This window comes from Nomascus leucogenys, chromosome 14 (genome assembly GCF_006542625.1).
Source record: "Nomascus leucogenys isolate Asia chromosome 14, Asia_NLE_v1, whole genome shotgun sequence".
Taxonomy (NCBI): Eukaryota; Metazoa; Chordata; class Mammalia; order Primates; family Hylobatidae; genus Nomascus; species Nomascus leucogenys.
Window position 1 is genome coordinate 54,772,903 of NC_044394.1, and position 132,831 is coordinate 54,905,733.

The window sequence follows — 132,831 nt, forward strand, 5'->3', positions numbered from 1 at the left end:
TGGTGTCTCCAAGTCCTTTACCAAAGGGCTGGCCTAGACAGGCTCACAGACCAAAGATGCTGAGATCACAGTTTATTGAATCAATTTAAAGGATACAGCAAGAAGCAAGGGGAAAGGAGCAGTAGGTTAATAATGTACTTAGGAAAGGGTGCAATTAGTATACGATTGAATTAACTGAAGCCTATTCTATGAAATGTTTATATGTCCTCTCTTCTATTTTTCTGTATTAATTCTTCCTGCTAACATTGTGGTTATAAGGACCAGAATTGCAGATAAACAAAGAAGACTTGGCAGATGGAGGGTGCCTAGAGCCAATTTATATTTTCTCTGCAAGAAAGACTCAGGGACTGGTCCTCCTGGCTATAATTGTAACTCACCACTGTTACCTGTTGAGCACCCATGGATTTTATCTGTCTTGAGCAGAGGATACATGGAGCCAAAATGGGTGTTCATGAATATTTGGTGCCCTGGGTGTTTCAAGAATATTTGATGCTTACCCAGTCCTTCCATATCTTCTTGTTTATGCACTCAGTACACACATACTCTACTTACATTATATATCTAACATATATATGTATCTCTTCATTAATTCTTCCTTTCTTTCATTTTCTAGTCCCTGAATTGAATATTCTTAAATAAAGTAGCAAATACACACGACAGGTGTCTTGAAATTTTTAACATGCATACTTCATTTTACAATTTCCAAAATCAATAATAACTGTAGCCTCCTCTCAAAAAATGGAATTTAGAAACAGAGTATGTTCAACCTGACTTCCTCTTCTTTCATATTATAGCATCTTAATTTTCTTGGTTATAATACATTATTTATATATCAATACTTAGTTTCTCCAAATTTTATTCAGCTTCCTAGTTCAATATTTCTTCTTACATCTTGCTTCTTCCTTTTGGATTCAATTTCCTTCTTATTGAAGTACATCTGTCAGTAGTTGTTTCAGCCTATGTCCATGAATGGTAAACTCTAGTGGTCTTTATCCGACAACTTTTCTCATCCTCATTTTGACAGTTCAGTTGAGAACAGAATTTCCAATAGCCCTTTAAAAATTTTATTTTAATCATTCTTTTTTACTAGTGGCACTTCTATTGTCAATTTTATTTTTGTTTCCTCATAGGTAGGCTATTGTTGTTGTTTGAGACAGGGTCTTACTCTGTCACTCAAGCTGGAGTGCAGTGGCATGATCATGGCTCACTGTAGCCTTGAACTTCCTGGACTCAAGTGATCCTCCCGTTCAGCCTCCCAAGTAACTGGGATGACAGACATGAGCCACCAAGCCCTGCTAATTTTTTAAATTATTAATTTTGGAGACACCTTGTTGCCCAGGCTGGTCTTGAACTCCTGGGCTCAAGTAATACTCCTGCCTCAGCCTTCCAAATTGTTGGATTATAGGCATGAGGTACTATGCCCAGCCTATAGGTATGTTTTCTTTCTTGCTTTGCTCTTAGGAATTGTTTTTCTTGTTTTGGTGCTCTTTAATTTTAACTAGAACTGTTCTGATATTGATTTCTTTTAAAACATGTATCCTGTTAAGGACTTACTGCATTCTGGTTTGTATCTATCTTTGTATCTCACTTTATATCTATCTTTGTATCTCACACATTCTCTGCTATCTTCTCTTTGAATCAGGCCTCCCCTCCATTTTATTTCTTTTCTTTCTTTTTAGAACTTCTATTAAATATGTGTTAGGTCTTGTTATTATGCTCTTAAGGATGTAACTTCACTTTTATACTCTCCATTTTTTAAGGTCTGTATAATTTCCTCAGATTTATTTTCCAATTTAATAATTATCTCTTTCACTGTATCTAGTCCATCTATTTAACCCATCTGATGAACTTTTTATTTTTAATAGAAATAAGCTCTATGACAGTAGGAAATTTGTGTATCTTATTCACTATTTTATCTTTAGTACCCAGAACAGTGCTAGAACTCTGCAGATGTTCAATAAGTATCAAAATTATTAATAGATCAATAAATTCCTTTTTTCAAATATTTTTAATTTTTCTTATACTTTTCTTTCATTGATTTTTATTTTCCTTTATGTTTTTAATAATTTTATGGATTTTTCTTTGATAGTCACTTCCAGGTTTTTTTTTTGTTTTTTTTTTTTGGTAGAGACAGGGTCTCACTATGTTGCCCAGGCTGGTCTCATATCTAGGCCTCAAGCAATCCTCCTGCCTTGGACCCCCAAAGTGTTGGGATTACAGGTGTATGTCACTGCACCTAGTGGTCAGATTGCTTTATTAACTCAAGTTGTTTGGGCACAGATTTTTCTATTTGTTGTGTCTTCTCATCTGCCTTTTGGTAGATTGTTTCTTTTTGTAGCATGCAAATTTTATTGAGAGCTCACCTTTACTGAAGGCCATTTATTCTGTGGGATTTTTTTGTTTCCTGAGTTGTGCATATGTCCTCATCAAGGATTTTTATATTTGCTTCTATAGGGCCTGGCTGTTTCTCTGTTTTTAAGCTTAGGATTCTCTTTTCAAATGATAAGGTAAAATTGGATTTCCATTGGCAGAGCCTTTCAATATTCACAGGAACAATTACTCTCACCCCTACTCACCCTAGACTTCTAAGGCTTCAAAAAGTGAAAACCTCTTTAGGGTTCTAGTTTATGCAGGAATGTTAGTTCCAGATCCTCATAAGTGGCTTTAGGACCACATCTTTTAGTCCCAAATGGGGTTAAAACCTCAGTTCCTGGACCTTATAATTGTGACTTTGAATTTCTTCTTCAATTCTGGTATCTGAAGCCTTTGCTGTCTTTGTTTTAAACTCAGCTTTATATTTTAAAATACTTATACTCTATTCATTATTTCTATATATTTGGAGAAGGCAGGAGTCTCATGCCATGGGAAAAAAAGGGAAAATGGGAAAAAGATGATTTGATTCCATAGGTTTTGCTAATGAATTTCATCCAACTCACACATGAGACTATCATTAAGAAGCACCATATCATTTTGTTATTCTTAGAGTTTTTTGCAATAGTCTTATGGATATTACCATTAAACCCAATTCAATAAATAATAACGTGCAAAATATTTCAGGATATATAGATTACTAAGATAGTCTCTGCACTCAGGAGGCAAACATTCTATAGTACAGAGATTAAGTAAATTTCATAAATAATCACAACGCAGGAAGCCTAATTGCTATGGAGATGCATATAGCTCTTTAGAATAATACATGTATTATCAAACAAATTACTAAAATTGTTAGAAGAATGAAAAAGGAATCAAAACAAGGCATTTTCAAGTAATAGTAACAGGAAAAACTTCATGACAGTGGTACTAATTGAAATGTGCCTTGAAGAATGACTGGGATTTCTGAATATAAAAACTATGAGGGAGGGGTCAGAAGGGAGGTAGTGGCTTTTCCAAGTAGAAAGAAAAGCATTAGCTTAGACAAGGAGCTAGGAGGGTGGAGAGCTTCCAATAAGGAACAAGTAATCCAATTTTCCAGGTTAGGATGTTAGAAAAGCAGTATCACTGGAAAGTAAAAATAAAGAAATGTAAAAAAACAATGGGGTATGGGGGTTGGTACAAAATGGGCAGAAATTAAAGCTAATTTAACTTAAAATGTTTTACTGTCATATTTATCTAAAGAGAAAAGATAATGTTGGGTTAATTTTTAAGGATCAATTTAAAAACCGGGATCACTTACATTTTAGGTTGGGCAAGTTTCCTCTTCTCAATGATCTGATCCTCTGATTGGTTAGTTTTACAGTTTCCAGGAAGGTAAACGGAATCAGCGTTTTGGTCTCTCAGGCATACAAGTACCATCTAGTGGCAAAGGAAGGCAACCACAAGAATGAAATTATACAGGAAACATCTGCTTGTTTATTTTGAATTTTATTTATATTATAATTAGCTAATAACAGAAGACCATGTTCTACTTGAATAGGGAAATAAAGTACCCTTTAATCAGACATTGCTTGGTTATTGGATTAAAAGAATGTGAGATCAGATAAAAATGGGTTATAAAGAGCTTACTAAATATGAAATGTTTGAAAATTTTACAAGAACTTCGTATCAAATTATATTTTGGGAATAAAACTTAAAGAAGGATCTACTTGAGTTTAAAGAGAGAGAGAGAAAAAGAAAGTCAATGTATATGAGGAAGAGGCAGAAATACTGAAGGTAACTATTTCTTTCTTTTTTTTTTTTGAGATGGAGTTTCACTCTTGTTGCCCAGGCTGGTGTGTAATGGCGCCATCTCGGCTCACCGCAACCTCCACCTCCCAGTTTCAAGCAATTCTCCAGCCTCAGCCTCTTGAGTAGCTGGGAGTACAGGCATGTGCCACCACACCCAGCTAATTTTGTATTTTTGGTAGAGACGGGGTTTCTCCATGTTGGTCCAGCTGGTCTTGACCTCCCGACCTCAGGTGATCCACCTGCCTTGGCCTCCCAAAGTGCTGGGATTACAGGTGTGAGCCACCGCACCCAGTGAAGGTAACTATTCTTTTGGAATTGTCTCTGCTTACACTTTGCCTAACTCCTACTTAGCCTTCAAATCTTTAGATATGTCTTCCTCTAGACAATGTTCCTTGACACCCCAGATCTGTATTAGATGAATCACTAATATCCTTCTATGGACCACTATTCCCATGATGCTACTGACCACACTTCTTTGTCACTCCCCATTTTATAGCCCTCATTACAATCGATAATCCTAAACTGCTGGTGCCATGTCTTTTTCACCCATTGTTCTATCCCAAAGGCTTAGGATAGTACCTGACATATAACAGGTAATTCACAAATATTTACAGAATGAATGGACAGATTAATGAAGAAAGAGAATAACTGTGATGGAAATGTTCAAGGTACAAATATCGAAAGCTAGTATCAGTAAAGTTTAAATAAGAAAACAAAAAGTTTCCAGAAAATTATTAGTTGAAAAAACTGTTTTTCTTCATTGTACATTGATTCCCTACAGGACATCCATTTATTTATAGTTTCTGGTACTTTATAGTTTTCAGAGTACTTCTCTACCTCGGTGAAGAAAAAATAATAGTTCACAGCTCACGTATCATTGCAGAGATCAAATAAAAGGCTACACATAGAGCATATAGAAGAGTATGCAGCACATATTATATGCTCAACAGTTGGATTTTATTATTTCCTATACCTCATCTCATAAATTCTTTGAAGCAGCACAGAGTCAAAGAAGGAAGCTATTTTAGATTTCTGTTTTACAAATTAGGAAACTAGTGATTATGGAAACTAACCATGAGTAATATATGATCATGGAGTCACATCAGTTACTAAGTTTCTAAATCCACAACATCTAAGTAATAGTTATTGTCCCTTCTATGGCATCATGTTGCTTCCTTAGAGAGACAAGAGAGAAGAAATGACATGTGGATGCTAAATAAGCACAGCATTGCAATGCAGAGAAGGAAAATACACTATAAAAAGTGTACTAGCTTTTCTGTTGCTTCCCTAACAAATTGCCACAGCCTTCAGTGATTTAAAATAACACAAATATATTATTACAGTTCTGTAGGTTAGAAGTCCAACACAGGCGGGGCACAGTGGCTCATGCCTATAATCCCAGTACTTTGGGAGGCTGATGCAGGAGAATGGCTTGAGCCCAGGCATTCAAGACTAGCCTGGGCAACACAGTAAGACCTCCATCTCTACAGAAAATTAAAAAATTAGCTGGATGGGTGGCATGTGCCTATAATCCCAGCTACTCAGGATGCTGAGGCGAGAGAATCGCTTAAGCCCAGAAAATTGGGGCTGCGGTGAGCTATGATTTCCTCACTGCACTCCAGCCTAGGTGACAGAGTGAGACCCTGTCTCAAAAACAAACAAACAAACAAACAAACAAACAGAAGTCCAACACACAGATCTCTCTGCGATAAAGTCAAGGTGCTCCCAGGGCTCTCTGTTCCTTCCTGGAGGTTCTAGGGGATAATCTGTTTCCTGGCCTTTTCCAGCTTCTACAGGCCATCCACATCCCTTCCTCCATCTTCACTGCCAGCAGTGGTGGATTGAGCTCTCCCATCACATAATTCTAGTCTCCGCTTCTGCCTCTCTCTTCTACTTTTAAGAACCTTTGTGATTATATTGCATCCACTGAGATAATCAAGGAAAATCTCCCTATTTTAAGATCAGCTAATTAGCAACCTTAATTCCATCTCCAATCTTAAATCCATTTCTCCACATAAACGAACATATTCACAGGTTCCAGGTATTAGGACGAGTGGGGGTGGGGGTCATTATTCTGCCTATTCCAGGGGAATAGTGGCAAGGGGATGAAAGGGAGGAGGAAGGTAGGGCAGTATTTTCAAATGGAAGTGTTAGAGGTGTAACTTCAGGCTATCCTCACATTGATTTTGGCAGACACTAAAACCTCTGGATGTTTTTCGCATAGCTAAGCTAGAACCCACCCCCCTTTGTACTTGTGCTATTGTATTTTTCAACTTGAATGTAGAAATTTTCATATATTTTTGTTAAATTTTGTCTTTTAGGTTTTAGCTCACAGTTCAAATTGTTAAAATAATTTTGTTTTCTGGTTCTGTCTTCAGTCATATTTTCTATGCTATGTAGTTTTTGTTTCACCTCTTGATTTGACCAAAATGATTTCTTCGCCTATGTAATTTATGAAAAATATGAACAAAAATCAGGGTACAGTTATCCAACTAATTTTGAATTTACCTAATAATAATTAAATCAGGCCCCTATTTTAGGCACATCCACAAAGATATGAAAGACTGGATTAAATGCTTTGCTGAAATTAATTTATATCATGGCTATAACATTCCATCTTCTCTCAAAGATCAAATAAAGAAGTGTGGTGTGACTTGTCTTATTTTAGTCAGTCTGGTTCCGAGTGACCAACAAATTCTAATACATTTAACTATGGACTCTGGAGTTTTACTTTTCTGTTCTACGGTTTTCAATGTCTACCTTTTTACCATGTTTTAAGCAAGTGATCTATCATCTTTTTCATTTTTTACAGTTTCTCAGAACTCACCGGCAATAGATCTTAGGTTATTTGTAAACAGCTGTGGGATGTAATTTGTCCCTGGAAACATGAAACTTCTTTGAAACAGATAGGTGTTTTCTTACTACCTCCTCACCTGTCTCAAGTTTCAGTTCTCTTTGTATGTTGTTTCACCTTTACCAACGTAAAGTCCATTTTCTTTACTGAAAAGGGAAAGAAAAGAAAAATTGAGTCAAGTTTCTCTTTAATGTTTACATTATTCTCTTAAGTAAATTACAAACTGTGTTTATAAAATTTATGAAGGTTTATTTCTCTCTGCTCTCTATTATAATTCTTCACTCTAATTAAACCAATCTTCCCATTTTTCCCTCTTGAAGTTATCAGGTAACTCTAGTTCTCAATGATTTCTCTATAGCATTTTATAATTTGCACCACATAATTTAACAGTGGAAGAAATATTATCTTCCTTGTTTGATGCTTTTATAGTATTTTTTAAATAACTCTCAGAACAATTGTTGATTTCTTTACCTTTTTTCGTTTGGTTCACCTAGAAAGTTGGGAGATTTTACCAAACAAGAATACTGGACACTTAATAAATACTTGTCGGTTGGTTAAGTTTTAAACATCAAATTTGGCTATACATTCTTCAAATATCAGTCTCTTTGACTAATTTTTCTGGTTGGAGAAACAAAAAGGGTAAAATACTTAAAATTATTTTTGTTGTAATAAAACAATAGTAATAATAATAATAGTAGTAGTAATAACAAAAATCAAACTAAAACTACCTTTAGAAGTCATTCTCTTCTCCAATCCCTCCCCTGTAACCCTCCAACAATTATCAATTAATCATATTACTGAGCTATTTAATAACAACTTCAGCCACATTTGATATGCTAGTTTGGAATTCTCTTTAATGGTAAAGCTGCTTGATTCCCTACCTACTTTGTCAGCCAAGGCTGCATTTCTTTATTTGTTTTAACTCATTCTAGACAAACGTACCAATTTGAAATACCGAATACTGAATCTAAACTCTGAATATATAAACCACATCATTTCTCTTGAAACCTTTTTTTACCCTTGTAGAAATGCTAAATGTTTAAAAACAAATAACAGTGTTTAATAATCATAGATTTTAAAAAAGTCACGTAATTTTCAATGTATTATAATCATGCAAATTAATGTACTAAGTTGATAGTAAAAAAGGTGCTGTAACAATTTAATAATTTTGGCAAAAATAACATAGAGACTCCATTAAATAAGGCTTTGATGTCTAGCAAATTAAAAAGTAACACAAATAGAATTCATTGTTCACCAGCAGGAGGAGGGTAGGTTGTAGGTTCGTATCTAGGGTAGCAAGCCTTATTCTCTTACTCTACATTAAATACTGTCAAAATTCCGGTTCACCGTTAATTTTGTACAGCTAGGCAACTTGTTAAATCTCAATCTACAACTCCCATGATTTATGTATTCCCATCTGATTTATTTGTCTAAGAAACATATTAATGAGATGTGGGGATTAGGGTTGCCACCATAACAACCCATCAGTATGGCTTGTTTCACTTTCCTAGACATGGAAGCTCAGAAAGGAACATCTTCCCTGAAGCTGCTTACTTAGTACTGGGACCTGGTAACTACGGACATTTAGATTGAGATTATATGGCTACATTGTTTACTAGGTACAAATAGTTTGATAAATAACCTGTTCAAACAGACAGTAAAATATGTCAGGGTCCATACATCAATTTGTAGCAATAGGTCTTATTTAGTATTCCCTCTGTTAAATTATTCTTACAACTGCATTACATCTGTGTTAGTCTGTTCTCACGCAGCTATAAGTACATACCCAAGACTAGGGAATTTATAAAGAAAAGAGGTTTAATTGACTCACAGTTTCGCATGGTGAGGGAAGCCTCAGGAAACTTACAATCATGGTAGAAGGCACCTCTTCACAGAGCAGCAGGAGAGAGAATGAGTGCCGAGTGAAGAGGGAAGCCCCTTATAAAACCATCAGCTCTTGTGAGAACTCATCCTCTATCATGAGAACAGCATGGGGAAAGCTGTCCCCAGGATTCAATTGTCTCCTCCTGGTCACCTTTGACTTGTGGGAAGTATAACAATTCAAGGTGAGATTTGGTTGGGGACACAGAGCCAAACAATATCACCATCATAATTTTGTCATTCATCCTCTAAGGGGAATTTGATATCTTCCCTTTTATGAGTAGGTAGCCCTTGTTGAGTGGGTTGTGACATTTTGTGGAGGAAATGAAAATATTTGCATATTCTTGCTTATTATATGTGTTTTCTCATTGGTAGCATTAATAATATTTACGGTATACTATGATGCATAGGACTCGGAAATTTAAATTGGTATAAGAAGAAGCTTTCAGCTGGGTGCTGTGGCTCAGGCCCATAATCCCAGTACTTTTGGAGGCCAAGGACAGAGAATCACTCGAGCCCAGGAGCTTGATACCAGCCTAGGCATCATGGAAAAACCCTGTCTCTACAACAAAATACAAAAACTAGTCTGTGTGGTGGCATGCACCTGTAATCCCAGCTACTTAGGAGGCTGAGGTGGAAGGATCGCTTGGGCCTGTGAGGTAGAGGTTGCAGTGAGCTGTGATCACGGCACTGCACTCCAGCCTGGGTGACAGAGCAAAACTTTGTCACAAAAATAAAGAAAGAAAGAAAAGAAAAGAAAAAGACAAGTCAAGAAAAAACTCTTAACCTAAGACTATTATAATTTAATTGAAGAGATGGTACATAAATAAAACGATGTGAACAAGATGGTAGTATGTATGCAATTGGGAGGAGAGTGAGATCATTTTGTCTGGGGTGATGAGATTTTTAGAGAATTGGGTTTTGGTCATGTCATTTTGAAACAAGAGTAAAAAGCATGAGCAGACAGAATGAATGACAGAGAACATTACAAGGATAAGAAATGTAAGAAACAAATGCCTAGCATAGTAGTAGAAATGAGTAGACTTCTGAAGTTAAGGCGGGTTAAGGCTACTAGTGAGAAGTGTTGGGGTGAAAGTATGGTTCAGTAACATGTTAACCAAGTTTATCTTTGATGTATATTTCTTTACTTGGCCCCAAATCCTAGGCCATTGAAAATTTGTAACTAAAATGGTCTAGATGTTTCAAAAAGAGACAGAATATATCATGGATAATTTTCATTACATGCCTTCTTTAGTTTCCTGGTGTAGTTTCTTGAATATACTTATCTCCCTTTCCCCCACCCCCACTGCTAGATCTTTTAATCCAGGAGTCCCCAATCCCCAGGCCAGGGACTGCTACCAGGATCTGTGGCCTGTGAGGAACCAAGCGGCACAGCAGGAGGTGAGCGGAGGGCAAGTGAGTGCAGCTTTATCTGTATTTACAGCTGCCCCCGATGGCTGGCATTAGGGCCTGAACTCCGTTTCCTGTCAGATCAGCAGTGGCATTAGATTGTGATAGGAGCGAGAACCCTATTGTGAACTGCACATGTGAGGGATTTAGGTTGCGTGCTCCTTATGAGAATCTAATGCCTGATGATCTGTCACTGTCTCCCATCACCCCCAGATGAGACTGTCTAGTTGCAAGAAAACAAGCTCATGGTTCCCACTGATTCTACATTATGGTGAGTTGTATAATTATTTCATTACATATTATAATGTAGTAACAGTAGAAATAAAGTGCACAGTAAATATATTGTGCTTGAATCATCCCCAAACCATCCTCCCTCCCCCAGAAAAAACTGTCTTCCATGAAACTGGTCCCTGGTGCCCAAAAGGCTGGGGACCGCTGTTTTAATCATCAAGGATTCTGAGGAACCTCTTTGAATTTTCTATTTAATTCATATCCCATAAGTAAAACTTGATTCCTTGTTTTTTCCCCCCACCCCCAAGAATTTGGAAAGCAGAGTGTATGTTGGGGAGATCTGGTTTAAATTCGAGAAACAGAGAAAACAAAGACAAGTAAAAAAAAAAATACGTGATGTACACAGGATTGACAGAAGAAAAAAAAAAGTCTGTGCAAGGGAATGTGACTACACAGAAATCTGGAGAGGAAAATATGTAATGTTAGTGTTAATAACTTTTGACCCCATTTAGGTCACTTTGGGTAATGAAGCTCAAAACACTAGATTATATTTTTAGCAAAGTAAGTGCAGTATCCAGTCTCTCACAGATGTCATGTGTCTCAGGCCATTTGGAAAATTCAGCATCTGCCGCATTCCCAGACTTTGATGAGGACACTCCGCGAACTACAAGCATCCTGAATGGGAGGACGTCCCAGGTCGGGGTGTGAGGGCGAATGAGGAGGCTGGAGAGAGGAGGCAAGAGTTACGGAAACGGGGCCACAGCACTCCAGATGCTGCGGCGGGAGGAAGAGGGCTGCGGAGGACTCAAAACGCGTTCAGAGCGGCCCATCCAAATGCCAGGAGACAGATGGCAAGGATGACGTGACTGGGCGTGAGGAGACGTGACTGGGCGAGGAGATGAGTAAGAGGGCGGTGGGCCAAGGTCACCCGCTAAGAGGCGGCAGGTTTACCACTGAGACCCGAGGTCGTGGTTTTTGCCCGTGCCTCTAGAAAGAGCGTGGCGAGATCCCCTCAGATCCCAGGCGTGGAAGGCCCTGCGGAAGAGCCACGAGGCCCGACTCTCGTGGCTCAGAGGCCCTAGGCAGTCGAGCGCCACCGCTCGCCCCACCCTCAGCCGCGCTCCTCTTCCGGGCGCGCTGCTTGCCTGCGTGCGCCCGGACGCGCGGGGCCGAGCGTCTGAAGCGCGCCCGTACGCTGAGCGGCGTTTTCTAGGAGCCCCGCCCTCAGGTGCGCTCTGCAGGAGGCGGGGCTCTACTTCGGCACCGCCAGCTTCTCTAGTTGGCCGGCGCGCTGCCGGTTCTGCCTGCGCCAGGAGCGCGCGAGTGCGCGCGGCTGCGCCCTCGCACAGATCCCAGCCGGGTCACCCGCACTGAGTCAACGGACTGAGCGCGTCCAGGCCTGACAGCTCTGCGGCTGGGGCCCTGAGGTGAGCAGGGCGTCGCGGGCGGCGGCGGCGCTTGAGGCAAGCCTGGGACAGCCGTCCCTGGGGGAGTTGAGGGGACGAGGAGGGGCTGGCTAGCGAGGGACGGCGGGGAGGGAAGGGGTGTTCGGCGTCTCAGGTGTGGGGTGAAGCGGGCTCGGAAGCGGGCAGAGGCGGCGAGCTGAGGGAAACAGACCTTCCTCAGCTCCCGGGAAGCACGGATTGCCAGCCTCGGGGATGCGGTGGGGGCGCCCAGGATGCGGACGTGAGGGGGTCGGGGCCCTGGGGCGGGGGCTCCGCGAGGCTCCCCCGGGACCGGGTCCGGCCGTGGGACTTCGGGACACTGCCTTTGCCTGGACGCTGTCGCTCCAACCTCAGCAACCTCAGGGAAAGAAGGAAAACAAATATTGATGTAAATTTCCGTCTGAACAGCTGGGTAATGAGCGCTTGCTCTTCCCTGCGAGGTTACGCGCGGATCATTACCTTGTGTGTTAAAAGGAGTATCAGTGAGAAGAAAATGCGCAGATCTCATGACACAGTTTGGGAGGGAAATTCCTTGATCCTAAAACAGGAATAGGAGCTCCAGGCATGGAAATACTTAATTGGATCGGAAAGCTAGGCAGGCTGGAGCTATTAAGCTGAAGGAGGGTTTCCCCTGGGCTCCTCAGGCTTCGATTTACGTTTTAGATAAATAAGTCTGAAAATAATGAAGATAATAACCACGTTTACTTTCTACGAGGGCGTTCCGAAGGAATCTAAGGGCAGAGAAGTATTTGCTGGACTACAGCTTTGAGCCAGGCTCGGTGTTAGCTCTTTTAATTCTGACAGCAACCCTGTAGGATTGGAGGGGGTTATTCCAGTTGGGCAGATGTGGAGAATGGGCCGCAAAGAGGTTAAGAAACTTATTAAGGTCTCAACTAGTAAAAGGATGGAGTTGAGATTCCAACCCGGGCTGCCAGACCCTAATTCTGGTGCTTTATCCATTATATTTTGTGTTTGCCCGGAAAGCAATATTGTATGTGTTTTAGGGAAGACTCCGTAGTAGGGAACATTATTAGGGCAGTTAGGGCTTTGTGGGTATTTGTGTTAAAATCAAACTAAAGAGGCGTTAATCTTTGCATATGTGCTGTTTGAGTATATTTCCTTTCAAACAGATTTAGTGTAGGGGAATCTTACATTCACTATAACAGCAAATTTATTAGTACATTCTATGTGTATTGCATGTCTTATTTTTAAAGAGACAGCGTCTTGGGCTGGAGTGCAGTGGTGCGATCAAAGTTCACTGCAGTCTTGAACGTCTGGACTCAAGGGACCCTGCTGAATAGCTGGGGCTACAGGCGTGTGTCACTGCGCCCAGCTAATTTTTTGTTTGTTTTTCAGAGACGAAGTCTTGCTATATTGCCCAGGCTGGTTTGTTGCATGCCTTTTACATTCCAGATACTATACTATGTGCCAAGAGTACCGATATGAATACAATTTATAATCTCTGTCCTTGAGTTTAGTTGAGAGGGTGATTGCATAAAAGAATTTTATGATATTGTACTAAGTCATAACTTTTCTAGTATGTAAATTAGTTGGATTAAAAATAGTTTTAAGGGCAAGCTTTTAAGAACCTATTATGTATAAGAAAATTTATTGGATGATTTGTCCTCTGTGTACCATTGCGTTGTTATTTTCTCCTTCAGCAAGAAACACTGTCATAAAATTTAGGTTAAATTATATTGACAACTAGCATTTTTTTTTTTTTCTATCACCCAGGATGAAGTGCAGTGGCAGGATCTTGGCTCACTGCAGCCTTGACCTCCCAGGCTCAAGTGATCCTCCCACCTCAGCCTCCCAAGTAGCTGGGACCACAGTTGTGTGCCCCTACACCTAGCTATTTTTTTTTTTTTTTTTTTAGTAGAGACAGTCTCTCTATATGTTGCCCAGGTTGATCTTGAACTCTTGGGCTCAAGCCGTCCTCCCACTGGGATTGCCACATGAGCCACTGCACCTGACTGCATTTTGTTTTATTATTGCACCACCTTTCAGTAAATTTTAAAGCAATAGAGAAGATGAGGGCATTTATAATTTATCCCTTTTTAAGTTAAAAGGCATATTTTATAGTCCTTTTATTTTATCGATTGATAAGCAAATGATGTAGCTAGGCAGGAGTTTATTTCATGTGCCAGATATGTTCCTAATTTCTCATTCCAAAAAAATCTTAGTTTAAAAATATAGCTAATACCAGATTGCATTTAAGTTCTTGTGGTTCAGAGTTGTAATGAAATCAGTCTTCAGTTTAGGCTGAAATGGCGCATTGTTGAAATGTATAACATTACTTTGTGGTGGATTTTGGAAATCTCTTTTAATTGCTTCGGTTTTCTCAGTAAAGTAGGATTCAAGGTCATAATCTGAGGGTGATCCTACAGATGGAAGCTTTGGAGATTTGGGGATTGGGAGAGTGATGGACTAGTGAAATATGTGATTGCTAGGAAATTAAACATGACTCGTAGGTGTGAAAAGTACAGTAGAGGAAAGATATGAGTGCACAAATTAGGGTGTCTAATTTTGGATACCAGAAACTTCATAATCCATTCCCAATGCCTGCCTTTACCGTGTTATCTAGAACATACATCAGCACCTGTTGCTCCAGTTAACTTTGCCTTATGCCTCTGCCATATGGCAGGTATCCCTGTTCTTCACAAAAGTCAGGCCCTTTTGTTTGGGAGTCTAGCTTTACCATTCTTTTCTTTCTGCCTGGAAATTCCATTCCACTCCTTTCCAAGCTCTTTCTCTCTTATCACATTATATTAAATTTTCTCTCTCTGCAGAGTTAGTGCCAGTGTCTAACTTTATTTATTTTTTGCCTCGTAATGTTGGATGCATAAATCCTTCAGCAAATGTTAAGTGAATATGCCACTTTTCTCACTTCCCCTCTTCTTCCTTTTTACAGGAGTTGACCAACTCTTTTTGTAAAGTGCCAGATAGTAAATATTTCAGGTTTGCAGACAGTATGGTCTCTGTCTCAATAACTTTACTGTTGTAGCACAAAAGCAGTCATAGATAATACATAAATGAATGAGCATGGCTGTGTTCCAATAACACTGTATTTATAGACACTGAAATTTGAATTTCATATAATTTTTGCATGTCACAAGATATTATTCTTTTTTTTTTTCAACCATTTAAGAATGCAGAAGCAGGGTTCCTCATGGGCTGTGCCAAACAGACTGAGGGTTGGATTTAGCCCCCACCTCTTTCATCATAGTTTGCACATCCTTGATCTTTAAGGACTCTCAGGAAGCCTTGATAAAGGAATCTGTGGTAAGATGATACTGGTTATAATATTTCCATTGGTGGTAGAGAAGCAAAGATAAATAAGACAGTGTTGTTTTTTTCATCAAGGATCTCATGGTCAAGTTCAAGATGAAAATATATAAATAAATAATGGTGACAGGGTATAGTTACTGCAGTTACAGTTATATTTACTGGGTATAGAGGTAAAACAAAGGAGTGATAATCAGCTCCATGTCAATGTTAATAATGACATTTAGGCAATATGATTAAAAATTGAGTTTATTTGAGCATAAAATTTGAGGATGGTCACACAGGAGGACACAGACTCCTAAAGGAAGGGGTAAATGCTCCAAAGTGGAGAGGTTTGAGGGTCCTTTACATAGGCAAGGCCTGGGGATGCTTAACAGGGTTACACCATTTTTCGTACAAGGTTAGTGCATAGTTAGAGCAATTCAATTAGTTATAGGCAGTGTTTCTTTTTTGGGGAAGGGTATATTTAACATTTCACATTAAGGATGTAATGATCAAAGGGTCTTTTATCACAGTCAAGGGGTCTTTTATCCCTGGCATCATCTGGTCTGATCTAGGAACAAGAAAATAAGGAAGGAATTTCATGTATAAAAAAAGGTCAGTAATTAAGAGGTCAAGCGTCATGACCCAGTCTCCAAAGTCAACCTTCCTCAGTGCCAAACAACGTTTAGAAGCCCCAAGTAGACAGACTATCTATCCATTTTCTGTTACATCTGCTTAGGTGGATGAGAAGTAACCTCTAACAGTCATTTGTTGGAGGTAGGGAATGTGTTTTCAGCCAGCCTTTCTGGAAATCTTTTAAGGATGCTAAGAAGGTGACTGGCCACGTTTGTTATCAGGATGGCTCTAAACATCAGGATGACTCAACTTATTTATTTTATAGGGTATAATCTTAATTTGTTTCTCACAGAAATAAACATGGATATGTTTTTTAATTAGGTCTTTCTATATGAAAATAATTTAAAAAATTTAAAGTTATTTTACCTGCTACATAATAAATGGATTGTTTATTCCACAGATATTTAGTACCTCCTCTGCTGTGTAGTGAGTTGTTTTACTAGCTAAAAATATTTGAAGGAGATAATGGTATCATTAGATAAGTGATGGATTTTTGGGTGGGGCGCGGGGAAGAGAGAGGCTCTTCTAAGGAAAGCACTGCTTTTAACAAAGGCAGTAGGTATAATAGTAGAACTACCTTAGATTTTAAAAAATACTTTATAGCTTTCAAATTTCTTAATTAATTAAACTCATGCATCCTAAATAATTTTTCTCTAACAATTATTTCTAAAGGTTATGTACATTTTTATTACTTTCAGTGATGTGAAATATGTTTCGTAGGACTTGGAATGTAGTAACCAGTACTTTTTCTTTTTTTTTTTTTTGAGATGGACAGAGTCTCGCTCTGTTGCCAGGCTGGAGTGCAGTGGCACGATGTCGACTCACTGCAACTTTCGCCTCCCAGGTTTAAGTGATTCTCCTGCCTCAGCCTCCTGAGTAGCTGGGATTACAGGTGCCCGCCACCACACCTAGCTAATTTTTGTATTTTTAGTAGAGACAGGGTTTCACCCTGTTGGCCAGGATGGTCTCTATCTCCTGACCTCATGATCTTCCCGTCTCAGCCTCCCAAAGTGCTGGGATTACAGGCATGACCCACCGTGCCTGGCCGTAGTAACCAGTACTTTAAAGATAAATTAAGAAGTTAATTTTTGATATTGAAATTTGGATTATGCAACTCCTGGTCTTTAAGTCAATTAATACATTAGAAGAGGAAGATGGGCTTTAGTAGTCTTTCAATTTTCTTGCAATTTATTGGATTTAGTATAAATTATTTTATCTAGAAAATTATTTATCTAGGAAAGTTAAATTTGATTAAATCTTTAGACATGTTAGGTGTTTAAAACTCATGTAATTATTATTTAAAGCCCTGCAACAAACTTAGTACATTTCTCAGGTATGCTGTAGAACTATGGAAAATAACTTTTTTTTTTTGAATTTTGAACCCATATTTCTCTTTGTGCCATTGTTCTTTAACAGTTAAGAATTGGCTTTGTTAAAAAGTTTTTTAAAGTATTTCATTGGTAAGATTTTGAGTTGGAACCATATAAATTCTGCTTTGGTCTTGTATTAACTCAGCCGCTAGTGAGTGAACTCCTAGATATTGTCTGTAGGATTGTTCCCATTTAGAGGCAATTAAACTTAAACAGTTAAACTTGAGGCAGGCCATGCATCTTTTTGCTGCGTTTTTCTCTTATTCTTCCAAAAACCATCACGTAAAGCTATAAAATTTTGGAATTTTAGTATAGAAAGAGGAAATGTATAGCTCCATGCTAAATACGGGGTTTCTTGTACCCCAAGAAAAGGCACCTGAGAAGTCAAACCCTTCATAGATGTCCCCTTTTTGGTCACGCCTCATTTATAACTTTGCAGCCCTGTTTTCAGATATACGCTTCTGTTAGGAACACCACTTTCATGTCACCTCTGCTGTGTGGATCTCCACCTTTCTTTCTGGAAACCTCATTCTTTCATCCACAAGAGTTGCTCCCATCTCAAGATATTAACCCTTTATTTTTGGGTGTTCGTCAATATAGAAAACTATTGCCTTCCCACATTCTTTCTTCATCCCAGTTTCCCCCCGCTAACTCCCTGTTAGGCTAGTCAGTATTGTTCTTTGGGATTCCAGACCCTGCAAAACAGTGGAGGATGGGGTGAAGAGAGGGGCCTTTGTGATTACCATATCAGTGAGAGTTGTAGTCACCCCTTTTTTTATTCTATCTTGTTTCTCTATCTTCTCCCCAAAGGACAGGTATTAATTCTCAGAGACAGTGTGGTCTTGACACCTAAAAAGGAAGCCAAATATTTTCCCCAGCACCTCATCATTTGCAAAGAATTTATAGGGTAGAGTTAGCTTTACATTATTATGCAGACCAGTCCTTGCTTATTTATTCCCCATGTCCCTTTTCAAATTGGGCCTGCTTAGACAGTGTGGACTGGCGGGTTGGAGGATGCAGCAGGCAAAGAGGAGGGTGAATAGGTATGTTGTTGGGTCAGTTTACAAAGACCTGACTATAGTTTTGAAGTTTCTGTTTTAGATCAACATTAAAGTTTAAAGGTTTATGAAGAATTAATGTTAAGAATGTTTCCTTCTTTTCAATCAAACAGCTAAACCATATATTTCATACTATGAAGAAAACCAGCAATCACATGGGCTAAAGAGGTTTTTTTTTGTTTCAATAACTTGAATTGAAGCTCAAGATTATTGAAAGTTAATATTTTCATATGATTAAAGCTTTTGAGTATAAGAAAAATCAGATTGTTGAGGTTATTCATAATACTGAGTCATTGGTGTAATTTGATGACAGAGTTTATACTTTCATCATTTTTTTCTCTTTGTCCTTTTGCAATTCATTCTGTAGAGTTTCTTTGACTCATGCTTCAATTTAGCTCACTGATTTGTCTTTAAATGAAGTTCACCCCGTCTTTTAGTGCTTTTTTATTTCTATCAGTTTGTTATTTCATTTCTAAGTTCTGTAATTGCTTTTTTCTTAATTGTCTTGCTCTTGTTCCAAGAATATGATATTCTCTATTACTCTTTTAAGGATATTAGTTATACTTTTATACACAGTAGTGATCAACGTGTATAATTAGTTGCCATGTACAAGTCACCATTTTCAGCTTTTCGTGTATTAATTCTTTTAGTCATTTTAACAACCCAAAGAGGTAGGTACTGCTATTGCTGTATTTTACAGATAATAAAACTTAGGCACAAAAACATTAAATAACTTGCCCAAGGTCTCAAAGTTAGTATGTAGCAGAGGCAGGATTCATGTTTAGTTGGTTTGGCTTCAGAGGTCACACTCTTAACCTATGCTACTTTGGGCATTATTAGTTCTTGTGTTTGTTAATTTTGGTGCCTTTGTAATATTGGTTAAGATGCTTTTTGCAAGAAATAGAATCTGATACTGGTTAGCTTAAGTGAAAATGAAAATATATTGGGAAGATAATAGGGCATTTCACATACTCCAAGGAAGAAAAATCAAGTTTTGAGCACAGTAGATGTGGTACATTAGAAGAAAGCTTAGAGTAAGAATGTATAAGCTTTCTTTCTTAAATGTTGCCATTCATGTAATTCAGTTTCCTTGACTTCCATCCAGTCTATGGGTCTCTTAGTTAATTCTGCCAAGAGAAATTTTAACTGACACAGCTCAAGAGTAGTGGTGGTGGTGGTGATGGTTTGTGTGTGTTGGGAGGGTGTTTGGGGAGTTGGTTTAGTTTTGCTTTAAAAAGTTGTGATGAGAGGTGGAGTGGGTGGGCAGGTTCTTTAGACAAGGCCCTTAGAGACTCAACCTTGAGTTCAGGAAGCAGTTCTCAAAAAAGCAAAAAATTTTGTGGATCCATCTACTCTATGAGTCTGTTATATAAAAATGAAGAGTTAAGCATCCAACATTCAAATTGGATTAATAATTTAGTAGCATTTACAAAACCAATGTGTTTTGGCAAGTAACTTGAGAATGTTCATGCTGCATTAGGTTAGTGTTTCTGTTTGTATTGTAGCAAATAATGCTTGAACGAGTACAGCTTCCTTCCTTCCTTCCTTCCTTCCTTCCTTCCTTCCTTCCTTCCTATCAACTCTTTACTAAATGTGATATAACATAGTTGAGACTGTTAGAAGAATTTATTTATTGACTATTACAGAAGTTTATTTAACGAAGAGTCTAATATGAAAATGTACATGACCTAATTTTTACATCATAGTAAAACAGGCCCTTTTGAGAGGGGGATGTGGGTTTTTCTGCTGAACAGCCATTATTTATACTTGTTCCAAGGCTTCTAACATGATGATGCTATTACATTGCATTACCACCATTCCAATATTGTTCTGTTGCCCACTAGTTGCCATCTCCACACATTAATCTATCACAAGATTCATAAAGGGATCAAATCCCCACAATATTCCTTGGACATGTCTGCCACCATTTAATTTTCAATGATAACTTCTTGTCCATAAATTTTTTCAACTCGGGAGGGTAAGCTTTGCTCATGGTGTCTACTCCACAGGTTCACAGATGCCTTGGAATGGAATGCTGGAAGAATTTATTTTAATGTATCTTCTATTCTTGACTGCTTTTGTTTTTCTGTTTTTAATTTACTTATTTAATATTTTTACAGTATGTCTAATTGTTTAATTACTTTTTTTACTATGTAATACATAGAAAAAAAGCATGAATAAAATAAAAGTTGTCTTTAATTCCATTGCCAATTTAAACAGTTCTTTCTAGTCTTCCTTCTGTGCATATAAAGAAGATGCTCATTTAAGCCAAACTTTAATTATATATATTTACTGGAAAAGACAAACTGCCTCTCAAAAATTATGGGCCAGGTGTGGTGGCTCACGCCTGTAATCCCAGCACTTTGGGAGGCAAAGGCAGGTGGATCACCTGAGGTCAGGAGTTTGAGACCAGTCTGACCAACATGGTGAAACCCCATCTCTACTAAAAATACAAAAATTAGCTGTGCATGGTAGTGGGTGCCTGTAATCCCAGTTACTTGGGAGGCTGAGGTAGGAGAATTGCTTGAACCCAGGAGGCGGAGGTTGCACTGAGCCGAGACTGTGCCATTGCACTCCAGCCTGGACAAAAGAGTGAGACTCCATCTCAAAAAAGAAAAAATTGTGAGTTTTCTTTATCTAGGTGTAGATGGTACGCCAGCTTGGAACAGATGGTCCTTGTTTTGAAGGAGAGTTACAGCAGTGGCCCCACTAGATAGGTTTATTTAAAACAAGGCACAGCAATTTCTCTGGAAGGTTTAACAGGATTTTTTTTTGTTGTTTTTATTTCCCCCAAGCTGTCTTCTCAATACTTCTTAGTATGCAGAGATCCTAGGTTACTGGGTTGAGTGTATTTGAATAGGGGCAGTGGACATTGCAGTTGAGACTCTGACCACTTCTGTTTTGAGTTCAGCTGGAATGAAACCTGTTTGAAGAATTGAGATAGCTCCAATAGAGGTCCACAGGCAGAAAGGATTTCAAGGATCTTCAAAGGGTAAATGTACCCTGAAAGAGGGATACTGGACCTGTGATAGGTACAATGATTTAGATCATTCAGTTTTATTTTTTAAAGTAATTTATTAAGATAAAATTTATTTCCAAAGTAAAACTCCTTACCTTGTAAGCAGTTTCTCCTCATTCTTTACTCTCCCTGGCCTCTGACAATCACCAGTTGGCATTCTGTCCCTACATTTATCTTTTCTGGAAGTTTCATATAAAGGGAATCATATAATATTTGACCGTTTTAGTCTGACTTTCATGTGACATAACATTTTGTACGTTCATTTTAATTGTAGCATATAGCAGTACTTCATTCCTTTTTTTTTTTTCTTTCGAGATGGAGTCTTGCTCTGATGCCCAGGCTGGAATGCAGTGGTGCGGTCTCAGCTCACTGCAACCTCTGCCTCCCAGATTTGAGCAATTCTGCCTCAGCTTCCTGAGTAGCTGGAGTTATAGGAATGCACCACCATGCCCAGTTAATTTTTGTATTTTTTTTTAGTAGAGATGGGGTTTTGCCATGTTGGCCAAGCTGGTCTCAAACTCCTGACCTCAAGTGATCCACCCGCCTTGGCTTCCCAAAGTGCTGGGAATACAGGCATGAGCCACTGCACCTGGCCACTTCATTCCTTTTTATGGCTGAATAATAGTTGTATGTATATGTCGTAATTTGTTCATTTATCTGTTGATACGTATTTGGCCTGTTTCTGCCTTTCTGCTATTCTGAATAGCGCTACTGTGAACATGTGTGAACATGTGTGTTAACATGTACTCAGTTGAGTCCTTATGTTCATTTCTTTTACGTGTATACCTAGGAGTGGAATTGTGAGGTCATATGGTAAAACTTTTTCTCAGCATCTGAATCATTTGCTTTCCCACCGGCAATGTATTCCAGTTTCTCCATAGTTTCTTATGAGAAGTCTGCTCTCATTCAAATTATTGTTCTCTGTAGGTAATACATCATTGTTCTCTGACTGCTTTCAAGGTTTTTTATTGTCTTAATTTGCAACAGTCTAATTATAATGTGTATGGGCATGGATTTTTTTTATGTTTTCTGGGCTTCACCAACCTTCTTGAAACTTGTGTGTTTATATCCCTTGCTAAATTGGAAGTTTTCAGCCATTAAGTCTTTAATTTTTTTTTTTTTTAGCATTAATGCTCTTTCTCCTCTCCTTTTATATATCTGATCATATGAAAGTTAGACTTTTTGTTATTGTCCCATAGTTTTCTTTTTTCTTCTTTTTTTTTCTTTGAGACAAGGTCTCGCTTTGTCACCCAGGCTGGAGTGCAGTGGAACAATCTTGGCTCACTGCAACCTCCTCCTACTGGGTTCAGACGATTCTCTTGCCTCCCCAGTAGCTGGGATTACAGGCGCCCACCACCACACCTGGCTAATTTTTGTATTTTTAGTAGAGATGGGGTTTTACCATGTTGGCCAGGCTGGTCTTGAACTCCTGACCTCAGGTGATCTGCCCGTCCTGGCCTCCCAAAGTGTTGGGATTATGGGCATAAGTCAGCGTGCCCAGCCTGTCTCATGGTTTTCTGAAGCACTGTTATTTTTTAAAAAAATATTTTTTCTCTCTGTTGTTCAGATTGGATAATGCCTATTGATAATCTTCAAGTTTACTGACTCTTTTTCGGTTGTGTTCATTCTGCTTTTGAGCCACTCCATGAGTTTTATTTATTTATTATTGTGTTTTTCTGTTCTAAAGTTTCCATTTGTATTTATTTCTTACTGTGTTTTTGTGTTCTAAAATTTTCATTTGGTTCTGCTTTAGGTCTTGTTTCTTTGCTAAGATTTTCTATTTTTCATTGCTTTCAAGAGTACTTTCGATTGTTTGCTGATGCCCTTAAATAGCTGCTTTAAAAGTTTTATCAGATAATTTCAAAGTCTGCATTATTTCAGCATTGGTATCTTTGACTTTATTTTCTTAGTAGAGTTGCTATTTTTTTTTTTTTTTTTTTGAGATGGAGTATTGCTCTGTCGCCCAGGCTGGCGCCACCAGAAGTGGCGCAATCTCGGCTCACTGCAACCTCTGCCTCCCGAGTTCATGCAATTCTCCTGCCTCAGCCTTCTGCGTAGCTAGGATTACAGGTGCATGCCACCATGCCCAGCTAATTTTTATATTTTTAGTAGAGATGGGATTTCACCATGTTGGTCAGGCTGGTCTCACACTCCTGACTTCGTGATCTGCACGCCTTGGCCTCCCAAAGTGCTGGGATTACAGGCGTGAGCCACCGCGCCCGAACAGCTATTTGCTACATGCTTCATTTTCCATGTAATTTTGGATTGTATGAGACTTTGAGTTTTGTGTTAATACCTATGGAAAATGTTGATATTTTCTCTTAACAGACTGTCAACCAGGTTAGGTTCAGGTCATAAGTTTCTACCCACATTCTTTGAACTGTAGTTGTCATTTTAGTTTATTTTTCAAAAGCTTTTGCAGTACTTTTTTGGTCTGTCTTGTGTGTGCCTTGCAGTGAACAGTCTGGATTTGAACAGTGGTCTCTCTGTTCAGTTTCTCAAGTCTTTGTCACAATAATAGGATTGGATTTATGTATGTCCAGCTTGAGAGTTATTACAGGAATTAAAAACAACTTTTTAGAGTGCTTTCCTGAGCTCTCTTTCTATTTGTTCCCCCTTCTACTTTTTGCTTCCCTGTGGCTGCTCTTTCCATCCTCCAGCCAGATAGCTAGTGTTTATTTTCTCCATTGTGTTACATACTTGTGTGACTGCAACCACCATATCCAGGGCCCAATGGTAGGAGGTAGAGAAGAAAAGCAAAAGGGATTGGCCTCATCCTCTTACAACCATAGCTCCATTGAATAGAGAGAAAGGTTTTCCTGCCTCAGAGTGTTGGCTGCAGTAGGCTTTCCTTACTGTAGTCTGGCCCTGTTACCATGGGATTGCTTGCGTGTGGGGATACAGGAGAATTCAGAAAAGAAAAAAAGATTTGCTATTTGTACATTCTCCCTGAGCATTAAGACTTCCCTTGCTCATTCCTCAATTCAAAGCTAAGCCTTCTTCTGGAGCTGCCTCTGTGGGCGTTTCGGGAGATATCAAAGGAGAAAAAGTACCATTGTTGATACGGTGGTATTTCAAATTCTGTTCTCCCCTATTTCACATGCCTTGTTTACTTTTCAGAGTCCATGGATTGCTGCTCCATGCATTCTGTCCAGTTTCCTAGGAGAGACAGCTTGGAGTATGCTTGATCCATCTTACCTGGGACTGAAACATCTGCTTGTTTTGCCATTAAAAATTACATGCAGTTTACTGTGTGGCTCCAGGTTTGTTTGTTTGTTTTTCCTCCTTAATAGGTTTATTCAGAAAACATGCCCACTGCAATTAGAGAGGTGGGAGTTTGGAGACAGACCAGAACACTTCTACTAAAGAATTACTTAATTAAATGCAGAACCAAAAAGAGTAGTGTTCAGGTAAGTTAACTCTTTCTTATGCTTTTTTGCAGTTTATTTTGCTTGATATGTTCTATCTTGAAGTGATTATTTATTTTGCTAAATATACTTTTATTATTTTATTTTTCTTTGCTTGTAAAGTAAAAGCTTGCCATGTTAGCCACAGAAAAATAACTGAATTACCTGATGCTTTCTGAATGTTAAAAATTTTAATAATAATTTCTATATTTAGTTAATTTCTAGCATCTGTGCTTCATTTTGAGCTTTTGGGCATGTGTTTCCTAAGTTTCATGAACTAACATTCCAAAATAACTTTGATTCCAGAGTTTTATTCCCCACAACTTCATATTTTATGGACTCTAGATTGAGTTGCCCATGAGTATTAATATTATGACACAGATTTGTACCCACAGCATACATTACTTTTGATAAAGGTAAAAGAAAGGAAGAACTTTGGCTAACCAGCCTAGTAATAATTTCAAAGGATGAAAATATATTATTCATCTTCTCCTGAAACCGGTAAAACAATTAAACAGCAAGATGATATAATAGCTCATTTCTACTAAAACTGACCATAGAATTTAATTAAGTATGGTTTTGATAGTATACATTTAGGTATAATTAAAGTATGATTTCTAATTCAGAATTGAATAAAGGCATTTTTATGGTGAATCCATATAGGGATGTTTGGTAAATTGCTTTAGATAAAATTATATGAGTAAATTTATTATGTTTTATGTCAATAATCTAAGATGTTTAAATGTTATCTTTTATGTCACCTTAATTTATTATGTGACTTGAATTTTAAAATATTTCAGTAAAACTAAATGCAAAGGAAAAAGTAATTTAATATGCATGTTGGGTTTGATGAGGTGTTCAGCACAATAATTCTTTTGGGATAGAATTGCTTTTACTTTTTATTCATAAGAAAGGACAACCAAATTTCTTGTTTTTTCTTAGTATTATTTGCAAAGAAATCTTGATGACTTTTGCTGCCATTGTTATATTTTGTAATCACATTGTTTCTTTTATTGTAGGAAATTCTTTTTCCACTATTTTTTTTATTTTGGTTAATATTAATTAGCATGATGCATCCAAATAAGAAATATGAAGAAGTGCCTAATATAGAACTTAATCCTATGGACAAATTTACTCTTTCTAATCTAATTCTTGGATATACTCCAGTGACTAATATTACAAGCAGCATCATGCAGAAAGTGTCTACTGATCATCTACCTGATGGTATTGTGAGCTTATATATATTCTACTTATAATATTAAGCCTGTTCAATATCTATCAGCTTGCTTTATTGAATAAATAGCAGTCTTAACACTTAGAGATGTGTTCCTCCACCAAAGTATAGTTGTATAAAAATACTAAAATTATTTAATTCTGTTGCCTTATTTTTCTTGTGAAACATTAATTTATATTCTTGGTGGTAGGAAGCATATTTTGTGTACTTTTATATTTAATTCTTAGACCATTTATAAAATAGTTTAAATATACTTGTATAAGATACAAGCTTTGATGGGTTATTTCATTTTCATTCTGACTTTCATATAATTATGAAGCTAGCAATGTTTAGCTGAATGTGGTAGCATGTGCCTGTAGTCCCAGCTACTCAAGAAGTTGAGGTGAGGGGATCCCGTGAGCCCAGAAGTTTGGGGCTGCAGTGAACTATGATCATGCCACTTCAATCCAGCACTCCTTACTCTGGGCAACAGAATGGGACCCCCATCTCTAAAAATAAAAAATTTTAAAAAGAAGCTAGAAGTATGTGATAAAGACTATAAAGCAGTCACCTTTTCAGCTTACCATGCTTGTTTATGCAAGTATATGGTGTAGACTGAAGAAGTACCTAACTTTGGAGACTACAACTATTACTATGGCTAAGTCCCTAACTCTGTTTTATCTATTCAGATATATATTTTTTGTAGAGACGGGATCTTGCTATGTTGCCCAGGTTAGTCTCAACTCCCAGGCTCAAACGATCTTCCTCCCTTGGCCTCCACCTAAAGTGCCACCTAAGTCTTTTTTTCTCAATGTGCACTTCTCACAAAGAAATGAACTAGAAAACAGTGTAAGCAGTGAAGTGCCAGTGAACTTAAAGTGGCTGTGTGTGAGAGAACCTAAAGCAAAAACTGGAGAAAGTGACAGAAATTCTTATACTATTAATGATTAAACAATGAAGTGCTAAATTGTAGAAAATAACAGATTAGCATGTTATTTTTTGCCATATGGGATAGTTGTAATTAGCTTATATATCATCACATTATTGGATTGTACATCATTGAATGGAAAGTGTTAATTATACAGTCAGAAGCCAAGTAACTTTTATTCCATTGGTTTCTTTCTCTGGTTATTTCTATTTAATATTTTGATTAAATACACTTCTTATTGTTATATGTTAGTGTATCGTATTAGGCACAAGTAGTATAGATTACCATGAGAATTTAGTGTATAAGCTCAAAAAGCTGATTAATAATGTTGAAATGAAATTCATTGGTAATTCTGAGTAGAAGGAAAGAATATAAACCAAAGAAATACGAGGCCGGGCATGGTGACTCACGCCTGTAATCCCAGCACTTTGGGAGGCCGAGGTGAGCGGATCACTTGAGGTCAGGGGTTCGAGACCAGACTGGCCAACATGGTGAAACCCCGTCTCTACCAAAAATACAAAAAAATTAGCCAGGCGTGGTGGTGGGTGCCTGTAGTCCCAGCTACTTGGGAGGTTGAGGCAGGAGAATTGCTTGAACCCGGGAGGCAGAAGTTGCAGTGAGCTGAGATTGTGCCACTGCAATCAAGCCTGGCGACAGAGCAACACTCTGTCTCAAAAACAAAAAACAAAAACTAAGTCAGTGTATATTAACTTAGATCCCAAAATAGTGTATACATATACACACATTTTTTAGACTTCTGTCTTTTTAACAACGGAACTGTATGAAAATGGGTTATGCATACATACATAACATGACTGGTAGGATGTTGAACTAACACCCTCTTTACTCATGTAAATCCTGGAACTCCCTGTCCCTCTTAAAAGGCCTGGAAAATCTATTAATTAACATTTAAGTAATACTTTATAATCTACAAAGCATTTTTTTTTGTCATTTTCTTCTTTTTTTTTGAGATGGGATCTCACTGTCAAGCTGGTTTGCAGTGCTGTGATCTCAGCTCACTGCAGCCTCTGCCTCCTGGGCTCAAGTGATACTCCCGCTTCAGCCTCCTGAGTAGCTGGGACTACAGGTGCACACCACCACACCTGGCTAATTTTTGTAGAGACAGGGTTTCGCCATGCTACCTAGGCTGGTCTCGTACTCCTGGACTCAAGCAATCTACCTGCCTGCACCTTCCAGAGTGCTGGCATTATAGGTGTGAGGCACCACATCTAGCCTACAAAGCATTTTGATGTTTGTTACTTGATTTGTTTTTTCGCAACAACCCAGTGTCATCAGCTAGGCATTGTAGATGAGGACACTAAAGTCTGAAGAGTTTAAATCGCCTGTCTGTGCTCACACAGTTAATACATGAAGAAGCTAAGTACTAATTCTATATTCTTTCCATTTCACCACGTTTGAAGCTTCTGTAGTGAAAATTAGTTGCTTGTAAGCAAAACTACAAGAAAACATTTAAAAATTAGTCTTATCTGATGAGAAAGAGTGATTACAGTATTTTTTCCACTTATCTCCTAAGAAAGGAACAAGCAATATTGGATTTGAATGACAATTTTTATTTAAGGAGGAGTTGTGTCATAGTTACTAAAATGCCTATTTAGTTTCTGAGAAGGATTGTGGAATTTTCTTTATAAGAAATATTTAAAAATAAAAAATTCATATACTTACTAAAAAGTCATTTTTGTGCAGGTGCAGTGGCTCATGCCTGTAATCCCAACTAGTCCGGAGGCTGAGGTGGGAGGATCACTTGAGGCCAGGAGATCAAGACCAGCTTGGGCAACATAGTGACACCTCATTTCTACAAAAATTAAAAACAAAAAATTAGCCAGGCATGGTGATGAGTGCATATCGACCAAGCTCTACTCCAGAAGCTGAGGTGGGAGGATCTCTTAACCCCTGAAGTTCAAGTGCAAGATCCCAGGCACTGCAGGCTGGGTAACAGAACAAGGCCCTGTCTCTAAAAAAATATAAAATAAAATAACGAAGTTACTTTTTAGTTTTACTTCGAGATAGATGAATGAACTGCATTATTAATAATTTTTATAATTTCATTGCCGCCTGAAATTAGTATAATTCATTGAGGTTTTGAGAAACAGCAATTCTTGATGAAATATGAGTTCTGCATATTGTTTTATACTGTATTTCATGTATTTATGACGTAAGTATAACACTGACACATTTCTGTAATCAAATGACAGCTGAGTAGTGTCTGCAACATTGTACCATTTTATTATTTATTATTATTTTGTTGGAAGAATTGTCTTCTTTTTGTTTGTTTGTTTTTTTGAGACATGGTCTCACTGTGTTGCGTAAGCTGGAGTGCAGTTGCTCAATTATGGCTCACTGCAGCCTCGACCTCCTAGCTCAAATGATCCTCCCGCCTCCACATCCCAAGTAGCTAGAAGTACAGGCACACATCACTACACCTGGCTAATTTTTTTATGTTTTGGAGACAGAACCTCACGATGTTGCCCAAGTCGGACTTGAACTTCTGAGCTCAAGCAATCCTCCCATCTTGGTCTTCCAATGTTGGGATTACAGGTGTGAGCCACTGTGCCTGGCCTGTCTTCATTTTTTAAGAAGTAAATATAGCAAAAGTGCTTATAAAATATTCCATTTATCAAAATAATTGTAAACTTGATCTACTGTATTGTGGTATTTTAATTTGTGAGCTAACTATATTGTTATGATATCTTACAGTAATAATTACTGAAGAATATACAAATGAAAAAGAAATGTTAACATCCAGTCTTTCTAAGCCGAGCAACTTTGTAGGTGTGGTTTTCAAAGACTCCATGTCCTATGAACTTCGTTTTTTTCCTGATATGATTCCAGTATCTTCTATTTATATGGATTCAAGAGGTAAATAGCCCTACAATAATCATTGAAGATCAATTGAATGCATATCTTTGCTGCTTGCAGTTTATAGTCAAAATTTGATACAGTTCAATATTGGCATTTTCAACTATTCTTACTTGTTCCAATAGGAAAACTGAGAAGTATAGCATAAAAATATTTATTTATAAATATCTATCTACTTCTACACATAAAATATTTTTATATAGTATCCATTTCGATTTAATACATTTATATATATTAAATACAGTAGCATAAAGCAAAATTGCATTTTGGGTTATATGACTTTCTAAATATCTTTTTTTCATGTAATTGTTTTTACTTATGGTATGTACAAATCTTTAAAATCTTAAGGTCTTCTACTAGTGAACTTTATTAGTTTTACATTTGAAACATGGGAAACAACCTTTGGTTGTTTAAACCTATGAAGAAATATTATCAACCACAAACATTTATTGAGCAATGTTAAAGTCACTATGCTAAATACTGAATTTGTGGTTTTATTTCAAAAAGCCCTTCTGAAAATTCTTTTTTCCTGTTTGCTTGACTTTGACTTTTCATTGTTCTGGAAGTGCTTTGGAGCTAAGTCATGTAGAATGATTTACTTTAAAACAAAAAAGTAACTTGTTTTAAATAACTACAATTAATTTCTTTCTTTACATTTTTATTCATTTACTATTTAGTATTCTAACACATATAACTTTTATTTCAAAATTTCAGGTAAATGATCAGAAATCTTATAGGTATTGTTTACCTTTGAAAGTCAGCTTATTTCTTTGGTCCTATAGAGATTGATTGATTATATTATTTTGGTATCTCTCCATATAATATCTTTAAAACAATGCACTTGCATGTTGTACAGAATCTTAGATCTCATATTCTTCCCCCCTATAGCTGGCTGTTCAAAATCATGTGAGGCTGCTCAGTACTGGTCCTCAGGTTTCACAGTTTTACAAGCATCCATAGATGCTGCCATTATACAGGTAAATATGATAAAGGAAGAAATACAAAAACTACGCCATTTTAAAATAAATATTTCCTAATTCTTTACAATAGTATTTGGTTTGACTACTGTCAAATGTACAAAATATGTAGCTTACTACAACTCCTTTAAGAAAAAAGATAAAAAAGAAGTCATATTTTCTGATTTGGTACTTTTTGTTGTGTTTCATATTTTAGCAGAAAAACTGGCCATGAAATTTATTTTTAAAAATCTTACTTTTGTGTCTGGGCTAGATAGCAGTAGATGAAGTTACCTTAGAATTCAAACTATTCAAATTAACCATATTTCATTCTTCCATGTTCTGTATGGATCTGTGGCTTTTTTTTCCATTTGCTCTTTCTAATTGAATTTACTATGCTACAAAATTTACTATGCTACAAAATATTGTAATTTCAAAATGTATATCAACCATCTTCTCTACTAAACTATATGTTTAAAGTATGTATGAATAATGATAGAACTGGGATCAAAATCTGAACAGGAGTCTTGTCTCTGTTGTTACATTGCTATGTAGTAGAATGACTATAATAATAATACTTTACTTGACAGCATTGTCATAAGAACCAAATGAGATGATTTATGTAGAATTGTCTTGTAAACTTTTGCAGTATACTATAAACATATTAGGGACATGTAATATTGCACAAATTCAATAATACAGAAATTTAAGGTAAAGATAGTGAAATACGGATCTATTACATTGATGATGTTGTATCACCTATTTGTGTTTTGGCCAAAGTTTTTAGCCATCCACAGCCCAGACCACACTGGATGAATAGGCAGGACAGATTTCAATTTAGGCATTAATTGGAATGTTAGAAGTGTTATGTAGCATAAGTAGTTTTATTATTTGGTCTATATGTGCTCTATATGTGCTGCATATATAGACTTTAAAGCAATAGAAGGGCTTGGTATTTAGAAGAACATTTTTTAAACAATCATAGGAATGATGGCACTAATAATCACTCCTAAATTCCTAAATTTTGAAGATGTATATTTTTACTAAGATACATATAATTGTCTGCTTAAGATGATAATTGTGCAATTTTATTTTATTTGACAAATTATTTAATCAAAATTTATACACTTACCGACTTTAAACTTTATGGTATACTTTTAGAATAAATTGAAAGCAATATTCTACTCAGAATTATGATATTGGGGTCACTCACTTTATTTCAGGTATGTAGCTTTTTGAGGATTGTATTTGTACTAGGTTATTGACCAAATTTAGGGATATGGCTGTCCCGTTTTACTAGGGGCTACTATCATAACTAAATTAATTTAATGTATTTACATTTTCTAATTATAGTTGAAGACCAATGTTTCTCTTTGGAAGGAGCTGGAGTCAACTAAAGCTGTTATTATGGGAGAAACTGCTGTTGTAGAAATAGATACCTTTCCCCGAGGAGTAATTTTAATATACCTAGTTATAGCATTTTCACCTTTTGGATACTTTTTGGCAATTCATGTCGTAGCAGAAAAAGAAAAAAAAATAAAAGAATTTTTAAAGATAATGGGACTTCATGATACTGCCTTTTGGTATGTTATTCAAAATTTATTACTTAACATAATTAAAAGTTGTATTAAATATACAGATTTTCAAAATTGTAATTTTGATATTTACCTAACTTGATGAAGTGCTTATTCTGTTTTCTTACAATGATTGCCTTAGTCTTGGAATTTGAGATTAGTCAACAAGTTTCAGAAACTAATTGGCTTCATTTAACATAAGGGATGAAGAATGTCAAAAGCTTATGTTGACAATATGTGTTTAAATTTTATTTCACATTTTATTTGAATCATGGGCACACTTGTGTATATTTCAGAGTATTTCAGTATACTCCATGTGTATTTCTGTGTATTTCAGAGTTCAGGAAATGTCAAATCTTGGAACATTAGAAATTAATTGCCTGTTACAGTTCTTCCATAATATGGCATATATATAATATTAAAAATTTAGTTACAGTGATTAAAGTCTGTATATGTGGTATATGGACTTTTTTTCCCTCGAAAGTTTTAGTTATTTGGGTGAATTAAGATGAATATGCGGTGGCTCATGCTTGTAATCCCAGCACTTTGGGAGGTCTAGGCGGGCGGATCACGAGGTCAGGAGATCGAGACCACGGTGAAACCCCGTCTCCACTAAAAAAAAAAATACAAAAAAAATTAGCCGGACGTGGTGGTGGGCACCTGTAGTCCCAGCTACTCGGAGAGGCTGAGGCAGGAGAATGGCATGAACCCGGGAGGCGGAGCTTGCAGTGAGCCAAGATTGCGCCACTGCACTCCAGCCTGGGTGACAGAGCGAGACTCCATCTCAAAAAAAAAAAAAAAAGATGAATATGGAAATAATTTTAGAGAAAGAAATGAGAAAAACATGTTTTCACTAGTGACCTTTAATGTATCAGCATTTTTATAGTGATAATTTTACAAAGGCATGCATTTTTATAAATAATTCTAAGGGTAGTTTCCTTACTCTTTTCACTATGTAATGAAGTTTGTTCTGGGGGGGGAAGTCTAATACTGTGCATGTGAGCTGTTATTATAGTCTGTTTTACAAAATTTTATTCCAATTATCCCAATGTAACAATTAATCATAACACTTTACATAATGGAATTATTGTATATAACATATTTCCTTTGCTTGTTTTTCTTTCATTTGTTATTTTAGAAATTATTGGTTTTGGATTTTTTTTTGAGACAGGGTCTTGCCCTGTCACCTAGGCTGGAGTACAGTGGCATGATCATGGGTCACTGTGGCCTCAAACTCCCAGGCTCAAGAGATTGTCCCACCTCAGTCTCTCAAGTAGTTGGGACTACAGGTGCATGCTGTCATGCCCAACTAATTTTTAATTTTTTTGTAGGGACGGGAGTCTTGCTATGTTGTGCAGGCTGGTCTCAAAGTCTTGGCCTCAAGTGATCCTCTCATCTTGGCCTCCCAAAGTGCTGGGATTACAGGCATGAGCCACTGTGCCTGGCCAAAAGATTGGTTTTTAAAATTTATTGGGTTATTAAAGTATTTTATGGAGAACCGGTAGATGGAAGAATTTAGGCAAATCGTTCTCTCAGGGTCTCAGTTTTGCCTCAGTAAAATGATGGATTCAATTTTGATAATTTCGCTACCTTTTTAGCCTTAACTCAGTGATTTTATGACATCATTAAATCCTGAGCTAACTTGAAAAAATATGTAAAATAAAACTTAATACTGCAGCAATTCCATTGAGCTCTGATTCATAAAGAAGTCTTGAGTAAAAATAGTGAATTCATTACTGATCTTGTTGATTTCACATTGTATAATTGTAGTAATTATGTCATTGATTAGTGAGGTAAGGTAGCCTTTATTGTTTATAGTTACAGAAGCCGTCAGAGGTTTAATTGTAGCACATGCTGTAAAGAAAATTGTTATCTTGACTCATTAAACTCTTACATTTTAAGAAAATCAGAGACATTGTGTGCTATTGAACTTTTGAGAATATTAGATTTAAATTAATTATGAATTACTATTCATTTTGAAAGCTTTTTTAACTCTGGAAGATAGTATTTTTTACCAGATTACACTTTTACCTATCACTTAACCAATACTATATTTTTAATTACTTATAAGACTATTAATATTCAATACATAAGCATACACAGAAATGAACAGTGACTTAATTTTAAGAATAAAATGGCTAAAATCTAAAATTTTGTTTAAAATGATTTTTTAACTGTCTAAGCCTATGCATTTGACCATAAATATATCTGTATTCTCATTTTAGGCTTTCCTGGGTTCTTCTATATACAAGTTTAATTTTTCTTATGTCCCTTCTTATGGCAGTCATTGCAACAGCTTCTTTATTATTTCCTCAAAGTAGCAGCATTGTGATATTTCTGCTTTTTTTCCTTTATGGATTATCATCTGTAAGTATTTTAACTTGTGATAGGAATAAAGAACTGTCAAAATGTTTGATAATACAGCAAAGTATTTTTCTTCAGTTTACTTGTAGTCAATTTGCCATGAAAGACAGATTTTACTAAGTTATTGATAGGTGACTTAATAAGTAAATGATGTAGCATCACTGTATCCCTGTATTTTTAGGAATGTTACAAAATAGTTTTAGGTTTAGATTTAGCTTTTGTCATATGATGTATTTCACATACAACTCCTCTGAGTCTATCTGTTGTCTTTATATAATGATGTATATAATTAAGACTGTCGAGTATTGGACTATTTTTGTTTGTCTTCATGAAATCCTTACTCTTCAAGTTAATTTATGCTCCAGGATGATGATTTTTAAAGATACGTCTTTGCAAATGTAACTCTTTAGCAGTCTGAATGAGGGGTTTTAATGACCAGCCTTTGTTTTAAGTGGTTCCATCTTCCATTCTGATTGGTTTATGTGCCCACCCTGTATCAGTTGTTAAATATTTTGGCTATCATTTCTGCTCTTTAAAATAATAAATTACAGATAACTGACATACTTCCATATGTAATTGCCTGTTTTTTGTTTTTTTTTTAATGTTTAATTTTACTTTTTTGAGACAGGGTCTCACTCTGTGGCCCAGGCTAGAGTGCAGTGGCACACTCATGGCTCACTGCAACCTTGACCTCCCAGGCTCAAGCAATCCTTCAACTTCAGCCTCCCAAGTAGCTGGGACTACAGTTGTGTGCCACCACACCTGGCTAATTTTTGTATTTTTTTTTTTTATTTGTAGAGTCGAGGTCTTTCTATGTGTCCAGGTTTGGTCTTGAACTCCTGGGCTCAAGTGATCCACTTGCCTTGGCCTCCCAAAGTGCTGGGATTACATGAGTGAGCCACTGCACCAGGCCTTCGGTTTTTTTTTTTTCTTTTTAAACTGGTTTTTTATCTTATAATAAATTAAGTTTAAAAGATGGGTCTTGTACTTAAAATTTTTGTTGATTTATTATTTTCACATATTTTATGCTTCTTACTGCAGAAACACATGGCTATTTATGGTTTCTATAATGTAGAGGTGGTCATGTTTACCTATGATACAGATAAAAATACAGTCTTTAATATTTGTTAGTTTAAGACCAGGTGTGGTGGCTTGCACCCGTAATCCCAGCACTTTGGGAGGCCAAGACACGAAGATTGCTTGAGGCAAGAAGTTTGAGACCAGCCTGGGCAACATGGTGAAACCCTGTCTCTACAAAAAAATACTAAAATGCTGGACGTGGTGCCCCACGCCTGTAATCCCAGCTACACGGGAGGCTGAGGTGGGAGGATCACCTGAACCCAGCAGGTGGAGGTTGCAGTGAGCCAAGATCGCACCACTGCACTTCAGCTAGGGTGACAGAGCAAGACCCTGTCTCAAAAACAAAATCAAAAAACAAACACAAAAATATTTGTTACTTTAAATTTTTAAAAGGTATGTCACTATTTGTATGAAAATAAAATATCTTACCATAGCATTTATAGATTATAGTTGTATTTTAATGAATGTATTTTTCATGAAAATAGCTTGTTCTTTCAGAAGCAAACTTTAATTTTGTTTTCATACCAGTATATATGAACATTGCGCTAACCTTAATATTTGTGTTTTATAGGTATTTTTTGCTTTAATGCTGACACCTCTTTTTAAAAAATCAAAACATGTGGGAATAGTTGAATTTTTTGTTACTGTGGCTTTTGGATTTATTGGCCTTATGATAATCCTCATAGAAAGTTTTCCCAAATCATTAGTGTGGCTTTTCAGTCCTTTCTGTCAATGTACTTTTGTGATTGGTATTGCACAGGTAGGTAATATATTAATCTAGGATTCACTAAATATTTTCTTTCTGTTTTATGTAGCTTCTTATACTACCATGAATACTACCTTTGATTTACCAAAAAAAAATTATTTTAAAATTTTAGCATGAGAAATAAATGATTTCTAGAGTATATTTTATATCTAGTTTTATTTATGTTTGTCCAATTTTAAGTTTTTAGTTAAATGTTCTGTTTATAAATTTTTCACTTTTTACTTCAGTGTATCTCAGTAATTTATTTCACTGCAGAAACTCATTTTGATAGTAATGTGTTTAAATGTCAAGTAATTCTTATTGCCTATGGCCTGTTTATATTGCTATCATTTGTACATTTATCTCAGAAGAATGCATGGGAGAAAATTGTGTGTGGAGCAGAACAAATTTACTGTGAGTGTAGTGGTGGAATAAGTAGGCCTGGTGGATTTTGTTGGCCCAGGCTTCATGGAATTGTCATTCTAAATAACATTCAGACTTAAAATATTATTTTTATTAGTCCTTACAGGAGTAGTCAGGTTCTAAATGGAAGAAGTCTTATAAGAAACGGCTTTGTAGTGGAACATAAATTTGGCTAATGTACAAAGAAAAAATGTAATTACTAAATATAAGAAATTCATGTTGGTTGGATAGAAATTCTGATTTATGAGATATAATTAAATATTAAGTTAATCATTTTACTTTTTTGAGACCTAAGAGTGATTGTTATACATTTTGAGAGTTCATTGAGTCCCCGAGTCCGCGTTCTGTAGGAACGAAGAATTATAGATTCATAGATTTTTGTTGTGAGTGGGATGGCCTTTCGGTGTCATTGAATTTATCTTCTTCATTTTATAAATGAGGGAACTGAAGCCTAGAATAGTATAATTAAAACGTATTCACTTAATGGCAGGGCTAGGACCTAAATGAGGCTTCAACCTCCAGTACATTTCTCTTTCCATGCTATCACAAGTATTTACTATGAATACTTTAATAGTTGCATTAATTAATCAAAATACTTGCTTTCTTTTCACTCTTGGAAAGATGCTAACCATAATTTTATTCCCTAATACTTAATTTGTTTGGCTTCCATATGGATCATAACCCTTTTGTTTGCATTTGTTATTATTAATATTGTAGTTTATTTTTATTTCATTTGTTAGTAATTACATTAGAATTAAATTCCCCTAGAGTGAATATATCCCAGTTAAAGAAGCACAACATTAAAAACATGATTGAAAGGAATTGGTTTGATAAACTTATATCTTTGTAAAATCTTTATTGTTTTCCTTATAAATTTATATTATTAATTTGGTAAAGTGTTTAATCTGTTAAAAGGCCCAGTTGGTTACTGTCACTCTGGATATGCTAAATAACTCTAAGTAGTGTTAGCTTTTTCTTGTTTTTGTCATTTTTATGTAATAAAATTAGTGTTTCTATTTTTCAGGTCATGCATTTAGAAGATTTTAATGAAGGTGCTTTATTTTCAAATTTGACTGCAGGCCCATATCCTCTAATTATTACAATTATCATGCTCACACTTAATAGTATATTCTATGTCCTCTTGGCTGTCTATCTTGATCAAGTCATTCCAGGTATGCAGACGGTTTTTGAATTTTACTTTAAAGATTTTTAGGCTTTTTTGCCCACATAGGGTCAGCTTAATTTTAAGATTTTTTTTCCTAGCCAGGGTACCCTAAGTCATATTCATTGTTAAAGCTTTTAATTTGACTTTAAATAAGTATATTTTGTACCTTAGTCTGTGGCCACTAGTGAACATAAAGAGACTGTGTAAAAAGAGAGCAGTTTGTTTTGAAAGCCTTAAGTCTCTAGTTGATCTTAACTTGGTCCTTCTTTATATCAGTCTTTTTTAATTGAAGTATTTTATTTTGCCCTCTAAGGTCTAAAACTATGAAGTGATCTTGTAACTCCTACCATTTTCTTTATCTCCTGTCCACATCTATAGCCAATATAGCAAACTCCTATAGATTCAATAGTAATATTAAGTATTGAGCATATTTCCTTTTCCCCTTGTATTCCTCATTACCTGTGTCTGTATTCTACACCTGTACTGTCCTGTATGGTAACTACTAGCCATGTGTGGCTTTTAAAATTTAAATTGATTATAATTAAATCAATTAACAATTTATTTTTTTCAGTAGCACAAGCCACATTCCAAGTGCTCAGTAGCCATGTATGGGTGTTAGTTACTAAATTACATGGTGCAATCTAGATGTTCTGTAGAACATTTTGACCATTATAAAAGTTGTATTGTGTAATACTAGTCTAGACTAGGGGTTCCCCACCCCCAGGACACGGATCTTACTAGTTGCCTGTGGGGAACTGGGCTGCACAGCAGGAGGCATGTGAGTGAAGCTTCATCTGTATTCACAGCTGCTCCTCATTGCTCGCATTACCACCTGAGCTCCACCTCCTGTCAGATCAGCGGCAGCATTCGATTCTCATAGGAGTGTGAACCCTATGGTGAACTGCGCATGTGAAGGATCTAGGTTGCATGCTTCTTATGAGAATCTAATGCCTGATGATCTGTCACTGTCTCCCATCACCCCCAGATGGGACCGCCTAGTTGCAGAGAAACAAGCTCAGATCTCCCACTGATTCTACGTTATAGTGAGTTGTATAATTATTTCATTATATATTACAATGTAATAGTAATAGAAATAAAGTCCACAATAAATGTAATGCATTTGAATCATCCTGAAACTATCCTTGCCCCCTGTCTGTGGAAAAATTGTCTACCACAAAACCGGTCCCTGGTGCCAAAAAGGCTGGGGACCACTAGTCTAGACCATTGCAGTGTCTCTCATCTAGTTACATACCTCAAGTCTGTCTGAGCACTTCACTCTTCTTTTTTTGAGGTTTTATTATTTTTTAATAGATTTTTGGGGAAGAGGTGGTGTTTGGTTACGTGAGTAAGTTCTTTAGTGTTAATTTCTGAGATATTCGTGCACCTATCACCCTAGCAATATACACTGTACACAGCGTGTAGTCTTTTATCTCTCACCACCCTCCCACCTTTTCCCTGAGCCCCCATAATCCATTGTATCATTCTTATGTCTTTGCGTCCTCATAGCTTAGCTCCCACTTATGAGTGAGAACATACAATATTTGGTTTTCTACTCCTGAGTTACTTCACTTAGAATAATGGTCTCCATTTCCATCCACGTTGCTGCAAATGGCATTATTTTGTTCCTTTTTATGGATGAGTAGTATTCCATTGTGTGTGTGTGTGTGTGTGTGTGTGTGTGTGTGTATCACATTTTCTTTATCCAGTTGTTGGGATGGGCATTTAGGTTGGTTCCATATTTTTGCAATTGTGAATTATACTGTTATAAACGTGTGAGGAAGTATATTTTTCACATAATGACATCTTTTCCTCTGGGTAGATGCCCAGGAGTGGGATTGCTGGATCAGTTGGTAGCCTTACTTTTAGTTCTTTAAGGAATCTCCACACTGTTTTCCATAGTGGTTTTGCTAGTTTACATTCCCACCAACAGTGGAAAAGTGTTCGCTTTTCACCACATCCATGCCAACATCTCTCATTTTTTGATGTTTCGATAATGGCCATTCTTGTAGGAGTAAGGTGGTATCACATTGTGGTTTTGATCTGAATTTCCCTGATCATTAGTGATGTTGAGCATTTTTTCATGTTTCTTGGCCATTTGTGTATCTTATTAGAGCTATCTATTCATGTTCTTAGCCTACTTTTTGATGGGATTGTTCGTTTTGTTCTTGCTGATTTGAGTTACTCATAGATTCTAGATATTAGTCCTTTGTCAACATATATATTGTGAAGACTTTCTCCCACTCTGTGGGTTGTCTGTTAACTGCTGATTATTTCTTTTGCTATGGAGAAGCTTTTTAGTTTAATTAAGTCCTATCTATCTTTGTTTTTGTTGCATTTGCTTTTGGATCCTTGGTCATGAAGTCTTTGCCTTTTTTCTGATGTTATCTTCTCAAATTTGTATGGTTTCAGGGCTTAGATTTAAGTCTTTGATCTATCTTGAGTTGATTTTTGTAAAGGGTGAGAGATGAGCATCCTGTTTCATTCTTCTACTTGTGGCTTGCCAGTTATCCTAGCACCATTTGTTAAATAGAGTGTCCTTTCCCTGCTTTTATATTTTTGTTTGCTTGCTGTTGGAGCAGTAACGGTTCCCAGAGGGATGCCAAGTACTGATAAAATCAATTGGAATCCTCTGTACTTGGCATCAGATCCCTTTGAAATGTGGTCAATCTAGAAGAAGAGTAGATATTTGAAAAAAAATGAGGAATGTAGGTATTTTGAGGGGGAAAAGGGAGAAAATGGAACATGTTGCGTGGGCAGTTACCACTGTATACCATTTCTTTCTTTCTTTTGAAACAGGGTCTTTGTCATTTTTGAGACAGGGTTTGCTGTGTCTTCCAGGCTGGAGTGCAGTGGCATGATCACGGCTCACTGCAGCCTCAGCCTCCTGGGCTCAAGTGATCCTCTTGCCTCAGCCTCCGAAGTAGTGGGACTACAGGCATGCACCACCACATCTGACTAATTTTTTGTATTTTTTGTAGAGACAAGGTTTTGCCATATTGCCCAGGCTGGTCTCAAACTCTTGGGCTCAAGCAATATGCCAGCCTCTGCCTTCCAAACTGTTGGGATTATAGGTGAGAGCCACCATGCCTGGCCTCATTGTATACCATTTCTAAGTCTCAGATTTCTATCCTGTTGCTTTGTTGCTCTCCCTAATTCTGTAGTCTTTTCCATGAAGCATATCCACTTTTTAGATACTACCTATTTTCAAAGACCATTTAAGATGGAGCCCATTCAAGTCTTCAACACTTTCAGCCTACGTTGTGTTCTTGCCATTTGCTATCTACTTGTACTCATAAAGGTATTAGTTCCCTTAGCATAGAAAATGTGCTTTATTCACCTTTAATCGCACTCAGCAATTCTGAAACTATTTATGGACTAGAACTATTTATCAATAAAACTTTGATTCATACAATATTAATATGATACACCTAAACTTTATTTACTTATTACTTTTTAATGACAAATGAACACTGTATATATTTATTGTGTACAACGTGATGTTTGGAAATATGTATATGTTGCGGAATGGTACCTAAACTTTAGATGCAGGTTGTCGTATGTTTGAAATTCTTCATGATTTAAAAACTAATCATGATAACTCAGTTTTTTAATGTTTATTTTTCAGGGGAATTTGGCTTACGGAGATCATTTTTATATTTTCTGAAGCCTTCATATTGGTCAAAGAGCAAAAGAAATTATGAGGAGTTATCAGAGGGCAATGTTAATGGAAATATTAGTTTTAGTGAAATTATTGAGCCTGTTTCTTCAGAATTTGTAGGAAAAGAAGCCATAAGGTATGGTTCAATCTTTGGCAATTTAGGTATAAGAACTGCTAATGGAACCTGCCGCATTTATAATCCTGTTCTTTAAATATGTATGTAAATATGGTATCTTAGATTTGGTACGTATGCCATGATTTTAAAACATTAATAACAGCTACTTTTCTCTTTTTCTTATTTTCTTTGCAACCATTTGGAATAAAGTTGGTGCTAGGTTTGAAATTTTATGTTTCTTTCTTTCTGTTTTTTTGAGACAGAATCTCGCTCTGTCGCCCAGCCTGGAGGACAGTGGCACAATCTCGGTTCACTGTAACCTCTGCCTCCCAGATTCAAACAATTCTTGTGCCTCAGCCTCTCAAGTAGTTGGGTCTACAGGCATGCACCACCATGCCTGGCTAATTTTTATATTTTTAGTAGCGACAGGGTTTCACCATGTTGGCCAGACTGGTCTCGAATTCACAGCCTTAAGTGATCCACCTGCCTTGGCCACCCAAAATGCTGGGATTATAGGCGTGAGCCACCACACCTGTCCCCTGAAATTTTATGTTTGAATGGAAAATTTTAAAAGTAATAAAACCTGATGTTTATACAATTAATGTTTAAAGCTTTTCCCATTATATAGACTGAAACATGATAAATATTAACTATAATTTTATTCATGCTACATTGTCTTATACAGCATATTAAATTGTCATCTGTTAATTTCATAGACTTTTAGGGTTTTGGGTATAATTAGAACGTTTCATTAATTTTTAAGAACCAAAGAAATGCATTACTATTCTTTGTTAGGTCAGTCAGTACCAAATTTAGAAATAAAATTAGGTGAAAGAAAAGAAATAAAATAAAATGACATTAAAAAGTGAAGCATAATAATTTTTAAAGTTAAGAAAAATGTAAAAATTCCAGAGAAAGTCAAAATACTTAAGATGTAATTCATTGGCCAGTGGCTTGCTTTCTCAAGGGTAAATTTTAACTGATTAACAAGCCATTTCCTTAAAAAAATATGAAAAAATTAGGTAGAATAAGAAAATCACTTCACGTTTATTAATGGTTTGAAATTTGTGCTGACATGAAATGACATCTGGTTTATATCACCCTTCATTGATGTAACAAGTGTTTGATAATCAGAAATGAAAAAATTCATAAATTGCTTAAATCAAATGCTTCACTTAGTTTTAGAAGTTGGGTTGGCATGAAAAATGAATCAATGACACTTACAATAGAAAGGAATACTATGCTTTTCTCTTGTACCTTCTTTAAAATAATTTTATAGTTGATCCCTGAAAAACACAAGTTTAAACTACACCAGTTCACTTACATGTGGGTTTTTTTCAGTAAATATATTGGAAATTTTTTTGGAGATTTGCAACAATTTGAAAAAACTCGCAGATGAACTGTTAGCCTAGAAATACCAAAAACAAATAGGTATGTCATGAATGCATAAAATATTTATAGATACTAGTCTAACATTTACTACCATAAAATATACACAGATTATAGTAAGTTATGCTTTATCAAAGCTTGATGTACACAATACTGACAGACCTACATTATGCCAGTGCCCAGTTGAGAGAAATGTAAACAAATGTGAAGACGCAGTATTAAATCATAGCTGCATAATATTAACTACAGTATTACTGTACTATTGCAATAATTTTGTAGCACCTTCTTTTACTGTTATGGTGAGCTTATGTGTTCCAAGGATATACTTCAAATGCCATGTGACTCAATTATCTCCTTGTGAGCTGTTCATCTCTCCAGTAAATTGCATATCATGATAAAAAGTAATGTCTCAGGGTTCTTGCTTATTTTTTAGCATGTTTAATGCAATACCGTAAGCCTTGAATAGCATCATGGGATCCATGGGAATTGCCACTGGTGATGCTGGAAGTGCTCTCAAGAAGCAGAGAAAGGTCATGACATTATAAGAAAAAGTTGAATTGCTTGATATGTACTATAGATTGAGGTCTGTGGGTGCAGTTGCCTGTCATTTCGGATAGACTATGCATCTTGTTCATCTTATAAATAGATGATGTGAACTGATGGCATTGATAAATACAGTATAATACTGTAAATATATGTATTTTTTCCTTATAATATTCTTAACATTTTCTTTCCTCTAGTGTACTTTATAAAAATACAGTATTTAACATGTAAAACCTACAAAATATATGCTAACCAACTGTTTATGTTATCTGCAAGACTTCCTATCAATAGTAGGCTATTAATAGATTAGTTTTAGGGGAGTAAAAATGTTATATGTGTATTTTCAACTGTGTGTGGGAGTTGGCACTCCTAACCTGTGTTTTCAAGCATCAATTGTATTTTTATTATCAACATTATTTGGTTCATTGTTTTAGTAGGAAAGTACTTTATTATTATTTTATTATTCTTATAAAATATGATAGCATTGATAAAAATATACATGGTAAACACACATACTTATAAATTGCTTTAAATACTTAAAATATAAAACTTTATATTTCAGAATTAGTGGTATTCAGAAGACATACAGAAAGAAGGGTGAAAATGTGGAGGCTTTGAGGAGTAAGTAGTTTTCCTAGTATTCAGGCCATAGTATTTAAAGTACAAATAGAAAAATAATTTGCATAGCTTGTGGGAAATTTAAACTTCTCTACCATGATTTTCTGTCTTGCTTTTATTTTTATTTTTTATTTTTTATTTTTATTTTTGAGATGGAGTCTCGCTCTGTCACCCAGGTTATAGTGCAGTGGTGTTCTCTTGGCTCACTGCTACCTGCGCCTCCTGGGTTCAAGTGATTCTCCTGCGTTAGCCTCCTGAGTAGCTGCAATTACAGGTGCACGCCACCATGCCCAGCTAATTTTTGTATTTTTGTAGAGACAGCGTTTGACCATGTTGGCCAGGCTGGTCTCAAACTCCTGACCTCAGGTGATTCGCCCGCTTCAGCCTCCCAAAGTGCTGGAATTACAGGCATGAGCCCCTGTGCCCAGCCTTTGTCTTGCTTTTTGAGATACTTTCATTTATGTGATTACTATTCAAAATAAAACTAACAACATAAAATTTGTAAAAGTAAAATGTAATATCTATTAAAATGAAAAATACTCAATTATTTGAATAAGGCTATGTCCTTGTTTCATTTTATTATTTTGCATGTATATACAATACATGTTAGTTACTTTTTGAAAAATTCATTTGGCCTATCATAGGGTTTTTCAGCCTCAGCACTACTGACATTTTGGTCCTGATAATTCTTTGTTGTGAAGAACTGTTCTTTATTGTTAGAATGTTTAGCATTGTGTCAATGTGTTAGTCCCCAGAACCAATAGAATACACACACACACACACACAGACACACACACACACCAGTATGATTGTAGGGTGGGGGATTAGGGGAGGTTTGTTTTAAGTAATTAGTTCATGAGATCGTGGGGCCTGGTAAATGTAGAAATCTGTAAGGCAGGTTGGAAACTCAGGCAAGTGTTGAAGTTTCAGTCTTGAGTTCAAAATTTGTGGACAGGCTGACAGGCTGCAAACTCACGTAGGAGTCTGTTACATTCTTGAGGCAGGACTCTTCCAAGGAACCTCAGTTTTTTCTCTGTTTTTATTTTTATTTTTTTCTCATAGTTTTTTTTTTTTATTATACTTTAGGTTTTAGGGTACATGTGCACAATGTGCAGGTTTGTTACATATGTATCCATGTGCCATGTTGATTTCCTGCACCCATTAACTCGTCATTTAGCATTAGGTATATCTCCTAATGCTGTCCCTCCCCCCTCCCCCAACCCCACAACAGTCCCCAGAGTGTGATGTTCCCCTTCCTGTGTCCATGAGTTCTCATTGTTCAATTCCCACCTATGAGTGAGAACATGCAGTGTTTGGTTTTTTGTCCTTGCGATAGTTTACTGAGAATGATGTTTTCCAGTTTCGTCCATGTCCCTACAAAGGACATGAACTCATCATTTTTTATGGCTGCATAGTATTCCATGGTGTATATGTGCCACATTTTCTTAATCCAGTCTATCGTTGTTGGACATTTGGGTTGGTTCCAACTCTTTGCTATTGTGAATAGTGCAGCAATAAACATACGTGTGCATGTGTCTTTATAGCAGCATGATTTATAGTCCTTTGGGTATATACCCAGTAATGGGATGGCTGGGTCAAATGGTATTTCTAGTTCTAGATCCCTGAGGAATCGCCACACTGACTTCCACAATGGTTGAACTAGTTTACAGTCAGTTTTTTCTCTTAAGGCCTTCAACTGATTGGATAAGGTTTACCATTATTATCAAGACTAATCAAGTTTAAGTCAGATGATTATAAAAGTTAATGACATCTACAGCAACATCTACATCAGTATTTGACCAAATAACGGCACCATAGCCTAGCCAGGGGGACCCATAAAATTAACCTTCACAAGCAGCATCCCTGGCTTTGATCACCAAAGAGAGAAGGAGTTCAGCCTCAAGAATGAAACAAATTCTTGCATGAGTTTCCAGCCTGTCAGCCTGTGAATTTTGGACCCAAGACGGCAACTTTAACTCTTGCCTGAGTTTTCAACCTGCCCTACAAATTTTTGGGACTTACTAGACCCCACAATCTTCTGAAGCAATTTCTTAAAATAAACCTTCCCTGATCCCCCAACCTCACACTCATACTTGCTCCACTGTGTGTGTGTGTATTCTATTGGTTCTGGAGACTGACTGACTGACATACTGCTAAACATCCCTGGCACACTGCTAAACATCCCTGACACACTGCTAAACATCCTCTCCCAATTGTAACAACCAAAAATGTCTCCAAGCTTTACCAAATGTCTTCTAGGAGGCAAATTAATTAATTAAGGAGAAAGTAGGTATAGTGGTATATTAATAGGGTTTTAGTTTGCATTTGCCTAATAAGTAATGTTATTAATCACCTTTTTATATGATTATTGGCATTTGGAGGTTTTTCTTTATGAAATGCCTATTCAAGTTCTTTTCACATTTTTGTTTCAAGACCTTTGTTAAATACAGGTATTTAAATATTTGATCTCAGTCTGAGGCTTGCCTTTTAATTCTACTAACAGTGTCTTTTGACAAACACAAGTCTTAATTTGAATGAAGTCCAATTTATGAATCTGTTGTTTTATGGTTACAGTGTGTTTCACATCTTTTTATTCAACATTGGAGAGTATATATAACCTCCAATGTAAGTTATTGGAACAACTAGTTAATTATAATTGTAATTGTAATAACAATTGCAACTAATTGTTTCTAATGCAAAGAAGCAAGAGAATGAAATAAAAGGCATCCAGATTGGAAAGGATGCAGTAAAATTATTTGCAGTTGACACAATAATCTATTTTTAAAATCTTTTAGATTGACAAAAAATAATAGTGGAACTAAACAATGAGTTTTGCAAGATGATGGGATACATGATAAATAATGGAAAAATCAATTGTATTTCTATATGTTACCAACACATCATTGGAAATTAAAATTAAAAATAGCATTTAGCATCAAAAATATGCTTACAGGTAAATAAGGCAAAAATGTAAAAGACATATCCTGAAAAGTACAAAATATTGCTGAGAGAAATTAAAGAAGATTTAAATAAATAGAAATACCACGTTCATGGGGCAGAACACTTAACGTTTGGTTGTTGAGTTCTCTTTCTTATTTTAACTTAGATTACTGGCCTTAGGATCTGAGACTTTTTCCTTCTTGTTTTATATGTTAGCCTTCTTAGTCTAGTTTTTGTTGTTGTTTGTTTGTTTTTGAGACAGGGTCTTGCTCTGTCCCCCAGGCTGGAGGGCAGTGGCACAGTCTTGGCTTATCATAGCCCTGACTTCTTAGGCTCAGGTGATTCTCCCACCTCAGCCTCCTGAGTAGCTGGGACTACAGGTGCCACCATGCCCAGCTAAATTTTGTGTTTTTTGTAGAGACGGGGTTTCGCCATGTCGCCCAGGCTAGTCTCAAACTCCTGGGCCCAAGTGATCCTCCCACCTCAGCCTCCCAAAGTGTTGGGATTACAGGCATGAGCCACTGTGCCTGGCCAGCCTAGTTTTTTGGTAAGCCATTTCTGCTTCATCATTTCAGGTCCCCATCTCCTGTCTTCCTTCATTCCTTTACATATCCATTCAGTGATATTGCTTCGTTAAATCTAACCTTTCAAGCTATTTCTATACTATTGGTTAATTTCTTGTTTTTTTTGCCAGTTTATTTAAATGCCTATAAATATCCTCGGGAACAAATTTTTGTTTGTTTTAATTCCGTTGGTAATTCCCAAAAATTGGGACACAGAAAATTCCCAAATATTTTGTATACTCCTAAATCTTACTGTATGAACAAATAAAGTTTATTTTTATTTACTTTCCTTACTGTTTATATCATTGACTGTAACAAAGAAGCTATTTTACCTGCTATCAAATATGCTGGTAACTTATAAATATGTATTTATAGATACAGTGCCTTGAAGATTGCTCAAATATTATGAATTACCATGCATAGCTGAAAAGACATAAAAATCACATTTGAGTCTTCTTTTTTCCTGAACTAGATTTGTCGTTTGACATATATGAGGGTCAGATTACTGCCTTACTTGGCCACAGTGGAACAGGAAAGAGTACATTGATGAATATTCTCTGTGGACTCTGCCCACCTTCTGATGGTGAGTTTTCTGTCTTAAAGAAAAAAAAACTTCATTATATATATTCTTTAAATGTGTATTGAATAATTTTCGTCGATGGGACCAACTTCCATATCTGTAAAGGTGTTTTCTTTTTTTCTTGGCTATACACATTTGGTTGTTTTTAGTAGAAGATAAAAATGATTCTATCATGTTTAATAAAGTAAAAAGGATCTAATTTTGTACATATTTCTATACATATACACACGTAGATGTGTATGTATGTGTTTTTATTCATCATTTTCAAGGAAGGATAAATGAGTAACTTATTGGAAATTAAATCAGAACTATAGACTATTTGAGGTTGAGAAAATAAACACAGATACCTAAATATACAGCAGTAGTTCAAAAGGAAATAATCATAAGTGTTCATACTATCTTCTAAAATGGAATTTTAAAAGCATACCTCAAAAGTATAATTTTGATATGTGATTGTTCGGTAGGTGAGAATTCATTAGAGTAGCTCCATATTTTGACAGTAACCAAATAAAGTGGCAGTACAATAAATATTTTACTTCCAGAAGCACTGAATTGTATTGAATCTGCATTTCAACTCTTTAAATGTTATTTAACTTTTAAAATTAGTTTGATTTTGTTCTTTGTCCTTAGTTGTATCACTTTTTGATAGTAGTCATAATATCTTACATTTGTATAAGAATTTATTATTTTTCTCATGATTCTTCATAATGCATGATTGTTTTGATTTAATAGTTCTTTAGTGGGATATATTAGTGTTCACTGTATAAAAAAGGAAAGCTGGAATTTAAAGAGATTAAGTAATTTGGCCATGACCACACAGCTAGTTAGGATAAAATGTATAGTTCTTTAATCCCTCCACTATTGCATAGTGTCTAGAAAATTGTTACTGGAATACAAGTGTAAATAATATATCAATAAATATTTATGTTTAGTGTCAAGCTTTTAGTTTCTTGATTTTCCACTATGTTATATGACCTGTAAGTGATGGAAAATGAAATTGAAATATAAGTGGATGCAGATCACCAATAATATGGAAGGTGTGTTGTGCCTTGTAAATTTATATTAATTTTTACCTTATATGTCTGTTATAACCAAATAACTAAGTTATCAGGATACTTCAAAACATATACATTATAAAATAATTAATGTACATTTAAATATATATTCTGCTTTTAGGGTTTGCATCTATATATGGACACAGAGTCTCAGAAATAGATGAAATGTTTGAAGCAAGAAAAATGATTGGCATTTGTCCACAGTTAGATATACACTTTGATGTTTTGACAGTAGAAGAAAATTTATCAATTTTGGCTTCAATCAAAGGGATACCAGCCAACAATATAATACAAGAAGTATGCTATTCATATAGAAATCTTTACTTTTATTTTCTGTAATCAATAACCTTTTGTAATGACTTGTGCAATAAAAATATGCTTGAAAATCTAAATATAACACTTGTTCTGAGCCAGTAAACAGAAAGCTAATTACAAAGAATTAGACAGAATTTGGAGTAAATGTTTTAGCACACATAAAAGTTTGTTTCATCTGGAGGATGCTTGCCTGCCTTATTCCTCCCTTCTCTTGCTCTCATCTCCTCTACCCCCTCCCACTTCCACACATACATTAAGAGCCATCACAGTGATCTCTTATTCCTTCCCTACCACCCAAGAAGGCAAAAAAGTAAAACTTTCCCTCAAGAGTCTTGTTACCTGTGGTTTTCATAATTATATACGAATATATGTCAAAGGCAGTTCCATGCTAAAGGATCATTTTTAAAGTTGGTACTAAAATTATTTAAAAACATGTTACTTAAATGTTTAACACATTAAAACTTAAAATATTTAAAAAGTAATATTGATAATTATGTAAATGGTATGATTTTTAAAATAACATTGTTCATGCTTTACCTTTACAGGTGCAGAAGGTTTTACTAGATTTAGACATGCAGACTATCAAAGATAACCAAGCTAAAAAATTAAGTGGTGGTCAAAAAAGAAAGCTGTCATTAGGAATTGCTGTTCTTGGGAACCCAAAGGTAAATAAATATTACTTTTACAAATGAGCTCATTTTAAATTATGTTGAATTAAAAAGCAGGTTGTAGAAAGATATAATACATTATGTAGAGGTTAAGTATACATAAAATACTGTATGTTATTATGGACATAATCATAGTAATGAGATTTTAAAACTGAAGTCAGAAAGATGTATAACTTTAATTTTAGTAGTTTTCAAGGTACTAAAGGTTTTTGGTTACATGGATGAATTATATAGTGGTGAATTCTGAGATTTTAGTGCACCCATCTCCTGAGTACTGTACGTTGTAGTCAATATGTAGTTTTTTTTATTCCTCACCCCCTTCCACCCTTCCCTTTCTGAGTTATAACATCTTTATAATAACTAGTTACTTTTAGGAAGGAGAATGGAAGAATAGACTTTAATTATGACTACCATGCCTTTTTTCTTTCTTTCTTTCTTTCTTTCTTTCTTCTTCTTCTTTTTTTTTTAATTTGTAGAGAAGAGACCTTGCTATGTTGCCCAGGCTGGTCTTGAACTGGCCTCAAGCGATCCTCCTGCCTTTGCCTTCCAAAGTGTTGGGATTACAGGCATGAGCCACCACACCTAGCCTCCATGTTTTATTTCTTTAAAAAATGATCTGAAGAAAATGTGGCCAAAAATAACATTGCTGAATTGGAATGATAGCTATAATAGTATTACTCTCTTGTTCTCTATAGTTTAAAAAAATATTTGTTATAGTTAATAACAAAAGTTAAGAAATAGAACAAAATCAAAGGAGTAATTCAGTTTGTCACTGTCCTGCTTTGATTTTGTATGTATTTGTTTTATGCTGTTCTCTGTCGTAGAAACAGAGAAACAACTGTTGTCCTACTTTACACAGGGCATCAAAACTGACAGGTGCATGCATGCAGCTAGGATGATCTCCTATTGATTCCACCATCCTGCCACATGCCCCCTTTCTGTTGCAGCTGGGGAATGATTCTGGATCCTGGCTTTATGTTCATTAGTCTTCCTCTCAGCCCCCACCACCATGTTCTTTTTTATATTAAAAATAGTCTTGAAACAAATTGCTTCCCTTGAACTACTATAAAACCATATATTCTTCTCCAAAAAAGCAAGTGTTACATCTACAAATTTAATTGTTAAGGATAATAGCAATATACTTAATGTTTTGTTTTTAGTTTATTTGTCTGACTGTTGTTATACTTTTGTCTTATATATTACAGGCAGTCTTTTAGAATTAAACCAGGGAAAATATTCACATGTCAAATTAATAATTTTAAAAATTTATGTGAACTCAATTATCAATGAAAAATCTGATCTAATATATTTCTGATTGAAAATAATAATTTGAAATGGGGCAGTTTTTTAGTGTCCACATGCCTGTTTAATATTTAGTTTTTCTGAGGATTCCCTGCCCTTCTTCACCTCTTTTCACACAGATACTGCTGCTAGATGAACCGACAGCTGGAATGGACCCCTGTTCTCGACATATTGTATGGAATCTTTTAAAATACAGAAAAGCCAATCGGGTGACAGTGTTCAGTACTCATTTCATGGATGAAGCTGACATTCTTGCAGGTGAGATTTTTGCTTTATTTTCAAAGGCTGAGATCATGGGCCAAAAAGAAGATGGACATAGAGATGCTAATTCCTGAGGTATAAATAGAGAAGCTTTTACCTAGTGGTATGTTTCCTTCACAAAAAAAGTTTTAAAAAATTTTAAAATGATATATTTTTGTGTTGAGAATCTCCAAGACCATCCCAGGTTTACTGATGTCCTAGAAGAACTCATATGACTCAGCACATAGTCATACTCATGACTATGATTTATTACAGCACAAGGATACAAAGCAAAGTTAGCAAAGGTAAAAGGTATATGAGGCAAAGTCTCAAGGAAACCAGGTAGAAGCTTCCAAGAGTCCTCTCCCAGTGGAGTAGACAGATGTGCTTTAATTTCTTCAGCATTGAGTTGTAACAACATGTGTGAAATAATCTACTTGGGAAGTTAGTATATACTCAGTGTTCAAGATTCTTATTGGGTGCTGAACATAGAAACATCGTCTGCCTAGCACATACCAAAGTTCCAGACTCTCAGAAGGAAAGAAGTTGTTCAGCATAAACCACGTTGTTTGTACAGTTTAGGCACTGAGCCACTCTTACCTGTTTTGAGAATAGTAGGAACCCTCCCAAATCCAAGTTCTCAACTAACAGCCAAGGGCCAACCTTGTAAGCAGGCCTTTCTAAGGATAGAAGCCTCTGACCTGCTATGTTAACTCTTTTCTGCACAATTTTATACACATACATACATATAAAGAATCCAAGTTTAAGTCAACACATGACTTTTAATAGCTATGACAAGATATAGAAGTTTGAAATTCTTGAGCAACTTCTGTCTGCTTATAATGTAATCTAATAAAATTGGGCAAGTCATTCATGTCTTCAGTAGTACCTTTGTTTTTAAAAACCCAACAAACTAACATTTGTTCTTCTTCTTCTGTTGATTTTTGGAGTTGTTTCTACATTTGGTTATAAAGGAAATTGTGAAAGTGCTTGTATTGGTAAGCCTTTTAGGAAAAATCAGATATTTGGAATAATATATGGAAAGCAGACTCTAGAGTCAGACTCCTTGAGTGGAGTTCCTGGCTTTGTTACTTAATAGCTGTATGAAACATGTATAAGGAATGTATTTTCTTTTTGCCTTAGTATTCATATCTGAAAAATAGTTGATGATAATATAGTACCATCCTCATAAGATTGTTGTGATGATTAATGATATTATAACACGGATGACTCTCATATGAGAAACCATAAAATATAAATGCCAATTATTAATGCTGTTGATACCTTAGAAATTGAAATGTAAATATTTATCTGCAGATAGGAAAGCTGTGATATCACAAGGAATGCTGAAATGTGTTGGTTCTTCAATGTTCCTCAAAAGTAAATGGGGGATTGGCTACCGCCTGAGGTATCATTCATTTTTATTGACATTATTCTATATTATACTCTTGCTATACTGTTATTATTTTGGAGGCTTGCTGTTATATGCTTTGACCATCATTTATAGTACTAAATTTAATTTAAAGCCTTCATAATTTACTTTTGGCTGTTTATTGTATAATCATTAATTTTGATTTTTGGTATTCTCTAGCATGTACATAGACAACTATTGTGCCACAGAATCTCTTTCTTCACTGGTTAAACAACATATACCTGGAGCTACTTTGTTACAACAGAATGACCAACAACTTGTGTATGGCTTGCCTTTCAAGGACATGGACAAATTTTCAGGTATTACTTACTTTAAGTCTCTTGGTATTTCAACTGGGATCTTATATTGGGAATAGGTTTCATTGATTTCCTTTTTGTTTCCTTCTCCATGTAGTATTGCCATGCTCCCAGGTGGCCAGAGCTAATATTCTGTTTCTGTTTTATTTTGTTTTTGAAAGCCAGAAAAAATACAGCAAAAATTTTTTTTTTTACAAACACCATGCAAGAAACTGTAACTAATATATTAAATACTTAAGAAAATGTTAAAAAATGTAAAAATAATTGTGTTTACTTTGTTGTCAAGAAAAAGAAATTGCTTGTAGGCCTCCTGGGAGTAAGGCATATATGTATACAGTTTGTATACATTCTCAGGTTCTTTTATAGTTTCATGATTTCATAATGAATTATATGATAAATCCTTGAATTCTTTTAATTGAGACATTATTTTTTAACTTTTTAATGAGGAACTCAAACTCAGTCTCCTTCCTCTGTTTAGGAATTGCTTGATAGACAAAAGGATGTTATTGATGTAAGTACATTGTGCAGAATTTTCATAGCATTTGTCTCATAATCAAAAAAATACTTGTTTTTTTTAAAAAAGAAATCACAGATTAAGTGGATTGAAGTACGCTTGCCAACTTAATGCACTCTGCCTATCATTCTATCTACTTATACCCACCTATCTCCTATTCTTTAGTAACATTTATATAGTGCTTATTTTCTACCAGATGCTAGTCTGTGCCTTTTGCAATTGTTAGTTTATTTCATTATCCCAATATTTTAAGAAATACATGAGATAAATACTATTATTGCTTTCATTTTACAAATGAAGAAACTGAGACATAAAAACATTTAAGGAACTTGCCCAAGGTAACACAGGTAGAAAGTGGTGGAGCTGAGTTTTGAACCCAGGCAAATCAGTTCCAGAACTCATGGTTTTCACCACCGTACTTTGTTTGTTGACTCTTATATTTCTTTGAAAAATTGTCACGGTATTTCACTGGATTTCACAGTGTCTTCTGGGATCTCCTGTAGGATGGACCGTAAGACCTCTTAAAGGAATTCATAATGTCAGCACTTTTTCTAATAATACCAAAATGTTTGCCTTATTGACCCTCAGCTTCACATGATTATACAGTGTTTTCCAGAGACTGCATATGTGCTATCACAACAGATTGAATGCAGAAACAAATATGAGAACCCATCTGTCTTCTGTCAAGACAGACATTAAACAGAAATTGCAACAAACTGTCTCTCAGACCACAGTGCAATCAAACTAGAACTCAGGATTAAGAAACTCACTCAAAACCGCTCAACTACATGGAAACTGAACAACCTGCTCCTGAGTGACTACTGGGTAAATAATGAAATGAAGGCAGAAATAAAGATGTTCTTTGAAACCAACGAGAACAAAGACACAACATACCAGAATCTCTGGGACACATTCAAAGCAGTGTGTAGAGGGAAATTTATAGCACTAAATGCCCACAAGAGAAAGCAGGAAAGATCTAAAATTGACACCCTAACATCACAAAAGAACTAGAAGAGCAAGAGCAAACACATTCAAAAGCTAGCAGAGGCAAGAAATAACTAAGATCAGAGCAGAACTGAAGGAAATAGAGACACAAAAAACCCTTCAAAAAATCAATGAATCCAGGAGCTGGTTTTTTGAGAAAATCAACAAAATTGATAGACCGCTAGCAAGACTAATAAAGAAGAAAAGAGAGAAGAATCAAATAGATGCAATAAAAAATGATAAAGGGGATATCACCACCGATCCCACAGAAATACAAACTACCATCAGAGTATACTATAAACACCTCTACGCAAATAAACTAGAAAATCTAGAAGAAGTGGATAAATTCCTCGACTCATACATCCTTCCAAGACTAAACCAGGAAGAAGTTGAATCTCTGAATAGACCAATAACAGGCTCTGAAATTGAGGCAATAATCAATAGCTTACCAACCAAAAAGAGTCCAGGACCAGATGGATTCACAGCCGAATTCTACCAGAGGTACAAAGAGGAGCTGGTACCATTCCTTCTGAAACTATTCCAATCAACAGAAAAAGAGGGAATCCTCCCTAACTCATTTTATGAGGCCAGCATCATCCTGATACCAAAGCCTGGCAGAGACACAACCAAAAAAGAGAATTTTAGACCAATGTCCTTGATGAACATCAATGCAAAAATCCTCAATAAAATACTGGCAAACCGAATCCAGCAGCACATCAAAAAGCTTACCCACCATGATCAAGTGGGCTTCATCCCTGGGATGCAAGACTGGTTCAACATATGCAAATCAATAAATTTAATCCAACATATAAACAGAACCAAAGACAAAAACCACATGATTATCTCAATAGATGCAGAAAAGGCCTTTGACAAAATTCAACAACCCTTCATGCTAAAAACTCTCAATAAATTAGGTATTGATGGGATGTATCTCAAAATAATAAGAGCTATCTATGACAAACCCACAGCCAATATCATACTGAATGGGCAAAAACTGGAAGCATTCCCTTTGAAAACGGGCACAAGGCAGGGATGCCCTCTCTCACCACTCCTATTCAACATAGTGTTGGAAGTTCTGGCCAGGGCTATCAGGCAGGAGAAGGAAATAAAGGGTATTCAATTAGGAAAAGAGGAAGTCAAATTGTCCCTGTTTGCAGATGACATGATTGTATATGTAGAAAACCCCATTGTCTCAGCCCAAAATCTCCTCAAGCTGATAAGCAACTTCAGCAAAGTCTCAGGATACAAAATCAATGTACAAAAATCACAAGCATTCTTATACACCAATTACAGACAGAGAGCCAAATCATGAGTGAACTCCCATTCACAATTGCTTCAAAGTGAATAAAATACCTAGGAATCCAACTTACAAGGGATGTGAAGGACCTCTTCAAGGAGAACTACAAACCACTGCTTAATGAAATAAAAGAAGATACAAACAAATGGAAGAACATTCCATGCTCATGGGTAGGAAGAATCAATATTGTGAAAATGGCCATACTGCCCAAGGTCATTTATAGATTCAGTGCCATCCCCATCAAGCTACCAATGACTTTCTCCACAGAATTGGAAAAAACTACTTTCTTTTTTATTTATTTATTTATTTATTTATTTTTATTATTATACTTTAGGTTTTAGGGTACATGTGCACAATGTGCAGGTTTGTTACATATGTATCCATGTGCCATGTTGTTTTGCTGCACCCATTAACTCGTCATGAAAAAACTACTTTCAAGTTCATATGGAACCAAAAAAGAGCCCGCATTGCCGAGTCAATCCTAAGCCAAAAGAACAAAGCTGGAGGCATCATGCTACCTGACTTCAAACTATACTACAAGGCTACAGTAACCAAAACAGGATGATACTGGTACCAAAACAGAGATATAGACCAATGAAACAGAACAGAGCCCTCAGAAATAATGCTGCATATCTACAACTATCTGATCTTTGACAAACCTGACAAAAAACAAGCAATGGGGAAAGGATTCCCTATTTAATAAATGGTGCTGGGAAAACTGGCTAGCCATATGTAGAAAGTTGAAACTGGATCCCTTCCTTACACCTTATACAAAAATTAATTCAAGATGGATTAAAACCATAAAACCCCTAGAAGAAAACCTAGGCATTACCATTCAGGACATAGGCATGGGCAAGGACTTCATGTCTAAAACACCAAAAGCAATGGCAACAAAAGCCAAAATTGACAAATGGGATCTAATTAAACTAAAGAGCTTCTGCACAGCAAAAGAAACTACCATCAGAGTGAACAGGCAACCTACAGAATGGGAGAAAATTTTTGCAGCCTACTCATCTGACAAAGGGCTAATATCCAGAATCTACAATGAACTCAAACAAATTTACAAGAAAAAAAAACCCCATCAAAAAGTGGGCAAAGGATATGAACAGACACTTCTCAAAAGGAGACATTTGTGCAGCCAAAAAACATGAAAAAATGCTCATCGTCACTGGCCATCAGAGAAATGCAAATCAAAACCACAATGAGATACCATCTCACACCAGTTAGAATGGCCATCATTAAAAAGTCAGGAAACAACAGGTGCTGGAGAGGATGTGGAGAAATAGGAACACTTTTACACTGTTGGTGGGACTGTAAACTAGTTCAACCATTGTGGAAGTCAGTGTGGCGATTCCTCAGGGATCTAGAACTAGAAATACCATTTGACCCAGCTATCCCATTACTGGGTATATACCCAAAGGATTATAAATCATGCTGCTATAAAGACACATGGACACATATGTTTATAGCGGCACTATTCACAATAGCAGAGACTTGGAACCAACCTAAATGTCCAGCGATAGACTGGATTAAGAAAATGTGGCACATATACACCACGGAATATGCAGCCATAAAAAATGATAAGTTCATGTCCTTTGTAGGGACATGGATGAAGCTGGAAACCATCATTCTCAGCAAACTATCACAAGGACAAAAAACCAAACACCGCATGTTCTCACTCATAGGTGTGAATTGAACAATGAGAACACGTGGACACAGGAAGGGGAACATCACACACCAGGGACTGTTGTGGGGTGGGGGGAAGGGGGAGGGATAGCATTAGGAGATATACCTAATGCTAAATGAGGAGTTAATGGGTGCAGCACACCAACATGGCACATGTATACATATGTAACAAACCTGCACGTTGTGCACGTGTACCCTAAAACTTAAAGTATAATAATAATAAAATTTAAAAAAAAAGGAAAAAGGAAAAAAAAAAGACAGACATTAAAGAGATTTGCAGAAATATAAAACAATATTCTCTTCTCATTTTTGTTTTAAAAGATGCAGTTTTAAAAAATAAAATTGTGTTAACCTGTAATAGGTTTATTTTTTATTATTTTTTAAAAGATGAATAAGTATTTAAGTGATTTCTATATATTTTCTAATATACATATTTATTTTATTGTTCAATATAGTAACATTCTCAGTTTTAATTTCAAATACTGTAAAATTTTTGTTAGCTTATAATATGATATAATATGGTAATATGATAATATATTCCCATAAATAAAATTTCTTTGAGGTCCTTAATTTATAAGAATGTTAAGCCTGTTAGGCTGGAGTTCAGTGCCACGATCACAGCTCACTGCAGCCTCAAACTCCTGGGCTCAAGTGATCCTCCCACCTGAGTCTCCTGAGTAGCTAAGACTACAGGCTTGCATTAGTATGTATGCCTAGCTAATTTATTTTTATTTTTTGTAGAGATGGGTCATGATATGTTGCACAGGCTGTTCATGAACTTATTTTTAAAGGATATTGTACAATAATTTATGATAATATGCTTAAGATATACTATTCTTTCATTTTTTTTCTTCTAGGTTTGTTTTCTGCCCTAGACAGTCATTCAAATTTGGGTGTCATTTCTTATGGTGTTTCCATGACGACTTTGGAAGACGTATTTTTAAAGCTAGAAGTTGAAGCAGAAATTGACCAAGCAGGTAAAAACAGAACTAACAAAACATTTCAGGCAATGAATCAGACAGATGGTGAATAAGACAAAAATTATATAAATGTGAATTTTATATTTTTTTGGAAGAAAGGGTAGAAATAAACAAGTAAATAAGTAATGAGATACTTACTGATAGTGATAGGAGTTATGCAGGAAATAATGGGGTGGTCTTAGAAGGCAGCGAACTTAGATTATATCATCAGGAAGGACTTTGTTGAGATGATACTTGACCTGAGGCCTGTATAACAAGAAAAATCAAGTAGGTGAAGATTTTATGGCAGAAATTTTCAGATAAAGAACTGCAACTGCAAAGGTATTAACTGAGGAATGAGTTGGATGTCTTTGAGGGATAAAAAAAGGCTACCATGGCCGGAGCCATGGTGAAGATATTACACAGCAAGGTCAGGAGGATACTCAAAGGGATAGATCATATTTTGCCTTTGAACATCTGGAAAACAATTTCATTTGTTTTCTTATTGTAATGTGAAGCTATCAGAGAGTTTTAAAGCAAATAGGTACCATGATCTGATTTGAATTTTTAAAAAACACGTTCTGGTTGTTGCATGATGAGGGTATTATAAAGGAAGTGTGGAAGTAGGAAGACCAGTTAGGAAACTGTTATAGTTAATACTATCTTGAACTAAGGTGTCAGTGAAAATAGGGAGGCTGGGTGCAGTGGCTTATGCCTATAATCCCAGCACTTTGGGAGGCCAAGGCAGGGAGATCGTTTGAGCCCAGGAATTCCAGACCAGCCTTGGCAACATGGCAAAACCTTGTCACTACAAAAAAAACACAAAAATTAGCCAGGTATGGTAGTGTGTGCCTGTAGTCCCAACTACTGTAGAGGCTGAGGTGGGAGAATCACCTGAGCCCAGGAGGTCAAGGCTGCAGTGAGCCATGATTGCACCACCGCACTCCAGCTTGGGCATCAGAAAGAGACCCTGTTTCCAAAAAAAAAAAAAAAGAATAGGGAAAGAACAGATATTTGGGTTATACTGGTGGTAGTGGTGATGAGTTGCTGATAGATTGAGTGTTAGAGGCTCAGGAGAGGGTGGAATGAAGAATAATTCCTAAGCTTTTGGCTTGGTAACTGGGAATGAGATTGCCATTTCCTGAAAATAGGGGAAGAATAGGTTTGTGGAAAGAAGGAATGCAGGCACAAGTTTTTTCCTTTTTTTTTTTTTTTTGAGACAGAGCCTTGCTCTGTCATCCAGGCTGGAGTGCAGTGGCGCGATCCCGGCTCACTGCAACCTCCACCTCCCAAGTCCAAGTGATTCTCCTGCCTCAGCCTCCCAAGTAGCTGGGATTACAGGCACCGACCACCATTCCCAGCTAATTGTTGTATTTTTTTAGTAGAGACAGGGTTTTGCCAAGTTGACCAGGCTGGTCTTGAACTGACCTCAGGTGATCCACCCGCCTTGGCCTCCCAAAGTGCTAGGATTACAGGTGTAAGCCACTGCGCCCGGCCCAGGCATGAATTTTGAGTATATTGTTTGAGATGCATCTGGAGCTAAATGAAGATGTTAGGGCTGAAGATATAGATTTGGAAGTTACTCACAGGTAGATGGTGCTGTGGAATTCGATGAAATCTCTTAGCTGGCTAGGGAGTATAGATAAGAATTGAGGGGCAAGCCCCCTGGGTGAGCAGTGGAGAAGGAGCCAAAAGGGCTGACCGTGAATGAGCAATTATTACTCTACTTTTTCATGAAAGAGTGGAAATGGAAAAACCTAGAAAAATGGTGTTTAGGAAACAGGAAGTGGTCAGTTATTTGTCAATTGCTGTGAAGAATAAGATGAAGACAAAAAAGGTAGTTTTGGTAACATAGAGGACGGTGAGGGATTTGGTAGAGTGTAAGAGTGGTGATCTTGACAGATCAATTTCATGATGCAGTAAGGAGCAAGGTGGATCTATTTAGTTTACGGTAAGAACATGAGTTGAGGAAACTTTCTTATGATCGAAGGTTAGCAAAATGTTTGTAGTGGCAGGTGAGGTGAGCAAAGGAAACCAGGATGTTAGTTCACAGTTATTAAAAGAGTTGAGATGCTGCAAATACACATTTTGCATGAATGCCGAGTGGGTGATGATTAAAATCATTGTGATACCAAAGTCAAGAATCAAGCTGAATATATTATCATGAAGTAAACTTGCATTATATTACGCTAAAATAAATCTGGAACTTAAAAACATTACTAGAATTTAATTATTCATGGTTTGGTAGTCAAATTTTAAAAGATTTGTGTGGGAACAATAATTTGTCAGCATCGCTAACTGTAAAGTTGCTCCTGTAGTCCTACGTTTATGATACCAGATGCTCACTTTCAAATGCAGTGAGGAGAAGCCATATATTTTTGAGTTCTTAACTTTTCTTTTGTTATTATATCTGGATCAAAGAAGATTTATCTGAAAATTATGTATGTGATTTTGTAGTTTCTCCTTCTTTTGAAATTTTTAAATGAAGTGGGCATTCTGCTTTTAGTTCACCCTCTCAAATTGTGGAAGAATCCACAATAAAACTTTTATATTGAAAGTGTGTGGCCTTAATGGAATTAAATAACTAAAAACAGAAATAAGTCTCCCAAATTTGTTTTAATACCATAAGTACTAGTATACTGAACCACTACATAAAATTAATATTATATAATATTGTTTCTTTTTATATTATTATCTAAATTAAAAAATACATGTATTGGCCCAAAAGTTATAATGTTCTTCCTAAAGTTATCTAACTAGTACATTCTCTTTAATATTTGCATTAACTGTCAATATTTTTCTGCATCGAAAGTTCTGAATGTCTGTTTTTGAGTTTAAAATAAACCTCAATTGTGTAGTATTTTATTCTTGCCATTAAATAAATATATGTTTATGGTTTAATTGGTAGAATTTTAACATAAAGTACATAAATAAATTTTTATTCCAAATACATTTGGAATGTTTAACTTTAAATGAATATTAAATATTAAAATGAAATCTGAATGACATACCTTATTCACACTACTGAATTTGTTATACCTTTTAAGTGTTGTGCTAATGATCTGTATGATCACGCTGTCATTGATCATGTACAACCTCAGTAATCTCAGGAAATTATATTGAAGTAGGCATTTGGCTGTTAAACCTTCCAAAGACTAAAGATGAAGTTGAAGGGCAGAATTTGGCTGAAAACTGAGCCTGAGGCTAAATTTTAATTGAGAAGTAATGTAAAGCCAGGAGAGGACTCTCAAACATGGAGATAAGAGAGAAGTCTCGTGTATGATAAGGACATGATGCTAGGTTGTAGTCAGAGAGGAAAAGTTCACATAAAAGTTGGATATTATACAGATACAGAGATAATAAGATCTTAAATATGGACATGCATGCAGTTTGATTTTGAACTAGTGGAATTATACCATGTGTCTCCTTCACATCTGTCCTCTTTCACTCAAAATTACATTTGTGAAGTTCAACCATGTTGTTATGGGTACAGTAGTTTGTTCATTTTCATTGGTTTACATTATTCTGTTATATTCATATGTCACAAGTATTCATTCATTCATCTGTCAATAGGCATTTGGGTTCTTTCCAGGGTGTGGGTATTCTACTAAGGGCTCTACTAAGAATGTTCTTGTACATGTGTTTTGGTGAAACCTATATTCATATCTCTGTTGGGTTTATACCTGTTGGGGATCTCTTGGGTCACAGGATATATATATGTTCAGCTTTAATAGATACTGCCAGAATATACAAGAGTTCCATTTGTTCCACATAACTGCCAGACCTATGCTTCTTTAAATTTTCCTGCTTCAGAAAGATTGTATCTTTTTTAACGAATATACTGAAATGTTTGTTATGTTTTGGCAAATAGATTATAGTGTATTTACTCAGCAGCCACTGGAGGAAGAAATGGATTCAAAATCTTTTGATGAAATGGAACAGAGCTTACTTATTCTTTCTGAAACCAAGGCTTCTCTAGTGAGCACCATGAGCCTTTGGAAACAACAAATGTATACAATAGCAAAGTTTCATTTCTTTACCTTGAAACGTGAAAGTAAATCAGTGAGATCAGTGTAAGTATAATTATCACCCTTATACCTGATGGATTGCTTTTTAAGGATACACATTGGTTTTACCATCTTAATTTTTAAAATGTTAACATATGTAAATAATTTATATAGTTTTGAAAGATTACCGCTGTAATTTCACAATGTTAGAGAAAAAAATTACAATAATTTCATCAAATACCCTGTCTTACACTTTTTAAACTAGCATTTATTGTCTCATCTATAAAGTGAGGAAATAACAAATATTCCCTAATTGTATAATTTTTGAATTACTGTCATTGTATCTTTTTCTTTCTTTCACCTGGGAGCACAGATTCAAGTTTCCTTCGATATATTAATACACTACCCTTTGTATCTTAAATTTTGTTTTGCGTTTCTATTTTTTCACTATTTTTTGCATCTATTAGTTTTTATAACTACTTTTTGTAAATAGCAGGAAAAATGAGTTTTACCTCTATTTATCCTATGAGGAAACTGAAAAATAAAGAAGGCTACATAGCTAGTAGATCTTGGATCAAAATGACATCTTCTCAAGTTAGCTTTAGCCTTTCTCAGTTAGGTTCTCCTAGGGTACTAGGAACGGAATAATTTGGAAATAACATTAACCACTTTCATAAACCACACACCTATCCTGTTAAGTCCAAAATGGCGGTAGTAATAAGGCTTAATCATTAAGAATAAGAATATTGTTATATGTTTGGAATATGCTAAATTTATATGCTCTTCTTTGACCAAATTCAGTGTCAAACAAATGTCAATCATGAATCTGATTTATTCCTGGGTTGGCATTACTGAAAGAAAAATGTTTATTTAAATCAGCATGTTTCAATGTATTTTATTTTATTTTTTATACTTTGAGTTCTGGGATATATGTGCAGAACTTGCAGGTTTGTTACATAGGTATTCGTGTGCCATGGTGGTTTGCTACACTCATCAACCTATCATCTACATTAGGTATTTATCCTAATGCTATCCCTCCCCTAATCCCCACCCCCCAACAGGCTCTGGTGTGTGATGTTCCCCTCCTTGTGTCCATGTGTTCTTGTTGTTCAGCTCCCACTTATGAGTGAGAACATGTAGTGTTTGGTTTTCTGTTCCTGTGTTAGTTTGCTGAGAATGATGGTTTCCAGCTTCATCCATGTCCCTTCAAAGGACATGAACTCATCCTTTTTTATGGCTGCATAGTATTCCATGGTGTATATGTGCCACATTTTCTAAACACCACTCTCATAAAATACACTCAGAAAAATAATTAAAATACCAGCTGGGTTCGGTGGCTCACGCTTGTAATCCCAGCACTTTGGGAGGCCAAGGCAGGTGGATCACAAGGTCAGGAGATCAAGACCATCCTGGCCAACATGGTGAAACTCTGTCTCTACCAAAAATATTAAAAAATTAGCTGGGTGTGGTGGTGTGCACCTGTAGTCCCAGCTACTCAGGAGGCTGAGGCAGGAGAATTGCTTGAACTCGGGAGGCGGAGGTTGCAGTGAGCCGAGATTGTGCCACTGCACTCCAGCCTGGCGACAGAGTGAGACTCTGTCCCCCCACCCCCCAAAAAATTAAAATACCTTAGTCAGCTTTGACTGCCATGACAAAATACCATTTACTGGGTGACTTAAACAGAATATTATTTTCTCACAATTCTGATGGCTGCAGGTCTGAGATCAGAGTGCCAGCATGGTAAGGGCTGTCTTCCTGGCTTGCAGAAGGCCACCATCTCCCTGTGTGCTCATATGACCTCTTCGTGTACAGTGGCATGCACCCTCTGGTGTCTCTTTTTATAAATGTACTAATCCCATCATGGGGACCCCACCCTCATGATGCCATCTGATGCAGATTACCTTTCCGAAGTCCCATTTCTAAACACCATCATATGGGAGTTAGGGCTTCAACATACAAATTTGGGGAGGCACAAACATTCAATCCATAACAAAATGTGTTCCATGGTCAAATACATTTAGAAAATATTACTCTTATATTCCCTATATTAAAGAGTTATTCATTAGCATAGAAAAACACATGAGATATTCTATGGTAAAGAAATTCCTTCAACTTTGTTTTAACCTCATGTTTCCAAATGTTATTTAATCGTGAATATTTTTTAACCTAAATCACTTCTTAACTTATTATGGAACTGGATCAATGCCATATGCTTTTGAAATCTTAGATATAACAATTTAAGAATTTAAAAAAAAAATTATGGGGTATGTGAAATTTATAAATTGCTAAAGTATGGTGATCTAAGCTCTCCAATCACTTGTTAGGACACTTATTACATGTGATAATAGAGATATTTTATCAAATAAGTAGCTGCCCTCCAGATAAAAGGGCATTGTAGTATACTTTGCTTTGCCTCCTGAGAGCAGCAATGGCAATTAATATGATAAAATTGCGATTAGGATGATTTCAAAGATATCAGCCATTCAGAGTTTAATTGTATTTTTATTTGATTCTCTATATCTAAAATATTTTTGTTGTTATGTGAAAAGTAAATGGGGCCGGGTGTGGTGGCTCACACCTGAAATCCCAGCACTTTGGAAGGCTGCGGCAAGTGGATCACTTGAGGCCAGGAGTTTGAGACCAGTCTGGCCAACATGGCAAAACCCTGTCTCTACTAAAAGTACAAAAATTAGCTGGGTACAGTGGCACATGCCAGTTGTCCCACCTACTCGGAAGGCTGAGGCATGACAATCGTTTGAACCTGGGAGGCAGAGGTTGCAGTGAGCCGAGATCACACCACTGTACTCCAGCCTGGGTGACAGAGCAAGACTCCATCTCAAAAAAAAAAAAAAAAAAAAAAGTAAATGGTTAAGATAGAGACAGGACAAGAATTAATTCCTTCAGGAGTAGAGACAAATATTTGAGACATAATGTCTTGTGCTTTAACAGTTATAACTACGTGTTTACTTACTCTTATGAAAATTTAAGGGCGTCACTGATCTAAAATGTACTTTTATAACTTCTAATTTTGTCATACAGTATTGGCTTTCTTTCCAGTACTGTCATAAGATCATTTTGGGGAATACGATTTCTTATTTTTTTTTTTTTTCAGTTTTTTTTCTTTGTTTTTTTCAGTGATTATCTTTTAACTGTCTAGAGTTTAAATCTATACCAGTGTAGGCTGGGCAGAGTGGCTTACACCTGTAATCCCAGCACTTTGGGAGGCTGAGGCAGGCAAGCTCCTTGTTTGAGCTCAGGAGTTTGAGACCAGTCTTGGCAACATGGCGAAACCCCATCTCTACAAAAAATAACAAAAATTAGTTGTGCACGGTGGCGTGTGCCTGTAGTCCCAGCTATTTGGGAGGCTGAGGAGAGAAGATTGCTTGAGCCCGGGAGGTGGAGGTTACAGTGAGCTGAGATCACGCCATTACACTCCAGCCTGGGTGACAGAACCAGACCCTGTATCAAATAAAAACAAACAAAAAAAAGTCTATATCAATGCGAAGGGAGAGTTTTAATTGATTTTCGTATTAATGTATGTTTGTACCCTGAGCTGTGTTTTTTTTTTTTCTTTTCAGGTTGCTTCTGCTTTTAATTTTTTTCACAGTTCAGATTTTTATGTTTTTGGTGCATCACTCTTTTGAAAATGCTGTGGTTCCCATCAAACTTCTTCCAGACTTATATTTTCTAAAACCTGGAGACAAACCTCATAAATACAAAACAAGTCTGCTGCTTCAAAATTCTACTGGTGAGAGTGTGTGAAGTTCTGTGAATGAGTGTTGGCATGGAGTGTGGGGTTGAGGGGTGGATAAAGGTCTGGATTTCAGAAATATATTTAAGGTAAAGGCATGGTCTGTGTGCATGAAATCTAAATTATAGTTCAATACGTGTCTTACTGGTGCTGAAGAATGTATTACAGTAAATTTTGGTTTACAAATAAATGACAGTTTTGGCCAGGTGTGATGGCTCACACCTGTAATCCCAGCACTTTGGGAGGCCAAGGCGGGTGGATCACCTGAGGTCAGGAGATCGAGACCATCCTGGCTAACACGGTGAAACCCTGTCTGTACTAAAAATATAAAAATTAGCCAGGCATGGTGGCACGCACCTGTAGTCCCAGCTATCGGGAGGCTGAGACAGGAGAATCGCTTGAACCCGGGAGGTGGAGGTTGCAGTGAGCCAAGATTGCATCACTGCATTCCAGTCTGGGCAACAGATGGAGACTCTGCCTCTAAATAAATAAATAAATAAATAAATAAATAAATAGTTTTTAAAAAATACTCTATACTTTGTATAATAGTAGAATTTCCTTTTTTAATAATAACATTATTCTTACCAGCATGTTTTATGCTGGTAAGCCCATGATGAGCAAAATATACTTCCAAAGTTGAAAAACCCTCTTTACAAAAAGTTGTAGCACATAATATTTATACAGATATGTGTCTGCGTAGAAGTGTTTAATTCTTCAAGGACAGTCTGAAGAATTAGTTAAAACTAAGAAAAATAAGACTTAAATATCTCTAATTGAATATATTAGATTTGTAATGGATATTTTTGGCTTTGCTATTGGTATTCTTACCATGTAGTTGTCAAATATGAAAAAAATTTAAACATACAGACTTGAGCAAAGCTCAAAACAAAAAACTGACATAGTGTTGTGATTTTCAAAATATTAAAAGCTAATACAAACTTCATTCATATGTGATCAGTTGTTCCTATAACATCTCCTATTCTCTAACAAACTCTTTGGGGTTTAACCTTTCTAACACTTCACCTACATTCTAGTATCGTTCCTTTTTGATTCACTAACTAATTCAAAAAAGACTTTGCCCAGTATTAAAATAATAAGCATGGCTAGGAATGATTATAAATTACATTAAAATCATCACTGTTAAAATCTGGTGCTTGTTATATTACATAACCTTCATGCTTTCCGGTAAAGATGCATTTATTGATGGATAAACGAGTGAGAACATGGAAAATTACTTGGAACATGGAAAACTAATGGAAAATTACTTGAATGGAAAATGTTAGGTTTTGCAATTTTTTTCTTTCATTAGGAAATTTCATTATGAATTCTCATTTTGGTTTTAAAATACATTTTATATTGCTAATATATAATCCTTACACTGTGATAATCTTGACTTTTTTTATATGTGTCCAGGGAATTGTACATGTATCTCAAATATTTCTTTTTTTTTAAAGGACCTTGGCTTCAAATCAAATCTTTTTGCTTTGAGTTAATTCTCATTGATCTGCAGAAATTCTAGTATTTTCAGTTTGTCTCTTTATTTTTTATTATTCTTAGAGTTGCATGCTTATGCATGCCATATTTTCCTAAGCTTTGTATGTGTTCCAAAATAAAACCACTTTTTTTTTGAACCACTGGCCTCTGTGTGTATATATATTGGGTGGTATCTTACCCACCTTGCAGAGCTTTTTGCATCTCTTGTGCTGTGGCTCCTTCACTTATAATGTGTCTCCCTTCTCAGGGTATATAGCCGTTCTTGCAAGTTAGAGATAAGAGATCAGTTAAGGTACTAGGTTGGGAGTAAAGTAGTGTCACCATTCTCTATGACACTGAGATTTAGTGCTGTGTCTGATCCACCCTGCCATACTATTCGGTTACTAGTAATGTTTTGCTTTGTTTGATTTAAATTTTTCTCAAAGTCACATTTGTCCTTCCCTGAATCCTGATTTTTGTTATGATGGAGGGGAAACCGCATCTGTTCGGCAGACATGTTGGTATAGGATTAAATCCTGACAGGATTTAAAATCTTACTCTTGGCTCCAGGTACTTTAGAGAATGTAGATAGAGACGTGATTATGCGTTTGAATATATTAAGGTAGTTAAGGCAATTGACATGTCTGCCCAGAGTCTACAAAAAACCCTCTAGGGAGTGATGTTACCACACCTATACCTTTCTGAGCTTAGCAGGTTATCTTGTTACCTAAAATTGTCGGATAGACTTTTATTCTTATTATTTAACCAAATTTCATGTACTATAGGTTAGCTTTTCAATGTTAATAATAGTTGTAGCAGCAGCAGCGGTGGCAGCAGCAGCAGCAGCTAAAATATGCACAGTTACTGTGTGTCGGGTTCTAAACTCTGTGTATATATTCAGTCATTTAATTCTCTTGATCACTCTACCTATAAGGCAGATATACTTATTTTACCCACTTTACAAAAGAGGAAACTTAAGGTCCAGAGCATCTAGGTAACTTGCTTGAAGGACGAATAGTTTAATGTTACAACTCAACTTTAAAACCAGGCTGACTGGCTTCAGAGCCAATGTACTTACTTGTGTATTCGCTAATGAAAATAAAATGTTTCTCTAAAAATAGAATTATCTTCCCAATGTTACTAAAAGCCTCGTTTAAACTCATTCTTTATTATTTGCTTGTTTTCTAACACCAGACTCAGATATCAGTGATCTTATTAGCTTTTTCACAAGCCAGAACATAATGGTGACAATGATTAATGACAGTGACTATGTATCTGTGGCTCCCCATAGTGCGGCTTTAAATGTGATGCATTCAGAAAAGGTAAGATGAATGCAGTGAATGAATATCCATTTGGGAGTTATGTAAGATTAAAACATTTCTTCTAAAATTAATTGTTGATTTGACCTTATGAGTTAGAAATTAGATTTTACTTTTAGAAATAACTAGCTGTCTTTATTTATGATATATTTCATTCCCTCACAGATGACCAATATATAGTTATAGAAATTTAGTTTTTTAAAAAAATTATATGGTTGTTTAAAATATTAAAATATCTGTACATTCCAAACCAGATTGTCTTTATCTATCATTGAGTATTATTTCTGTGAGTTGTTGAAGCAGTTTTTCAGTATAAGAATTAGCTTTGTTGGTAAGAAAAGCATGGTACATAGTAATAATATATCTGCTTATATACAGTATGTGATAAATGTCTTTTTTTTTAATTGTAGGACTATGTTTTTGCAGCTGTTTTCAACAGTACTATGGTTTATTCTTTACCTATATTAGTGAATATCATTAGTAACTACTATCTTTATCATTTAAACGTGACTGAAACCATCCAGATCTGGAGTACCCCATTCTTTCAAGTAAGCCAATGTATATACAGATAAATTTCCATATGCATGTCATATATATAATAACCATTAAAAACCGAGCAAAAATAACAAAATATGTAGAAATTTATCTTGTGAGATCTCTTAGACTTCTTAAAACTCAAGTGAGAAATGGTTCACATTAAGGTTTAGGATTCCCCGGTATAAGTATGTTTCAGGGTAAAGGAGATTCTGTTTTGGTATTGATATTTGTATAAGGAATAAATGTGTTCTATATTGATCATAGAATAAAATATAAGATAATTTTTAAATGAATATTTTTTACCTGAAATCCAGATATTGGGGTGTTGAAAAAAACTTGAGAAGTCATCCAGGCAATCATTTTTCCTCTAGATAGAACTGTTGGATTGTACATATCAGAATCAAGATTACAGAAAAGTATTCAACATTTTTTCTCTTACTCCTTTTGCTTTTCATATGCTAAAAAATAAATGGACAAATATCTGTAACAATATTTTCTATTTTCTCTTTTCATACTTTTAAAAACAGCTTCATTGAAATATAATGCCCAATGAACCTGACCATTATTTAAAATATACACCTCAGTGTCTTTTATTATACTCATAGAGTTGTGCAGTCATCACTACAGTCAGTTTTAAATATACCATCACCCCCCTCCAAAAAAAATAACCTTATACTCATTAGTAATCACTCATTTCCTCTCATACCCACTCCCAACCCTAGTCAACCACTAATGTACTTTCTGTATCTATGGATTTCCTTATTTTAGACATTTTATATAAATGGAATCATAGAGTATGTAGTCTTTTTTGTCTGCTTTCTTGTACTTAGCATACTGCTTTGAAGATTCATCCATGTTGTAACACGTATCAGTGCTTCATTTATTTTTACTACCAAATCATATTTCATTGTGTGGAATGTATGGAATGTTTATGGGAAATACCACATTCTATTTATCCATTCATCAGTTGATGGCATTTGGGTTATTTCCACCTTTTGGCTATTATGAGTAATGCTATGAATATTTGAGTACAAGATTTTGTAAGAGCATATGTTTTTATTTCTCTTGGATGTATAGCTAGGAGTGGAATTGCTAGATCATCTAGTAACTCTATGTTTAACACTTGAAGAACTGCCAACTGCTTTCCAAAGTGGTTGCATCGTTTTCCATTTCCAGCAGCAGTGTCTGTGGAGAAGTATTATTATGAAATATTTCAAACCTACAGAAAACGAACCACCTACTATCCAAATATTTCAAATGTTAGTATTACATAGTATTTGTTTTTAAAAAAACTTTAAAGACACAGGTGAAAACTCATGTTACCCCTCTCCAATCTTGTTTCCTTCTCTCCTCCATAGAAGTAACCACAATTCACAATTTCACAATTTATAATTCTCATACATGTTTTTTTGATGTTACTACATATGTCTGTATCCATAACTATTACACAAGATTTTACAACTTACGTTTTTCATCAACACTGACATATAATCATACTATATTTTGAAAGAAATACATGGGAGTTTTTAAAGCTAACTATTCATCTATATAGTCATATTAATATTTCAAATTTGTTTCTTCATTAGATTCTGTATGATTGGATCCAACTGTAGTCTCATTCATTTCCACTTCTGGCACTACTAGTCTACATATTTGTGGGTTCTTTCTGGGCCTCCAGTGTCATATTACCAGAGTTTCAGACAAATTCTGCAATGTCATATGACCTGAACTTTGGAATTGACTTCATTGCTAAATAGGAAAAAGTCTAGGTTTCAACAAGACAGTGATGTACTCTGTCTCTATGTCATCCCATGAAGGGGTGTGCCAGTGCGAGGGTATCTGCTAGGCACTGTCGATTCTATTCCAGTGCAGAGTACCTTCTGTGTCCCATGGGTCCATATTCTTATAGAACAAGGGGAGGAAACTGACCTTGGTGAGGGTGGATGATAATATAGTATCCTTGGACCTGGGTAATCTGTATTTGAAGTGCTAGCTGTTTATTGATTGTCCGGGAAAGTTAGCTGACTGCACCTGGATCCCTGGGGAAGCTAACGACATTGGGGCCTGTGGGAGTTAAGTCCTCTTCTGCTTGGGAGAAGAAATTCTAGTTCCATAGGAAGCTGAGCTTGGATATAGCTTTTCCCAATTAAAAAGACAATAAAGAGCAACAAATATCATTCTTAGATATTTATTATTATTGCATAGGACCACTGTGGTGGACATACTAACTGCTTTTCAAATACATCATTCATTTTTATTAAATTGCAAAGCTTAATTTATATGCCTGATTATTCTGTGTTGTAGACAGGAAAATGAAAGTAAAATGATTTGCTTAGGATCAGATAGTTATTAATAAGTGGTAGGGTTGGTAATATTGTCCACCACCACCTGTTTAATACATCTGCCACTCATTCTTTCATGTAGACTATGCCTGGGTTAGATATTCTAATATGTTCTTTCTGAGGTTTTGATTTTTTTTTTATATAAGATATATCCTAAGATATATCTTAAGATATAAAATGATTCTCAGTTGCATTTGTTACTCTGTGGTTGTCTTTCAGGAAATTACCGACATAGTTTTTAAAATTGAGCTGTATTTTCAAGCAGCTTTGCTTGGAATCATTGTTACTGCAATGCCACCTTACTTTGCCATGGAAAATGCAGAGAATCATAAGGTAATGACTCAGTTAAAAATATAATTTGCTAATAAGAAGTGTCATATAAAAATAACCTATTTGCATGATTGCAAAGCTTAGTATAATTGTTATTTTAGAAATAAGTAAATGAATATAAATACATTTATTATGGTTTCTTATTGTAATAATGGTGATAATTAATATTTATTACTTGAGACTTGCTACATGCTTTAAAAATTATATTCTCTAATTCTCACAACATTGTGAGGTAAGTTTTTTGCTACTGATTTCTTATAGATCAGGAAATCAAAGATGGGATTGTTCATATGACTTGCTCAGGTTGACTCAACTTGTTTAAATTGTGGATTTGGGAAGTGACTGTGATCTTTATGTTCTTAACTGGCACACTAACATGCCTGTCCCTTTTATCCTTTAACAGAGGTATTAAGTAGTCAAGGTGCTAAATTCTTATTAACGGAAAAAAAATAGATGAAAGTGATTGTCATCATTAGGGCCTTGGAGAAATTGCTAAGTATACAGAGGTTCTTTGGCATTCTTTCACTTTCTTTTTACGCATTTCCCTTTTGTTTTCCTTCAGGCATATAGTGATCTTGTACAGTCTTTGGCTGTTCAAAGCCTCCCACTTTTTCACTCTGCTGAGATTATATCTTACTGCTCTAATAAAAATTCTGATCTTCTTCATGGATGATCTTAATTCAGTAAAAACACATTTGTCTAAATTAATTTACAGACTGTGATGAATAATGAACTCATTATTTTAATAAATTCTAAAAAAAATAAATTCTAGGCCAGGCGTGGTGGCCCACGCCTGTAATCCCAGCACTTTGGGAGGCCGAGGTGGGCGGATCACCTGAGGTTGGGAGTTCGAGACTAGCCTGACCAACATGGAGAAACCCCGTCTCTACTAAAAATACAAAAAAAAATTAGCCGGGCGTGGTGGTGCATGCCTGTAATCCCAGCTACTCAGGAGGGTGAGGCAGGAGAATCACTTGAACCCGAGAGGCAGAGGTTGCAGTGAGCCGAGATCATGCCATTGCACTCCAGCCTGGGCAACAAGAGCAAAAACTCCATCTCAAAAATAAATAAATAAATAAAATAAATAACATTCTAATAAAAATTTTGTTATTAATTTGTTTAGTATAAAAGTAACACATATCTCTATTTTTAAAATAATATTCAATTTTTGTTAAATATACTCATTGTAGTAATGTATAAATTACAGAAAAGTATAAGGAATATAGAAATCCATAACCCACTGCACAATAATAAAATTTACTGGACATTTCCATTTTTCTTGTTTCAACTGAAACATTTTTAATTAAACTTTTTATTTTGAGATAGTTGTATATTCATGTTTATTTGTTAGAAATGACAGAGAGATCCTGTGTACTCTTTACATTTTGTCCCAATAATAACATCTAGTAAAATTATAGTACAATGTAACAGGATATTGGCATTGATACAGTCAAGATACAGAACATTTCTGTTACCAAAAAGATTCCCATTTTTTGCCCTTTCCTAGCCTCTCTGACCTGTGGCAACCACTACTCTGTTCTCTATTTCTGTAATTTTGATAGTTCAAAAATGTAAAATGGCATCACAATAAGTTTTCTTTTGGGATTGGCTTTTTTCAAATAGCATTTTTTTTGAAATTCATCCAATTTGTATTTATCAATAATCCATTCCTTTTTATTGCTGAGTAGTATTCCATGGTATGGATACATCACGCTTTCTCTAACCATTTGCCTGTTGAAGAACATTTGGGTTGTTTTCTGTTTTTGGCTATTGTGAATAAAGTTGCTGTGGACATTTGCATACAGGTTTTGTGTAAACATTGTTTTCATTTCTCTGGGATAAATGCCCAAGAGTGCGATTGCTGAATCATACATATTAATTTTATAAGAAATTGCCAAATTATTTTCCAAGATGAGTGTTCCATTTTATATTATCCCTACCAGCAGTGTGTGAATGACAAAAGTTTGAATTATCCAAAATAATTGCATTTGCCTTGGCTTATATTTTTATTCTTGTATTAGAATTTACATGTGTCTCATGTTCTCATAATTCATTGAACAGAAAACTTGCCAATTTTGTTCATTTCTCCTCTTCTTAACTAATCTTTATATTTCATGCTTCCTTTATCTCTGTGGACAGCTCTTTCATATAATACCTTTAGTTATTAGGAGTAGATATTTTTATAGATGACAAAAATCAACTAAATAAAATTGTTAGGTATTTGGATTTGTGAAATATTTTAGAAATTTCAAACTAAATGAGAACATGAGATAGGAAAACTATGATCATTTAAGTTTACCATTAACAAACTTGTGACGTAAATAGCACCTTAGATTTATATACTATACCAGTGTACATAAAAGACTTTGAACATTTCAAAAGCTTTCACTTAAGCTGAAAGCCTTATGTAAATCCAAAGGATACTTGGCAATTTATTAGTGTTTTTATTTATGAGAGGTTCATTTTTAAAACTGAGAATTCTTTTTCTGTGTAAACATATCTTCCCATCTGTTTCCACAGTATTTCAAAAGCAGTAATGTTTTGGCTACTTATTATTTGTATAGCTGTAACCCCAACCGCCATGACACATTTTGCTTTATTTTAATCTCAGTTTCTTGGCAGCACTACTGTAGTCTGATTCTTAAAAATTTTGTTGAAATTGTTACATCTCAGAAATAGCCAAATTGAAGGCTAAATGGAATTTATATTTAGTGTGAGGGGGATTTTATTACCTATAAGCCTGGAATGTGACCTTTTTGGTTTTGCTGATGTAAAATTAAGAGATCTACAATAATTTACTAATTTATTTGTGTGTTTCTAAAGTGTCTAAAATTATAATAAATTGTTTTTCATTTTTTTTAGATCAAAGCTTATACTCAACTTAAACTTTCAGGTCTTTTGCCATCTGCATATTGGATTGGACAAGCTGTTGTTGATATCCCCTTATTTTTTATCATTCTTATTTTGATGCTAGGAAGCTTATTGGCGTTTCATTATGGATTATATTTTTATACTGTAAAGTTCCTTGCTGTGGTAAGTTAACATTAGTTGTACTCATGCTATTTATAGATAGAATGTTATTTAGAATCTGTTATAAACATGACAGTTGACTTATTGAATAATTTTGTTATTAATTTGTTAAAGAAAATAGAGCAAGTGTCTATTGTATTTAATACCTGTAATCATTTTATATGATAATAAGTGACTTTTAAAAACAATAACTTACCACCATTTTAAAATAATTTCTTGAAACTAAAGTGATCTTTCATGTAGACCACCTACTTGGGTGTAATCAGGAACGTTTTAATATATTCCTTCCTTAAAATGCCTTCCTTGGTTTTTCTTATGCCTGAAAATAATTTCACAAAGGATAAGGTCTTTTATTCCATAGTTTAAAATATAGCTTAACATTTCCCTATCTCAATAATGGGCAAGCTGCGAGCCAGATGAAGAACACAACTCCATTTACAATAGCCACAAAAAATTAAAATACCTAGGAATACATCTAACAAAGGAGATGAAATATCTCTATAGGGAGAACTACAAAACATTGCTGAAGGAATTCAGAGATGATACAAGCAAATGGAAAAACATTTCATGCTCATGGATTAGAAGACTCAATATGTTAAAGTGGCCATACCGCCCAAAGCAATCTACAGATTCAACACTATTCCTATCAAACTACCAACATTATTCATCACAGAATTTAAAAAAGCTATTCTAAAATTCATATGGAACCCCAAATGTACCCAGATGGCTAAAGGAATCCTACGTAAGCTGGGTGTGGTGGCTCATGCCTGTAATCCCAGCACTCTGGGAGACCAAGATGGGTGGATCATGAGGTCAAGAGATCAAGACCATCCTGGTCAACATGGTGAAACCCCATCTCTACTAGAAATACAAAAAAATAGCTGGACACGGTGGCATGCGCCTGTAGTCCCAGCTACTCAGGAGGCTGAGGCAGGAGAATCGCTTGAACCTGGGAGGTGGAGGTTGTGTTGAGTCAAGATCGTGCCACTGCACTCCAGCCTGGGCAACAGAAAGAGACTTCATATCAAAAAAAAAAGGAATCCATGTAAAAAGAACAAAGCCAGAGGCATTTCATTACCTGAATTCAAACTATACTATACAGCCTCCAGTGACCAAAACAGCATGCTATTGGTACAAAAACAGACATGTAGACCGATGAAACAGAATAGAGGACCCAGAAATAAAGCCACACATCTATAGCCATCTGATCTTCAACAAAGTTGACAAAAATAAGCATTAGGAAAGGACTCTGTGTTCAATAAATAGTGCTGTGATAGCTGGCTAGCCATATGCAGAAGAATCAGATTGGACCTCCACCTTTCACCATATGTAAAAAGTAACTCAAGATGGATTAAAGATTTAAGGGTAAGACATCAACTATAAGAATTCTACAAGAAAACAGGAAATGCCATTCTGGACATTGGGAAAGAATTTATGAGTAAATAAGTCTTCAAAAGCAATTGCAACAGAAATAAAAATTGACAAGTGGCACCTAATTAAACTAAAGTGCTTCTGCACAGCAGAAGAAACTATCAACAGAGTAAATGGACAACATACAGAATGGGAGAAAATACAAACTATGCATCCAACAAAGGCCTAGTATCCAGAACCTATAAGGCACTTAAACAATTCAGCAATCAAAAAACAAAGAACTCCATTAAAAAGTGGGCAAAAGGTATGAACAGACACTTCTCAAAAGAAGACATGCAAGTGGACAACAAATGTGTGAAAAAATGCTCTACATCACTAATCATCAGAGAAATGTAAATCAAAACCACAGTGAGATACCATCTCACGTCAGTTAGAATGGCTATGATTAAAAAGTCAAAACCAACAGATGCTGGCGAGGCTGCAGAGAAAATGAAATGCTTATATACTCTTGGTGGGAATGTAAACTTCAGCAACCATGGAAAGCAGTTTGGAGAGTTCTCAAAAAACTTAAAACGGAACTACCTTATAACTCAGAAACCCCATTACTGGGTATATATCCAAAAGAAAATAAATCATTCTACCAAAAAGACACATGAGTATGTTCATTGCAGCACTATTCACAATAGCAAAGAATGGAATCAACCTAGGAGCCCGTCGACCAGTGATTGAATAAAGAAAGTGTGGTACATATACACCACGGAATACTGAGCAGCCATAAAAAAAGAATGAAATTATGTCTGTTGCGGCAGCACAGATGCAGTTGGAGGCCGTTATTCTAAGTGAATTAACAAAGGAACAGAAAACCAACTATTGCATTTTCCCACTTACAAGTGGGAGCTAAATTGGGTAAACATGGACATAAAAATGGCAACAATAGACACTGGGCACTATTAGATGGGGGCAGGAGGAAGGGGAGCACGGTTGAAAAACTGTTGGGTACTATGTCCAGTACCTAGGTGACAGAATGAATTATACCCCAAACCTCAGCATCAGGCAGTATACCCATGTAACAAACCTACACATGTATCGCTTGGATCTAAAGTAAAACTGGAAATTACTTAAAATAAAATAAAATATAGCTTAAAATATCAAAGAAGAGACTGATTTGCATTCATGTTCACATGTAAATGACTGACAGTGGGCCCTTTCATTGAATACTTTATTAAGAAAAAGGGAAGGGGAGGAGCCAAGATGGCCGAATAGGAACAGCTCCGGTCTACAGCTCCCAGCCTGAGCGACACAGAAGACGGGTGATTTCTGCATTTCCGTTTGAGGTACCGGGTTCATCTCACTAGGGAGTGCCAAACAGTGGGTGCAGGACAGTTGGTGCAGTGCACTGTGCGTGAGCCGAAGCAGGGCGAGGCATTGCCTCACTCGGGAAGCGCAAGGGGTCAGGGAGTTCCCTTTCCTAGTCAAAGAAAGGGGTAACAGATGGCACCTGGAAAATCGGGTCAGTCCCACGCTAATACTGCGCTTTTCCAACGGGCCTGGAAAACGGCACACCAGGAGATTGTGTCCCGCGCCTGGCTTGGAGGGTCCTATGCCCACAGAGTCTCACTGATTGCTAGCACGGCAGTCTGAGATCAAACTGCAAGGCAGCAGCCAGGCTGGAGGAGGGGCGCCTGCCATTGCCCAGGCTTGCTTAGGTAAACAAAGCAGCCAGGAAGCTCGAACTGGGTGGAGCCCACCACAGCTCAAGGAGGCCTACCTGCCTCTGTAGGCTCCACCTCTGGGGGCAGGGCACAGACAAACAAAAATTCAGCAGGAACCTCTGCAGACTTAAATGTCCCTGTCTGACTGACAGCTTTGAAGAGAGCAGTGGTTCTCCCAGCACGCAGCTGGAGATCTGAGAACGGACAGACTGCCTTCTAAAGTGGGTCCCTGACCCCCGAGCAGCCTAACTGGGAGGCACCCCCCAATAGGGACAGACTGACACCTCACGCTGCCGGGTACTCCTCTGAGACAAAACTTCCAGAGGAACTATCAGACAGCTGAATTTGTGGTCTCACGAAAATCCGCTGTTCTGCAGCCACCACTGCTGACACCTAGCCAAACAGGGTCTGGAGTGGACCTCTAGCAAACTCCAACAGACCTGCAGCTGAGGGTCCTGTCTGGTAGAAGGAAAACTAACAAACAGAAAGGACATCCACACCAAAAACCCATCTGTACATCACCATCATCAAAGACCAAAAGTAGATAAAACCACAAAGATGGGGAAAAAACAGAGCAGAAAAACTGGAAACTAAAAAGCAGAGCACCTCTCCTCCTCCAAAGGAACACAGTTCCTCACCAGCAATGGAACAAAGCTGGACGGAGAATGACTTTGACGAGTTGAGAGAAGAAGGCTTCAGACGATCAAACTACTCCGAGCTACAGGAGGAAATTCAAAGCAATAGCAAAGAAGTTAAAAACTTTGAAAAAAAATTAGACGAATGTATAACTAGAATAACCAATGGAGAGAAGTGCTTAAAGGAGCTGATGGAGCTGAAAGCCAAGTATCGAGAACTACGCGAAGATTGCAGAAGCCTCGGTAGCCGATGCGATCAACTGGAAGAAGGGGTATCGCTGATGGAAGATGAAATGAATGAAATGAAGCGAGAAGGGAAGTTTAGAGAAAAAAGAATAAAAAGAAACAAACAAAGCCTCCAAGAAATTTGGGACTATGTGAAAAGACCAAACCTACGTCTGACTGGTGTACCTGAAAATGATGGGGAGAATGGAACCAAGTTGGAAAACACTCTGCAAGATATTATCCAGGAGAACTTCCCCAATCTAGCAAGGCAGGCCAACATTCAGATTCAGGAAATACAGAGAACGCCACAAAGATATTCCTCGAGAAGAGCAACTCCAAGACACATAATTGTCAGATTCACCAAAGTTGAAATGAAGGAAAAAATGTTAAGGGCAGCCAGAGAGAAAGGTCGGGTTACCCACAAAGGGAAGCCCATCAGACTAACAGCTGATCTCTCAGCAGAAACTCTACAAGCCAGAAGAGAGTGGGGGCCAATATTCAACATTCTTAAAGAAAAGAATTTTCAACCCAGAATTTCATATCCAGCCAAACTAAGCTTCATAAGTGAAGGAGAAATAAAATACTTTACAGACAAGCAAACGCTGAGTGATTTTGTCACCACCAGACCTGCCCTAAAAGAGCTCCTGAAGGAAGCACTAAACATGGAAAGGAACAACCGGTACCAGCCCCTGCAAAAACATGCCAAATTGTAAAGACCATCGAGGCTAGGAAGAAACTGCATCAATTAACGAGCAAAATAACCAACTAACATCATAATGACAGGATCAGATTCACACATAACAATATTAAGTTTAAATGTAAATGGGCTAAATGCTCCAATTAAAAGACACAGACTGGCAAACTGGATAAGGAGTCAAGACCCATCAGTGTGCTGTATTCAGGAAATCCATCTCACGTGCAGAGACACACATAGACTCAAAATAAAGGGATGGAGGAAGATCTATCAAGCAAATGGAAAACAAAAAAAGGCAGGAGTTGCAATCCTAGTCTCTGATAAAATAGACTTTAAACCAACAAAGATCAAAAGAGACAAGGCCATTACATAATGGTAAAGGGATCAATTCAACAAGAAGAGCTAACTATCCTAAATATATATGCACCCAACACAGGAGCACCCAGATTCATAAAGCAAGTCCTGAGTGACCTACAAAGGGACTTAAACTCCCACACAATAATAATGGGAGATTTTAACACCCCACTGTCAACATTAGACAGATCAACGAGACAGAAAGTTAACAAAGATATCCAGGAATTGAACTCAGCTCTGCACAAAGTGGACCCAGTAGACATCTACAGAACTCTCCACCCCAAATCAACAGAATATACATTTTTTTCAGCACCACACCACACCTATTCCAAAATTGACCACATAGTTGGAAGTAAAGCTCTCCTCAGCAAATGTAAAAGAACAGAAATTATAACAAACTCTCTCTCAGACCACAGTGCAATCAAACTAGAACTCAGGATTAAGAAACTCACTCAAAACCGCTCAACTACATGGAAACTGAACAACCTGCTCCTGAATGACTATTGGGTACATAATGAAATGAAGGCAGAAATAAAGATGTTCTTTGAAACCAATGAGAACAAAGACACAACATACCAGAATCTCTGGGACACATTCAAAGCAGTGTATAGAGGGAAATTTATAGCACTAAATGCCCACAAGAGAAAGCAGAAAAGATCCAAAATTGACACCCTAACATCACAATTAAAAGAACTAGAAAAGCAAGAGCAAACACATTCAAAAGCTAGCAGAAGGCTTGAGATAACTAAAATCAGAGCAGAACTGAAGGAAATAGAGACACAAAAAACCCTTCAAAAAATTAATGAATCCAGGAGCTGGTTTTTTGAAAAGATCAACAAAATTGATAGACCGCTAGCAGGACTAATAAGAGAGAAGAATCAAATAGATGCAATAAAAAATGAAAAAGGGGATATCACCACCAATCCCACAGAAATACAATCTACCATCAGAGAATACTACAAACACTTCTATGCAAATAAACTAGAAAATCTAGAAGAAATGGATAAATTCCTCGACAAATACGCCCTCCCAAGACTAAACCAGGAAGAAGTTGAATCTCTGAATAGACCAATAACAGGCTCTGAAATTGTGGCAGTAATCAATAGCTTACCAACCAAAAAGAGTCCAGGACCTGATGGATTCACAGCCGAATTCTACCAGAGGTACAAGGAGGAACTGGTACCATTCCTTCTGAAACTATTCCAATCGATAGAAAAAGAGGGAATCCTCCCTAACATATTTTATGAAGCCAGCATCGTCCTGATACCAAAGCCTGGCAGAGACATAACCAAAAAAGAGAATTTCAGACCAATATCCTTGATGAACATTGATGCAAAAATCCTCAATAAAGTACTGGCATACCAAATCCAGCAGCACATCAAAAAGCTTATCCACCATGATCAAGTGGGCTTCATCCCTGGGATGCAAGGCTGGTTTAACATATGCAAACCAATAAATGTAATCCAGCATATAAACAGAACCAAAGACAAAAACCACATGATTATCTCAATAGATGCAGAAAAGGCCTTTGACAAAATTCAACAACCCTTCATGCTAAAAACTCTCAATAAATTAGGTATTGATGGGACGTATCTCAAAATAATAAGAGAATAAAATACCTAGGAATCCAACTTACAAGGGATGTGAAGGACCTCTTCAAGGAGAACTACAAACCACTGCTCAATGAAATAAAAGAGGATACAAACAAATGGAAGAACATTCCATGCTCATGGGTTGGAAGAATCAATATCGTGAAAATGGCCATACTGCCCAAGGTAATTTATAGATTCAATGCCATCCCCATCAAGCTACCAATGACTTTCTTCACAGAATTGGAAAAAACTACTTTAAAGTTCATATGGAACCAAAAAAGAGCCCACATCGCCAAGTCAATCCTAAGCCAAAAGAACAAAGCTGGAGGCATCACGCTACCTGACTTCAAACTATATTACAAGGCTACAGTAACCAAAACAGCATGGTACTGGTACCACAACAGAGACATAGATCAATGGAACAGAACAGAGCCCTCAGAAATGATGCCGCATATCTACAACTATCTGATCTTTGACAAACCTGACAAAAACAAGAAATGGGGAAAGGATTCCCTATTTAATAAATGGTGCTGGGAAAACTGGCTAGCCATATGTAGAAAGCTGAAACTGGATCCCTTCCTTACACCTTATACAAAAATCAGTTCAAGATGGATTAAAGACTTAAATGTTAGACCTAAAACCATTAAAATCCTACAAGAAAACCTAGGCAATACCATTCAGGACATAGGCGTGGGCAAGGACTTCATATCTAAAACACCAAGAGCAATGGCAACAAAAGCCAAAATTGACAAATGGGATCTAATTAAACTAAAGAGCTTCTGCACAGCAAAAGAAACTACCATCAGAGTGAACAGGCAACCTACAGAATGGGAGAAAATTTTGCAACCTACTCATCTGACAAAGGGCTAATATCCAGAATCTACAATGAACTCAAACAAATTTACAAGAAAAAAACAAAGAACCCCATTAAAAAGTGGGCAAAGGACATGAACAGACACTTCTCAAAAGAAGACATTTATGCAGCCAAAAAACACATGAAAAAATGCTCATCATCACTGGCCATCAGAGAAATGCAAATGAAAACCACAATGAGATACCATCTCACACCAGTTAGAATGGCCATCATTAAAAAGTCAGGAAACAACAGGTGCTGGAGAGGATATGGAGAAATAGGAACACTTTTACACTGTTGGTGGGACTGTAAACTAGTTCAACCATTGTGGAAGTCAGTGTGGCGATTCCTCAGGGATCTAGAACTAGAAATACCATTTGACCCAGCCATCCCATTACTGGGTATATACCCAAAGGACTATAAATCATGCTGCTATAAAGACACATGCACACGTATGTTTATTGCGGCACTATTCACAATAGCAAAGAGTTGGAACCAACCCAAATGTCCAACAACAATAGACTGGATTAAGAAAATGTGGCACATATACACCATGGAATACTATGCAGCCATAAAAAATGATGAGTTCATGTCCTTTGTAGGGACATGGACGAAACTGGAAAACATCATTCTCAGTAAACTATCGCAAGGACAAAAAACCAAACACTGCATGTTCTCACTCATAGGTGGGAATTGAACAATGAGAACTCATGGTCACAGGAAGGGGAACATCACACTCTGGGGACTGTTGTGGGGTGGGGGAGGGGGGAGGGACAGCATTAGGAGATATACCTAATGCTAAATGACGAGTTAATGGGTGCAGCAAAACAACATGGCACATGGATACTTATGTAACAAACCTGCACGTTGTGCACATGTACCCTAAAACCTAAAGTATAATAATAAAAAAAAAAAGATTTTCTGAAATGGTAAAAAAAAAAAAAAAGAAAGGGAAAACAGAGTTACATGAGGTTGATGCTGAAAGTAAATTTACCGATTTTGTCAGAGATCACAATGACCTTATATATTAGTTTCTGCCGTATAAAATAATACTGTTTTTCTGACACTTTAAAAATAAAGTGCTGTATATTAAAATAGTAGCTAATATTTGAGAGAGATAAAGTTGTAGCTAGCTATACTTGCTTTTTATAATAATGAGAGATAGTATTTTACTTGGAATAAAAAACTACAAATAGTGTTCAGCTTAAATAATTTACTTAGGATTGTATTAATAATTATTTCTTCATATTTTAATATGACTAGTATTTCATGTCATGTATATTGCAAGCTATTCATATTTTTATAGAAACATATTTCTGATTTACAGGTTTTTTGCCTTATTGGTTATGTTCCATCAGTTATTCTGTTCACTTATATTGCTTCTTTCACCTTTAAGAAAATTTTAAATACCAAAGAATTTTGGTCATTTATCTATTCTGTGGTAAGTCACATTTTACATTATTTCAACTTTCCATAGCAGTTTAATTAACATGAATTCTTTCCTGATTATACTAAAAATGTTACATGTCTTTTGTAAGTGCAGAATTTAGATAGATAATTGGCAGCTTCTTTTTGTGTGTACATTTGTCTTCTGAATCATCCTTTCCACGTAGGAACAATATGGAAGATATTTAGCAACTAGTGTGTATCAAGGATACTAGCTACAAACAAGTGGTATTCTTGTTGCTTGCTGGCTAAATATCATTTCTTTTTCCATGTTTTATTAGAGGATTGAAAAAATAATTTAATGCTTAGACACCAATTTGTAAGTCAGTTTGTATGAAGTTTCTAAACACTTTGTTACTTCTTTTTATTTATTTTTTTCTTTAGACAGCGTTGGCTTGTATCGCAATCACTGAAATAACTTTCTTTATGGGATACACAATTGCAACTATTCTTCATTATGCCTTTTGTATCATCATTCCAATCTATCCACTTCTAGGTTGCCTGATTTCTTTCATAAAGGTAATTCTGCTAAATATTTTAATATGTTAAAAAACATAAAATAAATATGGTCTAATTTGGGGATGTTAGTTCTTGTACAGAAAATAGTAAAATGCATCAGGCTAATGGCTACTACTTGATTTAGATATTATTAATGCAGCATAAATTATTGTGAGCTCTTGTCAAACTGTAAATTCTCAAAGGAAAAGGGCTATGTTCATTACAGGTTCTCTCATGCTCAAAATGATGTATATAATTAGAAGTGTGACATGGTTTCAGTCAGTATTCATTTTTAGGAGTTTGTCGGTGATTAAATAATGTATTTTACTATAAAGGGATGAGAAAGAATAAAGTGTAAGAGATTTTCTTCAAGAAAAAATAGAGACAAAAACCAGATTCATTTTATTAAGGCTGGATAATTGAAAAAAATTTCCATGTGATTAGAAAAAATATTGTTATGAATTCTTGGTTTGGAATTGCTAATTAATTCTACCTACTACTCCTACTACCCCTGCTTCCCTTTTTAGGTCTCAGTTCAATGTGTTTAATTTATACTGATCCTCAGAAATATTTTGGGACAGGGAAGATTTTAAGTAAAAAATATAACTTACTAATATGAATAGCTAACTTATTTATAGAAAATACATGTTTGCTAAACAAAATACATTTTTTCATTTTAATCCAAATATTTCTACGTATTGCAGCATATATATTTTCAAAACTTTTTGTCTTAGATTTCTTGGAAGAATGTACGAAAAAATGCGGACACCTATAATCCATGGGATAGGCTTTCAGTAGCTGTTATATCGGTAAGAAATAAAGTGTTTTTGTGAGTTAGCATGTTACCTTCAGAATAGTTTGGTCCTATGGTTTTAACTATGTTTAGTTTTTTATCCTGTTGCATGAAAAAGAAGCTGCATAAAAAGTTAAGCATGTTAGTTAACGCTAGCTAATCTGTATTTCAGGGGGGAGTACCTTTCATTTACTGAATATGTCCACTTTAATATACTTAGCCTTTTACATGTTATTAATTCTATTTAATTACAGTTCTGTCTTAGAAGCAAAAACAAAGTTTTTGTGTTTGATTATATTTTATGAAGCTGACAATAAATGAATGATACAGAGGTAGAAAATATGTGAATAATTTGCTAAAAATAATTCTGCTTTGGTTTGTATTAAAATTTATTTTTAATTATCTTTATCATGTAAAATATAAAAAAGTTGTGATTACTTCTTTTGGTAATGGCAAGGAACTTGATGTATGTAGTCTTAGTTCTGTTGGCAAAGGAAAAAACAACAGCAACAACAAATCTTTTAGTTATGAGCTGCTACATGTTCTTCTTTTAGCCTTACCTGCAGTGTATACTGTGGATTTTCCTCTTACAATACTATGAGAAAAAATATGGAGGCAGATCAATAAGAAAAGATCCCTTTTTCAGGTCAGTTGATTTTTTAAAAATTTTAAATGTTTTTAGTATATTTACAGAACTGTGTAACCATCACCATAATTTTGGAACATTTCCAGCACTCCAAAAAGAAACTTTGTACCCATTAACAGTCATTTTCTTATCCCTATTCCCATAGCCCCCAGTCTTGGGTAGCGACTAATCTACTTTCTGTTTCTGTCAGATTTGCCTATTCTGAACACTTTATATAACTGGACAATGGAAATATGCTTTGGAAAACTTGAGTCAAAAGACTGACAATTCTCTTAAATACCTTGTATTTAACTTTTATATCTATTTGCTTTTTACCATAGTTGGTTGGCATGTTATTTTAATGTTGGAAAATCATCAGATTTGCCAGATAACATCTTTGAAAAATTGCTAGGATTTGGGTGGGCACTATATTAGTATCTAGCATATGGTTTTACACTTAGTATAATGTTTGGAGGGCTCATCATGTAGTCGTGTGTAGCAGTACTAAATTACCTTTTTATTTTTGTTGAGTAATATTACACTGTATGTGTGTACTGCACTTTTTATATATCTTAGTGAGTTGCTTTTACTTTTCAGCTATTATGAACAATGTTGCTATGAATATTTGTATACAACTGTTTGTATGGACATATATTTTCATTTCTCTTGGGTGGATACCTAGAAATGGGATTGTTGGGTCATTTGAGGAATTGCCAGACTATTTCTAAAGTGGTAATACCATCTACACTCCCGCTAGGAATGTTTTAGGGTTCTATTTTCTCCACATCCTTGCCAACGCTTGTTGTTGTTTGTCTTTTTTTTACATATTCTTCCAAATATATTAGCTAATTTGTTTTTACTTTTTCTTCTATCCAGCCTTGCTTACATGATTCATCACTTCATTATCATTTCAGCATCCTCAACTTTTGTCTTTTTGACCTGTCCACTAAAAATTATAATTATTGGTGAATCGAATTATATGCTGGAAAAAATAAAAGTTCCATTTGTTAATACTACATATTTATTCCATATAAATTCAGCTGGTTTTTTAAAAAAATTATTTTAGATTTGGAGGTAAATGTGCATGTTTGTTAGCTGGGTATATTGCATACTGGTGGGGATTGGGCTTCTATTGTAACACTACCCAAATAGTGAACGTTGCACCTAATAGGTAGTTTTTCAACCCTCATCCCCATCCCCTTTTGGAGTCCACAGTCCTAATGTTTCCATGTTTATGTTCATGTGTATCCACTGATAAGTGAGAACATGTTGTATTTGATTGTCTGTTTATAAGTGAGAGCTTATAAGTGAGAACATGTAGTATTTGATTGTCTGTTTCCAAATTAGTTCACTTAGGATAATGGCCTCCAGTTCCATCCATGTTGCTGTAAAGAACATAATTTCATTCTTTTTATGGCTGTGGAGTATGCCATGGTGTATATGTACCATATTTTCTTTACTCAGTCAACTGTTGATGGACTGTTAGGTTTGTTCTATGACTTTGCTATTATGAATAGTACCATGATGAACATATGAGTTCAGGTGTCTTTTTTATGTAATGATTTTTTTTTCCTTGGGGTATATATCCAGTAGTAGGATTGCTGGGTTGAATGGTAGTTATATTTTAATACTGTTTGGTAACATATCACATTTGCCTAGTTAGCACCTTCTTATCTCTTTCTTTTCAATAGTTATCTAAAGCTTTCTCTTTATTCCTCGTATTCGTCAAATCACCTTATCTTACTTCTTGCTTCTCAGTAAATAATCTTGTCATTTATCTCAGAAAATAGAAGCATTTAATTATAAGTTATAAATTTCTACAAATTTATTCACATCTTCCATCATTTTTGCCTTTTCCAAGTCCTAGAGGAAGTAGCAGCCCATCCTATTATCCAAATCTTCATTTATTCTGCATACTTGGAATATTGCTCAATTTTCTTTTTCTCTTTTTCTCTTTCCTTTCTGGATCTCAATAGTGTATTTTTTCTCTTATTCTCTTTCCTTTCCAGATCTCAATAGTGTATTTTTTTCTCTTTTTCTCTTTCCTTTCTGGATCTCAATGGTATATTTTTTGTGGGGTTGGGGAGGGTCACCTTTCTTTCATATATGAAAGAACCCATGGATCTCATTTGAACGTGAATCCATCCCTAATTCCTATTCTATATCTCTCTTTCCTTTCATAGCCAAAATTCTTCTATCTCCAGTTACTCACCTTCCATCCACTCCTATAACTTCCCGCAATCTGGGTTTTCCCTTACCTTTCCATTGATACTATTTTCAATAAGATAACTAATGATTTTGTCTTTTCATTGTCTAATAGGTCAACTTATTTAACTAATCTGCAGCCTTTAATATGATTGACATTGTTCTCTTTACACATTTTTCTTTTCTTTTCTTTTCTTTTTTCTTTTTGAGATGGAATCTCACTCTGTCACCCAGGCTGGAGTGCAGTGGCATGATCTCAGCTCACTGCAGCCTCCACCTCCTGGGTTGAAATGATTCTCCTGCGTCAGCCTCCCAAGTAGCTGGGATTACAGGCATATGCCACCACACCTGGTTAATTTTTGTATTTTATTTTTTAGTACAGACAGGGTTTCTCCATGGTGGCAAGGCTGGTCTTGAACTCCTGACCTCAAGTGATCTGCATGCCTCGGCTTCTTAAAGTGCTGAGATTACAGGCAGGAGCCACTGCGCCTGGCCACATTTTTCTTGTTCCTTTGTTTTCCATTATGTCTTCTCCTGTTTGCCTCTGTCCTTCAAAATTGCCTTTGCAAGCACTTCATCCTCTGTCTATCCCTAAAAATGGTGTTACTGTGGGTTCTGATGTCAGCCCTCTACATCTACTCTTTCTGGGCAATTTCATTTATACTCAGGTTGTAAATTTTTTGAGGACAAGGTTCATGTTTTTTTATCTTTCTTTCTGTGTGATAATACCTGGCACCTACTAGTCATAAATAATATTGTTGAATAAATGAATGAATTTAGATAATATCATCCAAATGCTATCAGTCATTGAAAAATAATGCTTGTGGCTGGGTGTGGTGGCTTGAACCTGTAATTTCAGGACTTTGGGAGGCTGAGGCAGGTGGATCACTTGAGGCCAGGAGTTTGAGACCAGCCTGGGCAACATGGTGAAACCCTGTCTCTACTAAAAATACAAAAATGAGCCGGGCGTTGTGGTGCGTGACTGTAATCCCAGCTACTCAGGAGGCTGAGGCAGGAGAATCGCTTGAAACCAGGAGGCAGAGGTTATAGTAAGCTGAGATCGTACCACTGCACTCCAGCGTGGGCAACAGAGTGTGAGACCCTGTCTTAGAGAGAGAGAGAGAGAGAGAGAGAGAGAGAGAGAGAGAAGAGAGAGGAGAGAGAAATATCGCTTATAATTCCACCTTTCAGAGATAATCCTAGATCTTATGTTAGTGTATTTTTTCAGTCTTTACCTAGTATCTGAATTTCTTACTATTTTAATTATTTGAAAACCTGCTGTCTTTTATATTTATTATATATATGTAGAAACCTTTCAACAAAGTCCAAAAATAGGAAGCTTCCAGAACCACCAAACAATGAGGATGAAGATGAAGATGTCAAAGCTGAAAGACTAACGGTCAAAGAGCTGATGAGTTGCCAGTGTTGTGAGGAGGTAATTTATTCTTTATGGCTAAGTCATAGTAAATATGAAATGATCAATTCCCAGTATATAGAAATTAATCTGAAAAATATTTTTCTTTGCATATGAAGCAATCTGAAAAAAATCTTTCTTGGAAAAAAATACTTTGTTTACTTACTTTTGAATAAGCCAGAATTTCAGTCATAAATGGATATTTATTTGTACAGTATCCCCTTACTAGCCAATATGATTTTTGTAATATGGATATGAGTTATGTGCAGCCTGTCATTTCATGATAAGTTTGATAACTTTCTTTTTAAATACAATTTTTCTTATTAGAAACCATCCATTATGGTCAGCAATTTGCATAAAGAATATGATGACAAGAAAGATTTTCTTCTTTCAAGAAAAGTAAAGAAAGTGGCAACTAAATACATCTCTTTCTGTGTGAAAAAAGGCTGGTATTTAATTTTTTCTTACATAACTTTTCTAGAAGAGTAATTTCCACTTTTAGTATGATTTGATTATGATTTTTTTTCCTTCAATTCCTTTAGGAGAGATCTTAGGACTGTTGGGTCCAAATGGTGCTGGCAAAAGCACAATTATTAATATTCTGGTTGGTGATATTGAACCAACTTCAGGCCAGGTATGATATATAAGAGTATAGGATATGTTGAATGTGATTTATATTGTTAATTAACGTAAACTTTTAGTGACATATTTGGATTTGATATTCAATTTTTATGTATATTTTTAGAATTTTTTGTACAGCCTGATCAAATTATGATCTTTTGGGTTATCTGTAAAAATAATGTGCATGGTGAAATTTTCATAGACACATGTAGACACACGCATATACAATATTTCTGCTTTTGTAATGCTTACATGCATGAGTTATTTGTCTACCAACTTAATGGAAGACAATTTTATTAGCTTCAGGAGATACGAGAGCTTGTTTTGACTTGCCATCAGCTAGTCTTTTATTATAAGCATGTCACTGACAACTTTGTGGATACTTCACAAAACTACCCTGATCCCATTTCCTGCTTCTCTCCCCTTGCTTACTTTATGCCAGCCACACTAACTCATTACTTTCCTGGAAAATGCCAGGCATACTCTTTTCTTTGGGTTTTTGCCCAAGATGTTTTCTTTGTTTGGCTATACCTTATACCCTAGAAATACATATACTAAATTCGCTTACCTCTTTGGCTCAAATGTCACCTTCCAGTGAAGCTCCCTGATCATTAGAATTACATCTTGCTTTTTCGTCCAACTCTGTATTACCCTTTCTGACCATGTCTCTGAACTCTGACTTAGCTTTATATGTCCTTCCATCATCAAACATCAAAAAGGAGTAAAACATCTGGCCGGGTGCGGTGGCTCATGCCTGTAAACCCAGCCCTTTGGGAGGCTGAGGCAGGAGGATCGCTTGAGCTCAGGAATTCAAGACTAGCCTGGGCAGCATAGTGAGACCTCTTCTCTGCTAAAATTCAAAAAAGAAAAAAAAAATAGCCAGGCATGGTGGCACATGTTTGTAGTCTCAGTTACTTAGTGGTAATAATAATAATAATAAAGGAGTACAAATCTGACTTGATATTACTCTGGCTGTAGGAAGGGGTTTTAATTAATGTACTTGCCACTTCCTTCACAGTGTAAATTAAGCAAAATAGTAAAAATTGGTTTGTGTTTCTATAGGTATTTTTAGGAGATTATTCTTCAGAGACAAGTGAAGATGATGATTTACTGAAGTGTATGGGTTACTGTCCTCAGATAAACCCTTTGTGGCCAGATACTACATTGCAGGAACATTTTGAAATTTATGGAGCTGTCAAAGGAATGAGTGCAAGTGACATGAAAGAAGTCATAAGTCGGTAAAATAATTGTCTTTAGATTCCTTTTATTACTTAGAGGAAAGGTTTGCATTTCATATTTTTAAAATTTCATAACAAGCATTTCTGTGGACAATGATTTTTATAGAAAATGTTTATTTTTCATATATTTATGATATATGAAAATATATTGATAGTTATAAATTATGATAGTTATAAAAGTCATTTTTCTATTTCTAGTTACAGGATGAATGTACCTATAGATATCATGAAACTTATTTTAATTCAAAGTGAACCATTTTATCAAGATATTAGTTTATTTAAAATGATGTAAATTGGAGACTTTTGCCCTTACCTACTTATAATAAGCTTCAACTGAGTAACTGTTCTAGAGAAAACAACATCAGGGATCACACCCGGTTGGTATTTGTGTTTATATGTATCATGGTATTCTCATTTTGTATTGTTCATTTTGCAGAATAACAAATGCACTTGATTTAAAAGAACATCTTCAGAAAACTGTAAAAAAACTACCTGCAGGAATCAAACGAAAGGTACTTTCATTAAACACCAAATAATGTCTGTATTTTTATTGATAGTTTAGTACCTGATATTGTCTTGAGAGATTCCTTATAGTGAACCTTTGTTAATTTCCCACCCATCTTTTTCTTTCCATGTAGTTGTGTTTTGCTCTAAGTATGCTAGGGAATCCTCAGATTACTTTGCTAGATGAACCATCTACAGGTATGGATCCCAAAGCCAAACAGCACATGTGGTGAGTATGGTACTTGTGACACAGTACATGATACTTTAGAACAGCTTTTTTTATTATAATAGTTTTATGTTAGTTTTATGTACATCTTGATTTTAAATCCTATTCAAATGATACAATAGTAATTAAAAATTAAATAGATTTAGAGATTTCCTTAAGCTTTTAAAACTTTGCTGTGTTTTTCATGAAGTGTTCATAATATTTTACATATTCCGAAACAGAAATAAGCATGAGTCATTATTAAGATAAAGAGTTCTAGTGTTCTGAATAGTTTTTAAGTTTTTTTCTAGTCATTTAGCATACAAATGATCTTTCCCATAATAATGGTGTCTTGAATTTATGTTGAGACTCTTTCTAATACAGTCATGCATTGCCTAATGACAGAGATACATTCTGAGAAGGGCGATTTTGTTGTTATGCAAACAGAGTGTACTTATATAAATCTCTGGGTGGTTATAGTCTACTACACACCTAGACTATATGGTATAGCCTATTACTCCTAGGCTATAAATCTGTAGAGCATGTCACTGCGCTGAATACTGTAGGCAGTTGTAATCCAATTGTATGTATTTGTGTATCTAGACATATCTAAACACAGAAAAGATACATTATAGAAGTATTATAATCTTATGGAATCACTGTTGGAAATGTGTTTCATCATTGACTGAAATGTCATTATGCGGTGCATTTAAAGTACTAATTAGTTGAACAACTCTTTTTTTTTTTGTTTTTTGAGTCAGAGTCTTGTTCTGTTGCCCAAGCTGGAGTGCAGTGGCGCCATCTTGGCTCACTGCAACCTCTGCTTCCCGGGCTGAAGCGATTCTCCTGCCTCAGCCTTCCAAGTAGCTGGGACTACAGGCAACAGCCACCACACCCGGCTAATTTTTTGTATTTTTAGTAGAGGCAGGGTTTCACCATGTTGGCCGGGCTGGTCCCGAACTCCAGATCTCAGGTGATCCACCCTCTTCGGCCTCCCAAACTGCTGGGATTACAGGTGTGAGCCACAGCACCTGGCCTTGAACAACTCTTTAAGCCTCGACTTCCATGTCTGTAAAATAATAAGGTTTGGTTTGGATGCATGTTAAGGTTTTCTTATGATTCAAAGCCTGTTTTGGTTATAACATGAAAAGGCATCAATTTTAAAATTTATTTGTTGTCATACTTTTAGCCCATATTAACATTTGAAATCATAGATTTTTTTTTCCATTTGACAAGCTTTCAAAATGAAGGGAAAATAAATTAGAATATAAAAGTCATGGCCTGGCACAGTGGCTCACACCTGTAATCCCAGCACTTTGGGAGGCCGGGGTGGGCGGATCACGAGGTCAAGGAGACCATCCTGGCTAACACGGTGAAACCCCGTCTCTACTAAAAATACAAAAAAAAAATTAGCCGGGTGTGGTGGCGGGTGCCTGTAGTCCCAGCTACTCAGGAGGCTGAGGTAGGAGAATGGTGTGAACCCGGGAGGTGGAGCTTGCAGTGAGCCAAGATCGGGCCACTGCACTCCAGCCTGGGGGACAGAGCCAGACTCTATCTCAAAAAAAAAAAAAAAAAGAATATAAAAGTCATAGTTGGGCAGGATGTAATAGCCATAGCAATTGATATTTGGTATGTTTTAATTAACTTAATTAACCAACCGGTTGGATTTTTAAAAACCCATTTTTTTAAACAAACAGATGTGTTCCTCTCTTTTTGTTTTATTTATGTTTTATAGGCGAGCAATTCGAACTGCATTTAAAAACAAAAAGCGGGCTGCTATTCTGACCACTCACTATATGGAGGAGGCAGAGGCTGTCTGTGATCGAGTAGCTATCATGGTGTCTGGGCAGTTAAGGTCGATGTCTAAATAGCATGCCATTTAGGGGAAGAGGGTGGGGGCTGGATTTTGAATGTCATCATTTCAAAAACATGGCAATAGTTAGTAATTTAAATGTAAATATTTTAGTTTTTGAGTTAGCTTTTTATAGATTGACTTGGATGTTGAGTTTTTAAAAAATATGGCTGTCTACTTTGAATTTGAATTTACTTAATATTTCAATAACAGAATATTATTTTTAGGCATAGTACTTGTTATTTTAAAAAATTGTTATATATTGAATTAATTATATAACACAAATATGAAATAAATATATGAGTTTCTACTTACATAAATAAATAATCGAGTAAAGAAATAAGTGTGAGAGAAGAGGTGCATCTTCCTTACAGAACAACTCCAAATAATAATATATGTAGATAATACCCACTTCAAGGGAGGAGGCTTAATCTCCTATCCCCCAAGTTTGGACGGGACTTAGCCAGTTTCTTGTAAAAAATAAATGACAGAAGGAGAAAAATAGTAACTTTACAGTTGAGAAAGCTGGCAAATACTACCTTAACTAAACAATGTTGTGCAGGTATCATGTATTCACTGATCTGATATGATGGAAAAAGTACTACAGCTGTGTGATATTCTCTCCAAAACCCATAACCCAAGTCTAGTCATGAGAAAAATATCAGACTAACCCAAATTGAGGGACCTTCTAACACATGCCTGACCAGTACTTCTCAAAACTGTCAAAATCATGAAAGAGTAAGAAACTGTCACCCACAGTTAGAGACTAAGGTGACATGACAGCCAAGAACACTATGGTATCCTGGATAGAACCTGGAATAAACAAAGGACACTAGTAGAAAATTGGTGAAATCTAAATAAAGTATGGAGTTCAGTGACAAGGAATGTGCCAATGTCGGTGTCTGAGTTGTGACGAATTTACCATGGTAATATAAGATGATAAGACTAGGGAAACTGAAACTGGATGAAGAGTGTATGGGGATGCTGTATTTTCTTTGTAATTTTTCTCTAAATGTGAAAGTATATTTTTTAAAAATGTAGTTATATGTGTGAGAGATTATTCTTTGAAGCTGTCATTTTATATCTGAGCTTTCTTTTAAAAAATCACTTCAGATGTATCGGAACAGTACAACATCTAAAGAGTAAATTTGGAAAAGGCTACTTTTTGGAAATTAAATTGAAGGACTGGATAGAAAACCTAGAAGTAGACCGCCTTCAAAGAGAAATTCAGTATGTTTTCCCAAATGCAAGCCGTCAGGAAAGGTAAAATTTTAAAAAATGTGGTTATATTTCTTTATAGAGCAAAGGTTATAAAAAGTTATTATATTAAGGATTAAGTGAAAAATCATCTTTTCATTCATAGACCATATATGTATATCTCTGTGTGTGAATATATATATATTTTCATATATATGAAATATATGTATCTGTAGATAGATAATTTATATATATATATCTCTGTATTATCACCAATACTGGACTAATGAAGTCTGATGGCTGGTGTTTTATATCTGCCTTAGTATTAGATTTTTCAATATTCAGTAGTATTTAAATTTTTTTAACATTCTTAGTAGCAATGAGAGTTGTTTTGCATGAAAATGTTATTATTTTAAACAATTTTCATCCAAGTAAATATCAGAATAAGTTATTGAATTTAATTTTGAATTTTAAACTTATTGAACTTCAGCTTTAGAACACAATGGTAGTAATATTTTTTATTTTTTCCATATTTTATCTTTTTTTTCAGTTTTTCTTCTATTTTGGCTTATAAAGTTCCTAAGGAAGATGTTCAGTCCCTTTCACAATCTTTTTTTAAGCTGGAAGAAGGTAAGTAGTATTTGAAAAGCATTTATGTTGTAGCTCTAAAATTATGAAAGAATTTTATTTAAAAAGTTTAAAACTGGGGACTCGGTTTATTTTAGAAACTATGGCAGATAAGAAGATCACCTTTTATTCATTTAGTCTAAGACACAGGTGAACACTAATGTCATAAGGATTTTGTAGATAAACTCTATTGTAATGTAAACCTTTTGCAATCTTCAGAGAGCACTGACACAGTTTATCACATTGCATCTATGAGAAGGGTCAGCTTAATTATCGAGTCTTTGCAGTTAGTCCAGCAGCAAGAGCTCTGAGTTTCTTGAATCCTTACTTCATACTGGTCCATAGAGGTAGCAACACTATCAAGACTCCAGTGGCAAAGAGAATTCTGAGTGTAGCGAGCAGTGGGCAGTCCCCAAAATTTTAAGGAAGCTTATAGAATCTTGGCATTTTAAAAATAAGTGGTATGTAGGATAAATATATATATGCTGGTGACAGTTGAGGGAGATCACCTCCTGGAAGAATCAGGTATTCGTATGCAGATTATTTTATGGCATTTATAAACCGTGAAACAACCTATATTTATGTAAAAGGTTTATTATTAATAATTTTCAAAATAACTACAGGATTTTTATAATTGTTCTTTATGTGATTACTGAATACAAAAAGATTTCCTGATACTGTATATATTCTTGTCGCAGCTATATATTAATGGGTTTTCTTTTGCCAAGAACACTAATTAATTATTTTTTTTGTCTGTAATATATGTATTCACATAGTCAGGTAAAGTTCTGCTTTCCTGGCGATTTCTTTATGACCAAAGAGAACACCTGAACTACTTATGGAGCATTAAATTAAAGGAATGAATAGAATAACAGAAATTTGGTTTTAGCTTATATTGCAAAGGAATCTGAAATAAATATAGAAAAGTTTATGAGCCGGGCATGATGGTTCACACCTATAATCTCAGCACTTTGGGCGGCTGAGGCGGGAGGATCCCCTAAGCCCATGGTTCGAGACCAGCTTGAGCAACATAGTGAGACCCTGTTTTTACAAAATATTTTTTTAAATTACCCGGGTGTGGTGGCATGTGCCTGCAGTCCCAGCTACTCAGGAGGCTGAGGTGGGAGGATTGTTTGAGCCTGGGAGGTTGAGGCTGCAGTGAGCCATGATTGTATACTTGCTCTGTTGCCCAGGCCACTGTATACCAGCCTGGGCAACAGAGCAAGACCTTGTCTTAAAAACAAAACAAAAGGTTTATGGAGATAGGACCAATATCCAGAATCTAGTTCAAGAAGCCAGAATAGGCTACAGTGGAGTTGGAGAATGGGAGATAAGAGAGCAGGGATCAAAAGAAGACATGAAAAGAATCACCAGGAAAAAGATAATGGAGGAGAACTTAGAAAAAGTGAAATAAGACAAGTAACATTAAACATACAGTACTTAGGGCTATAGAGGAATTATAGGCGTGGGGAAGAGAAAGGAAGTAAGCGGGAAAAATAACATGTTTTGGCAGCTTCAAATTTAAGTGGATTGATTACAGAGATATTTTAAAACATTGTTAGTCACTTTGGTGGGTATTGCCATTTTTTTCAGATATTGAGAAGTAAAATACTATTTTTATATTTTAATAGCTAAACATGCTTTTGCCATTGAAGAATATAGTTTTTCTCAAGCAACACTGGAACAGGTACTATAAAGTTAAATTTTTAAAAATTATTTTATAGAGGAAGGTATCTGATATCGATTGTTTTGGTTTATATCAGAGAGGGAGAGATATCGTAAACCCGTGACAAATTGTTACAGAATAATCTTAAACTTGGTATAATTTTAATCAACCTTAGGTTCTTCACTTACTAATTTTTTAAATTTTATTTTTAAAATTGATATTGACAAATGACACTGTTTATTGGGTACAGTGTGATGTTTTGATACATGTGTGCAATATGGAATGCTTAAATCAAGCTAACTTTCATTTGCTTATTTTGAATATCTGTTTTTTTCATTTTGTAAAGAAAGTGAGTCATGATGGTGGTGTTTCACATTAGTGTATTTGAAATTACATTAAGTAGTTATGAATTATTTTTTAAAAAACAAATCTATTAATCTAAAATAGTATTCATCTTTGCATGTAACTTTTGGAAATAACTTAATCTGTTTGAATAATGTTAATGTTAATAAATCTCTTGATACTTGTTAATATAACTAGATACAGCCTTGTACCATTTCTGATTTAGTTAAAAGTTCTTTGAGATACTTGAGATACAGAATACTGTATTCATTTATTTCTTTTCACCTAGGTTTTTGTAGAACTCACTAAAGAACAAGAGGAGGAAGATAATAGTTGTGGAACTTTAAACAGCACACTTTGGTGGGAACGAACACAAGAAGATAGAGTAGTATTTTGATTTGTATTGTTCAGTCTGCTTACTTGGACTTACTTCTTTTTCACTTAATTTTAACTTTGGTTTAAAAAGTTTTTTATTGGAATGGTAACTGGAGAACCATGAATGCACTTGAAATTTTTCTAAGCTCCTTAATTGAAATGCTGTGGTTGTGTGTTTTGCTTTTCTTTAAATAAAACTTATGTATAATTAAGTGAAGCTGCATGTTTGTATTGAAGTATATTGAACTATATGGTTTGTATGTCATCTTTTTCACCATTCAAAAACAGTGCTTCTGAATTTATGATTTAAAGGAATAGTGATAGAATAGTTTTATTTTGAAGTTATCTTTAAGTTTATGCCATCTTCTTAAATAAGTATGTAATATTCCAATCTAAATAAAAAACTAATTCATAACTAATGCATAGAAAAGATATGTAAAGCAATGTGAAAGTTTCTTGCTTCTCCTTTTTAATTTCTAAAAAAGCCACTTTGAATGGAAGTTGTCATCCGTAAAAGCTGAAGTGTAAGCACTAGGAAATCTCAATACAGAGATTTGAGGAAAGTTATATCCACTAGGTGGCAGTCATTGATCATAATAAGTGAAATGAGCCCTTGTTCTAGTACATGATTTTAGGCATAGGTAATTAGGTATGTGAAATTACATTTCTTTTATTTAAAGTAAAATTCAGAAGGTTTTAGTTGTTATAATTAAAGGAAGACTGTGTTTAGAATCTTATGTAATAGTCTGATTTTTTGACTCTGTGGCTAGAATGACAGTTATCTATGGAGGTGGAAGAATTAAGCCATACCTTTTCCCTCATCACTCTTGGAACATACAAATTTTTTGTCATCTTCCTTGCAAAGGGCACATTTAATTTTGTTCTTGAATAAAATATTTTATTGGGTATTTTTATTGGTAAACTTTACTGAATATCTTTCTCTTTCATAAAATTGTAAGTAGATCAGTGTGTAGATTTATTTAATAACTTACCTCATTGACTTTGGAACATGGTGGGATATGAATAAACTCTTTCAAGGGTTAAATTAAGAATTGTAAGTGCAGTACACCTATTTCTTTTTAATAAGAAGCAGAATTTCATTATTTGATAGAGTTAAAGGCATGGCTTATATTTTCTTAGAAATACTTCCTTGTAGAACCCATGTATTGGCTAAAGGTATAAAATAGTGTAAATAATGCTAGTTGACATTACATTTCAACCAAATGAAAGTATTAACTTCATAAAACAAATATATTGAGAGTGTGATTATTGTATTAGACAACAACAACAGCAATGACAGAAGGATTTGGTACTGAGTTACTTTAAATAAGCAAACCCTTTCAGTGGCATTATTAATTCTTTAATGTAGGCAAAATTTAATGAACTTTTAGCTTTATTGTGTAATAAGACATCTGTGATTTTAGGCTCTAGCAGCAGATTTAAAAGTGTTCTTTCTTGGTACAAAGTACGTGGCTGATATTTTCCCCCATTGCTGGGGCAGTTGCTATACACTTTCCTGAAGTATACATAATGTTCACATAAATACCCAGGGACCTCTCTTTTGGGATGTGCTTTTGTAATATGTGTAACCTTGAATACTTAAGTTTAATAAAAGCAACAAAATTATATCTATAGTTTACTAAGGCAGTCACGAAAAAACATAGTTTTTTTTAGAACCTGACCATCCTGAGAAAGTTATGTCATCTGAAGATAGAGCATGACTAATATAGAAAATTACCTGCTTTTGCATGTAGATTTGGTGACTTTCACTTTACATTTGTGAATGTGTAATTAGTGCAAAGTAAATTTTTTTTCCTGCAAAGTGAAAGTTGAGTAGTCACAATCATGTTATTTATTTTGTTCATTTAGTTACTTTGCTTTTAATGTATATGAATACATGCTCTTGTAAACAATTTTAAAAGACATTCAAATTTTTTTTTAGTTTTTATATACTCAGAATATATTTTGGTTGTTAAATTAAATTATGTTCCCTTTTTCACAGTAACAAAATCTGACTCAGGAGAAATATAACTTAATTCTTAGGAAAACAAGGGTAAGTGAGCTGGAAAGCAAAAGAGACAAAAAGTCAAATATATTTATTTACAGTGTAAAGTTCATGTTTCTGAACATATTAATTTTAAAATGTCTTAAATTACTGATCTCAAAACTTTTTTCTATATCAATACAGATAAATAAATAAATACACATATTAGGCAAAAGCAACATCACCAACCTATATTTCCCATCCATGGTCAAATTTTAAAAGGAGAGTGAAAGCTGAGCTTTACTGAGTGAGTGTTTACTGACTAATAAGGCAAGAAAAAACATGATGAGTGTACTTTACATCTTACTTTTGTGGGCTCTTAATTTTTTTTTTCTAGTTTGTTTTCAGTAAAGACAGTGGGTTTTCTTTAAAATAATTTTTTCTTTTAAATTGGCACAAATTACCTTAGGTCAGTATTTTGGTTTTAATCATTAAAACATTTTTAGAGTAATGTAATTCAACAAATATTTTAAGTGATTATGTTTCCAGAAATGGATTCTTTGGAGAGAAGGATGACTATCAGTTTTGGCCCCGTAAGATCTTGAAGATCTATAAGATAGATACTTATATAACTTACATAAAATATATATAATATATTACTTATATAACTTATATAACTAGCTATTTTATATAACTAGCTGTAATATGACAAATCCTTTGCTACTAGTACTAACAACGTTTTATAGGAGCACAATTAATTTTACTTAGGATAAGTGTTGTTATTATTGTTTTTATTGTTCTGTTGGTCACTCAAAATTTGATTCTAGTTGTGCCCTGAGTTTGTTAAAATACCATACTGTATTTTTGTGTAACATGTAAATAGGCATTAATTTTTGAGAAATAGAAATGTTTATCCTTAATGTATTTTTAATTTGCTAACATTGATTTTTTATTTTCTTTCCTGAAATAGCATATTTCCTAAAATGAAAGAATTCTCAGATGAATAATTTTTGTATCAGCTATTCTTATAAGGTAAAAGTTTAATTATTTTTTATTTATAATGTTTTGTATGTAAGCAATTCTCAATGCTGCTCTTTAAGAAAAATAAATATGATTATATTAATAATAAGCTTTAAGAGTTGAAAATTTAAGACAAGTCATTTTGTATACTGAAGTGAGTTCTTTGTTATTTAGTGCTGATAATTGAATAATGAGTAGCTCATATTAAAAATGATGCAAAAACCTGGCACTAAAATTGTTAGTAATTTTTTTTAAGTATCTGAGGCTAGTTTTCAAGTGCAGAAGGAACATTGACAATTACTTTATGTTTTAATTTACATTCAGATTTTAAACATAAACTAGGTATGTTTATTGATCTTTTTGTCTTGAATGTATTTTTTTGTAAATAGAAAGCAATCACTTTAACTTACACATTATTACATATAACAGGTTCAGTTACTCTCAAATATTTAACACTACTTACATATTTATCACTTTCCTTAGAATTTTTGAACAAATTGATTCATACAAATACTTAGGCAATATTTTAAACTTAATGAACAGATTCTTCCCAAGTGCCTAAACAACTCTTGCAAATCAAATTACCTTTTTAAATTAAAAAATCAAGTTCTCAAGAATTTCAAGCATCATTTGATGTTTCTTTCATTTTTGAGATAGGGTCTCACTTTGCTGCCTAGGCTGGAGTGCAGTGGCACAATCCCAGCTCACTGCAGCCTCAAGCTCTCAGGCTCAGGTGATCCTCCCACCTCAGCCTCCTGAGTAGCTGGGACTACAGGCATGCACCACTGCACTCAGCTAATTTTCGTATTTTTTGTAGAGATGGGCTTTTGCCATGTTGCCCAGTCTGGTCTCAAACTCCTGGGCTCAAGGGATCCTCCCACCTTGGCCTCCCAAAGTGTTGGAATTACAGGTGTGAACCACTGTACCTGGCCTTCAAGCATCGTAAAAATAGGCAAAATACACAAAATTTCCTGGTTATAAGGCTTGCAACCACACTTGCATAAATATAGTAATATGTTGCATAACAACATTTTGGTCAAAAATGGGCCACGTAGTAAGATTATAAAATATAATACTGTATTTTTCTTGTACCTTTTCTATGTACACAAATACTTACTATTGTGTTACAGTTGCCTACAGTAGTAAGTATAGTAGCATGCTGTCCAGGTTTGTAGCCTAGGACCAACAGGCTGTATCATATAGCCTAGATGTGTAATAGGCTATTGCCTTAGCACAGTGACAAAATTGCCTAATGATGCATTTCCCAGAACATATCCCTGTTGTTACATGATGTGTGTACAAGATTCTCAAATAAATACAGTATCAGTACACTAATCAGAAGTAATTTTTTCACCGTGTCTACATATATACCTTTGCAGAGTTACACATTTGCCAATAAAAGGACTATCTCACACTATCAAAATTTATCCCTTTGATAATTTGAGACCAAGAGATGGATGCTAATTAGGTTTCTCAGTTAACGATTGGGACTGATCAAGGGGTATCTATCAACTAAAATAATGATATAAGCATAGAACCTGGATCTGCCTTCTAAGACTAAACTGGCAACTGTTGAGGTGGCCCTTCTTCTATGTTCAAACTTTGATTTTTGAGCTTTAAGTTATGAGTTAACTCAATCTAAGTTTCAGGTTTTTGCAACCCAGTATTTTTCCCCTAAAACAAGATGTTATTTAGGTTTTATTATTACGTTTCATCTAAATCCATGATAATAGGACTTTCCAAGTTCTGTGTTGTGACTATAGTATAACATGCTTAATTAATGAAAACGAATTCCTCAGACCAGGTGCAGTGGCCCACACCTGTAATCCCAGCACTTTGGGAGGCTGAGGGTCAGTAGTTCGAGACCAGTCTGGCCAACATGGTGAAACCCTGCCTCTACTAAAAATATAAAATTAGCTGGGTGTGGTGGCACGTGCCTGTAATCCCAGTTAGTTGGGAGGCTGAGGCAGGAGGATTGCTTGAACCCAGGAGGCAGAGGTTGCAGTGAGCCAAGATCGTGCCACTGCACTCCAGCCTGGGTGGCAGAGCGAGACTCTGTCTCAAGAAAAAGAAAGAAAGAAAGAAAATGGATTCCTCATCTGGGTTGCAATTTTACTTTCCTTTCTGTTTTGTAATTCTTATGTGTCTAATTAACCATAATACTATGGTCATTTTACCGACAGAATAATACCATTATTGTTTTGGTTCACCTTATCGAATTTTTATTTATTAACATATCTTTGTCATATAGTTGTAGGAGAAGATGTTGAGTGCTAGTTGTGATGTATATGTATTGGCTAGTAATTTCTTTGGCCAAATTATACTATTGATATTGTTATGTGATTATTATGTAGTTGATATTTGTTGTCTGTTGACTACATTTAAATTCTTATACATCAGTGTACATGAAATCAAGTTTGTGATAGAATGAGATTAAAATTATACATCAAGCTTTACAAATTGGTAAGAAATCTCAACTTCTAGTGTTATCATATCTGCTAATTTTAAAAGACCTTATCTGTATCTTCTAATTCTTTAGTAAGTAGGCATCCTTTGAATTTACCTTCACCAAATTAAGATACTAGATAGTTTTTATAGCCATCTATGATGGTGCCTAAAGTCTTTAAGTTTCAAAGAAAGACTGCTTTTCATTATTATTCAGTATTCACAAATATTTTATTGTATGTCAGTTAAGAATCAAGCACTTTTCTAAGCACTAGGCATATACATTATTGAAACAATAGACAAAAGTCTCTGCCCTCACTGAGCTTTTATTATAGTAAGACAAATTACCTACTTTAAAAAATACATAGTATGTTAGATGATGGGGAGGGAGATAAGGACTCTTGGTGCTGCAGATGAAAGCACACTGATCTCATGTAGGCAAGACTACACTGAGATGAGTTGGTACTGCAAGTACAAAGGCCCTGAGGCAAGTTTTGAGTGGCTTATTTGAGAAACAGGACCAGTGAAGCTTTAGCTAACTGATCAAGGGGGACACTAGTGGAAGATGGGATCGAAAGGGCCGTTATGGACATTTTATTGACCTTCAGTGAGATCAGAAGTCACTGGAGGGTTTTGAGTAGAGGTGTGGCAACATTAGGCATACTTGAAAGGAACAGTTTAGCTGCTGTGTTGAAAATAAATCAGATATGAGGGGACAGAGCACAAGAGACCTGTTAGGAGGCCACTGCATTTGGTTAGGCAAGAGATGGTGAGTTGAATCAGGAAGGTGATAAGAAGTGGTCTAATTCTGAATATTGTGAAGGTGGAGATTATAGTACATGGGGTATGGGAGAAAGTCAATGACACCAGGGCTTTTTGTTTTTTGTTTTGTCTGAGCCTCTGGAAGAGTAGAATTATCAGCAATTATTATGTCTCTGAACGTATCTTCTACTAGTATCATCAAGTGGATGAAGAAGACTATGGAAGTTTAGGTTTGAGGATTTGAGGGAAAGATCAGTTTTTTACTTGTTAAGTTTGAGATGCTCATTAGACATCCAAGTGGAGATGTCCAGTGAGCAAAGGAAATAAATATTGGGAGCAGTGTTAGTTTTGGAGCCCACTCACAAGCTGAGAGTCAAGGGGTATTGATGGTACAGCAAGGCCCTAGCAGTAGTGAAACATAGGTAATGTTAACTGAAGCACACTGCCAGAAGGCAAGGGGTCTTACCCAGAGTAAGGAAATTCTGAGAACAGATCTGAGACCCAGTGGCACAAATCTTAGCTACTGAAGAACTGAAAAGAAGGAAATTGTAAAGTGAAATTGAGTTTGCGATTGATTTCTTGGGAAAGCACTGCTGGGAAAGAGGAAAACAACTTTGGAAGGGGCCCATCCCTTGGAGGCTTGATGATGTAGAGAAGTCAGGCAGCTGAAGAGTTCTACAGAAACAAGTTAATATCACAGTCAGAAGACAGACCACCAAAATCTCACTACATGGTACTATTTACTAAAGAAATTGCATTTCACTGTACCAACAGAAGAGTGCTTTAGTTTGGAAACTAGGTTAGCCACTCCAAACCCTCCATTTCCTCTATTCCAAGACCATAGAATGGCCCATTGTTCCAAGTTCCTGTGGATGCTGAAATGAACTGCCTGTATTCCCCTTCAGAAATAAATAACTTATTTCTCCGGCTTCTGAGAGTGCTACCATCAAAGAGGTCACACTTTTCAACTCCCTAGGGCAGCCTCAACAAACTAATACAAGCCCCATTCCAGGATCTGCTCCTAACTTCCTTCCTAATGGCCAATAACAAGGATTAAGACATAAAGTAACTTGGCCAAAGTTGTGCTGGTATTTCTGAGGGAAGAAATGTACTGTATCACACAAGAGCTGCAGGAGCTAGCCACATCTACCCATAAGAGCTAGGAGAATATGCATGGGACTGAATTTTAAGGGTACATGATCAAATGATGCAGAACATAAAGTTGGATAAGTTTATTCAGAGTACTCTTCTGGCCTAAAGGATTTTTAATATCCTGGCAAGAATCCCAAGAGATGGTTCTTAGCAAGAACACACTGTTAAGATGGTTCCTGCATGGAAAAAGCAATGGCCCACCCAATGTCATGTATAAATATTGAAAACCGTGGTACATGATGCAAGAAAAGGGTGAAGACACCCAGAAAATCAGGCATCGTGCATGGGTGTACTATATGAGTTTAGAAAACACAGTAGATGACCAAATTCAAACGAACAAGGAATGTACTATTGAAGGGCACACCAACATCACTATACAGCTAGTGGTGGCTGTCCTATGAGCTGATGGTAAGTGATACCATTATAACACTGGGCTCACAGAGAGCAATGGGGATGATAAAATCCTGACTAATAGAGGCCAGGTGGCAGCACTTAACAATTAGACACCTAAGAAACCATGTGGACACAATTACTGTAAAAAGAACTGCAGAGCTCTCAACACAGAACAACTGTCCAAAGCCTGACACTGACAGACTTGACCAAATTTTAGCATGGCCTCTAGCAGCATAAGGCAGTGTCCGTAGTTTGATCGCAGGTCCCTACCCCCATTAAAAAACCGGTCTGAGAAAGCTCAATACTACCAGAAAAATCTACTTTTTGTTGTAGCCAACACATGATAACAGGCCCCTGATCTACTTTCTTAGAGCATTTATTTACTAAAAGGAGCTTACAATTATAAATATGTATCTTTTGCAGCTCACACGTTTCTTTCTCCAATGACCTGGAAACCATTCTTTTTAAAAATAGTTATCAAGAAGGATAAGGCCTCTGTTTTGCAGTCTCTGTGAGAGGATAGAATCCTAACTTTGATAATTGCCAACTAAGAAACACAGCTGACCTAATCACATTCACACTGACCAACCCTTTGTACTTTTCTATTTCTCTGACTCTGCTGAGCCCCTACAACCCCCCTACTCCCACTCGCCTTTTTAAACACCCCAATCACCTCTGTACAGATCAGAAGGCAACTCAGCTCTTTACTGTCAGTAGTTAACAAATAAAATTTGTTTTCACTGCTTTAGCTTTTAGGCCATGTTATCTTTGACAACAGCTAGGCTGTGGGGGATGGGGACAGTGATCCACAGTTATGGAGATATTTAATAGAACATTGCATCTCTAGGGGCCAAATGAATGGATCATCAACAGAGTACTCATTCTTTACAATTAAATCGATGGGTGATCAGGAGGTTGAAGACAACTGCCTCAACAGAAGGTCATGAGCCCTCTCTAGTTTCTGGATCTGAGCCAGTTTTTGTACCCACAACCCATTGAAAGAGAAGTTGGGTCCCTAGGAGGAGGGACCCTGCAAACGATATATGGTATTGGTTTCCTCAGACCTCCTCCAAAGTAATCTATAGGCTTTAACTCAGGTAATTATATACTGGAGAAAGCGGAATGCCCAATCATTTTAAGGTCTGTTTACCACAGCGTCAAAGTTGACACAAGTCCAAAGACTCTAAAGTATCATCATGGCCTCTCTGACAGAGTAAGAGGCATTTGAGGTCTAGATAATAACTAAAATCCTAGCCTAGAGCTAGTTCATAGAGAATCCACTAGTCTGTAGACCTATCTGTCGTGTCTCTAGTCCCTGAATTTGTAATTGGAATAGATATACATGGGAGTTGGCACAACCTCCATTGTTTTCTTGACCTATGGGGTAAGAACTATCATAGTGTGTATACTAGTTATCTAGGGCTGCTGTAACATAGTACCACAAATTGAGTGGCTTAAAACAACAGAAACTTATTCTCTTACAGTTCTAGAGGCCAAAAGTCCAAAATCAAGATGTCAGCAGGGTTGGTTCATTTTTGGATACTCAGAATCAGTTCCATGCCTCTTTTCTAGCTTCTGTAGTTGCTGGAATTTTTTTTTTTTTTTTTTTTTTTGTCAGAGTCTCACTCTTGCCCAAGCTGCAGTGCAATGGCGCGATCTCGGCTCACTGCAACCTCTGCCTCCCGGGTTCAAGCAATTCTCTTGCCTCAGCCTCCCGAGTAGCTGGGATTACAGGTGCCTGCCACCATGCCCAGCTAATTTTTGTATTTTTTAGTAGAGACAGGGTTTCACCATGTTGGCCAGGCTGGTCTCAACCTCCTGACCTCATGATCCACCCACCTTGGGCTCCCAAAGTGCTAGGATTACAGGTGTGAGCCACTGCGCCTGGCCAGTTGCTGGAAATTCTTGATGTTCCTTAGCTTGCAGATGCTTATCTCCAATCTTGTCACATAGCTGTCTTCCCTGTGAATGTCTTGTGTCTTCTTCAAAGGTTACCAGTCATTTTGAATTTAGGGCCCACCCTACTCCAATATTACGTTGTCTTTTTACATCTGCAAAGATCTTTTTTCAAAATACAGTCACATACTGAGGCTTTTAGGAAGGACATGAATTTTGGGGAAACTACAGTGGGAAAACTCGCCTAGCCCCAGTCAAGATAGGAAATAAAAACATTTCATTTTGGGAGAAGGAATGGGAAAGGAATGGAAGAAGTTAGTGCCACCCTTAAAGACCTAAAGATGCAAGTGGGAGGGGGATGGTCTTTATAGTATTTCCGTGTTAATATACTAATCTTGCCCCTGCAAAAATCCAATTCTAGAGGAGGATATTAGTCTAGAACAAATTCAGCCAACTGTTGGCTTCAGTTGAGTAGATTAACCAGATGCGCTATCTTTGCCAGAGCTGATTAAGAAGAGCTTCTGTCACGTGGTATGCAACCGCTGATTTGGCAAATGGCTCATTTTCCATTCCAATCAGAAACATTTTGCATTGATCTGGAATGTACAAAAGTATACATTTTGCTCTGCCCTAAGGTTACATTTAGGGTTTTCCTTCTCTCTGCCAATAAATTCCAAAAGAGACCTGGATCAGCTGGACATTTCATAGAACGTGACACTTGTCCACTCCATTGATGACATCATGGATTAAATGAGTAAGAAGTGGCTAGTACATTGGAAGCCTTGGTTAGACATTGTGCTACAGAAGGAGTATATCAAAATCCAGTGCCATTAATATTTGACCAGAAAATAATAACTTTTGCCATCTCCTCTTTACTATCCAAAATATACTGGATTTCTCCTTAGGAAACCTATTTTGCACTGAAGTGATTTGCTATTGTTTAATACAGGGTGTCTTAACCTTGGTACTACTGACATTTTGGGCTGGATAATTTTTCGTTGTGAGAGGCCGTCCTGTGCATTACAGGGTATTTGTAACATTCCTAGCCTCTTCCCACCAGATGCCAGTAGCACACTCTCCCAAGTGACAACCAAAAATGTCTCCACACTTTGCCAAATATTTCCTGAGGGAGGGTTGGGGTGGGGGTAGGGGGAGGAAGACAAAATTACTCCCATTTGAAAATATTTAATGCATTGATTTGGGTTGAAAATTGATTCATTTATCCAAAGGTGTCAGTGGAAAAGTTAGTTTTAATGATTTTCTGTAGTTTTTCCATACATAAGTAATCTTTCATACCCAGTGCTCAAAGGAGGTGGATTCTTGATTCTGGTTCACTCAGATTGAGGTAGTAGGGAGAAAATTTCAGTTCTAATCTTGTAATAAATAATTCTATCAGAGTTTTATAGACTCTATCTGCAGACTTATTCTCAAGGTCTTTGTGCATATTTGAATGCATGTCTTCTTTCAGTGCTGTTTTGAGTTAATCTTAGGTTATCTTTGAATATTTTGTGAACTGTCTTCTTACATGTGAAGTTATTTATTTGCTATTCTTAAGTCATTTCTCAATGGGGTTCCCAATTTGGGACTACTCACTTTGGGCAGGGGGGATTTACAAGCCCGCATTATAAATATTAGAAGTAGGTGCCCTGGATAAAAATAAACTGTTTATAAAGACAGTGTGGCAGATCCACAAGTTTGAATAGCTTTGCTTACGTTTTGAAGTTCAAAGAAAGAATCTTTTCAAAAAATCCTACTACTATTTGACTTGGCCATATATATATAGGTATTGTAAGATGCAAACCCAGGATCTTATCTTTGTCCTCATGGTTATTCCCATAAAGCTGAGGGTACAAAACCTATACAGCAGACAACTGAGACAAAAGTTGGAAACTGAATTGTATAGAAAGCCACTGGAAGTTTTCTTTTGCCTAGTTAAAGCTCAGAAGAATTTACAATGTACAATTTAAATTCAGAGTTGTAACTGTGCTGGGGGACAATGAATTTTACGCTGAAATGTGACAGTGTCAAGATTATTTAAAAGTATTGCATCTCTAACTTTAAAATTAAGGTTTTTTGTTTTGTTTTGTTTTTTTTTTTAAATCTCAGTAACCAGGAGAGATACAGTTTCTAATCCTGCCAGGTGGAAGCAGCACAATGCAAGGTGTGGGTGGGTGCCTAGTATGTCTAGTAATGGGACAGAAAAAGAGTGAAACTCTGACCACCAGATGGCAGCAGAGGCTTGTGCCAAAGGGATACCTTTCTGGTCCCAGAAAGGGGTGGGGTAAGGCCGCTTGAGTAGTGGCAGTGACAGCAAGGCAGTCTAAGAAGCCAGGACTGAATGAACTAAGAAGCCAGAGCTGAACTCTTCTGAGCCAGGGTCACCCAAGTACTAGTTCATTTGAGAAATGGTGAGGCAGTAATAGAGTTCAAGAGTTTAGAACAAAGAGTAGGAGGGGTGAGCCAGAGGATAGTCCTAGCCATTCAACAAACTTAAAGAAGGCAGAACAGCTAGAGGTTAAAAAGGACAGGAATGGTTCTTAGACAGGACAGGACAAGAACCTGAAGTGAGATTGTAATCACCAGTTATAAATCTCTCCTTTGGTCTCTTTGAGGAGCCACAAAGTAGGAAACATTTCAGGCATTCTCCAAATGGCACAGAATCTAGTTATCTCTAATATTGAAAGTAAATTTTATTGATAACTGGGATAACTTGGAGGGAGATGGGCAGAGATGGTTAAAGGAAACCTCCAGAAATGGTGTTGTTTGAGTATCATCTTTTTAAATAAAGGTATAACCATAGTCTCAATCTAATTTTTTACTTCTCACTTCTTTTGCTTCAAAAGGTAAAACCAGTGATAGTCACATCCTTCAGAAAAATTAATTTTTTTTCCTTAAACAAATCATTACTTAAGAATTTCATTGATAATTCCCACTGGGAGAAATTACCAAGATGAGCAAAAAACAAGTGGCATTTTAATTGGAATATTTAAGAAGTAAAAAAATTCCAACTGTTAGAAGAGACTTGATGTATAAGAACTAAGCATTAAAAATGGTAATTAAGATTAATTGAAGGTTTACTCTGTGAACGCCATTGTTTCATTGCTCTATGCAAATTTTGTAGACTATTGGTTCATTGACCAGCAGCATCAAAATTAACTGGGGAGAGTGATGCCAGCAAGATGACATAATAGAAGGTAACCCACTCATTACCCGCCACCCCCCATAACAACAATAATTCTGCACCACCACAGACCAAAGTCTCTGTGCAGGAGCCTCAAGATTCAGGTATAAGATTGTGAAACCCCAGTGGATCCCAAGACCTAGAGGTTGTTTTGAGAGTGCAGACAAACACCCTAGTGGCTGATCTGCTGATTTTGCTTCTGGGTTCAAGCCTGGAAATGGTTCCATTCCCCAAGGAGCTTGGCTAAAAACCCATTTGGTCTTGAGCCTACAACCAAAACCATCTGCCAAGGAGTCCAGAAAGAATCATGTACACTAGTGCCTCAACAGACAGCCTGCTCTGACTGCTGACAATGAATCTGGAAGTTGCCCTATGACTTGACTTCAGCCCTTCTCTGCTGAAGTCCCAGCTAAGAACTGCTCACACAAGGACCTAGAGTGAGACTCACCCACGTATTGCATCCTGGGAGTCTGAACTTCCATGTTGTGCTCTCCAGCCTCTGTCCCATAATAGATCCTGAGGGAAGCCAGCCTCAGTTCTGACCCCTCTGCAGTCAGGGAACTAGCCCATCTGTGCAGAGACCTGCTGGGAGATGCACACTCATCTGAGCCAATAAGATAGGCTTGCCAGCTGCCATTCTGCAGGAGATCCAAGGGTCCCCAGTCTCAGCCCTGGCCTCACCTGCTGCAATCAAGGAACTACCTCACCTGTCCAGGGACTGTAGGAGATGGACATCCTTCTTAGTTACCAGAACAGTCTTCTGGGTTTAGGTTTCTGGCCAGATTTTTCATACAACCTGGGTACCCTTCTTTGGTCTTCCCCAGGTCTATCTGGGCTAGAAAGCTGCATAAATCTCAGAGCTCTCCCAAGACTCACAGCAAACCTGGGCTTAGCATGCCCTTTAATGCTCTAATGCCGAGACAGCTGTACTGGTCTTGGGCTCAGAGAAGACAACAGTCAGTCTCCTTAGAGTCTGTGGAAGATCTCCTAAAGAAGAATGGACATAAACAAGGCCAGATTGGGGAAACTAGAATAAATGCCTAATCCTTCAATGTGCAGACATTGTCACACATCCACAAGCATCAAGAACATTTAGGAAAATATGACCTTACCAAGTGGACCAGAGACTGGCCCTAAATGAGGCACCAGGGACTGGCCCTAAAGTGATGGAGATTGTGATCTTTCAGACAAAAAATGTAGAATAGCTGTTTTAAGGAAGATCAATGAACTTCAAGAATATACAGAAAAACAATTCAGAAATTTATCTGATAATTTAATGAAAATTGAAATAATAAAAAAACTCACAAACATGCCAGAGTTGAAAGATACAGGGAACATAATAAAAAATAAAATAGAGACCATCAAGAGCAGAACTGATCAAATAGAATAAAAACATTAGTGAACTCAAATACAGGCTATTTGGAAATAATCAGAGGAGGTAAAATAATGAATGAAAAGACAGTGAAGAAGGCTTATGGAATTGATGGGACAACATGAAAAGAGAAAATATTCCAGTTGCTGGAGTTAAAGAGAGAGTTGAGAAAGACAAAGCAGTGTGAAGTTTATTCAAAGAAATAATAACAGGACTTTCCAAACCTGGAGAAAGATATAAATATACAGGAACTGGAAGATCACAGCTCATCAATCAGATTCAACCCAAATAAGAATACCCCAAGATATATTATAATCAAACTTTGGAAGGTCAAAGACAAATAGAGGTCCCTGAAAATAGAGAAATAAAAGAAGTAAATAGCATATAAGGAAACTCCAATACACCTGACAAGAGAGTTTTCCAGCAGAAACCTTACAGGCCAGGATGGAGTGGAACATGATGTATTCAGAGTACTGAAGGAAAATAAAACTGCCAACCCTGAATACTGTATCCAGCAAAGCTGTCCTTCAGAAATGAAAGAGAGATAAAGACTTTACTAGGCACACAAAAGCTGAGGGGAATTCATCACTATCAGACCTGTCCTATAAGAAATGCTGAAGGGAGTTCTAATCTAAAGACAAGAATGCTAACATGATTGTTATTCTAATACTGTAATTGTGGAGCATAAACCACTTATATCATTAGTATGAAGAATAAAAGTCAAAACTATTAAAAATAAATTATTTGCTAAGAGATAGGCAATATAAAATGTAAAATATAAAAATTAATTGTGACATCAAAAATTCAAAATGTGGGAGGAGAATGGAATTAAGTGTACAGTTTTTTTGTTTTTCCTTTGCTATCAAAGTTAAGAAGTTATTTTAAAATAACTTGTTATAACAGATGCTTTTTGTCAGCCTTGTAACCACAAAGCAAACACCTATAATAGATATATTAAAAATACAAAGCAAGAACAAAACACTACTAGAGAAAATCATTTACACACAAAGAAAGATTGTAAGAGAAGAAAGGGTCCACAAAACAACTAGAAAACAGGTATCAAAATGGCAGCAGTAAGCCCTCATCTATCAATAATTAACTTGAATGTAAATGACATAAATTCTTCAATCAAAAGACATAAAGTAGCTGATTGAATAAAAAACAAGACCCAATTATCTGCTGCCTACAAAAGACTCACTACACTTGTAAAGACACACACAGATTGAAAATGAAGAGATGGAAAAAAATATTTTATGCACATGGAAACAAAAAAAGAGTAGGAGTAGCTACACTTATATCTGATAAAATAACCAAAACTGTAAAATGAGATAAAGCCATTATATAATGATAAAGAGGCCAGTACAGCAACAGGATATAATAATTATAAATACATATGTGCCCAACATAAGAGTACCGAAATATATAAAGCAAATATAAATAGATCTAAAAGGACAAATATACTGCAATAAATAATTGTAAGGAACTGGAATAGACAGATCATCCAGACAGAAAATCCACAAAGAAACATTATAATGAAACCACATATTAGACCAGATGGATATAATAGACATTTATGAAACTTTCTGTCCAACAGCTGAAGAATACACATTCTTCTCAACAGCACATGGAATATTCTCCAGGAAGGGTCATATGTTAGGCCACAGAACAAGTCTCATCAAGTTTAAAAGAATCAAAATTGTATCAAGTAGCTTTTCTGACCACAGTGGAATAAAACTAGAAATCAATAACAGGAGGAACTCTGGAAATGGTACAAATACACGGACATTAAACAACATCCTCATGAGCCACTAATGGGTCAATGGAGCAATTAAAAAGGAAAATTTTTAGGACATTCTTGAGTCAAAAAGGGGGAACATGATATACTAGAACCAATGGGATACAGCAAAAACAGTTTTCAGAGGGACGTTTATAGCAATACTTGCCTACATCAAAAAAGTAGAAAGATCTCAAATAACCTACCACGGCAACTCAAGAAACTAGAACAGGAGCAAACTAACTCAAAATTAGTAGAATGAAAGAGACAAACTCACAGGAGAATGCCATTTGAAGACACAGGCACATAGAAGAGAGAATGCCATGTAATGACATCACAGATACTAGAGTTATGTATCTGCAAGTCAGGGAATGACAAGGGTTGCTGGCAATCACCAGGAGCTGGGAGAGAGAGCATGGCTTTTCAGATAGAACAATGATTTTTGGACTTCTAGACTCTGACACTTTGAGCGAATCAATTTCTAAGGTACCCAGTTTGTGGTACTTTGTTACGGCAGCCCTAGGAAACTAATACAATGAAAATTTGGTAAGGGAATGTAAGAAGATGAGCTAGTTTATAAGATACTTTATAAGATAAGGTAGCTTAAGAAAGCTGGCAGTGACAGTATTTTCTCATATGTAATTGCCAGTCATATGTAAAGAAAGATGGAAGGAGAGAAGAGATTATAATAGAAGTTAACAATAAAATAAAAAGAGATAACCAAGAGAGCTAGATTTTAGATTAGGTAATAGAATTTGATTATGCAGTGGTGTTGAGTTTAGAAAAAATTGGCTCAGTTTCCTCTGGAAAATTAGAATGAAGTAGAGATATGTGGAGGAAAACTTCTGCCAAATTGCCTCTGATTGTACATTAATATAGTACACTTACCTGCTGAAAGCCATCGTGCTTTCCGGGGTCAAGGACTCAAGAATAAGGAAGAGTTTGATGAGGGGGCGCTAGTTGGTATTATGCAATGTGGATGTACATAAGCCTAAATCTGGAGTATTTCAACATTCTGACTCTGTAGCAGAACTGTATAATTATAAATATATAAAGGCTTAAGAATGAAAAGGGTCCAAATCCTATTATAAATGTGTAACAGAGACCTGAGGATTTTATATGACCTCTCCAAGGGACACAGACAATGAGTGACAGGTCTGCAATGCAGGTCTCAGACTCCCAACTGTACCATATTGGAGATTGAAATCCCTAAAATTATTGTCTTAGTGTGTTTTTTATTGCTATAACAGAACACCACAGATTTAGTTGTACCCAGCAGACTGGGTAATTTATAAAGAAAAGGAACTTATTTATCACAGTTCTGGAAGCTGAGAAGTCCAAGAGCATGGCACTGATATCTGGTGAGGGTCATCCCACAGTGGAAAGGTGAAAGGTGAAAGCATGTGCATGAGACAGACAGAATTGGGCCTAACTCATCCTTTTATCAGGAGCCCATTCCCAAGATAATAGTATTAATCCATTCATGAGGGTGGAGCCCTCATGACCTAATCACCACTTCTAAAGGCTACACTTCTCAGTACTGTTTCATGGGTAATTAAATTTTAACATGAGTTTTAGAGGAGACATTCAAATCACAGCAATATGGAAATAAAAAATATTTTAAAAATTTGGCGATTAAGAAGGGTGTGTGTCTGTATTATAGTATGATTTTAGTTGTTTTCCCCACCCATTTAAATGAATATTACCATTAATGTCTGGGATTGGTACCAGGTTAAGTTTCATGTTTTCTATGTCATGAACTTTTACTTCTAGTAATGATTTTGCCTGAATAGGAAGAGAAATGTCACTAACAACAAAGGAAAGCAATTAAAGTATGCTTCCTTTGTTGTTAGTGACATTTACAATTAAAGGAACCATTTATTTCCATATTCCTAATGAAAATGGCAATCATTTGAAGAGTCTCTGAGTCCTTTACCCTTTCTGTCTCTGTCACTTTCATGAATGGTCATTAGCTTCTTTATGCATACCAGGAAATGTATTATTATAGTTAAAATCACATAACAAGATTTTCAGGGTTGATGAAGAGGTATTATTTGCCATTCTGAGAATATCCAATTTAGTTGTAGCTGAAAAAAAGTAACAAAATCATTAAAGTTATGCCCATCTAGTCTATACCACTACACTTTTTAAATGGGTATCAGATATCATTGTCTTGGTTAACACCATTTTCATAGTGGTAGTTAAGAGTGAGGGATCTTGGAGTCCAAATACTATTCTGGACTCATCTGTTGGCTTCATGTTTATTTAAATATCTGCAAATAACTTCACCTGTTAGCCTCACCTTTCAAATTTGTTTAATGGATGTAAATAGAGTACCAACTTTGTAGGTTTGCTTTGAGTATCAAATGGGAGAATTCATTTAAACCCTTAGAACACTTTCTAGTACATAGGAATTAGTGAATACAAGGAACCATTTAACTGAAATGCAGTTAACTTTCAGATGAAACTTTCTCATTAGAATGATTCAGATTTCTGAGATGAGCAATCCTCATTTTCTCTCTCTCTGTGTTAACTCCTTATCAGATATATGATTTGAAAATGTTTTCTTGTATTCTGTAGGTTATCTTTTTACCATGTCAGTTGTGTCCTTTGATGCACAGAAGATTTTAGTTTGATGCAAACACATTTGTCTATTTTTGGTTTTGTTGTTTGTGTTTTTAGTGTCGTATTGAATAAATCGCTGTCTAGTCCAATTTTATGAAGTTTTTTTCTATGAGCTTGATAGTTTTAGGTCTTCCATTTAGGTCTTTGATCCATTTTGAGTTAATTTTGTGTAGAACATAAGGCCTTCACTTCATTCTTTTACATATTGACATCAGTTTTCTTAGCACTATTTGTTAAAGAGATTGTCTTTTTCCCACTGAGTGGTCTTGGCACCCTTGTTGAAGATTATTTGAGCGTATATGGGAGGGTTTATTTCTGGGCTTTCTATTCTATTCCATTGGTCTATTTTAAAATAAAAATTTTATAGCTGATTTATTTCTTTATTTTATTGTCTCCCTTTTCAATGTAATGATGGCCACATTAAGGCAATTTGCAACAACTTGGGAATGATTTTATTTTGAAAAATTATTTTACTGGATATACAATTTTTGGATACATTTTTTTCTTTCAGTTCTTTGAATACATCATCACACTTTCTCCTGGCCTCCATTGTTTCTGAAGAGAAGAAATTGTATTGTTACTTCTCTCAGAGTGATGAGTCCTCTCCCACTTACTGTTTTCTCTGCCTTTGATTTTCAGCAATCTGACTCTGATGTGTCTAGATATGGATCTTGTTGCAATTATCTTACCTATGATTTGTTAAGCTCCTTGAATGTGTATATGAATATTTTTTAAAACAAATTTTGTAAGTTTTGGGCCATCATTTCTTAAAAAAATTTTTCTGTTCTCTCTCCCCTATCTTTTTGGAACTCCCACTGCATATATTTGATATGATTGATACTCTTTGAGGCTGTGTTTATTTATTGCTCATCATTTTTCTGTCTGTTCTTCAGATCAATTATATAATAGAAAGTCTGTATTTGAGTCATATTTTACTTAATTTTTGAAATATGACTTTATTTAGTGAATGTACAGTAGCTTTTGTACATCTTTGATAACACTCAAAACCAATTTCTGTTAACTGATTTTTTTTTCTGAATGTGGGTCACACTTTTTTGTTTTATAATTTTTGCTGTTTCTTAAAATACTTAAATGTTTAATCCTCTGGATATATTTTATGGTTTGTTTTTAGATATAGACTAACCTTTGTATTTTAAGTTTTTCCAAAAAAGGGCATTTAGTTATCTCCATGCCACTTATAAATACTCCATTTTATGTCTTCCAACATGAAATGACATCTTTATCAGTATTAAATTTGCTTATATCTATGGACTAATTGTGTTGATATTCTCCCCATTGATCCATTTGTTTACATCAGTGTCAGGACTACATTGTTTTAATTATGGTAGCTTTATATATTTTCACCAATTCAAAATGATACATATGTCCTATCATCCTAATTTTTCAAAATTTTTCTGTTTTCCTACTCAATTTTATTGATGAAAATTAGAATGCAGTCAAGTGCCAGAAACTGGTATGTGGACTTTTATGGACATTATTGTTAATGTTTATTTTGCTAGAGCAGTATTTGTGAGTTGAAAATATTTATGTTTAAAGGTTTATCTGCATTTAAGGTTTATTTTATATACTTTAGTATTTTATTTTATATTTTTACTTTATTTTGCTTTTGTGTATATTCAGTTACATTTATTTATGTATTTATTTATTTGCCATAAAATTTTTTTCCCATTGCACGTTCTAGCTAGGTTTCTATACAAAAATATAAAATTCTTGTACAATTATCTTATATCACTTTACCTTACTGAATTTTCTTATTTCCAATTTTTTTTTCAGATTCTTATCTTGCATTTTCTGGTGAAACAACCATGTTATGAAATAATTATATTTTTATTTTGAAAATATATACTGCATTATATATTCTTGCTTTATGACATTGGCTTGAATCTCTAAAAATCATCCACTAACACTGTTGCAAGAAGGCATCCTTACATTGTTTCTGATTTTACTGAGAATTTTCTTGGTGCTTAACCATTAGCATCATAGTAACTTTTAAAAATATAAACTACTTATCTTACTAAATCCCTCAATTCCTGGGTTACTGAGAGCTTTTGTCTTTTGTTTGTTTCTAGTATTTATCAAGAACGAATCTGGAATCTTCTCAAAGCCTGTGAGCCTCTGTTAAAAATGATTAATTTATTTTAAATAAAACCATTAACAATTAATAAATTTTATTTTATATTCTGTAATGTTTAAGAAATCTCCCCCTCCCTAAGGTCAAGAAGATATTATTTTATATTATTTTCTAAAATATTTATATTTCCCTTTCACATTTATGTCTTCAATCATCTAAAATTCATTTTTTTTCCTGTGGGCTTGTTTTATTTCTATCTTTAAGGATGTCCAGTTGTCCCAGCAGTTGAGACAACTGTTTATTGAAAAGTCTGTGCCTTTCCCATTGATATTCAGAGCTACTTCTATTCATATATCAGTTGCCTATTATGTAGAGTCTGTTTCTGGAATAACTATTACATTTTGTTTGCTCCTGTCAAGTTCACAGGGACACTACCAGTCTGGTACCATGTTAAACCATGTTCTAGGCTTGAGATTTTGTTTCGACCATCCAGTGATGTGAATCTGGGCTCCAAGTCTGTGTAAAAGCTGGCTTGTATTTCCACCTTCACTTTCTCTTTCCATGATGAGCACTCAAGGCAATGATGTTAGCAATATCCTGAGGGTTCTTTTCACCCCTCACTAAAAGTATAACCCTTTGAGGTCCATCCTTTATTAGAGAAAGAGTGACCTATCTACCCCTTGCTTGGGGAAAACTCTATGCTTCAACAGTTTCTTCTGTCTTCTGCTCCTGGAAGCATGAAGAATGGCATGAAAATGGAAGTTTTAGTATTTCAAGGATAAAGAGTAACTCTAGGACAAGAGTTGCTTTGGGGCTAAACCTATCTCCTATATTCACTTAGATTTGGCTTAAAAAGCCCATACTATTTTATTAGCTCTTCTATGATTTTAAAAGTTTTTAAAAAAATTAACGTGGGTTTTTAATTCTTTGTCAGTGGGAGGGTGAGTTTGAATAAACCTTTCTTCCACATGAGAAGTATTTTACAAGTTGTTTGTCAAATTTATAAGAAAATGATCAAATCTTCTGTGACAAAAAAATGGACAAATATTGACCATTGAGTGTGAATGCCATGGTGATGCTAATTCTAATTATTTTTCTTTTCTTTTAGCCATACCTTCAGAGTATTATTTTCCTTTTTGTCATAAGGTGTCTAGAAATGAAGTATGGAAATGAAATAATGAATAAAGACCCAGTTTTCAGGTTGGGAAAATATTAATTGAGATCTGAATGTAATTTAAATATTTAGTCTTTTTAAATTTATAATTTCATTTATTTATTTGTTTGTTTTTATTTTTGAAAATAGAGACAGGGTTTCAGGTTGGGAGAATACTAATTGAGATCTGAACGTAATTTAAATATTTAACCTTTTTAAATTTATAATTTTATTTGTTTTTATTTTTGAAAATAGAGACAGGATCTTGCTATATTGCTCAGATTGGTCTCAAACCCCTGACCTCAAGTAATCCTCCTGTTGTGATCTTAAATATTTAGTCTTTATTGCAGTACGTTTAACATCAGTTTATTAAAATGGATTTACTACCCAACACTTGGCTAAGCATGTTGTACAGTGCTATTTTCAGAAAAAGAAAACAGAATTAGATTGGATGCAGGGATATTTAGTTTCTAAGTCATAGGTTCTGATTTTAGGCAAGATGAGTTTTTGCCCTGTACATCTCTGTAAGTAGTGTTTAAGCATCAAAGCTTGCTTTTCTCCTGGTTGTGGCCATTATGGGTCCCTAAGGAGAAGATACAGTAAAAACTGGTTCCATATAAAACCAATTAGGATGATCTTTTATGAGGAATGTGGTCATGATCTGGATGGTGACAGACTAAAAGACCCGTATGTCTACATTTGAGTGATTTAAAAGAACGAAGCGACAGAGCCAGTTGACAGATGGGATACAATGTTTTAAAGAGAAGAAATAGTCAAAGAAGATTTCAAGGGACTTGGCTACTGGAGGTGTTATTACTGCCAAGAAGAATCTTGTAGGCAATAAATTAATGATGTGATAGTCTTTTTAAAAAGATAATAATTTAATTATAGGGATTTACATTTTCTTAACAGTTGTGCCCAAATTGCATTTTTATGTTATTTTATTTCCTCTGTAGAATCTCTCCACGGAGTAGAGAAACTCATCCCAATCCAGAAGAGCCCAAAGAAGAAGATGAAGATGTTCAAGCTGAAAGAGTCCAAGCAGCAAATGCACTCACTGCTTCAAACTTGGAGGAGGTGAATAGCAGGGATAAGACCCTTAATAAAATCCTCAGATAGTTTGTCCTGTAGAATTGATGAGATGTTGGTTTTTATTTTGAAAGCTGCTTTAGTTTTTTAAATATTTCTATTTATAGCTTATATTCAAATTATTCTCTTCAAAACTAACTACCCTGTCCTCATTCTTTTAATTTTTTCTTCCTCAGTTTTCTGTGGGTCTTACTCTTCCAGCTCCTCATTCATCAGTATAATCAACAAGTTCTCTGATTTTTTAATCAATTTTAGCAAAGTCGCACATTTTTCAAGGTTGCAATTTCATTTTGTATTATAGTATACTTGTAATATTAATAACTGAATAGCATATGAACAAGAGCAAATGAATTTACAATGCATGGAAATCAATAAGAAATAAACTGGGAATGAAATTGTGGAAAGGGCAAGGATAGATGCTAGCATAATGCAAAGGGAATGTATTTGATTAGGAATTAATTTTATTAGTAGTTGATTAAGTAGCCCTTATTTATGAACATACATTTGGGTATTTTATTCAAAAAAAGAGGCTAAAGCTCTTCAGTTTGGCCTAAAATTTAGTTGGGTTTATAGACTAGGGAATGGAAAATAAAACATCAATTTGTAAAGTATCTGAAATTTAACAGGGAAATCATGCTTTGTCATGTTTTCCAGGAACCAGTCATAACTGCAAGCTGTTTACACAAAGAATATTATGAGACAAAGAGAAGTTGCTTTTCAACAAGAAAGAAGAAAATAGCCATCAGAAATGTTTCCTTTTGTGTTAAAAAAGGTTTGAATAATTGTTCCTTTTATTATTATTATAATGTTCCTTATTCTCTAGATTTAAGACTACGAAGGGGACAAATTTTTATTCATTGAGATTGTTCATATATCCTAGTTAATGAGTAATTATAAAACTTCTTCACATGTCAGCAGATAAGTCTTTTCTACTTCAAAATCATGTCCCAATTCAAATGGCAAGAAACCCAATCTTGGATTAAGAAGACCCTGATTCTCTGTATTAATGTTGTAACACAGGAGAATTTTCAAGGTGCTAACTAAGCTTTTGTTTCAGAAATGTTATTTTGGGGTGGCCACGGTGGCTCGTGCCTCTAATCCCAATGCTTTGAGAGGCTGAGGTGGGAGGCTTGAGGCCAGGATTTCGAGACCAGCCTGGGAAACATAGCAAGACTCCATCTCTACAAAAAAATTTAAAAATTAGCTGGGTGTGGTGGTGCATGCATGTAGTTCTGGCTACCTGGGAGACTGATGCAGGAAGATCTCTTGAGCCCAGGAGATCGAGGCTGCAGCAGGCAATGATTACACCACCACAGTCCAGCCTAGGCAACAGAGCGAAACTCTGTCGCTGGAAAAATAAAAAAAGTCATTTTGTTTCAAAATGTTATGCAACCAACCAAGCAATTTTAGATTAGTCAACCTTGAACATTCAAATATTGATGGTGACTCTTTCTTCCAGGTGAAGTTTTGGGATTACTAGGACACAATGGAGCTGGTAAAAGTACTTCCATTAAAATGATAACTGGGTGCACAAAGCCAACTGCAGGAGTGGTATGTGACATGTGAAGGAAATTTTATTTTAAATATTGATGACATCCTTCTATTATTCCTATCAGTAAATCAAATATCTTTTTAAAAAATAGATGAAAGAATTTATAAAATTTCTCTTGCGTATTAAAAAAATATTGTAGCTTAATGGCCGCTTTTATCTCCTTTAGTAGAAGGGGGATTGGAGCAAAAACCAAAAGTGGATGTGACATTCATTGTCTTGTGTAGGTGATGTTACAAGGCAGCAGAGCATCAGTAAGGCAACAGCATGACAACAGCCTCAAGTTCTTGGGGTACTACCCTTAGGAGAACTCATTGTGGCCCAAGCTTACAATGAAAGAGCACTTGGAGTTGTATGCAGCTGTGAAACGACTGGGCAAAGAAGGTGCTGCTCTCAGCATTTCACAGTACAGAGAGAAGTCTCACAATTTGTAGCAGGAGGAAGGGAAAAATATGTCATTTCTTTATTATATGTAAAAAGGAAATTATAAACAATGTCTTTAAATTTTCATGCAAATAAAATGATTGAAATACCTGAATAAGAACCAAACCATAAGATTTAGCATTTATGAAAATGTTAAGGAAGCTTAAATTTACTATCTAGAATAATAGTGCTTAGAGTTTCCTATAGTTGTTTTAGAGAGGTCCATTTGCCATATACTTCATGTATAATCACACTGTTTTTTGTCAGATTGGTGGAAGCTCTCAAGCTCCAGGAACAACTTAAGGCTCCCGTGAAAACTCTATCAGAGGGAATAGAGAAAGGTATGCGCCAGGCTCAGGGTTTCCCTGTGTGCCCGTGGCTGGGTGCCCATGGGCTGTTCCTCCCATTGCAGCTGTGCTTTGTGCTGAGCATCCTGGGGAACCCATCAGTGGTGCTTCTAGATGAGCCGTTCACCAGGATGGACCCCGAGGGGCAGCAGCAAATGTGGTAAGGAGAGTGAATATTAAGTGTCAAGAGTCAAGAGAATACCTCTAGGTTTTTGTTTTTGTTTTTGTTTTTGTTTTGTTTCTTTGTTACATTTTGCTCCATTAACCTTTGATGTGCACATCTTCTATTATGTAATTCAGTGAAACCTAATATAGCATTCAAAATTCCTGCAGGAGGGAAAAAATAGGTATTTTAAGACCCAAATAAACTCTTGATTATATTTGTTTGGATTTCTCTTTTCTTATTCCTCTTCCCCCTGTCTTTTTATTTTTCCATTTCATTTTTAATTTATTGAAAGTCATATAGTGTGATATTTCTCTATTTTTTACTCCAGCTTTTCTACTTTTCTTCCCCAGTAGTGCATTATTTTAACCAATACTCTTCTTTTTTATGAAGCCTATTAATATGGTACTATCATTAGGTAATGTAGCACAATTTTTATTCTTTTTCTCTATGGCAAAGATTTTCTCTTGTAGCCTATTTATTTATTTATTTATTTGTATTACTTGACACAGGGTCTTGCTCTATCACCTATGCTGGAATACAGTGGTGCAGTCACAGCTCACTGCAGCCTCGACCTCCTGGGCTTAAGCGATCCATTCATCTCAGCCTCCCAAGTAGCTGGGACCACAGGCATGTGCCACTATGCCTGGCTAATTTTTAAAATTTTATGTAGAGATAGGGTTTCACCATGTTGCACAGGCTTCTTGCATCCTAACATAATATTTTCTCTTTAGATTTCCTGCTTTTTTCTATTTATCTATTTTCCAAAATTACTTTCTATATGCAAACAATCCCTTACTTTATCTTTAGGCACATACTTCAGGCTACCATTAAAAACAAGGAGAGGGGCACCCTCTTGACCACCCATTATATGTCAGATGCTGAGACTGTGTGTGACCGTATGGCCATGATGGTGTCAGGAACGCTAAGGTGGGTGCCTGTCCTGAGCCAGCAAGGGACTAGCATGTTCTTATAGAGAGAGTTTCAGCTTGCTATGAACGGCTGATGCTCTACAGCTCCCTAACGTATAATTAAACACCTTCCTCTACAGTGAGAACCGAGGAAGAAATTAAGAGACAAGTATTTTTTCTTTATTTCCCCTGAACTAGGTGTATTGGTTCCATTCAACATCTGAAAAACAAGTTTGGTAAATATTATTTACTAGAAATAAAAATAAAAAATTTACCCAGGTGGAAGCTCTCCACACAGAGATTTTGAAGCTTTTCCCACAGGCTGCTCGGCAGGAAAGGTAAAGGATGTTTTTAGTTTGAGTGACAAGTATGAGTGTTTTCCAGTATTAGCATCAATTAGTTTTGTGCTAGTCTAAACAGGAAGAGAAAGGCAGAGTGGACACAAAACAAGCTGTTGAGGATTGCTAGGATGCATTACAAAAACTAAACAGTTATTTTCAGTGAGTGTTTTAGACCTCAGAAAAGGTGAATGGTGTGTGTGTGTGCATTCATATATGTGTGTAAATGGTGGAATGGCTTGGAGATTAAGAACAAAGTACAGACAAATTAAACTACCAACTTTTTAATGATTTTTAAAAAACAGACAATGAAAACAATGCTTTCACCTACAGGATTTTGCTGAATATAAATTGCATCAAGAGCTCCGTAACACAAACTTCCATGCTTGAGAAGGATTGACTCTATCCTAAATTATTCAATTATAAATCATTTGATCCTCCCAATGTTTCTTTTAAAGTTGTATGTGGTCAGCCATGGGTTACAAGTAATGGTAATCAAACCCTTGTGAATAGCAGAATGAGGCTGAATTTAATTGAAAGATGAACAGAATTTTCTTGTATACTATTTCTACTCATTTATTTTTATAATATTTATTATATTTATTGAACACCTATTATCTGCTGCCGGCTATGTATTGAATAGTCAACAAAATAGACAAGGTTCTTCCTTTTGGAGGCGAGGATATTAAGCAAATGAAGATACAAATAAATGAGGATATGACATTGAGGTAGGACTTTAAGACTGAGCAGGGTTTGGTCAGCTGAAGAGTGGGAGTAACAGACACTGTTTCCAAGTAACAGCATGTTTAAAGAACTTAGGTCAAGAATGAATTCTACAAATGTGAAGGATGAAACAAAGGCTCAGGTAGTTGATGTGTAAAGAGATATCCAAGTGGAGATGCCAAAGTACAGAGCTGTAGACCTGTGGCTCACAAGAGAAGGAAGAGGTCATTGAGATCTGGTCTGGCAACAAACAAAGTCGGGGATTTTTTACTGTATAGAAGACCATTAAACTAGGAGAATGTTGAGGCCAACAAGAGAGATAGGAAGTCAAGAGGGGCTAGGATGAACCCCAGGAGCTCTCAGCTTTGAGATGGGATTGAGGAAGAAAATAAATCTCCCTGTGTGGACAGTACCACCACAACCATACCAACAAATACTGAGGAGTATCTAGAACAGCACTGGCCAGTAGAATTTTTGTGATAATGAAAATGTCCTACCTGTGCTGTCCAGGATGGTAATCACTACACATATGTAACTACTGAGTACTTCAGATGTGGCTAGTGTGAATGAGGAGTTGAATTTTCAATTTTATTTATTTTAATTACTTTAAATGTAAACAGCCACATGGATTTAGTGGCTACTCTATTAAGCAGTGCAGGCCTAGAGAGTTAGAAGGAAAATCGTTAAGTGTGGTTGTCTCAGAAGCTAAGAGAGAAAGAGTGTGTTTGTTTTAAGGAGGGTGTGTACAATTTTATTTAATGCTTTTGAAAAGTTTGCAAAATGAGGACTGAAGAGTGTTCATTGGATTGTGCAACATGAAAGGGGGTCTGAAGGTCAAGAAAGAAATATTTTTAGCAGGAGAGAGTTCAACATATTTTAATTCTTACAGGAGAGATTGAAAATTAAATCTCAATCTCTCCTATGAGAGAGGGGAAAGGTAATGTAAACATTCTAGGAAGGTTGCTTTTTGAGAGTAAGTAAGAAATATAGCACAATAAGAAAGTTCAGGCTGAGTGGGAAAGATTCTTAATCAGAGCTATTTCTCAGAATTTATCTTTAACATAAAATTAGAGGCAACCAGATTTTTGTTGTTATAACTATTTTTATGATTGAATCTGTAATTTCACACCCATTCATGCTGTATGAAATCAGACACTTATTTAAAGAACACTATGAAAAATTATTTTACTTTGCCTATTAATTCCTCCCCAGTGTTATCACACTAAAGCTTAGTAATAAATCTCACTCTTCTTCCTGACAGATATTCCTCTTTAATGGCGTATAAGTTACCTGTGGAGGATGTCCACCCTCTATCTCGGGCCTTTTTCAAGTTAGAGGCAGGTAAGTTTGGGTATATATAAATAAGACTTTATGTATTGGTTGCATATTTCCATGTAGAATATAGACTATGTAATTTCAAGTAGAACAATGAAATAATCCATCAAAACTTGAAAAATCCCTACCAGGACAGTCATAACAATCTCAAAGGAAATGAAGTGGTGGTCCTAGATGTGGGTTTGCTCCACCTGATTCTTCCTGTGCTGACCAGGAAGCCCAGCCACAAGTCAGTCATGTTACTCTATCCTGCAGGATTGAATTGGGGTACCAGGGCTGTTTCTTACCATGATACCAGTGCATAGAATTGAAGGATAATTATGAGAATGTTGTCCCAAAGAATATTAAGGAGAGCTTTTGAGGTCTCTATGTTTCTAAAAGCCAAGGTACCAGGAGCAAATGTACAGAGGCAACAATTGGAGGACTGAGTGAAGGTTAGCGAAATAAAACACAGAGGGGTGAAGTGTAACAAGTCGCTACTGAAGAGGGGCTTCTGAACTAGTTCCAGAGACACTGCGTATTTATGGCTATTGATGCAGAATGTACAAGTGTGAAAAGGGAGCCAGCATGGAGTGGACTTCTCTGTAGATTTACAAATATAGAATAAATTATTCTCAACAGCTGATTTGGAGTCCAAAGCATACATGTAAAGAATCAAAAGGATAATACTAAAATAGGACACAAGGAGCTTTTTCGAGTTTATAGGAAACTGAATATGTTCATGCATGGCTATCTTTTATTAGCCATATCAGCACTCTTCTTTAATTTATCCTTCAAGAAAATGTAATTATTTGGCCTATATCTTACAGTATCTAAACAATTTGAAGTTACTGTCTCTGTTGTATGACTTTACAAACACTTGGTGAAAAATATATAAGCCACTAATGTCAGTCTCTTTAAATGCAGTGAAACAGACCTTCAACCTGGAGGAATACAGCCTCTCTCAGGCTACCCTGGAGCAGGTGGGTTTGCATTGAACAAGTGAGCACCATCCAGATGACCTCTGTGAATCCATCTTTCAGACACACCCTGACATTTTTGTATCTTTTTAATTTTCTCTTACTTAGGTATTCTTAGAACTCTGTAAAGAGCAGGAGCTGGGAAATGTTGATGATAAAATTGATACAACAGTTCAATGGAAACTTCTCCCACAGGAAGACCCTTAAAATGAAGAACCTCCTAACGTTCAATTTTAGGTCCTACTACATTGTTAGTTTCCATAATTCTACAAGAATGTTTCCTTTTACTTCAGTTAACAAAAGAAAACATTTAATAGTTTAAACATTCAATAATGATTAAAGTTTTCATTTTTAAAAATTTTAGGATGAAGGAAACAAGGAAATACAGGGAAAAGTAGTAGACAAAAATTAACAAAATCAGACATGTTATTCATCCCCAACATGGGTCTATTTTGTGCTTAAAAATAATTTAAAAATCATATAATATTAGGTTGGTTTTTGGTTATTATCAGTAAAGCTAACACTGAGAACATTTTACAAATAAAAATATGAGTTTTTTAGCCTGAACTTCAAATGTATCAGCTATTTTTAAACATTATTTACTCCGATTCTAATTTAATGTGACATTGACTATAAGAAGATCTGATAAACTGATGAAATGGCACAGCATAACATTTAATTATAATGACATTCTGATTATAAAATAAATACATGTGAATTTTAGTACATATTAAAATTATATGGAAGAAGATAACCATAATCTGTAAGAAAGTACTGCAGTTAATATTTTCTTTAGCCAACTTATATTCAATGTATTTTTATGGGTCCTTTTTCAAAGGTAGTATCAGTAGGCGTAGTCATTTTCTGTATCTTTTCACCTCACAGTTCACGAACATTTCCCATGTCATCATAACACTTTTGTGTTATATAATTGCTGCATTAATGTTATAGCTATATTGATATAATACCAGAGTTGTTATGTTTGGGTTATATGCAAGTTTATTTCTTAGAAATAAAACTATGATGGACTTATGTTTTGTTTATTAAAATCTTAAGGTAAGTGGTTCAGATATCAACTGATGGTTCTCTCTCTGCTGTAAGATCCATATAACTTTATTCTCTGACCTGTAGAAAAAGTCATTATCCATCTGCTATCATTTGGATATTTGACCCTCTGAATCTCATGTTGAAATTTGATTCCCAGTGTTGGAGGTGGGGCCCAGTGGGAGGTGTTTGGGTCACAGGGATGTATCCCTCGTGAATTGCTTGGTGCTGTCCTTGCAGTTATGAGTGAGTTCTCATTCTGTTAGTTCCCAGGGGAACTGGTAGTTAAAAAGAGCCTGGCATCTCCTTCTCCCTCTCTCTGTCTCGCTCACCATGTGATCTTTGCACATGCTGGCTCCACTTCATCTCTACCAAGTAGAAGCAGTGTGAGGCCTCACCGGATACAAATGTTGGCACCACGCTTCTTGTACAACTTGTGGTTTCAGAATCCCAACTGAAAAAGTCAGCCTAAAAGTGTCCTGTGAAACACCTAGGAAGATAGGACGTCAGGCAAGCAACAACTTCAATGCAAAATGTGTCTTGTCCAAAAGTGACAGGAGGACCACTGCCACAGAAACCACCCTAAAGTCAGAAGCGGCGGTAAGAAGATAGGCCTGGTGGAAGCAGAGCTGACATGCAGTTGCTGACTTTCACATGCTTCCAACAAGCAGCGTTTGCAGCAGAGCAATATGAAACGTTGATTTATGAATACAGAAGCAAATGAATCAGAAAATTTAGCAGGATTGTGTTAGATTGGGTAAAGAAAAACAACTGTTGCAAATAAAATGAATGTACATTTATTGCCCATAAATTCTCAGTGTCTCAATCCATTTAATTTTTTTTATTGTGGCAAAAATATAATAAAACAAAATATACTTGAAATAAATCAGACACAGAAGCAAAAATATTGTATGCTTACACTCATATGGAATATTTATTAATAAATTAGGCACATTCCCTGAGGCAGAAAGAAATTAAAAATTACTAGCGGCTCGGGGGAGGAGAGAGTGGGAGTTATCACTTAATGGTTACAGAATTCCTGTTTGGGTTGATAAAAAATTTGACAACTAGACAGTGGTGCTGGTTGCACAATTTTGTGAATGCAATTAATGTCACTGAATTATACACTTAAAAATTGTCAAAGTGGAGAATTCCATTCATTTAATTTAAAAATATATAATTTTAAAAATTCTTACATGTTTTGCCATAAAAATTATAGGATTTATATAATCTAAACTGGAAAATATTCTTTCTCAGCTAATATATTTTTCTATCATATACACACAGGATAATATTATATCTACTATTGTATAATTACTTAACATCATACTACAAACATCACACTTTCCTTGTTTATTGTATACCTATGTCAGTTTAAGTCAGTGTTTTTTTGTAGTGCATATGTAGTATTTCAGTGTTTGGATGTACCAAAACGTTTTAGTTGAGAATAAATGGAAAGATATACAGATTGTTTCTTAGTTTTCCTGTTAGAAACAATGCTGCAGAAGTTCTGTCCCTCTAGAGAACCCTGCCAAAGATATACATGCAACATTCCTCCATATATATATATATATATAGGAGTTTATTTAGTAGTATTAACTCATACAATCACAAGGTCCCACAATAGGCTGTCTGCAAGCTAAGGAGCAAGGAAGCCAGTCTGAGTCCCAAAGCTGAAGAAACCTGGAGTCCCATATTTGAGGGCAGGAAGCATCCAGCACAGGAAAAAGATGTAGGCTGTGAGGCTAAGCCAGTCTAGCCTTTTCACGTTTTTCTGCCTTCTTTTTATTCTGGCCGAGCTGGCAGCTGATTAGATGGTGCCTACCCAGATTAAGAGTGGGTCTGCCCTTCCCAGCCCACTGACTCTAGTGTTAATCTCCTTTGGCAACACCCTTACAGACACACCCAGGATCAGTACTTTGTGTCTTTTAATCCAATCAAGTTGACACTCGGTATTAACCATTACAGCAACTATCTACGTAATCACTTCAAATATATTCCTAGAATGTCTGGGTCATTGTGTGGAGTTGTACCAATGCATTCCATCCCTAGCTGTCCAGAAATTTACCCAGAAAGGAAGGAATTAGAGACTGTTGGCAGTAATGCCAAGTGAAGTTCCCATTTCCATAAACAAAAAAAGATGGCAGAAATATACAGCTAAAATGGAACTAAGAAAAGTCCCAGGCTCTTATTATAACATTGTTAGCATCCCAAATAATTATTTACTAGACTAAAGAAAGATGCCAGGAGCTAGCACATACTGCTCCAATCTGTGATTAGATTGGGAAAGGTGGAAAGTGAAGAGAAAATGAAAGCCCATGCTGATGAATCTAGACTTCTTTAATATGGGTCATTAATGGGAAAAAAATCACTGGCTAGATGAGAAAAATTAGACTACAGAATGATTAAATCCAAGGGCAATAATCAGCAAAGTTCCCCAAAGAAACACACATAATAATAAAAAAGGGAAGATCTTAAAAATACTACCACTTAGAATTTTGTATTAGTCATATTTGAGAGAGCTTGCTTAGCTCACAATAATTTCCTCCTTAGTTCTTGAGTTTTCTAATAGTCTCGTTTGTCCTACTGATTTGTTTTCATGGTAGACTTTTGATTATGAGTTTATCTTCTGGGAGGAATATTTCTTTTACCTCTGTTGCTTTGTGTTCTGAAATTTGGATATATCTTTATGGAATTTTTTGTTTTCTCTGTGACACTCCAGGATAGTAAGAGGAGGAGGAGGAGGGAGGAGGGGGAGGAGGGGGAGGAGGGGAAGTAGCAGCAAATAACATTTTTTGAGCTTTTACAATTTTCCCTCATTGTTCTATGTACTTACATAGATGAATTTAACCCCTACAATAACCTTATATATATATTAATACTGTTGTCTTTCTACTTTTGGGGAGTAAAAAAACCTGAGCGGGTAAGAGTTAAATGGATTGTGCAAGGTCACACAGCTAGTACATGGCAGAACCAGAAGTTGAACACAAGTTTGGCTCCAAAGTGTATACACTAGCTCCTATAATGCATCTCTGGACGTGTTATTA

General features: G+C 35.8%; 2 protein-coding genes and 1 pseudogene across 5 annotated transcripts; 2 read left to right on the forward strand and 1 right to left on the reverse strand.

Moving 5' to 3' along the window:
* Positions 1 to 11,839: 11,839 nt before the first annotated feature.
* On the forward strand, positions 11,840 to 102,169 carry ABCA5 (ATP binding cassette subfamily A member 5). Of its 4 annotated transcripts, none has more exons than XR_004033426.1 (39): positions 11,840 to 11,967; positions 24,629 to 24,745; positions 25,762 to 25,966; positions 29,599 to 29,760; positions 30,649 to 30,737; positions 32,070 to 32,299; positions 34,516 to 34,657; positions 36,306 to 36,494; positions 37,927 to 38,074; positions 41,693 to 41,861; positions 44,335 to 44,393; positions 48,366 to 48,476; positions 49,650 to 49,825; positions 50,389 to 50,508; positions 51,933 to 52,071; positions 53,371 to 53,461; positions 53,645 to 53,784; positions 59,120 to 59,239; positions 63,093 to 63,294; positions 66,807 to 66,976; positions 69,647 to 69,774; positions 70,182 to 70,319; positions 72,870 to 72,983; positions 75,843 to 76,013; positions 84,774 to 84,887; positions 85,277 to 85,411; positions 86,125 to 86,199; positions 86,738 to 86,829; positions 90,322 to 90,448; positions 90,755 to 90,876; positions 90,970 to 91,061; positions 92,111 to 92,286; positions 92,723 to 92,798; positions 92,925 to 93,019; positions 94,731 to 94,850; positions 95,961 to 96,110; positions 96,595 to 96,674; positions 98,303 to 98,358; positions 98,969 to 98,999. XR_004033426.1 is itself a non-coding variant. In XM_030828401.1 (39 exons), the coding sequence occupies exons 2-39, from the start codon at positions 24,644 to 24,646 to the stop codon at positions 99,074 to 99,076; spliced, it is 4,929 nt and encodes a 1,642-aa protein (XP_030684261.1). In that variant the 5' UTR covers positions 11,840 to 11,967; positions 24,629 to 24,643; the 3' UTR covers positions 99,077 to 102,169. The 4 variants fall into 4 exon arrangements, 3 of the variants coding, with proteins under 3 accessions (XP_030684261.1, XP_030684262.1, XP_030684264.1); XM_030828401.1 differs by having other exon boundaries at positions 90,755 to 90,872; positions 98,969 to 102,169; XM_030828402.1 differs by lacking the exons at positions 11,840 to 11,967; positions 24,629 to 24,745; positions 25,762 to 25,966; positions 32,070 to 32,299 and having other exon boundaries at positions 29,671 to 29,760; positions 90,755 to 90,872; positions 98,969 to 102,169.
* Positions 20,066 to 20,309, reverse strand: LOC115838404 (annotated as a pseudogene).
* An 18,695-nt stretch (positions 102,170 to 120,864) lies between the features above and the next one.
* LOC115838405 (ATP-binding cassette sub-family A member 10-like) lies at positions 120,865 to 129,773 on the forward strand. The gene is given in 12 exon segments (XM_030828405.1): positions 120,865 to 120,950; positions 121,860 to 121,980; positions 122,647 to 122,764; positions 123,452 to 123,543; positions 123,769 to 123,947; positions 124,232 to 124,471; positions 125,285 to 125,404; positions 125,584 to 125,654; positions 125,657 to 125,723; positions 127,708 to 127,787; positions 128,688 to 128,743; positions 128,849 to 129,773. Coding segments are annotated over 12 exon segments (1,287 nt in total). The 5' UTR covers positions 120,865 to 120,906; the 3' UTR covers positions 128,948 to 129,773.
* The last annotated feature ends 3,058 nt before the right edge of the window (positions 129,774 to 132,831 follow it).

What these genes read in the sequence shown, in the direction of transcription:
- ABCA5 (XM_030828401.1), top strand. Translation starts at nt 24,644, where the DNA reads ATGCCCACTGCAATTAGAGAGGTGGGAGTTTGGAGACAGACCAGAACA. An exon ending in CCAAAAAGAGTAGTGTTCAG is followed by an intron (nt 24,746 to 25,761) that starts GTAAGTTAACTC and finishes CTTTTATTGTAG; the next exon opens with GAAATTCTTTTTCCACTATT. An exon ending in TAGATGCTGCCATTATACAG is followed by an intron (nt 30,738 to 32,069) that starts GTAAATATGATA and finishes TTCTAATTATAG; the next exon opens with TTGAAGACCAATGTTTCTCT.